At 44.2% G+C, this 144,179-nt stretch overlaps 3 protein-coding genes across 8 annotated transcripts; all 3 read right to left on the minus strand.

Annotated features, from left to right (window-relative positions):
• Positions 1-1,098: 1,098 nt before the first annotated feature.
• CLPX (caseinolytic mitochondrial matrix peptidase chaperone subunit X) lies at positions 1,099-38,048 on the minus strand. Of its 2 annotated transcripts, XM_082849607.1 has the most exons (14): positions 37,783-38,048; positions 30,411-30,571; positions 28,636-28,753; positions 22,322-22,476; positions 19,983-20,142; positions 18,540-18,581; positions 14,267-14,443; positions 13,734-13,898; positions 12,812-12,900; positions 11,667-11,831; positions 7,893-8,192; positions 6,193-6,285; positions 4,595-4,701; positions 1,099-2,817 (listed from the first exon to the last, which is right to left on the minus strand). In XM_082849607.1, exons 1-14 carry the CDS (start codon positions 37,859-37,861, stop codon positions 2,727-2,729), a joined length of 1,902 nt encoding a protein of 633 aa, XP_082705733.1. In that variant the 5' UTR covers positions 37,862-38,048; the 3' UTR covers positions 1,099-2,726. The 2 variants fall into 2 exon arrangements, with proteins under 2 accessions (XP_082705733.1, XP_082705732.1); XM_082849606.1 differs by lacking the exons at positions 1,099-2,817; positions 4,595-4,701 and having other exon boundaries at positions 5,660-6,285.
• Positions 38,049-55,722: 17,674 nt separating this feature from the next.
• On the minus strand, positions 55,723-67,233 carry CILP (cartilage intermediate layer protein; the record flags this gene model as incomplete). Of its 3 annotated transcripts, none has more annotated exons than XM_082855514.1 (8): positions 55,723-58,239; positions 60,038-60,195; positions 60,825-60,933; positions 61,704-62,018; positions 62,415-62,597; positions 63,861-64,130; positions 65,114-65,206; positions 67,155-67,233. In XM_082855514.1, the coding sequence occupies 8 exons, from the start codon at positions 67,213-67,215 to the stop codon at positions 55,874-55,876; spliced, it is 3,555 nt and encodes a 1,184-aa protein (XP_082711640.1). In that variant the 3' UTR covers positions 55,723-55,873. The 3 variants fall into 3 exon arrangements, with proteins under 3 accessions (XP_082711640.1, XP_082711639.1, XP_082711638.1); XM_082855513.1 differs by having other exon boundaries at positions 63,861-64,166; positions 67,155-67,215; XM_082855512.1 differs by lacking the exon at positions 67,155-67,233 and having other exon boundaries at positions 65,114-65,318.
• Positions 67,234-106,355: 39,122 nt separating this feature from the next.
• On the minus strand, positions 106,356-128,315 carry PARP16 (poly(ADP-ribose) polymerase family member 16). Of its 3 annotated transcripts, XM_082851186.1 has the most exons (7): positions 127,957-128,315; positions 116,691-116,828; positions 114,189-114,395; positions 111,253-111,424; positions 109,696-109,837; positions 107,644-107,722; positions 106,356-107,029 (listed from the first exon to the last, which is right to left on the minus strand). In XM_082851186.1, exons 1-7 carry the CDS (start codon positions 128,128-128,130, stop codon positions 106,922-106,924), a joined length of 1,020 nt encoding a protein of 339 aa, XP_082707312.1. In that variant the 5' UTR covers positions 128,131-128,315; the 3' UTR covers positions 106,356-106,921. The 3 variants fall into 3 exon arrangements, with proteins under 3 accessions (XP_082707312.1, XP_082707314.1, XP_082707313.1); XM_082851188.1 differs by lacking the exon at positions 106,356-107,029 and having other exon boundaries at positions 107,238-107,722; XM_082851187.1 differs by lacking the exon at positions 106,356-107,029 and having other exon boundaries at positions 107,238-107,725.
• Positions 128,316-144,179: the final 15,864 nt, after the last annotated feature.

A 144,179-nucleotide genomic window follows, 5' to 3' on the forward strand; every position in this document is an offset into this window, starting at 1 on the left:
ACCTTCCCTTCCCAACAATCTAAAACACGTATCTAGTGATGTCCAATTCTCATGCTTAAAACCCTTTTAATAGCTCTCCACTACTTTCTGCATAAAATTACAACTTAATCTGGCATACAAGATATTCTATAATTTTTAAAAAATGTACGGAGCACCAAATATATGAAGCACCATGTTAAGTGCTGGTTATAGTTAACGAAACAGGCATGATCTTCATGCTAGTGGACTTAACGGTGTAGTTGGAAAGACAAGTGAAAAATAAGCTTGGGGGTTTGCTATAGAACAGGAAATACTAGGCATTGTTTAGATGCTTCTGGGAATGTTTCAGAAGGAAGGAGACCAATAATGTAGTAGAGATACTAACAAAAGAACCGGAGGCCTTAAGAAATGAGAGGGGATGATGGGATCCCCTCATAATAACATGGAGTGACTGAGTTTTGATAAAAGGAATCCTTCAGCTGTAACTGGAGAGAAAGGTTGGGTGCTGAAGCAGATACATTTATAACTTTGATGGTGGGAAGATGAGTTCCATCTTTTGATGGTTTCTCAATGAAAGGCAAAGTCTTCAGTAAGATGGAGAGGGGAGAAAATACATTAAATGGTCTTCTCAGAGTAGTAACATGAAGTTGTACTGGTTACCTATTTCTCAACTCCTAAATCTCCCTAGTTGTTTCACATTTCTGAGATTTTGATTTACTTTTCATTATTCCTTTCTGGAAAATTCCTACTTATTCTTCCAGATCCATCTGGGCTATCACCTTTTGTGCCACACCTAGTACCTACCTCACTTCCATTATTATAATGCACTGATGTTTGTATTTGCTTCCCCTACTGGACTAGTAAACTTCTTGGAAAGCTTGGTCTGTATTCCTAGTGTGGGGCCCATGCAGGATATTTAAGTAAGGATTTTCAATCAATGTTTAACATAAACAGACTTTTTGTCTGTGGAATCTACAACTAGGAGAATTTATTAGAAGAATATGAATGTGTCAGGATTAACAGTCTCTAGAATAAAGCCACTCATGATATCTGTGTCCTTTTAAAAATGGCACTGCATTATGGACACACCACAACAATGGCTTTCATTTAATGCTTTTGTTTTATTCAAATGCCAAAACAAGTTTCAAGATACAAATCGTAGTTATACTCAGTTGTGTTTAATTTAAAAACATCAATTATGCTTTAACTTTCAAAACCAAATGTAAGTTGTTGTGACTAAAATGTCTCCCAGTGCATTTCTGGAGGACTGCCTTTAATATATTTAGTAGCTACTCCAATTTTCACTCTACAAAAAGGAAAATGATGAGGCTGTAAGAAAAAGATAAAGAACAGTTACAATATGAAAGACTTCCTGAGAAGAACTTCAACCATTACTAGGGAGACCAAGAAAGATACCAGTTTCTGTTCTATACTCTAGCAACCAGGCTTAAACACTTTGCAAAAGTGCATTTCTGGTCCTACCCCAGCCATAAATAGATATCTAACATCTCTTATTACATCACTGAAAACCCAATTTCATCAACAAGATGTAGAATTTGCTAATAGCTTAGGGTTCTTTTCCTAAGAAAATGGGGGTGGGGGCAGTAAGAGGAAAACTCAAGAGTTTATAAACTAAAAACTGAAAACAAATGTTTAAAGGTACTCTGATTTAAACAATTTCAAACAAGGCTGAACTGAAGGAACAGTATAGGAACTTCTATCAATATAGTGGGAAAGAAAAAAGTTTAAAAGGTACTCAAATATTTTAATATTTATGGAATCAAATGAAATAATTTTCACTGTTAAGTCCCCCAAATTTCCCCCACTGTTTAGTTTTCTTATATAATGAAAGTTAATAACTTATATTTTAGTATGAACACATTCCCTTCTGCTGATAGCATAGATTTTCTTTAATATTCTATGAAGCCAAAGAATTAGACAAATATCCAGCACCAGAAAACAACAAAAAACTAAGTACTTTAGGTAAATGTATTAGGATATTTTATTTAGCTCAGCACATGGCTGTAATACTACTTTTAGAATTAGATGTAGTCTCTTCCTGAAGATTTAAGGCAGACTTCAATTCCATCTGCTCACTCATGGTACTAAAATGGACCAAAGATGGCAAATAAATCAGACAAGTCAGCAAGAGAATGGCCTTTTTTTATAGTCCAATGGGGAAGTTTCGTGTCATGCATTAGTGGATAAGACTAAGAATACAGCTAAACAAATCATCAAAATAAGGTTCTTCAGGGTACTTTTTCCATGAAATCTTTAACTACTTGGAAACTACCTGTTCCAATTTTTAAGATGAAAAAAATTTTAATATTTTCAGGAAACAAACATGGGTAGAAAAGGCTAAACTAAAGAATGGCATCCCAATCTTCAATTTTAAAGAGTTTATTTTCCCATTTATAGTTACATTATTGTAAAATCCACAGTTATTGCAACACCTGCATTGCTTAAAAGAACTCCTAAGAATTTTTTTAAAGCGTATTTTTTAAAAACCAAACCAAAATAATGTACATTTTGTCTCTGAACACTGTGTCATTAAGTCCATGTTATGTCAGTCTGTATAAATCAATGTGATGTTACATTATATACATGATCTGATTTTTATTCTAAAAGCTTCTGACCATGTATGATATCCAAGATAGATCCAATGCTTTTAATGTCAGACTGTAGAGACAGTTACGATCCTAAACAAAAGAAGGAAAACTTTATATACAGGACAGAAGTCTGACAGTTTAGCTGTTTGCAGCATCTGCTTGACGAGGCCATCCTTCTTCTTCAACTCCAGAGTCATACTCCTCTTCAGAGGATTCTTTCGTTGGAGCCCTATAATGAAAAGCCATCAGTGTTTTTTGTTTTTTTAAATAAGAATTAGGGGTAAACACAACTTCTCAAAAAAATGAATAATAAAAAATTAATCCACTTAGCTAGAAATGACACACAAAGAAGGAAAATATTAAGAGCACTTCTAATACTAAGATTGCTTAATGGTAAAATATGGGAAACATTTAGAGCACACAACCAAAAACTACAAGTAGTTTTCCCAAACAAATTTTTTACTGAAATAAATCAACAACAAGGCTTCAACCGTGAAGGCCTTTCCTCCAGCAAAAAAGTAGAATCTATTAACGAAAATGCTTGACATTTAGCATGTCAGTGGTAAAGAAGTGGAAAGCTTCTGATCAAACCAATATGACTCAAATTAGTCAAAATTATGATCAGACCACCACAATTCCTTTATATATTAATATTAAACAATAAAAATGAGAATTATATCTCTTTGAATAAGTAAAGGTTGTTCAAAACCAATCAACTGCCTCATAAGTTACCTTAGAAGATAAGCATAAAACATAACATATGTTGTGACAGAAATCTAATTTTTATGTAGGTAACATTAATGTCAAACACTGTTTAATAAATATTTATTGAATAGATCGGGGTCAGTAAACTACAGCCTGCAGGCCAGATAAAGCCCATCATTTGTTTTGTAAATATTTATCTGAACACAGACATGCTCATTTATTTATGGACTGTAGCTCTAGTGCTATGAGGGCAGAGTAGCTGCAATACAGATTGTATGGCCCTGAAGTATTAATCTAGCCCTGTACAAGACAGTTTACTGACCCCTAGAATAGTTAAATAAAGCAGTGAAAGATGTGTCAAATTTGTCAACTGATAAGATACAACTAAGAGAAAAATTATGTCGTCAAAGTTTTGGTCTTATGTGGGTCTTCCCTGGTGGTCCAGTGCTTAAGAATCCACTTTCCAATGCAGGGACACGGGTTCAATCCCTGGTCTGGGAACTAAGATTCCACATGCCGCGGGGCAACTAAACCTGTGCTCCGCAACTACTGAGCCCACACACTGCAACTACTGAGGCTGCGTGCCACAACTAGAGAGCCAGAGCCCACGGGACCACAACTAGAGAGAGGCCTGTGCGCCACAATGAAGAGCCCTCGCACCACAATGAAAGATCCCACATGCCGCAACAAAGATCCCTCACGCCACAACTAAGACCCGACACAGCCAAGTAAATAAATATTTTTTAAAGTTTTGGTCTTATGAAAGACATGAAACAAGTAATTCATAAATTACAGAATTAGCAGCAAAGTTCATTTAAGTCTTTTCATTTGGATTACTTTTATATTTTTTTTTGATACTTCTTCCTTTAGGAGAAAAAAGTGGAGACTAATTTTTTTTTTAATATTTATTTATTTGGTTGGTTATTTGGTTATTTATTTGGTCTTAGTTGCGGTAGGTGGGCTCCTTGGTTGTGGCATGCGAACTCTTAGTTGCAGCATGCACGTGGGATCTAGTTCCCTGACCAGGGATCTAACCCGGGCCCCCTGCATTGGGAGCGTGGAGTCATCCACTGTGCCACCAGGGAAGTCCCAAGTGGAGACTAATTTTGAAGATCAATTTTCAAGACTCAAAATATTTTATAAACCAAAATCAGAAAATTTTTCTACAGAAAACTTGAGATAACTGATTAGTTTATGATTTATAAGGATTTTTATATAATTTTATGACAGACCAATAAACCATAGCAATAAAGAGCCTATCTCAAGCTTTAGATCTGTTTTAGTTTGACAATACACTTTACCGGATGTATCCTGGTTCCTTCTTTCCTTCTACTACTTCTTTGTCAACCTCCACACATACAATATCAGAATTAGGGACTTCGAACATTGGTTCTAGTAACAGCTTTTCCTAAAAAGATAAAAAAAGTAATGAATTACATGGAAAACTGAGGTTACATATAAAATGCTTGTATTCTACAGGTTATCAATCGAATTCATCAACTCAACAAATATTATGGAGTCCCTGTTATGCACCAGTAACTGAATGTTGAAAAGTCAATGTAAAAGCTTTCATATTCTTCATATTAAAACAGCTTCTAACTAAATTCACAGAGAAGTCATTCTATAAGGGAAGGCTTTTTGTCTGTATAGTTCTGCCTACTTAGGTCACCGTGCACATACAAAAAGACTGTACCTTCATTTTGTATGTGATTCAGGTGTTACTCAGAAGCATTCTTGACATACTCTATGACCAAAGGAGGTCAACTAGTAATCCTTAATTTGGAAATGATTTAATCCTAAATCATCTCTACAAAGTTATGACTTCAAACAGGCATTTGTCTCAAGTGCTGCAGTAGATCTAAAGTTATTTACTAAAGAAAACTAGTTTTGCCTATGAGTAGGGGCCGGATTATATTCCATATTAAGGAAAATACTGGTTGAGTACATCAAATTTTCTAAAAATGTCAACTGTATCACCTGTTTTTCTAGTTTACATGCTTATAAATCTGTCACAACACCTTAAGTCCAGGCCTTCATTAAAGAGTAAAATCTCAAATTATGATGGATTTGTAGCTCTAATCAAAAAGTCCTACTGAGGGCTTCCCTGGTGGCGCAGTGGTTGAGAGTCCGCCTGCCGATGCAGGGGACACGGGTTCGTGCCCCGGTCCGGGAAGATCCCACATGCCGTGGAGTGGCTGGGCCCATGAGCCGTGGCCGCTGAGCCTGCGCATCTGGAGCCTGTGCTCCACAACGGGAGAGGCCACGACAGTGAGAGGCCCGCGTACCGCAAAAAAAAAAAAGTCCTACTGAGATAAGAGAAGTAATATTTAGCAGTGAAATCCTCAGAGAACAGAATATGTGCTTGCTTTGGGAGCATGTAGGGAAATAGTAACCCACTGTACAGCCAGACCTGGGGGAGTAGGGGTGAGAACTCTAAGGAAGAGGGTGGGTGGTGACTCAAAGTAGGCTGGGTCTCTAGGATTTGTAACAAAATAAAAATAGTTCATAACATACTGAAGAATTTAGGGGTAAAATGCCACAGTATCTACAACTTAATTTCAAACAAAAAACAACAATGAGGATTTCAATAGTTCTGAGAAGGCACTCTGGAGCTTAAGTCAAAAGGCCTATGTAGAGTTTTATGAAATTCTCCTTCCCATGATCCTGATTTCCTCTATTTCATTAATCATATTAACTGTATGTCCTTTGTTGCAAACACCCTGAAGTTCCTTTTTAGAAAAAAGAAAGATATAATATACTGTGACCAAAAAAAAAAAAAATCACAAAAAATATTAGACCAATTTTCTGGATGTATTTCCAGAGGAAAACATCGAGGTTTAGTATTCTCAAAATTCAGACCAAGAAATAATCTAGTTTCTGTAAATTTATGCCAACTTACCATTATGGACCGGAGGCCTCGTGCACCTGTTTTTCGTTCTAGTGCCAATCGGGCTATAGCTTTCAAAGCATCTTCAGTAACATTCAGTTCACACTACAAATATATTCAAAAGAAATAACTCAGATAATACTTGATGATATTTTCCTAATATAACCATGCAGTATTTGATCTACTAACTATTACTACCTACCACCATTACTGGTCTTTTTAGAACAAAAAGAGACTAATGCCCTGACTTTACTGGTAACGAAATAAGTTCCAGAGAGCTAAGTACACTGATTCACTAATACTCAGAAACACAGAGTCAGAATCTTTGTGTCTTGACTGACACTATCCCCTTTCAGACTAAAGCATTTTTAGACTATAACTTAGTTTCTGGAAAATATTCATTTTAAAGAGTGTTACTAACCCTCTCATCCTATAGAACGAAGGTAAAAGTTTAGACAGGTCTCTCTAAATTACCACAAATTCCAAAACTTATTGAGAAGTTAATATACGCTCCCAAAATCAAAATACTTTGGAACATCAGATTTTATAAAATCTTGGTATTAAACAACTTTTGTTTATTAATTTCTACATCCAGAAAATGTAAAATTTAAGTGAGGTAATTATCTCTCACGGTGCTTCAGAACCTTGCCTTCAAAAAGCACTTGTTTCTATGAATTAACCTATGGGAAGGTATCAGTATGAATCTCAAGTTTGTCCTTAGTCCTTGAAGAGGTTTTCTACATTAACGTGGATTTTCTAGGGCTTTATTCAACATTTATTGAACCCCTGTGTGTTTATATATTAGAAACTGAGTGATGAATCAGACACCACCTTTGCCCTCAAGAAACTTAAGTGTATTGGGTGGTGACAAATTAGCAAAAGAGCATTTACAGCATAGTGTTTGCACATGGTGCTAAGAGAGCACCAAAGTGGGGGCATCTAAATAAGGCTAGGGGACCACTGAAGGATTTTTAAGGAGGGAAGTAAAATAATTAGCTTTGTGTTTATTCATTAAGTATTTATTAAGAACTTAATATCTAATATTTGTTGAACACTGTGTTCAATAATTTTAAAAAGATCCACTCTGGAAGTAAAGTGGGAGATGATAATATTTTGGTGGTGGTGGTCAGAGACAGACTTTAGATAGGGAGACCAATGAGGAAGTAAATGCATGGGTCAAGGTGAAGAATGATAAAGGAGACTGACTTGAGGTAGGGACAATGGCAATGGAGAGAAGGAGACTGATATTTTGAGACACTAGGTTCAGAAAACCCAAACATTTGCTATCTGATTAGATATATGGCTCCAGGTGTCTGGCTGCAGAGAAGTAGATGTGAGAGCTAACTTTAGAAAAAAGTATACCTAGTATGTCACAATGAAAGCATTTAGAATATCAAGGCTGAAAAGACAATCCTGTGTGCCTGGCTTGAGGGGTTAGGGGTAGGCTGCTAGCACAATTTCTCTCTATATATATCCTTGGGCTTTAAGCTACAATGTCAATTTTAATTAAGAAAAAAATAAAGCCAACTCCTAAGTGTCTAATATGACACAACGTGCCTTCCCTGATTCCTAGATCCATATTTAGTGAGGAATAGGCTGGTATTCCAGGTAAGTATTGCTTTTTAATTTGTTAGGCTAACATATGTAGAGTTTCAGTAGCAAAAAAAAAAACAACCCATAAATTAAGTAAGTATAAAAAATAAAAATCTAACCTTATCCATGCTGAATAAGGCCTGGTACTGAGGAATAACAGCATTACGTGGCTCAGTTAGTATTTGTACAAGTGTTTTCTCATCTAGGCTATGCAAAGGAACTACCACAGGCAACCGTCCCACAAACTCAGGAATCATGCCAAATTCAATGAGATCTCTGGCTTCCACATGACGTAATAAACGATCTTTTTCTTCAATGTCTTGGTGAGTATTTGATTCTCCACTTCGATTGGCAAGGTCTGCAGCAGCTGCAGCCCTTCTGCCTTTTCCCAGATTAGACGGTGTTCCAAATCCAAGATACTGCCAAAGAAAAGACAGGTATTATAAATAACAGAATAAAGCTGCATCGTGCTCAGCATTTTACATGCATATCTCATGCCATCTTCACAACAGAAGAAAGTATTATCATTTATATTTTACAATGAAGAAAAAGGCTTAGAGAGGTTAAGTACCATTGCTGCTAGTGGTAAAAGCCAGGATTCAAACTCAGGTCTATCTGCCTTCAGAATTGAGAACCTAACCAACTCTCAAAGAATGAATTCTAGTAAAAGTAGGTAAGTAAGAACTGTGAAGGGAAGTCCCTTAGAACTCATACAATGATGTTGCAGGATTTTTCTGAGACCTCTAGACTAGTGTGGCTTCCAAAATGTGCAAGAACTGTGGAAACAGAGATAGTAATTATTTTGTAACCAAAGTCAGTTTTGTAATACTGTAAACAGGAATAGTGCCTATGGAACAAGCAGACTTAAAACAAAATTATCCACAAGTGTCTTAAGTCATTGCTAAGCATTCTATTAAAATCGTGATTTGGGGTTGCATACTATGAGTTAGAATATCCTATGAGTTAGAACATCCTATGAGTTAGAATAATTTCGATTTTATAAAGAACATGTAAGGACATCAAACAAAAATGGTAACTTTGCTGCAAAAAGTTGTTTATCTAAGGTGTATGGATCTTGCTTTAGTCAATATAAAAGAACTATACTCCAGGCAACTGTCCGCAGTTTAATTTTGATATGTCATACAACTTTTGTCAAAAGAACAAGTACATGATATATGAGAAAACACCTAAGTTAAAAATCCATTCCTGGGCTTCCCTGGTGGCGCAGTGGTTGAAAGTCCACCTGCCAATGCAGGGGACACGGGTTCGAGCCCTGGTCTGGGAAGATCCCACATGCCGCGGAGCAACTAGGCCCGTGAGCCACAACTACTGAGCCTGCGCGTCTGGAGCCTGTGCTCCACAACAAGAGAGGCCGCGATAGTGAGAGGCCCGCGTACCGCGATGAAGAGTGGCCTCCGCTTGCCGCAGCTAGAGAAAGCCCTCGCGCGGAGACAAAGACCCAACACAGCCATAAATAAATTAATTCATTCATTAAAAAAAAAAATCCATTCCTGATACTCTAAGCTGTGTATGTGGACAGTTAGTGTATCAGAAAGCAAAATACCTTTCATTCAATAATTTAAACATTTATTATACATACAATATAAGCATATATAGTAATAAATATATATACTCATATTTATTATATATATGGATATACATTTATTAAGCATTAAGCATTATTATAAAACACTGAGGATACAAACCTGAAGACAGCCCTTATCCTAACCTAAAGGGACTTATTTACAGTGAGAACACATGAAGATATTAAAGCATCATAGGTGCAATGAAGGACAACTGTACAGGAAACTACAGCAGTGGAAAGAAAGAAAAGAGGAAATACTGGGGACAGAGAGTAAGAGGTGACCAAGAAAGTCTTCACAGAGGAATTGCCTAATCATTTGACAGACTGAGTCTTAAAGAATGAACACATATTACCACCCAATACACTTCTGGATTTGTTTGAGCAAGAAATAAATGTTTATTGTGTTAAAAAAAAATGAACACATATTTGCCAACTGGACTGAGGTGGGGAGGACATGAGCAAAGGCAATAGGAATAAAACTTAAGACTGCAAGCAGTTTCATATGGTTAGGAAAGAGGTAGAGGTAGAGGTGTATTATTTATATTGTACTCCTGGCTTTCAATGAGGTTTGGTAAAAACAGTAGCCAAATGGATGTGTTTAATCCTCTATAAAATCACTGTTGCAGACTCTCTTATGTCTCTGTCTTCTTTTCCTAAAAATCTATGTGACAGGGACTTCCCTGGTGGTCGAGTGGGTAAGACTCCACGCTCCCAATGGAGGGGGCCCGGGTTCAATCCCTGGTTGGGGAACTAGATCCCACATGCATGCCACAACTAAGAGTTCGCATGCTGCAACTAAAGATCCTGCATGCCGCAACTAAACATGCCACAACGAAGATCCTGCATGCTGCAACTAAGACCCGGCACAGCCAAAATAAATTAAAAAAAAAAAAATCTAAGTGAAAAACTCTTTTTTAATCTTTGTCTCTCATGAAGACATCATACCCTTCCTCTTTCAGGCAATAAAAACTAGCTCACGATTTCTCCCTACTTTTCATTAAGAAGTTCAAAGCTAAACAGAGTGACTTAATTTCCACTAAGTTGAAATGACCTAAACCTTCCTTTTACATGTTTCTGATCTCTTTACTAATAATACTTTTAATTGTTCTTTTCTAAATGTTTCTAGCTTCAAATTCTTTTTGGAAGTATGAATTATAAATAAATATAAGAACATGGTCCTTGGCTTTGGTTACAGAATTTTGAATATAAAGTTCTCTCTCTCTCTTCCCCACCCTCCCCCATCTGTCTCTCTCAAACGCATGCATGTTTGGGCGCACACACAAAGAAATAATTTCGTCTTTCTAATTTGTTAGGCTAATTTATACAGAATTTCAAAAGCAAGAAAAACATAAATTAACTAATATGAAAAATAAAAATCTAACCTTATTGAGGAATAACAGCACTACCTGGCTCAGTTAGTATCTGTACAAGAGGTTTCTCATCTAGGCTATGCAAAAGAATTAACACAGGCAACCATTTATTAGCAGCGTTATTTTTCTTTTTTACTACTACTAAACTACTACATTAGTAGCTACTACTACTAAACTAAAAGCTAAAGTAAACTACTAAACATGCAAGGCCAAGGAGACTTAAAGCAAACAATACAGCAAAGAGGTGATCTATGATATATTCATTTACGTAGAATATATTATATAAAAGGTATCATTTGTGGCTACTATGTAAAACACAAAAGCATGGAAAACAGGCATGTTTTCGGGCTTCTTGCCACTATTTTGACATTACATTTTATCGTAATCAATCAATAAACAGGTACTGGGCATGAACTTTGAGGATACGAAAAAATAAGTACCAGTTAAAATCAAGGCTTATAAGAATGTTTAAGAAACATCTATAAAACTAGGTGGGATCACAACCCTTCCCCCAACCTCCAAACTGCTTTCCTCCATTTGTGCATGTCAGCAGTGATCTATGAAGACTCTATGGGCAGGAGCAATGGAGACAAGCTCTTTATTGGGCTCCAGTGAATTGGGCAAGAGAAATGAGTAGAATTTTTATTGATACAGCAGCTACCTCAAATAATAAAAAACTCCTTAGATGAAATATAAAATTGAAATCATCAAGTTATACTTTAAAAATGCCCATATATAGATGATATTTAGAAATCTTCCAAACTACTACTATGACATTTTAAAAATAACTAGGCATATATTTCTGGTATACTCTAAGAAAACCTAACTCGTAAAAATCCACAACTGGCAGCCAGCATCTAGATATGAGATTAGAAACTGAGGGTCCATCCTCTAACTTCAAATGCTTTCTCTCCTAGTAATCACTCAGAAAAACTTACCTTTTCATTTTTTCTCCTGCTGATGATTCTGTCCAAACCATTGAAAGCACCAGATGCAACAAACAGGATGTTTGTTGTATCAACTTGTACCGTTTCTCCACGTAGCTTACGGGAATTCTTTTCTGGAACATTGACTATTGTGCCTTCTAGTAGTTTTAATAAGCCCTAAATAAAGAATAAATGATTTATGGCATCATCATATAAGCGTATTATTTATTATACTTTAGGTAATGGGATTCAATGGGGAAAATAATATGTGGTTATGGTCAATGAGCATAACTGAAGAAAACTCCCACATTTCTATAACTAACATGAAAATCTAATATACTATCACATTAATTATTCATATATTTATTTGGAATAGGTATAGGACTCCTGATGCATTCAGGAAACAGTCAACTCAAGAGGTTGTTTTTGATGGTAAAGACATAGTTCTGACATAAAGATAGAATTATGGCTCTCTAAGATGTTATCCAACCATGGTGGGAACATTCAAAATTTGAAAATATTTGAAGATTTGTCTTTCATGCAAATTAAAATTCTATTCTACTCCTAGTGTTAAACTTTGAGAATACCTATATATTGAGATGCCTTTATAAAAAACATCATCCAGCACATTTTATAAGTGTGACTGTACCTGTCTATGTCTTGGTCAAAAAAACAAAAGCAATTTTCCTTACCCTGTAATTTATGTCATAATTAGTTACCAGTAAAAGGTCAAGTTGCCCAATAGATTATTATGACTTTAAGTATGACTCTATAAGGCATAAAACTCTATTTTATCTTCTAATTAAGTGAAAAGAATAAGATACATGTACATAGTTCATTTATGTCTAGTTACAACCAGAACTTTCTTTAAGAGTCCTCTAGAAATGTTTAACTGGGCCTTTGTGTAATAAAACCAACAAAAATTAAATTTCATTTATTTCTTTAAAGTATTTTTAATTTCCTAACAGAGGTAATTTGGTATTTAGAATCGCCAACAGCTTTCTCTTAGGACCTGAACTAAATGGTATATGGAGTTTGGAGGGGGAGAAATAAACAAAACAGAATCTAATTGAATGTGAAACCAAACGTACAATATTTGGGAGGTTGATGTATTCCCTTCCTTTTAGTGGACTTGAACAAAATATTCAACTGCTTACTTGCTGAACGCCTTCTCCACCTACATCCCGTAACTGATGAATGCCTGGCACACTGCCAATCTTATCTACTTCATCCAGAAAGACAATTCCTATAATTTAAGGAGGATTCTATTTATAATATGAAAAAGATATAAACAAAATAACTCAGCTTTAAACGACTAGGTAGCTAGAGAGCAAGGTTATTTAATCTTTAACACTTAACATATACAATGGCTTAATACTATAAAAATACACTGCTAGCTTTCCCACTCATCATTTTGTGCAAACGTTTTATAATTTATTCTATAGAATATCACTTGGGTATGATAACCAATTCTCTATGACAATAGTTATCTACCCCACTAATGTTTTCAGGTTCTTTATTCTAAGAAGCTGAGATAGAGGTATAGTGTGAAAGCAGAAGGTGGATACAGGGTTGGTATTAGCAAAATTTTAGCTTATTTTTTTCCCATCCATATTCTTGTCTTAAAGGAATTTGGACAGGAAGCTGTCAAGCTCTTCGTGTAAACAAGGACAGATGATAGATAGGGAAAAGAGAAATGCAGCATCTATGACATCCCCTAAGTCAATAGCCTAATTTGTTTCTATATACATCTTGCACTCTCCTGCACTTGTCCTCATCCCCTCCCTTACCCCACCCCAGCATTACGAGTATAGAGGAAAGTCAGAACAGGAAAAACAATGATAGTATTAAGGATCTAATGGAATAGTAATTTAGCCTCTTTTCACCCTAGTAGCCATATTATAACATTAAGGCAAAGCAAACTTTGTGGCCCTTGGTATGCTAGAAAATGTTTAACATAGCTACTTTTATATAATTATAGAATTTTACTCCTTGACTCAAAATAAAAATTATATTCTCTTGCTATTAGACTGCTTCCCCAACAGACTATATCTGGGGACAAACTACACTGAAACATACCTTGTTGTGCTTTTTCTACATTATAATTGGCATCTTGGAGCAGTTTGGCAATCACAGATTCAATATCTTCACCTACATATCCAGCCTGAGTCAAAGTCGTACAGTCACAGATAGCAAAAGGGACATCAAGGCATTTAGCTAAGGTTTGTGCCAGAAGAGTTTTACCTACAAATAGAAACAGTAACTAAAAATTTACTAAAAATATGCTGTCATACAATTTCTCTACAAAAATGCAAAACAAATTAAATGTGAAGAATGTATAATAAGAAAAATTAGTGTTACATCTTTTCTCTACTATTACTCAGATATAATGGTACCCTATTTTCATTATTCCTGTTAAGATATTAGGGACTGGCCTAAAGGGCAATACCAACACCTCAAATTCAGTTCTAAGCCCTTTATAACTACCATAAGATTGGCCTTAGATGTTCCTCTTAAGAGTGAGAATCCCCCAGTCATAAGACACAGGTTACAGAATCATTTCTATTCTATTTTTTTTAAAATGAGTAGTGATTTTTCAGTAAGTTATTTACCTGACCCAGTTGGTCCAAGCAGCAAAATATTACTCTTTTCAAGTTTTATGTCATCATGGGAAGAATCCAATACTTCACCTCCTCGTTTTTCCTGAGGTATTTGTTGGTTTACTTGTTGCTGCATTGATGCTCCTAAAGCATTACCATGTGGACTAATTCCAGCAATCTGAAGCAACTCTGAAAAAATGCCAAAGGAATTATTAGAGCTTCATTTGATTTTACCTGAAAAAATGCCCAATAAAACCCTACATCTAAAACCAATCACCTATTTAGAAAAAATTTAAATATTCTGACATTTTGCCTTACCTATAAAGGAAGAAAGCCTCAAATTATCTAATGACAAATGTACAATACACAATGATTATTCAGGGAACCTTAAGCAAAGGAAATGGATTATTTTTACCTTCCTTATTTACATAAACTTGTATGAAGAATATACTTTTACTGAAAAGAAGGCAGTGTAATAGGAGAACAGTGCTAGGAGTCAGAAAGCTTTAGCTTTGGTCCTTTATTTGCCTCTAAATAGCTATATGATCTTGAGCAAGTCATATGTACACTTTGTGTTTCTATGCCTGTGTTTAAGAACAAAACACAAGGGCTTCCCTGGTGGCGCAGTGGTTAAGGATCCGCCTGCCAGAGCAGGGGACATGGGTTCGAGCCCTGGTCTGGGAAGATCCCACATGCCATGGAGCCCATGAGCCACAACTACTGAGCTTGTGTTCCAGAGCCCGCGAGCCACAACTACTGAGCCCACATGCCACAACTACTGAAGCCTGCGTGCCTAGAGCCCATGCTCCGCAACAAGAGAAGTCATCACAATGAGGAGGCCACGCACCACAACGAAGAGTAGCTCCCGCTTGCCTCAACTATAGAAAGCCCACGTGCAGCAACAAAGACCCAACACAGCCAATTAAAAAAAAAAAAAAAAAAACCACAATTGATTTGGAGGCACTTTGAAAGATAAAGGTATATTATTTTTTCAGTACAAATGAAAATAAGCAGGGCTGTAGAGAAAGGGAAAAACATTGAACTGAGAAATAGGAAACTTGGGTTCTAGTCTCGGTTCTATTGTAGGAGCATGGCAAGTCACTTAGCTTTACTGGGCCTGCTTCCTTAGTGAAAATACTGAGACATATGACCTTTAAACAGTCTCTTCCACATTTAAAAATGATCCTGTGAGTCTACCAGAGAAACCAACTATGGTAAGATTCATTATCCTTGGCCCTATCTGAATTCCTGATTTTACAGGATCTCAACTGGATCACTGCAGTTCCTTTATTAGAGACATAATCTTAACTATATGGGAATCATATTGTTGGCAAACTAACAGTTTATCAGCTGGATCCCTTAAAAAAAAAAATCTTATTCTCACTCTCTCTTGGCTGAAGGAAAGAATCCCAATACTCTTTTCAATTAGCCAGATTTTTAACTATCCATATTGCTCCTGGCTCTCAGCATTTAAGGTATCTGTGCTCATATCATACTTGTTTATATTTTCTGATTTATTTTTAGGTTGTTTCTAAGAATATCAGTATTTTCCAATGCTTTATTATTATTTTGTGTGTGTGTGTGGGGTACGCGGGCCCGTCACTGCTGTGGCCTCTCCCATTGCGGAGCACAGGCTCCGGACGCGCAGGCTCAGCGGCCATGGCTCACGGGCCCAGCCGCTCCGTGGCACGTGGGATCTTCCCGGACCGGGGCACAAACCCATGTCCCCTGCATCGGCAGGCGGACTCTCAACCACAGCGCCACCAGGGAAGCCCTGTCTGTTGGTTTGATTAAAATAATAAAGCATTGGGGGCTTCCCTGGTGGGACATGGGTTTGTGCCCCGGTCCGGGAAGATCCCACGTGCCACGGAGCGGCTGGGCCCGTGAGCCATGGCCGCTGAGCCTGCGCGTCCGGAGCCTGTGCTCCGCAATGGGAGAGGCCACAGCAGTGACGGGCCCGCGTACCGCAAAAAAAAAAAAAAACCAACAGACAGATGTTCAGCAGACATATTATTATAGTACTATTCTATCTGGCTGTCACTTTCAAACTATCTTTGGGTCACACCCTTTGGTAAAGGGTTATTCTAGTCATCAAAAATAATAGGCATTAAATAAACATTTGAATTTAATTAAATTGTGCTCCATTTGACAGTTAATGATCAGCGAATAAATCACAATGCTATGTCTCAGTACAATTCACATCAGGCAAAAAAAATGCAGTCTATATTAGTTCAGTTAGATAGTTGTCCCTACTAAACAAAAAAAAAAAGAAAAGTTTTTTTTTTTAATTTCAGCAAAATCTAGTTAGGAATTGTGACAATATAAGAAGGTGCTTGGCTGAAAAGTAGGTCTGCCCAATGGGGAAAAGATGATTTAGGTAATTTGAACAAAATCACAAGAAGCATACTGACTACAGTGAAATCATATGACACATGTATTTAACTTACTCTATGATTTAAGTATTTTTATAAAAGGAATAATTTAAATAGTACAGAACAAATGATGTTTGTCATTCCATTTATGAAAATATGCTCCAGGGTAAACTTGAGATAACTCTCCTGTTCTTTCAGTTAAGTCTCTGTTCTTGCATTATCTCTCATTACATAGGCAGCTCTCTATAATAAGGACTATGAGCAAGCAGGCTAGAATAGTTAGTTGTGTGCAGCTCATCAGCTATATGGCCCTAGGCAAACAACTTAAAATTTCTGTGCTTCAATTTTCTTATACGTAAAATGGTAGTGAAAATAATAGTTTCTGTCTCATAGGTTTGGGGAAGATTAATGAGTATATACATGTAAAACACTTAAAACAGTGCCTGGCAGATAGTTTTATATGTGCTTTGGAAGAATTTACTATTAGTACTACTGTTTTCTTGTGTTTAAGTATTTGTATAACACACAGCCCTTATATGCAAGCCAACTATTTCATTTCGTGCTTAACTTCAGAAAAACTTTATGTTCCAATGATGGAGGAAAAAAGCATCAATCTTAACATGTTAAAAAGACATATGTTGGTCTCTAATACGTGATTTCCAAAGGAACATCCAAGAATTTTTTTTTTTTTTTTGCGGTATGCGGGCCTCTCACTGTTGTGGCCTCTCCTGTTGCGGAGCACAGGCTCCGGACGCGCAGGCTCAGCGGCCATAGCTCACGGGCGCAGCCGCTCTGCGGCATGTGGGATCCTCCCGGACCGGGGCACGAACCCGTGTCCCCTGCATCGGCAGGCGGACTCTCAACCACTGCGCCACCAGGGAAGCCCCACTACATACATTTTTAAAAAATCACTACATATATATTTTATCAAAATACTCACTATAGACTTTTCTTTAATAATTCATAGTAGCTTCATCAGCCACCTGCCCAAATTTATGAATATATATTGACAGCATATTTTATTACATTTAATAAATCTCATGCCAGAGTTGGTAAACTAGTTATGTTCTCATAGCTCATCCTGAATATATAGTACACTTCAAATAGTAGATGTATAACACTGTTTGGTTCAAAGGCAAATGTAAAATTATCAAACTTTTAAGTGAAAAATGTTCATACTGGCTTATCTACTGTTTTTTGTCTTTTGTGACAATATGAATCTTCTTATAACTTTGGAACCTTCTCCCTCTGTATGGCAGCTATATCCACCTCCAAAGAATGGGTTCAAGACATCAGAATGGCCACTACCTTTGGTTTATCAGGTCCCTCCACACCCTCCATCAGACCATCTGATGCTTATAGGGGCAGTCTAGGCCTCGCAACAGTGAGTTGGTGCTTATGTATAATTAGCGAGTCTACACTAAGTTTCATAAACACCAAAAAATAAACAGTGTGGTTTCTGGCAAAGAGTAGCTGGAAGATAATCTGCCTCCCCTAAAATTTGTCACTTACAGTCAGAACAACTCTAATTGTATGGTTTTTTTAAAAAAGGATATAATATTCAAGCTACAGATTTTTAAAAATACAACTTCTGTTAATATGCAGATCTAGAGAAAAACTGCATATAGTACTTTTTATTTCTCTACATTATGCTTTAAGAAATATCACAACAGAAAAGATAAAATCAAATATCTAAAATAACCCAACATCTACAAACTACACAAATTAGCTATGAAACTGTTCCAAAGTTATATATACCACGTATAACAAACAGGCTTAGATAATATACAATATCTTTCTTAGAATACACAAGCAAATACATGTCTACCATTACTACTGCTGACAAACTTCACTGAGGTAAATCTCAAAAGGAAGAATGATTACAGAGGAGGACCTGAAGAGAGGTCACTTACTTGTAAATCTGTACTCATCCTCCCGTCTTCTTATTTCTAACTCTAAGAAAGAGGATGAAAATGGCAATGTGAAAATATTATATATTTGTTTAATTTAGGGGAACAAACAAGGAGTATTCCACTTCTTGCCCTCTTCCAAATATATTTAAAGAATATGTTCTTTAACGTCCTTTCAGCTTTTCACATTATCAAAGAATTTATATGCTACCTACTTTCTACATTAAAAAAAACCCCAAAGATGCTTAATGATGGCTGTCCAGTTGCTAATATTCACATTTGTCAAATACAAAGCTGCTATTTTAAGAAAAGAGTAGTAATAATTTAGGTCTTTAATAAGAGTTTAAATCCCTCATACTATAAATACCATGTAACCATTTGCTTTTCCAGCACCTAGAAGAGCTTAACTATTAATTTGTTGACTGAAGGAATCAGAAAAAATCATTTTGCTCCATGACTAAACAACGCGATTTGGACCTTATAAAAATGAATGTTCCAAGTCTTTCAATAGTTACTATGATTTATACTTTCTAAAAAAGTAACTGATCCTACTACATGACTATTTTGCAGTAAGCTCAACCAGTGAACAACTGTCTTCATTAAGCCAATCAGTCATATATTTAGTAGCTACTAAAAGTAATTTAATACTGAAAGTATTTAGCAGAACTCCCTAAAATTATAAAATGATAACTAAAAGAATGTAAAATGATACACTGTAGGACAAATCAGAAATTACAGCTCCCTGGCCAAAAAAAAACCACACGCACACAAAAGACCTTAAAATATTTACACTGTACTCTATCCATAGTTTTTTAAATAAAATCATTCTATTAATATCACACACAATATTGTCCACAGTAAGTTGACATTACACAGTATATTGGTACGTTAGAATCTACCATTAATAGGAATTATACTTTGAATCACTTACAAATTTGCCCTGAACCTTGCACTCTGTAGCTGGGGACTAAAAGGAAAGAGTGCTGAAAATGTTCTGTAAGCTTTATCATCTCCATATATCTCTGACTTAGGCAAATGAAATTCTGTATCCTGAACCCAAAAGAGAAGAACTCAAGAGTCACACAGAGAGCACTGCAATGATCCAGTCATGGGGAAATAGTTGTGGTCAAGTCTACAATTCAAAAATGATGTCTCAATCTGTATACCAGAACCCATGTACATATAACTGAGAACAAAAGTTTTAAGAAACAACACTTAAGTTGTTAACATACTCTGGTATTTTCTACTCACACTTATTAACTCTTTTTTAAATGCTGTTGGCAATGTACTGAAATGATTTCATGAACCACTAATGGGAAGTGATCTGTATTTTGAAAAATGCTGTAGTGTACTAAAAGTATTTTAAGACAAAAGCAAAGAGTTCCAAATAAGGATTACCTCTATAGCACAGTAATCTCTATTTTGGTCAATTATCAAAACACTAACCTCTAGGAGTTAATGATGTCTGCTTCTCAACTTCTGCTTGCTGTCTCACATTAGCTGGGATATTATTATATATTCTCTTATAATGATTGTATACAGCAACTGAAAGCACCTTCTTAGCAAATGACTGGCCAACAACATACTTGTCGAGGTAGTTATAAATCTGAAAAATGATTAGATATGAACAACTTACTATGAGCTATCACAAGATATGCACATTAAAGTTACATACTGAGCACACTTTTTTTTTTTTTTTTTGGCTGTAGCGTGCAGCACGTGGAACTTCCCCTACCAGGGATTGAACCTGTGCCCCCTGCAGTGGAAGCATGGAGTCTTAACCACTGGACCAACGGGGAAGTTCTATACTGAGCACATTTACTTACAGTTTTAAATTTGAACAAAGATTCTCATCCAAAACAAAATGCCACGACTTCCCTGGTGGCGCAATAGTTAAGAATCTGCCTACCAATGCAGGGGACATGGGTTCAATGCCTGGTCCAGGAAGATTCCACATGCCGCGGAGCAACTAAGCCCGTGCACCACAACTACTGAAGCCCGCACGCCCTAGAGCCTGCGTTCCGCAACTACTGAGCCCGCGCACTGCAACTACTGAAGCCCGTACACCTAGAGCTCATGCTCCGCAACAAGAGAAGCCACCATAAATGAGAAGCCCCTGCACCGCAGTGAAGAGTAGCCCCCGCTCACCACAGCTAGAGAAAGCCCACCACGCGCAGCAACGAAGACCCAACACAGCCATAAATAAATAAACAAACGAATGAATGTTTGCTCCCTTTAGGTTTAAAAACAAAACAAAACAAATTGCAAGGGGCATGACACATTATGTAGCAATGATTCAGAGGCCCCAAACTTAAAAGGAACAAAACACAATTCTTTTGTTCTCTAGCTTAACAAAGTATCCCTGTACTCTTCTAGTGCTATGCCAGTTTCTATTCTATAAACAATGTCACTGATCCTAATTTTTGAAAGTTAATATTAAAGTCAATTAGAATACCTACACTTGCCACCATGGGTCTAAAGCTATCATCATTAATGTAAATCATTTTTAAAAATCCTTTTTACACCTCTCTCAATAATATAAATAATATTCTTCACAAAGACAACATATTATAAAACTAACCTTTTCAAAATAGGCATTATATAATCAAAGACCATTATACCACCAGTATCAATGTGTTTTAATGCTCATAAACATTTAGCTTCTTCTTAGATATTAACTTTAAAGCTATGCTTTTATCTAAATGGCAATCTAAAAGCCTTATTCTTGGTAGAAACTAAAGCTCTAGATGAAACTTGGATACTGCCAAGAGCTTAGCACCTGGGATAAATTATTTCAGCTTTTAGAAACAGAAATTAACTGTTAATATTCACTAACTCCTGAAAATAGTTATTTTCTAGAACTTTATTCTCTAGAACTTTGACTCAGATGTTTGAAGTCTACACAAATTAGAGGGGAACATAAAGCTTAACAGCTGTATTTTCCATTACTTCATTTATTTTTACATGACAAATTCTATAGTCGTTGGCCATATGTATTTTATTACGGTTTTTAAAAATCATCATTCCTCACAAATTATACCCATGATTTATTAAACCTGCCATAGCACACTTGCAGAGACAAATGCACTGGTACCTAAACAGTAGAAGAAAGCTAAACCGAAGCAGAGGGTGAGACAAATGATGTAAGTGTGCAAACATCTGAGATATGGCCAGAACAGAGGGCACACAGCCCAGAGCAGGGCTCCTCCTTCTCAGAAAGTGTACGCCAAGTACCCAATGAAGCTGGTGGTACACTCTGCTGTGTTTCACATGGCCAAATCACAATCCATCTGAGACTCCTAGGAAGAGCCCACACCACAAAAGTCACAGTGCTATACAGGAGAGCCCTGGCACATTGGTCAGGAAAAAATTACTTGCTTCCACTGTTAGCCCGAGGCTGTTTTACCATAAAGTAGATTAACTTAAGGGGGAAAAATTGCAGGCTGGTGTTATTTAGGGGCCCAAACTAACAAAAATAAATCCCCAGCTGCTCTATTTTAAGGATATCATTTTAGATTAACTCAGCATTAACACTACTTTAATAATCATCAACTATATTTCATTGCTACGAATACAGTAATCATGACATGGGAAAACAGCAATGGATTCCATACCTGAATTTCAAGTATCAAATATCAGTAACAATTTAGCCAAGTATAGTCCATATTAAGAACTTATAACACATGTTTAGATACTAGTATTAAGATTCAATATAAACTGGAGGGAGGGGAGCAATGAAATGTTTTCAAGATAAAGTGCTTATAAGACTGAACTAAGACCTATACCTTTTTGGGGGGAGGAGGTGGTTTCTGTTGGAATGCCAATTTTACAGCTTCTGCTGCTGATTCAGGTTCTTTAATTATGCTTTTCTTTGAGTCTGCTTCTGATAGCACAACAAAAAAATGATGACATTTTTCACACTTCACAAAGCGGGTGGATGCTGTAAAAGGACAGAGAAAAATAATTCAAATAGTGTTTAACCTTAAAGACTCATTGAAATTGAAACCTACATACTTGACAAAAATGCTTGTAGTTCACTCCACTAGCCACAACAAACAGCCTAGTTTATACCTAAAATAGATGATAAAGATGAGTTCAGTAAACTACACTTTGTTCACTTTAACTAGGTTCTTTCATTTTGTGATAGACTGCATCTAGAGAAAAGATCAGTTGAAATGATTTCGACTTCTCCATTCGCTAAAGTTTTTTTTTTTTTGGCCGCACCACACTGCTTGCAGGATCTTAGTTCCCCAACCAAGGATTGAACCCGGGCCCTCGGCAGTCAAAGCGGGGAGTCAGGGACTTCCCTGGTGGTGTAGTGGTTAAGAATCCACCTGCCAATGTAGGAAACACATGTTCGATCCCTGGTCCGGGAAGATTCCACATGCCGTGGAGCAATTAAGCCTGTGTGCCACAACTACTGAGCCTGCACTCTAAAGCCCGCAAGCCACAACTACTGAGCCCACACACCACAACTACTGAAGGCCGCGCACCTACAGCCCATGCTCCGCAACAAGAGAAGCCACCGCGATGAGAAGCCTGCACACCGCAACGAAGAGTAGCCCCCGCTCGCATGGTAGAGAATCCCATACAGACTATTAACAGATACAGAGCAAAAGGTACACAGGAATTAGTTACATGTTGGTAGGTCTAGGTATACATTTTTATGTTACCTTTGTGTAACCTAACTAGACAGGTAAAAAGAATTTTTAAAACCATGGGAATCTCTGTCCTTTGGGAATATTATAACTACCTATCCATACATTACAAGAAAAACTGCACTGGCAAGCACACCTCAATCTTCACAAAATAATCTAAATTTTTAAAAAATAGACAATTCCACATTTAAAAAATAAATTTAACTATTAATTCAGCCAATTTAATTCTTACGTGTCTGTTCTTAAACACAAGGCCAAACAAAAATACATTCTGGATAAATTCTAGCCCCAAATTTTAAACTAGATTAGGGGTCATTTGTGTATTCCATTTATCAATCACCTAGTAAGTGCTTCCCTAAAAAAAAGATCAAGCTATACCAAGTACCTTTGATTAACACAAGCCCAAACACGTTATCACCATCTCCCATCAGCGGGAAAGACAGTGGCTTTAGTTTAGGATAAGGCACCAGTAAACAGGGGAAGGATTAAAGGGCAGAGAAGCCGCTAATCTAGTTCAAGCTGTGTGACAGAAAAATCTGGCCTGAGAACACAAGAACAAAATATTTCTCTGAAGATACTAGGTGAAAGGGAAAGAGAAACACTGACAAATAACATTCCTCTCTGCTTACTGTTTGAAGGGTTGCTTAAATTCTACCTGAATACTTGCAATAGTTTTACACTGAAACATGTTCAACATATACCCAAGTTCAAGAATTCGATTTTATTTATCAAAATGCTATTTCAGAAAAACAAACAAATAAACAAGCATTGTAATGCATTTTTTTTTACTCCTAAAAACAAGGGGCAAAATCTGATTTTGTTAAATCATCAGGGGATAAATAAACCTCCTTCCTTTAAATGATTACTACAGGTATCCTATATTCCTTTATAAACAGAATACTGATTCCAGTAAACATGCTTGTATAATATACCCACGACAGAAGAAAGACTACCTTAGTAAAACCTTTTTCAGGATATTTGCTTAAATGAAAGTTCTTCATGATTTTGAAAAAGTTTCAGGGTCAAACATAAAATCTCCAAACCACTGCAGGAAAGTTTATTCTTAACCTATGAGAAATGTAATTACAGTAAGCCTTCAGAAAGTATTATATACATAAAAATAAAAACTAAAGGCTCTACCCAAAAGCAAAACATGCACTATGACTCTGTTTAAATGAAGTATAAGAACAGGCAAAACCAATCTCTAGCGATGGAGGTCAAGGTAGTAGTTGCCTTGGGGAAAGAGAGGTTAGTGACTAGGAAAGAACAAGAGGGAGCCTTCTGGGGTGTGGGAATATTTGATATGTAAATCCATCAAACTGTACATTTAGAATCCATGCACTTTCTTTCCTTTTCTGTAAAGAAATTATATCTCAATTTTCTCTTAAGTTAAAATAAAAAAGAAATAAAGACCAAAAAACAGAAACAAACAAAAAACAACTAAAAGCTCTACCTTAAATAAAAGTAGGGATGCTATTCATGTCTGACAAGTTATTTTTTAAATGGGCAAGAAAAAACTAAATAATATATATCATTATAATCAAGAATCTTAGATATTATTTCAATTTCTGATGATTTTCTATACATTCATAATGGTATCTATAAAAATGGCATTTTATTTCTACAGTCAGTCAAGCAAGAGTAATACCACTATAAGAAAACATAAAAATCACTACAAATATACTTGTGAGATGAAATATGTACAGCAAGATCAATGAGCTAAGAACAGTTTCTACATTAAAAAAATGACAATGAAAGTTATATGAAATTCAAATTTCAGTGTCCATATACAAAATTTTATTGGAACATAGCCATCCTCACTGTTTTACATTGTCTATGGTTGCTTCTGCACTATAACAGCAAAGAAGAAAAGTCACAACAGAGACCATATGGCCCATAAAGTCTAAAACACTTAATATTTGGTCTTTATAGTAAAAGTTTGCTGACTCCTGCTATACAGCATTTAAAAGGAAAGGACTACCCATAGAATGAGAAAAAATATTTGCACATCACGTATCTAGATAAGGGTCTAGTATTCAAAATACATAAAGACCTCTTATAGCTCAACAATAAAAAGATAACCCAACTTAAAAATGGACAAAAAATTTAGTCTTTTCTCCAAAGAAGATATACAAATGGTCAATAAGCACATGAAAAGATGCTTAACATCTTTAGTCATTAGGGAAATGTAGATCACAACCATGATGAGATACCACTTCCCATCCCTATGATGGCTATAATAAAAAAAGACATAAATGTTGAAGAGGATGTAGAGAAATTAGAACCCTTACACATTGTTAGTGGGGTTGTAAAATGGTTGTAAAACTACTACCTCTGTAGCAGTTCCTTAAAAAGCTAAACAAAGTTAACATTTCACCCAGCAATTCCATTCCTAAGCATATACCCAAGAGAAGTAAAAACATAAGTACACACAAAAACTTGTAAACAAATGTTCACAGTAGCATTATTCATTCATAATGTCCAACAAGCAGAAACAACTCTCAAATATCCATCAACTGATGAATGGATAAACAATGGAAATACTATTCAGCCATAAAAAGCAATGAAGTACTGATACATAATACAACACTGATCAACCGTGAAAACATGCTAAGTAAAAAAAGCCAGATATAAAAAGTCACATAATGTATAATCTTATTTATATGAAATATCCAGAATAGACATATCCATAGAGACCACAAGTAGGTTAATGGTTGCCAAGGCTGGGAGGGGAAGGGGTGGAAAGTGACTGCTAAGGGTTATGGGGTTTCTTTTGGGGGTGATATAAATATTCAGGAATTAGATACTGGTGATGACTGTACAACTTCATGGATATACTAAAAATTCCTGAAATGTATACTTTAAAAGGGTGAATTGTATGGTATGTGAATAATAGCTCAATAAAAAATTAAAATTTAAAAGAAAGAACTTGTATGTATTAACACACAAAGCTCTCAAAACACTGCTGAGTTGGGAAAAAAAACAATTTGCAGAAACATGAACAATATGAAACCATTTATGCTTTTTAAAAGTTGTGTGTTCAATGAAGACATATTACAGAAATATATCTTTAGCATTATCTATAATGCTCTACTTTTTTTCTACAAAGGGAGATATACATATGTATTCCTCAGGTAATTAAAAATAATTTAAAAGGACAAAAAAAGTAGACACTTAAACAGGCCATTCACAAAAGAATTACAAGTGACTAAAAAGCACATAAAAGAATAAAAACAAACAAAAAGCACATAAAAAGATGTTTATGAACTAATAACTAATAAATGCAGATTCAAACAAAATGAATAACCCACGTTCAAACAACATTCTTTAGAACCAGGATGATCCAATTTTCAGTGAGTAGACACAGAAGATCCTCAGCATTTAAAAGGGATACATTCTGGAGAGACTTTTATTATGGGCCAGCAAAACCAAGGAAGAGGGCCTCACTGTTGGGGCTTCTTTCTTCTATGCAGTACAGCTCCAGAGGAAAGGGACAGTGTCATGCTCATCTGTGTATTTCCTGGGCCTAACAGTGTCTGACTCAACAGATGCTTTGTAAGAATGTACTCTTGTTTTATTCTTTTCTTCCATATTCTCTACTCCCACATCTCCCTCCCTAATTATAATTCCCAAACGAAACAGCCTTGAGTTGATTAGGTAACACTAAAGTATAGTGTTTTTTATCTAGATAATCTCTAGGGAAGGTGGGAATCTGTACATTAACAATCACCTTCAGTGATTAATACAACCTGGAAAGTTATGAAAACACTGTATAAAAAGAAAAATTTAATCTCAAGAGGAGCTAGTTTATCCCTAAAGAATTCCAGTTGGTACAAAGGACAGGAACTTCTGAATAGGAAAGGAATTTCTGAATAAGATATCTTCACTGCTCTATAACCTTGGATGAATTACTTAAACTTAATTTTAGCTACTTCATTTATAAAAATGAGGATATTCCCTGTTTTGACAAAAATAAGATTGTGAGAATAAAATTATACATACTGACATTTATTAAATGTTAGTTTCTTTCCTTTTCTATTCTAGGAAATCATTTTTAGAGTAGAATTATAGGTCTATAAAGGTTGAAATCTTTCTTTGGGGAAAAAAATGGAAATTTTCTTGATTAAAACATGTAATATGACACTGCCAGTATGAATTGAGCAATCCTCAGACATTTTGGAATTTTACTATATGACACCAATGTGTTAAAAGTAAATGTTATTTAGAAGTTATATCATCCAATTCTACCACTTTCATTTTATGTTGCAATCCAAATTAATTTTCATTCATACTGATTCTTCTCTTTGATCTCTTACTAGGCAAAGCCACAAAGAGAACCTCATATAGAATGGTACCACTTTAAAGGTCTTTCCAAAATTGTAAAGATATGCTACATGTAATACATTTTCATATAGTGGCCAATTAATATTAATGACAGATGTGAAAATGTAACTGAAGTCTCAATATCTGAGTTAGAATATAGAGAATCCTCTCTAGTTAATCATCAGAAACTGAAACTTCTGCCAAGCCTGACCGTCAATCTTTTCACAATTGGATAGTATAGTAGGTACCATGGTAGTGCAAAGTAATTTACTCTTGAGTCATTACCATCAACTCTAATCATGTAGGAAATGATTTATCTGATTCATTAAATAAAATATCAGCAGTAGCATCTCTGCATTTCAGAAATAGTTACTGACACTAACAGCAAAAATAGGACTATTGATGTCTTCCTTCTCTTAGTGTCTGAATCACTAATAATTATCAGACACTTCCTAGAACTGAGGACTTAGCACCTCTGGTAAGTACTCAGAAAGGGAAAATACCTTAATATTTGAATAACTGACAATCTCCAGCTATATGAGATGCTTAATAGGTATCTGAAGAACAAATACAGAATAAATAAGCCTTGCTTCTTCTACAGCTTAACGGTTACATACATGAAAACCCACAAAATCCAAATTTAAAATAAACACATGTAAGCAAAATAAAGAAGCAAAGAGGGCTTCCCTGGTGGCGCAGTGGTTGAGAGTCTGCCTGCCGATGCAGGGGACATGGGTTCGTGCCCCAGTCCAGGAGGATCCCACATGCCGCAGAGCGGCTGGGCCCGTGAGCCATGGCCGCTGAGCCTGCGTGCCCAGAGCGGGAGAGGCCACAACAGTGAGAGGCCCATGTACGGCAAAAAAAAAAAAAGAGAGGAAAAAAAAAAAAGAAGCAAAGAGTTTTCTTAAATTACCTTGTACCACAGTGCAAAGCATTACTAGTCCAGGAGATTTTTAGTATCTGGTGAACGTAAAAGACTAACGTAAGTTCAGGAAGAAAATAATTCTAGTTTATATAATGTATGTATTTATAATGTATATGTTTACACAATGTATATAATGCAAGTAACGACTTACAGAAAAGGCAGGGAAAAAGAAGAACAATAGAAGAATACTTACACACAAAGGTCTCTACGTGTGTGCACAAGTCGCCACATTTAGGACAGCGAAGCTGGTTTCCACCTTTCCCAGAATTCCCAGAGCCTGACTTCTTACTGCTTCCCTCACTTGCTGATTTCTAATGTTTGTGGAAGAAAAAAAATAAAGAAAGAGTCAATTATTACTTTCAGGCAACCACCATGTAACTTAAGTATAAACAATATTGTTTGTAATCTTATAACGTTTACAATTTTTAGAACGGAATTATTAGTATAATTTATATCTCTATTATCACTGGTGTAAAAACAATAAAATCAGTTCTAGTAAACACATATATTTACTGCATTCCTTCTTTACATGGTATGTGCCAGCATGTATAAATAGCTTTTCTGCAATGACAATCAATAAACACTACGGGAAAAAAATCAATAAGCACTAGTAAATTAAAAAAAGTTACTATAGGTAAAAAACTACATTTCAATGAAATTGAATCAGGAGTTGTTATCTTGGCAAGTAGTGACTCAACTCTCTTGAATCTAACTTTTATCATCTCTAAAATGGGGATAATTTCACCTACTTTAGAGGGTCATTGTTAGGATTAAGTGTGGATATGAAAGCACCTAGCATTTTGTCTCACATATATTAATAACTCAAGTGTTGTCAAATTCACATAATAAAAAAAAAATGATAACTCACTGACCTAATACAATCACCAATCATCTACTTGCTAGCTACAGAGTAGCCTAACATTAAGTCATACAGATATCTAAGATTTTGAGGTAGAGGATGAAGTAAGGTTTATACTATCATGAGTTGTAAGAACTGTGTGGAAGCAGAAAATGATGGTTATTCCCAATCCAACCAACCATGAGACTGACTACATAGATTATTTTTTTTATTGGAGTATAATTCCTTTAGAATGTTGTGTTAGTTTCTGCTGTACAATGAAATGAATCAGCTATATATATACATATACCCCCTCCCTCTTGGACCTCCCTCCCACCCTCCTCCATCTCACCCATCTAGGTGGTCACAGAACACTGAGCTGAGCTTCCTGTGCTTTACAGAATGTTCCCACTAGCTATCTATTTTATGCATAGTAGTGTATATACGTCAATCCTAATCTCCCAATTCGTCCCTCCCTCCTCTTCCCTGCCTGTGTCCACATGTCCGTTCTCTACGCCTTAATGAAGCTTCTTTACTGCTTTGGGGTGTTAGAAATTTTAGCTACTGCTTACTAAGTGCAATGCTTATCAAACTATTTTATGGCTCAGACTGATAACACAAAATAAAAATATGTAGGGACTTCCCTGGTGGCACAGTGGTTAGAATCCGCCTGCCAACGCAGGGGATACGGGTTCAATCCCTGGTCCAGGAAGATCCCACGTGCCGTGGAGCAACTAAGCCCGTGTGCCACAAGTTCGGATGCACTCTAGAGCCCAACTACTGAGCCCACAAGCCACAACTACTGAAGCCCGTACAACTAGTGCCTGTGCTCCGCAACAAGAGAAGCCACCGCAGTGAGAAGCTCACGCACCGCAAACAAAAGTAGCCCCCACTTGCTGCAACCAGAGAAAGCCCACGCGCAGCAACAAAGACGCAATGCAGCCAAAAAATAAATAAGTAAATAAATTTATTTTTTTTTAAATATGTAAAATTCTTCAGATCATTTTATATATTTCACATTTCCTACAGAAAACATACAAACCAATGAAATACAGAGTAGTAGTATTATATTTAATTGTTTAAATGAGGGAACTCAAGTATGTGTATAGATGCCAATAAAGATAAAATACCTTATTTCCATCTCCAGAGCCATCTTTACTCATCCCATCTTTTGAAGCAAAGTATGCTGGTGTTTCTGTAAAGGCTCTAAAAGGAGCTCTTCGTAGAAGCTGAGTTTCAAAGGTCCCAAGCCTTCCTAAAACTGGTATATGAATGCGACCACAAGAAATACCTGAAAATACAATGAAATTTAGTCTACACATCAAATATTAACACACCTTCAATAAGTCCCCTGGGGACAAAAATCCCTCAAGCATAAAGGAGGTTGAAAAAGCTATAGTCTTCACAGCAGTAGTACAAACCGGTGACACCATCTTCAAAAACTGGCCCGACCTGTGCTTTGGAAGTAAGGAAAGACCACCCAGGTCATAACAATGAATGGCTCTTTCAAAGTGTGAAAAATAAGCAGTTCAACATCTGCCTCACCTGTAGGGGAAAAAGGCCATTTATGTCCTATATTCTTATACTTCTTATATTATTTCTACCAATGAGAATAAACAATTGACATGAACTCATCTGTCTCTTTGGTTATATGGGGGTAATATCTGCAACAATGGCAACAAATTTCAAATGTTCTTTTAAAAGTTATGTGCTATTCATTAAATCATGTTTTAATAAAATATTTCCATCCTATAGAAAAGAGAAATATATTTCAATAAAAAAATATTGTGTAACCACCATCCAGCTTTCAAACATTTTAACCTTTTGCCATATTTGAAGTTAATTCTTAAAAAAGACATAGGTTAATCACTGACTTATTTGGCAAACTTTTTCTGTAAAAGACGAGGATAGTATTTTCAGCTTTGTGGGCCATATATGTAGTCTCAATCTCATTAATTCTCCCTGTAACATGAAAGCAAGTTTAAACAATATGTAAACACATGGGTGTGGCTGGATTTGTTCCATGGGGCCACTGTTTGCTGACTCCTGCTTTTTTCCATATAAATATGAAACAGGCCTCCGAATAAATTATAGTCAATGGCAAAAGAGCCATACTCCCATAAGGCAGCATTTCCCAAGCTGGTCTTTAAAAGACTGTTCCCTACACAAGAAAACTGAATGGTCATACAATAGGTTAAACAAAATTCCATAGACTTCAGTACACTAGAGCTATTCAGAATCTTGCATAAGCTATAATGTACATTAATGAATCCCCAAAAAGGAAGTTTCCCAGCAGAGTGCTATTAGGAGGTAATAAACAACCAAGGGGTTAACACTTAGATAAATTTAAGAAACTGATTTTCCCTCCCTCATTTTATTCCCTGCAAAATTCACAACTCAGGACTTAAATTTTCATTCCCACACCTGTTAGGGCTTTTAAAAGATCATGTACACATGTATATATTGTATCCAAATGCAAAAACTGGTTTAAAATTATGTAGGGCTTCCCTGGTGGCGCAGTGGTTGAGAGTCCGCCTGCCGATGCAGGGGACGCGGGTTTGTGCCCTGGTCTGGGAAGATCCCACATGCCGCGGAGCGGCTGGGCCCGTGAGCCATGGTCGCTGAGCCTGCACGTCCGAAGCCTGTGCTCCCCAAAGGGAGAAGCCACAACAGTGAGAGGCCCGCGTACCGCAAAAAAAAAAATTATGTACATCAAACAATTCAAAACCAATTGCTTAATTATATAACTGTTTTTTTAACGACTCCCATTTTCCAACACAATTTTGTACACTGTTAGAACTAGTTTCTTTACTGTTAGAACTAGTTTCTTTACTTATCACCATAGGCCATCTCCAGTTCCACGAAGTACAAAAATGAACCCACCAAACTACTCAGGAAAGATGCAAGTAAGAGGAAACAAATTTTCTCATTTCTATATAAATTCACAAAGAACACCAAAAAAGGATTATGACATCCCAGTCCCTAACCCAGAGTGTAAAATTTTGCTTAACACTATTAAGCTTGACTATTAATAAGGAAAAAAAAAAAACCAACTACATTTGATGTTTTCCTTCTAAGAAACATCTTCAAAAGACATTTCAAATTTTCTCTGTTAACATTTCCATTTTTTGCAGTAAATTATGTTAGCTATTACTCTCTCATTAGAATGAGATCTAAGGTAGTTTATGAAATTTAAGCTAAACATTAATGTTTTTCCAAGGACATAATATGATTTAAAGACTATGTCAATCTAAAAAGCAAGTCTAGAAAAAGTCATGGAGGAGAGGGATAGATGAAATCAAGAATGCAGAAAGTTGAATGCACCTTGACGCTGGGTGACAGGAATTTTGGGGTTCAGTGTTCTATTTTGTGTGTGCTTGAAAACATCCATTATAAGTTAATATGAAAGGTAGCATAATACAGTAATTTATTATAATCTATGTAACAAGGGTAACTTTTTTATTGAACCTTTATGATGTATTCACAAAGAAAACTACAATTGTAACAAGCTTTATGTGAGGCTATTTGTACTTGGATGTTTAGAACAAAAGAGCCCTGAAGTATCAGATAGAGTGTATTATTTCCCACTTACAATACATCTTTTAAAATAGTATTTAACAATTTACAATATCTACTATTATTAGAAAATAAGCTGAAAGGAAATTATCTTTGGGAATTTAAGAGAGATAAAAATTATGAACATGATCCTTTTAAAATCTACTTGAATAGAAAGAAAAAGTGTCCTTCGCCTTAAATAATTTATCAAGTAACATATGAAACCAATGCAACCATACAGTCACCACAGAAAATACTATCTGAGAAACATGTTCATATCATTTAAAAATCTAAATTTAAGAATTTCTTTGCTGGCCCTGATGGTATGGTACTGGAGAGCTGTTTTAATATTCTACTGATATAATCTAAGGGCTACACCAACAAGACGCTGTAAATACTAAACCTCTGGGTCTCAAACTTGGGCATGCATTAGAATCACCTGGAGAACTTGTTAAAACACAGGCTGGAGGGGGTTCTCCCTGGTTCTGATTCAGAAGGTATGAGGTGGGACCCAAGAATGCATTTCTAACAAGTTCCCAGATGATGCTGATACTGCTGGTTTGAGGACCCCACTTTTTAAAACCACTGTACAAAACAATTTAAATGATCAGTCATTCACCAATCATATAAAATCCTCACAGAAATTATTGCAGCAACCCAACCAGTTTTTAACCCTTTTTTGTGCCCTCTGGCAGTCTGGTGAAGCCTATTCAGAATGTTTTTAAATGTACAGAATAAAATACATAACAAAGGAAACCAATTATCCTCAAGTAGTTATCAAAATATTTTTAAAATATTTTTTAACATCTTTATTGGAGTATAATTGCTTTACAATGGTGTGTTAGTTTCTGCTTTATAACAAAGTGAATCAGTTATACATATACATATGTCCCCTTATCTCTTCCCTCTTGCGTCTCCCTCCCTCCCACCCCTCTAGGTGGTCACAAAGCACAAGCTGATCTCCCTGTGCTGTGCGGCTGCTTCCCACTAGCTATCTATTTTACATTTGGTAGTGTATATATGTCCATGCCACTCTCTCACTTTGTCCCAGCTTACCCTTCCCCCTCCCCATATCCTCAAGTCCATTCCCTAGTAGGTCTGTGTCTTTATTCCCGTCTTGCCCCTAGGTTCTTCATGACCACTTTTTTTTTTTAGATTCCATATATACGTGTTAGCATACGGTATTTGTTTTTCTCTTTAAAAATATTCTTCTTAACTAACAAAATTAAATAAGATCTAACAGCTTTTAATGTAACTACCATGATTTCAAAGTAGTGGAAAGTATAAACAATATTTTGAAATACCAGTAATGTAATGTAATATGAAAATATCTGTGTTTGATTGGTGACAAATCCACAGGTATTGCTAATACTACTGTGGTTTGCTGCCTACATTCGTAATTGAAGGAAATGCTATATTTCACTCAGATTAGTGAAAATAAAGTTCAAAGAATCTCTGAATTCTATCCCTGGGCCCTTTGGAAGCCTGTGAACCCAGGTGAAAAACCCCTAAAAGCCAAAAAGGGAAGTATTTATGGGAAGTATATTTCGAAAGAGTACTTGGCAGCAATGACAGAAGACAGTCAAGTTAAACCCCTTACAAAACTTCTGTCATAAGGATAAAGCTTTGAGTTTCAGAGCAGTTTTTTTTTTTAAATATATATTAGAATAAGGTACAATGATTTTAGGGCTATTAAGAACTTGGAGGGTAATTTATTCAATTTCTAAATACTTGACTTCCTATATTCAATCTTGAACTAAGCATTCTCCAAAAACATACAAATGATTCAGCTTAAAAGATTAACCGATCTTTAATTTGCATTTTAGAAATAGAGCAAAAGAACTAATTAAAATTTAAAACTATATTTGTAGTGACAATATTTTAAGTGTATAACAACTGATGAAATGGCAAATTAAGTTAAATGCTCTCTTGAACACCAGTCCTCTAACCTCCAACACAAATTGGAAACAAACTTCAACAAAAACTCGCAAACAATGCTGGCAACTTAGTAGATGCTTATTGCTTTTAATAATCTCAAATTTTTATTTTATGCCCAAGTTATTACTTCAGGAATACTGAATACTTCTTAATAAAGAAAAATAACATCACTCCTATGATAGCTTTCCTCAAGTTTAAAAACGTTTGATAGGTTTTCACTAAAGCTACTAGTCTGCTGGTCTGAAGATGAACATGCCCAAGAAAAGAGAAATGTTGATTAGGAAATAGTGTGCTATTCTAGAAATAAAGATGCTCTATCATTTACTCACTTTGTCATATTAATTTGTATTGGATTTAACTACGAGAGGGGGCGAGAGAGAGAGAGAGAGGGAATTAAAATCTAGCTAAAAAAAATTATGGATGCCCACCAACATGTTTGAGCATCTTCAAATCTTCATTTACACCCTCATGAGGTGATACCCTTTCAATGGACAAGAACAGAAAGCATCCAGAAATCAAGGGAGTTACACAGGAGCACACAATTCTCACAGCCAAATTCAAACCAAGTACTGTCACTCAGAATTTTTTAAATGGAATCAAACATTTCTGAATGCATATATTTAGAATGCAAACTGTTATATATGCAAAGTACATTTGAAAAAATATACATCAATATTGAAAACACCAGCAATTCAAGTAGAAAAAATATTTTAAAATTTTACTTTACTATAGGTTTCATATTCAAAGAGAATAGTGAAGAAAAACACATTAAATTGGATACACATAGCCCAACAGGAAAAGAAAACAGATCCAGTGTCTAGTATGACAATTTATCAAATTAATTTTTCAAACTACCGTTTAAAATTTTTAAAGTCTAACATGACAGATAAACCAATAGAAATAGAAAATAGCACTGTACTTCAGAGGAGCTCTGAAATCTCCCCTTTTATTCTTAATTCATGAATCCATTTTTATTACTAGAATCAGGAAATGCTAAGTTTTATTTGCCGACATGAATAAGGTGTGTTCTCTGTGGTGGTAGAAGCCTGTGTCTTTATTTCTCAAGGCCTCTATTTTAGGCTTCATCTTCTAATTTCCTGTTAGAAGACTATATTGATGAAACTTTTTATTTGTTTAAATTATGTTGCTGAAATTCTTAACTCTGTACATAAGAATAATAAACTAGCTAAAGTTCAATTGTGATTTTTCTATCTTTCACCTCTCTTCCTCTTTCCAAGAATTCTAAATAAAAATAACCCTCTTCAAGGTTTTTCAGGCCTTAAAAAAATACATCTTTATATTTTTGTAGACTTATGTATACTTTTAGAGTTTCTACCATGGAAAACAAACATTTTATGTAAATCCATTTGCTGTTTCATTGTCATATAAAAATATTAAATTCTATAATGATATTGGGTAATGTCCCATATTTTAGATTTAATTTACTCCTTTACAGTGAAAATTATAGTTTGGTATTTCTGAAAACCTCTAGTAAACTTGTATTAACTGAGAAACAAATAGATAATTCCTAAATAAGTCATTAGTTTTTGCTGATTTACCTAATGATAGATTTAATTTTGAAAGATGTTGTTTTGAAAAGAAAAATAAACAAATAGCTGCACACTTCCTATTAACTCATAGTTTTCAGGGACAATTGATAGAGACAAAGAATGTTGTCAAAGAAGCCTTCCCTGCCCAAGGAGAACACATACCTTATACAGGCCCAGAAACAATATTATTCTTTGTCTATTCCTCTAAACTCGAAGATGAGGACTTATTCACCCTTCCATCTCCAGCACCAAAGCAGGGCCTGACACATAGCAGGCCCTCAACAAATTTGTCAAATAAATGAATTTAAATATCTGCCACTTTCGAGTGTTTGCAACTCATATTCCTGGAATAGGGATGTCTACTTGTTCAGGATTAACAATGTCCTGGGACTAAATTCACTCCTTCACATTTATGTACCATTTTACAAAATGCTTCTGCCCACACAACCTCATTGAATCCCTCTGTGAAATAAACTGTCGGAAAATAAATATTTAGTAAACTGTAAGAATTTTACAATGAAGCTAAACATTCGGAAAAGGGAGCTGTTTTTTTCTAATCCAAAAATCATAAGCTGATAATCCAAAACAAAACGAATCTGTCTAGAAGTTAGTGATTATAACAGGATCTAGACTCTTTGTCTGCTATTCATAGATTTAGGGAAGAGAAAAATGGTTTCTTTTCCGGAATCTCTTGGCTGGGGTTGCCACTCTTTCACAGCTCCTGATAAACAGAAAGGACAGGTAAACAAGCGCCACCCTTAAAAAACTACTTGGGGCTGTCAAGTTAGGAAATCCGGCAAACGACTGACTCCCTGAGACACCTAAGCCCTTCAAAAACAATTTCTGTGGGAATTTCCATCTCTTCGGGCGCTTTACTGCGGCCCCCGAAAAGTAGTGCGAGTCAGCTTTACGTCCCGGTGTGAGCGGCCGCACAACGACTGTGACACCGCGGCCCCCGCGCGGCCTGCGCCCGGGACGGCCCGCTCGGCGCCCCGCGGCCCCGGGGGGGACCCCAACAGTGGCGGCTCCTCATCCAGGCCCTTCCCGCGGCCCACGACAGGCCCAAGGGGAACCCGGCCGGGCTCCGGAAGAGGAGCCGCAGCCAGGGGAGGCGGCAGTCACCTGCGGAGTGGGGTCTGGGGACACTTTTTAACCAACGGAGCACTGCGTGCCTCTTTCAGGGTTTCTGCGAAGCGACCACATTCTGGCCCCAAAGTCAGAGGGCCTGAAAGCGGGAGGGTGGGGGAGCCAGAGGGTTTCACTTCAAATGTGAGAACCAGCTGCTCCAGAGGTTGGCAGAGACCCATGCCACGGAGAAAGGGGGGGTTGCCAGGCGAAGCGCCGAGCACCTCCTCACATCCTCGGGGTGGGGGAGGCCTCTCGCCCTCCCCGGGGTCCCCGCCGCCCCCGGCCAGGCCACTGCTGGGTCAAGAGCTCAGGTGCGGGACTACTTCGTTACCTCTTGGCGCGGAGGCGAACGAGGAGCTGATGAGCCGCGCGGCTGTGGCGCCGCAAGTACAAGCGCCGCAGCCTGACATCTCCGCGGGGCCTAGGCTGGGGCTTCGGCCCCTGCCGCCCTCCGGGTCTCAGCAGCCGACTGCTACTCGCGGGGTTCGCTGGCTTGGCTCCGAACTCTCCTGTCGATTCTAGGCCCACTGCAGATATCACCCCCCTGGCAGCAATGCCTTCGCACTCTTCGTGCCCCACTGCCGTCTACTGAATAGACACCTAACATGCCCCCCCTCCACGTTCTCCTCCCCCCGCACCCTCCCCGCCTATCGGGCCCAGGGGGGCTTGCGCGCGCCTGCGTCCTAGGCCTAGGGAGGGGGGCGTGGGCACGAGCGGCGCGTGCGTGAGACACAAACGTAGGCGGGGGGAAGGGGGCGGTGACCTGGGCGCCAATGAGCACGCTACGGCAGAAGGCCGATTTACCCCCGCCCCCACCAAATGAAGAACTACAAGTCCCGACCCACAATTCTTCCGGAAAGTCCCTTTATCCTAGCGTTGAAAAGTTTGCGATTGTAGCGGAGAGATGCATGCCGGGAGTTGTAGTTCCAGCTCGTAACCGTAAACTGGTCATTTTCTACTGGTGTCTGGGAAGGTCAAAGTGAGACCCGTGGCTTATCCGGTCGCAGGAGGAGTCTTGAAAGCGGCCGATTCTATAAGAATCGATAAGTTCCTCCCCTCGGGGGTTCCCCATCCTGTGTTCCTTATCTTTTCCTTATCTTTGCTTTCCTGACTTGCGACCTGGAAGTGGCGGTATTTTTTACGAAGTTCCTCAAGCAACAGCTGTTGGATGACAACTCTCTTTCCTTGTTTTTTCAAGCCTAGTGGTGATGACTCTTCAGGTCGTTGCTAGTCCCTGGGTGCTTTACAATCCTTTGTCCGTTCCCTTAAACCTGATCACACCCTGGTAAATAGTTACTTCAAGAATCTCTCTTCTGTTACTCTTAGGCCTCTGTTTGGCTGGTTCCTCTCTGGATATTTAAAGCAGATCAGGGCTTTCCTGGTGGCGCAGTGGTTAAGAATCCACCTGCCAATGCAGGGGACACGGGTTCAAGCCCTGGGCCGGGAAGATCCCACATGCTGCAGAGCAACTAAGCCCGTGCACCACAACTACTGAGCCTGCACTCTAGAGCCTGCGAGCCACAACTACTGAAGCCTAGAGACCCATGCTCCGCAACAAGAGAAGCCACCGCAATGAGAAGCCCGCGCATGGCAGCGAAGAGTAGCCCCTGCTTGCCACGACTAGAGGAAGCCCACAACGAAGACCCCACACAGCCAAAAATAAATAAATTTGAAATAAATAAAGTGGATCAACCAGCTAGCTGACAAAGTACAGGATGGTGACAAATGAATCATACTCTTTTCAATCTGGGTTGGCACCAGACAGAGTATTTACTTTGTATATAAGATTCTCATAAACTCCAAAGCCCAGAGAAATTGCCAAGTGAGCTTGAATACCTTCAGTTCTGAGCTGGCGGAGGAGGGGGTGGGGACGGAGGGGATGGGGGGACGACGACACGCAAGCCAGAGTTAGTTATTTAGCCCTCTTCAGTCTGGGATCAGAGAAATGTGGCTTCTAGTTCCCCGGGTCTGGCTGTGAGAAGGGGCATTGGCCTTGGCCCAGACCACACAGGTTTTTTGTCTCTCTGGGTGCTGACTCCTGGTACTCCTTCAGCTTAAAGTGACAGAGACCAGAAGGGAGCCCAGGTCTTAACTCAGCTGCCTTCATGAATAAAATTTTGAGAGAATAGAGACTCTAAAATTCCTACAATCCAGTGTTTTCAAACTGTGTTCCTAGAATCCCTCAGAAGCCAAAGCTCTTTGGTGGGGATGAGGGGACTAAGAGAGTGAGCCTCCCCAAATCCTCCTCCAAGCCACCTCCAAAGTCAATCAGAGCAGCTCTGGTTTTATCTGTTTCATTTATTGCGGTTTCGTTTGAAAAAATAGTCATGGGACTTCCCTGGCAGTCCAGTGGGTAAGACTCCACTCTCCCAATGCAGGGGGCCTGGGTTCAATCCCTGGTCCATGAACTAGATCCTGCATGCATGCCACAGCTAAGAGTCCACATGCCACAGCTAAGAAGTCCAAGCCCGCATGCCACAACTAAAAGATCCTGCATGCCACAACGAAGATCCAGTGTGCTGCAACTAAGACCCGGCGCAGACTAAATAAATAAATAAACAAACACACAAATTTTTTTTTAAAAGAGAAAATATAGTTGTTCTGCTTTAAAACAATGTTTGAAAACCACTGATTCTAGGACAAACTTCTTGTAGCGGTAAGCTAAGCAGGTCACATGGACTCTTAACACCCAATTTAAATTTGTTTCATTCCACCCCACCTTCTATTTCAATTATATACACATTTTCTTCTTCTTATAGAAATTAAGAAGTTGGTTGCTAAAATCTATAGATTGCTATATAGCAAGCTGAATAAAAGCATTGCTAAGCCAAGGCTTATCTGGGGGCACCCCATGAAGCCTTCCTTTTCTCTGTCCATTCTAAAACCTTGACTTACTCATTCAGTCAACAAATATTTATTGAGTACCAATTACATGCCAGGCACTGAGGAAATCGCATTGAACAAAACAAAAAAGTTTCTCTCATGGAGCTTCTATTCTAGTGGGGAAAAGATAAGACAGTAGGTAAAACAAAAATATGTGCCACTGGTATGATGACATAGGAATATCTTTATGTTGTTTCATAATATATTCTTTCATTCCAAGGACAACTGAGTATTCAATTTTATTTATGGGCCGATGTTTTGTGTATTTAGCCTGTATTCCCAACTGTACTATGAGTCTTTGAAGGCAGGTATTTCATTATAAACGTGGGCTGAATACACAGTAGAAATTCAGTAAATACTTGATTAAGTACTTATCTTCCAACTACATTAGCTTGGCAGAAAGCTGAGATGGTGTCTTCAGAAAATCTGACATAAAATCAGAGCAAATTATAATTGACAAAGAAGTGTTAATAGACACAAATTTATACAATGGTTGATCCAACTGATTGAGTGTCCCAGAAGGAATTCTCAGGAGATGCCTGATTAGCAGAGTGTAGACTTTGTCCTAGAAAGTACAAAACAAAGGGAGGTGTACAAAACTCAGTTTAACTTTTTCTCAAATGTGAGCAAAGGTCATGTGGCTTTGGCATCAGACTGGTCATGGTTTCATCACACAGGCAACATGAATTTGGTAGTTTCAGTGCATCACCCCCAAACTATGCTCTGTGGGTCAGAATGTACCTGGATTATTAGGATCAGCACCCAACAAGCCTGTATTGGGACCCTAACTTTGTGCTAGGCTCTTTGATGGTATAAATCTTACAGTGTTATTCAAATTGGGGAACTTATACCATGGGGATATACCAAGACTTCCATTTGGTACTTGGTATGTTGCGTCTTCGTTGCTGCACACGGGCTTTCTCTAGTTGCGAGCAGGGGCTACTCTTCCTTGCGGTGCGCGGGCTCCTCATTGCGGCGGCTTCTCTTGTTGTGGAGCACGGGCTCTGGGCACGCGGGCTTCAGTAGTTGCAGCACGCGGGCTCAGTAGTTGTGGCTCGCGGGCTCTAGAGCACAGGCTCAGTAGTTGTGGCACATGGGCTTAGTTGCTCCACAGCATATGGGATCTTGCTGGACCAGGGCTCGAACCCGTCTCCTGCACTGGCAGGCGGATTCTTAGCCACTGCACCACCAGGGAAGGTTCTGATAAAATAGTCTGGAGTGGGGCTCAGGAATCCATTTTTATTACTAGAATCAGGAAATGCTAAGTTTTATTTGCCGAAATGAATAAGGTGTGTTCTCTGTGGTGGTAGAAGCCTGTGTCTTTATTTCTCAAGGCCTCTATTTTAGGCTTCCTCTATTACCACCACTTTCTCCCTCAGTAAATCACTGCCCAGCCTTGGTACTGTAGGGAGACCAAGGATTCTACAAGAAGATGCTCACCGTCCTCCTGGGTCTGTCCTTGAGTGGGGGGTGGTGACCTAAGATGGCACAAGGTTCCCCATCCCCAACCGTGTCCTCAGCTAGAGGAATGTCCTTCATCCTGATGTTCAGGGAGATGGTCAGCAGATGGCACTAACTCACCATGGCTTCCCTCTTTGAATCCATGGTAGAGGGGTTGTAGGATGAGGAGAAGTGTTCTTAAAGCTAATGCATTGGAACTTTTGGTGTACCAGATCTTGAGGACAGTGCTAGGAATGCTTGTTTAGTATTTTCTAAAGGGCACAGATGTCAGGGGTAGAAGGAATGCTGTGTGTCTACTAGCTGGGTCACTCACCAGCTGTGTGACTTCTGACAAGTTACTTAACTTCATAAGCCTGTTTTTCCAACTATAAATCGGGGTGCTCCTGACCCCCTAGGGTTAATGTAAATAAAAGATTCTGAGTCGTAGTATACAGTAGGCGCTTAATTTTTTTTTTCTGTGCAATGCTGTAATTTATGGCTTTCCTTTTATGCCTGTAAAAAACTCCTTTTTAGTTACGCTTCCTGGCCAACTTGTTGACAACCTCACCCTATTCCTTTATACCTTAGCACTGTAAGGAGCTCACCTGATTTCAAATGCAAAATTGAAGAAGAGAGACGAAAGAGAGAGGATACAGACCCTTGGTTTATAAGTCCTTTACAATTTGCAATTAATTTGCCTTAGCCATAATATTAGATAATAAGAGATATTTATGCTTTGGTAACAGTTGTAATCATTTATTACTTGCAAGCATCCACTGGGCTGTGTGTGTAAAATAGTACCCGTTGGTAAATTAGTCAATAAGAAGAAATGAAGAGAAAAGCTTCTGAGCCACCAAAATAGATGTTGCAAAGTTGGCAATTCAAAGTTCATACACTTTGCTCATACCTAGGCCTTCAGAATCTCATTCTGTGTCTATTTACTCATTTCAAATACTGATTTGGTCATATGGATCTCCTTCCCAGAAGTGAGTAAATTAGAAAGGGGAGTGGTGCTAGAAGTGGGCATATTAACCACAGCCAAAGTGTTCTCTGAGAGCCTGACAAAAAAGGAGGAAACGGAGAAGTGGATGCAAGAACTCAGTAAGAAGACAGGGACTTCCCTGGTGGTCCAGTGGTTAAGACTCCGTGATCCCAATGCAGGGGGCCGGGGTTCCGATCCCTGATCAGGGAACTTGATCCCGCATGCCGCAAATAAAAAGATCCCACGTGCCACAACTAAGACCCGGCACAGCCAAATAAATTTTTTAAAAACTCAATAAAAAGACAGACTCACAGATGCAGAAAACAAAAAAACAAATCGGTCTTACCAGAAGGGGGAGGGGGTTGGAGGTAGGGAAGATAGGTGAAGGGGATTAAGAGGTACAAACCTCCATTTACTAATATATACTGTGTTCATACATTTGTTCAACTTATCCTTAAAATAGCCCCGTGAGGTACATATTATTTTCTCAAGTTTATAGTTGAGGAAACTGAAGCACACAGAGGTTAGATAACTTGTCCAAGATTACACTGCTTGTCCAAGATTACACTGCCAGTAAGTAAAAGAACCAATATTGAACCCAGGTAGCCTGGTTCTATAGCCATGCATTTAGCCACCGCACTATATTCCACAGGACTCACTATTAGATTGTCTTGGATGAAATACACTTTTTATTGCATTGTTGAGCTTTAAAAAAAGAAGAAAATTTTCCGTGAACATGCATGCAAATTCTTATGTTACTACATAGGTTGAAAATTGTCATATAAATGTTCTAAAGAATCAAAAGTAAACTCAGGAATTGTTTTTAAAATGAGCACGCAATTGGAGGCTATCAAAAGTGACCAGAAGGGGGAGTTCCCTGGTGGACCAGTGGTAAAGAATCTGCCTTCCAATGCAGGGGATACAGGTTCAATCCCTGGTATGGAAACTAGGATCCCACATGCTGCAGGGCAGCTAGGCCCGCGCGCCACAACTACTGAGCTCATGCGCCTCAACTAGAGAGCCCGCATGCCGCAAACTACAGAGCCCACCTGCCCTGAAGCCTGCACGCCACAAGTAAAGAAGAGAAAAACCGCACGCCACAACTAGAGAGAAGCCCAGGCGCCACAATGAAAGATCCCGAGTGCCTCAACAAAGATCCCGAGTGACATAACGAAGACTCGATGCAGCCAAAAATAAATATAAATAAATAATAAATAAATCTTTAAAAAAAAAAATAGTGACCAGAGGGGACTTCCCAGGCAGTCCAGTGGTTAAGACTCAGCACTTCCACTGAAGGTTCTTGGTCGGGGAACTAAGATCCCACATGCCACACGGTGCGGGAAAAAAAAAAAAAAGGGGACCAGGTATTTTGAAAAAGAACCCCAACAACAAAAATTTTGAGATTAAAAATATAATTGTTAAAATTATATGACTAAAATTGAATTAGTGTTTGTGTAGTGGCAAAACTGTCTTCAAGCATTAGGACAAAATTAAGACATTTTCAGATAATAAAAGCTGATAGAACAAAGTTGCAAGACTCACACTTCTTGGTTTCAAAACTTACTACAAAGCTGCAGTAATCAAGACAGAGTGGTACTGTCATAAGAATAGATATACCAAGCAATAGAATAGAATTGAGAGTCCAGAAATAAACCCTCACTTTTACAGCCAATTGATTTTCAATGAGTGCCAAGCCCAGTCAACGAGAAAGGAGAATCTTCACCAAATGATGCTGGGTCAACTGGATATCCACATACAAATGAAGTTGGATCTCTACCTATATACATATACATAAATTTACTCAAAATGAATCAAAGACCTAAATGCAAATGCTAAAATATAAAACTCTTAGAAGAGAACCTAGGTATAAGTTCATGACCTTGGATTAGGTAACAGTTTCTTAAATATGACACCAAAAACATAAGCAACCAAAAACAAATAAATTGGACGTTAGCAAAATTAAAATATTTTGTGCTTCAAAGGACACTATCAATAAAGTGAAAATACAACCAATAGAATGGGGAAAAATATATCTTCAAATCAAGTATGGATAAGGGCCTAGTATTGAGAATATATAAAGAACTCTTACAACTCAACAGTAAAAAGACAACCCAGTTTTAAAAGGAGGTGCTATAGACTGAATGTCTGTGTCCTCCCAAAATTCATATGTTGAAACCTAATCCCCAGTGTGATGATATTAGGAGCTGGAGCATTTGGGAAGTGATTAGGTCATAAGGGTAGAGCCCTCATTAATGGGATTAGTGCCTTTATAAAATAGGCCCCAGAGAGCACTCTTGCCCTTTTGAACCAGGAAGTGGACCCTCACCAGACACCAAATATATCAGCACCTTCATCTTGGACTTCCCAACCTTCAGAACTACAAGAAATACATTTCTATTCTTTATAAGCCACTCAGTCTTTGATAGTATTGTTGTAGCAGCTCAAATAGATAAGACAATGAGCAAAGAATTTGAATAGACATTTCTCCAGAGAAGATATACAAATGAGTATGTAAGTATATAAAATAAATAATAAGTAAAAAGAAATAAGTATGTAAAAAATGCTCAACAGGGCTTCCCTGGTGGCACAGTGGTTGAGAGTCCGCCTGCCGATGCAGGGGACACGGGTTCGTGCCCCGGTCCGGGAAGATCCCACATGCCACAGAGCGGCTGGGCCCGTGAGCCATGGCCACTGAGCCTCCGCATCCGGAGCCTGTGCTCCGCAATGGGAGAGGCCACAACAGTGAGAGGCCCGCGTACCGCCAAAAAAAGAGAAAAAGTAATGGCATATTGATACATGCTACAATATGGATGAACCTTGAAAACATGCTAAGTGAAAGAGACAAGTGCATATTGTTGGACTGCATTTATATGAAATGTCCAGAATAGGCTAATCCGTAAAGACAAAGTAGCTGCCAGGGCCTTGGGGGACGAGGGTCAGAGAGTGACTACTAATGAGTATGGGGTTTCTCTCTGGGATGAAAATATTCTGGAATTAGAAAGTGATGGTGTGAATATACTAAAATATACTAAAAGCCATTTAATTGTATACTTTAAAAAATTGCGAACTTTACAGTATGTGAATTAAATTTCAATTTAAAAAACCTGATAGTTCTCCCCACAACAGATCTTCACTAAAATAATTCTAAAAGATATTCTTCAGGAAGAAGAAAAATGACTTTAAAAGCAAGATCTGAGGTGGTAAACATGCAAATAAATTTAAACAAACTGTATAAAATGATAAAATTTTTTTATAAAATAAATATTTTGAAGGGCAAATAAAAAGGAATTAAAATATTATTTGAGGGGCGAAGATACTGTTTAACTTTGATTTTGTTAAAATCAATATGTATAATAAAAATCAGGACTTCCCTGTTGGCGTAGTGGTTAAGAATCCGCCTGCCAATGCAGGGGACACGGGTTCAAGCTCTGGTCCAGGAAGATCCCACATGCCATGGAGCAACTAAGCCCGTGAGCCACAACTACTGAGCCCACGTACCACAACTACTGAAGCCTGCATGCCTAGAGCCTGTGCTCCGCAACAAGAGAAGCCACTGCAATGAGAAGCCTGTGCACCACAACGAAGACCCAACACAGCTAAAAATAAATAAATAAATAAATAAATATATTTTAAAAAGAGAAAGCACTATGGGCTTCCCTGGTGGCGCAGTGGTTGGGAGTCCGCCTGCTGATGCAGGGGACACGGGTTCGTGCCGCGGTCCGGGAAGATCCCACATGCCACAGAGCGGCTGGGCCCGTGGGCCATGGCCGCTGAGCCTGCGCGTCCGGAGCCTGTGCTCCGCAATGGGAGAGGCCACAGCAGCGAGAGGCCCGCGTATCGCAAAAATAAAAAAAAAAAAGAAAAAGAGAAGGCACTAAAAGAATAGAAAAGGTATAAAACTTCTAATTCAATATGAGGAAATAAATGGAATAAGAAAAATATTACTCAATCCAAAAGCTGACAATAAAAGTGATTTTAAAAAAACCCCACCAGGTAAGATGGTAAAAAGAAGTCCATATATAACTGTAATCACCATATGTACTTACAAGACTCACAGTTAAAAGACATTGTTAGATTGAATAAAATAAACTAAAATCCAGCTATAATGCTGTTTACAAGAAACACATCTTTAAACAAGACACATAAGCTTAAAAGTAAAATGATAGAAAAGACATACTGAGCAAATACTAACCAAAAAGGGAGTTCGGAGCTATATTATTAGACAAAATAAACTTTAAGACAAAAAAAGCATTATAGGAACAAAGAACATAACTACATAAAAGATAAAAGATTCAACTCACAAGCAGGAATGAAAATTCAATACATAGGGCTTCCCTGGTGGTGCAGTGGTTGAGAGTCCGCCTGCCGATGCAGGGGACGCGGGTTCGTGCCCCGGTCCGGGAAGATCCCACATGCTGTGGAGTGGCTGGGCCCGTGAGCCATGGCCGCTGAGCCTGCGTGTCTGGAGCCTGTGCTCCGCAACGGGAGAGGCCACAACAGTGAGAGGCCCGCATAATGCAAAAAAAAAAAAAATTTTTTTTTTTGATGCCAATACATAATGGGTGCCAATACATAATAGGCATAGATGCCAATACATAATAGGCATCTATTAACATAGCCTCAAAATATGTAAAGCCAAAATTGAAGAATCACAGGGAGAAATTGACAAGCACATCATTTAGTGGATGATTTCAACACACTTCTCATTTATGGAACTAAATAATTAAAAAGTATAAGTCAATGGTCCTGTATGGAGACCTGCACCCAATGATTAGAGAATATACTTTTTTAAAAAATTGCACATAGAAACTACAAAAACTGACCAAGTACTAGGTCACGAAGTAACACACAACAGATTTCAAAGAACTGGTACCACACAGATCTCATTCGATGTATTTAAAGTCCCCTGATGTTTGGAAATGGAAAACTCTAAACTCCCAGTAAACCCACTGTTGGACTGCACCCTGCAGGCCTTGCAAGCCTTGTAGTAGCCCAGCCTCCAGGCCAAAGAGTTCGGAGACAGCCAGACATTAATGGTTTATTGGACAGGGGATCTTACATGTACAAAACAAAAGGTATGGGACTTCCCTGGTGGCGCAGAGGTTAGGAATCTGCCTGCCAATGCAGTATACACAGGTTCGATCCCTGGTCTGGGAAGATCCCACACACCGCGGAGCAACTAAGCCCATGCGCCACAACTACTGAGCCTGCGCTCTAAAGCCCACGAGCCACAACTACTGAGCCCATGTGCCACAACTACTGAAACTCACGCACCTAGAGCCCCTGCTTGCCACATCCAGAGAAAGCCTGCGAGCAGCAACAAAGACCAAACGCAGCCAAAAATAAATAAATAAATTTATTAAAGAAACAAAACAAAAGGTCCTGGAGAGATGCTACTTGGGGGAGAAGTAAGCTGCCATTTATAGGGGGAATTGAAGTCAGGTTGGCTCATCAGTTACCAAGGAAACCAGTGGCTGGGGCAGGGGACAAGCATGTAGATAGTTACTAATTAAGTCCTATAATTAAGACAATTGGATGGTCATGTGAGTGAAGCAGGGCCTGGTTGAGCAGGGGATGTACAGAGACCAAGAGAACACCCATCTAGAATGGCCTGACCATACACCCACAGTGATCTGCTCACTGTCCCACTGAAAGTATTCACCTTTCAGGGGGTTCTCCCCAACTCTCCAAGATCCCTTTCCTCTGAGAATTGTGCCACGTCCCCAGCAACTATGACTGTATCATAGGACTGCCCTTTATACTCCACTCCCCACTATGGCCACAGTTGTTTGGACTAGAGGTACAGCCCCAATTCGAAATAAGACAATCAGAATCTCCAAGGAACCGGGGCTTAGGTCAGGGCTCTTCATTAGCTTTAAGAGATGGCCACCACTTCTATGAACCCTGGGGAGCAGAGAAAGCTGATCTGCAAAGAAACTAGGGGTTCCTACAGAGAGGAAAGACCACACAGTAAGAGGGAGAGACTGAAAATCAGACTGACTAGAGAGAGGGACTTAGAAAGAGACAGTCAGACAGACAGGTTGACAAATAAAGAATGTAGAACAAGACTGAGTTAAATTGAGAATGATGAAATAAAATTCATATTTCATGGCAAAACAAAATTTAAACAAATCTTTTTCTCTGCCTGTTTGGGTTTCTTCCCTCCCCTTTAGTGTGTATTGTACATCTGCATTAACCAGACCTCCTTACAAGATAACATTTCTTTTTCTTTTTGCCATGCCACGTGGCACGCAGGATCTCAGTTCCCTGACCAGGTGTTGAACCTGTGCCCCCTGCAGTGGAAGCACAGAGTCCTAACCACTGGAGCACCAGGGAATTGCCTAACATTCCTTCCTAATCTTATAAAAGGTCACACCCCTTAGGAGATAACCTTCCTTCTTATTGCAGAGCATGGGCTCTAGGCATGCAGGCTTCAGTAGTTGTGGCACACAGGCTCAGTAGTTGTGGCGCATGGGCTCTAGAGTGGAGGCTCAGTAGTTGTGGTGCATGGACTTAGTTGTTCCACGGCATGTGGGATCTTCCTGGACCAGGGCTCGAACCCATGTCCCTTGCATTGGCAGGTGGATTCTTAACCACTGTACCACAAGGGAAGTCTGGCACAGCCAAAATTTAAAAAAAAAAAAGGCAAAAAGAAACAATTTCTGGTCTTAAGGGAAAAAAGTCCTCCTGGAAGGAACTTGCCTTTCTCCTCCCAGGCCTTTGAGATGAAAATGTTCTACCTGGTCTTCTCCAGGAACTCTTATCTCAGGCCATCTTTTTAAAAGGCAAATTTCAGAAGGTAATTCTTATTTAAAGAATGGAGGAAAGATAGTTTGAAACTTGACTTATCAAGGACAGATACAAATCTTAAGTGTCTTCTCTATAAATATTAGTAAAAAAGGGTTTAGCCATCTAGACAGATGACCTTGATTTGTTCCATCAGCCAGAAAACCAATTTGAATCTAACCTGTTTTTTAATTGATTGGTTTTATATTGTCAATGAAAAAATCATCAATAGTCAATCTAAGGAAGAAATGGGAATTTTTATTTAAGCCAACCTGAGGATTATATCCCAAGAGAGTCTTTCAGAAAGCTCTGAGGACTGTTATGCCTGTTAGAGGTTAAAGAACAGTTATATGTTTTTGAGACAAAGGCTTATATGTCAAATGATGTATTACTGACAGTGTACACAATCCAGATCCACAGTAGAAAGCGTGGGTCATGGGTCGTTCATTGTGGCCCCTTACAAGATTAAGAAGGAAGGTTATCTCCTAAGGGGTTGTGACCTTTTATAAGATTAAAGAGGAATGTTAACTCATAAGGAGGTCTGGATAATGCAAATAAACAATATGCACTAAAGGGGAGGAAGGTAGAGGCCCCAATGGGCAAGGAAAATTTTTATGTTTAAATTTTTCTCATCCTGCCACAAAATATGAATTTTATTTAATCAATTTTCCCATTTTGATAATTAATCTTTAGATAGAAAGCATTAGATGATCAAATATTTGTTCCCTCAATGTCAGGGTGGTTGCTTATCTGCCCTGGGTCTATCATGTCGCTTGATGTCAGGTCTTAATAGCTCTGTTCTTTCTTTTTTTTTAGGGGGTTGTATTGGTAAGATGTCTGGCAAGGACTAATGGTCAATTCCAAGTTGTTCAATATGATTTATGCCAATTTAATCTTGCTTGTGCACTGTGAGTGTTCATTAATGTATAGAGAACTGTAGATGTGATCAAAATTGACAGGAGCAGTAACAATGTCATTAGTAAATGTTTAAGCCAAGATCCTCCTAAACCAAACCATTTTCCCAGTATTTTTCCTAAACTGGGAAGAGGACCATTCAGAGCAGAAATTTGATTCTTCATGTGTCATGAGTTAACAAATATCTCAGCCAAATGGTCATACCATTGGAAAACTGATAGAACCCAGTGTGCTCACAATAAAGCCGATTGCAGGGGCTGTTTCCAAGACTACCTGTCGGTGACCTTGAGCCCCAGGGAAACCAACTGTGCATCTTCCTAGCCAACCTGGGGAGAGCCAAGGCCATAAACTTGTTCCATAAATTCACTGGATCCTGTTAGGAGCTACCCAATATTCAACATCTAGTGAAAAGGATTACTTTTGACCAGGTTCAGAACAGTTGTCATTAATTGGCTAAGAGGGTCCCACTTAGTGATATTGGCAGTAAAATTAGCTTGCATGGTACTAGAGTTTCTTTCTTCTAAAATAAAACTGCTAAGAGCCATCCAATTAGAGCCTTTGGAGAGGAAAATCCACCAAGGTAACCTAGGAGTACTGGACATAGGTAATTGGCCACAAACCCAGAAATTGGATTGATTTTTGAAACTTGCAAATGATTGGGCCCAAGGAAAAAATACATTTGGTTAAAAAGCAAAAGTGTGAGCAATTGTCTAAGTAATTAGTATACAGGCCTGGTCTGGCATCTTGGGTCAGCTGTCTACTTCAGATTTCATCTTCTTCTTGTCCTGGTCTGGTAGTGTTTGTCTTAGTTAGTCAAAGTTGGGTGTTAGAAACAGGAGTTGCCGTTCACTCAGGGGAGAAGGCTTGATATGGTACCTTTCAACATGGCTGTAAAGAGTCCTTTATCTGATGTCTTTTCCAGTATGCATTATCCCCTGGTTGCAGGAGACACATCTGATCTTCATCCAAAGATAGATGACTGTGATAAGCTTCAGAAATAAACTTTACAATAATATAACATAGCAACAAGGAGTCATCTGAGAAGTGAGTCTTTAGCAGTAAATACAGACCTCAATTAACAAAACTAGAATTTAATATCTACTGAAACATATTTTTTTCTAAAATTACCCTCATTTCTACCAAATATAGTCAAATTCAGACTAATTTGTTTGCAAAATAAGTCTGGTTTTTATAAACTTAGCCTGATTATTTACATAAGTGTAACTGATCACGTAGGCTCTTTTAACTTGGCTGTGCTGGAACTTTTCATATGGAATTTCAGATTAAGCTGTTGTTTTGTTTTGGGTTTTTTTGAGGATTACTTTTTTAAAATAAATTTATTTATCTGGCTGCGTTGGGTCTTCGTTGCCGCGTGTGGGCTTTCTCTAGTTGCGGCAAGCGGGGGCTACTCTTCGTTGCGGTGCGTGGGCTTCTCATTGTGGTGGCTTCTCTTGTTGCGGAGCACGGGCTCTAGGCTCGCGGGCTCAGTAGTCATGGCTCGTGGGCTCTAGAGTGCAGGCTCAGTAGCTGTGGTGCATGGGCTTAGCGGCTCCTCGGCATGTGGGAATCTTCCTGGACCAGGGCTCGAACCCGTGTCCCCTGCATTGGCAGGCGGATTCTTAACCACTGCACCACCAGGGAAGTCCCTCAGATTAAGCTTTTAAAAGGCCTCTTAGGGGCAGGAAAGCCATACCAAGGGCTTGTCACAGATTCCACCTGTGATATCTATAGATTTTGGTGAATTCCTCTCATTTCCCCCCAAGTACCTTGAGACTCCTGTACCTGTTAGCAGGTAGCCATCCTTATTTGCCTGATAAAGTTGCTGGGAAACTAAGAGATTCCAATTTCTGGAGGGATCAGGTAGAGAGAAAAGACATGTTCAGTTCTATTTACAAAGGTATAATTTACCAAATTGCCGTAAGTCATAATCAGCTTGAGAGTGATGGCCTAGATTCTGATGGCTTTGCATTTCCTGGTTCTGGTCCTTCCTGATGTCTGCTGGTACCCCTGTTACTTATAACCAAAAGTATTCCACTGTGTGGTCCCATCTTTACTCCCTTAGCTCTAGCTGATCCCTTTGCCTGGAACTCCACCTATCCTGCACTGCTTCCAACTTGGCTTGTCTAAGTTCTCTCAATCCTTCAAGACTGAGAGATCTTGGTGACATTTTTCTCTACCAACTCAGCTGCCGGAACTCTCCAAACTGTAGAGAGCATTCTGCCTGGAACGTCCTTGGTTGGAAACAGAAGCAGCCTGATTGGCCCCTCTGTCTTCCTGCCTGTGCCCTTCCTCCCTGCCATCTGGTGTCTGTCTTCTTACAGTTCACTCTCAGTAACTGAGTTATCAGCCAGTGCACAGCAGTCTGAGACAAAAACCCGGGGCTTTTTTGAACTGAACATTTTGTCCATCCAGTCTGCAGAGTCTCCACAGGGGAAGGGAACACCCAATGAATCATCAGCTGTTTGTTAAAGCAAAAGCATCTTGGGAACTGTGCTCTTAGCCTCACTGAAAATCATGAAAAGGACTTTAGAGGTGGTTTAGATTCAATCTAGATAAATCCTTCATTTAAATTTTTTCCTATTTATTTACTGATAATTTAGATATAATTTACACATAACATTGTATTAGTTTTAGGTGTACAACCAACCCCTTCTTTATTTATTTGTTTATTCATTTATTTAGGCTGTGCCGCACAGCCTGCGGGATCTTAATCTTTTTTTTTTTTTTTTTTTTTTTTTTTTGCGGTACGCGGGCCTCTCACTGTTGTGGCCTCTCCCGTTGCGGAGCACAGGCTCCGGACGCGCAGGTTCAGCGGCCATGGCTCAGGGGCACAGCCACTCCGCGGCATGTGGGATCCTCCTGGACCGGGGCACGAACCCGTGTCTCCTGCATCGGCAGGCAGACTCTCAACCACTGCGCCACCAGGGAAGCCCGGGATCTTAATCTTAATCAGGGATCGAACCTGAGCCCCCTGCAGTGGAAGTGCAGAGTCTTAACCACTGGACCGCCAGGGAAGTTCCCCAACCCCTTCATTTATAGGTGAGGAAAATGACAACCAAAGTCAGACAGCTAGCAGGGAGCACAACTGTCTTTGGAAGCAAGATGTTTAGAAAGTAGGTGTCATGAGCTCAACTCAATAGTGTTTCCTGTCTGAAAAGAGAGGTATCTGCCATCCCTTCCCAGCCTCCACCTCCTGGTTTTGCACAAGCTTGTGCCCCTTGCTCCTGACAGCCACACCTTCAGCAAGCCAGCTCCTAGCTATCATTCACACCTCAAATTAAATGTCACCTCCTCTAAGAAGCCTCCTCTGACCACTGTCCCCTCCAAATCTGGTGCCACTATGTGTAGTATATTTTATATACTCATGAAGGCCTGTCTACTTGCACACATGGGTTTGCATAGAATAGGCACTCAATAAATGTTTGATGACTGAAGAAAGAAAAATCAAGTACCAGCTACTGCTTGCTGGGATCTATTTATTCAGGCCCTCAATGGAAAACAGAAAGGGAAGGCCATAAGTTGGGAGCCCAGTCAGCCCACCTTTCCCAGTGGCCTCTTTTGGTGAGTTTGAAGGGAACTGGATGGTCAGGTCGAAGCAGCACATACTCACTCCCGAAGCAGCGAGGCATCTGTGCTGTAGATAGCTGAACACAGACCCCTTCAGTCAAGCTTCCCAACCCCCAACCCATGCGGTCAGTGGGAGCCACTCCCTGGGAAGCATAGTCTGGAAGTAGGTCAAGGAGCAATCAAAGGCCACTAGGCCCCAGCCCTACATACACCCACTTTCTCAGAGGTCATGGGGATGCGGTGCTTAGCCAGAGAAATTTCTAATTGATTATGAACCAAACCCCTGGGAGCTGGGCAGATGCTGATCCAAGAGTACAAATCCAGGCCAGACCAGAGGTGGCCAGGAGGAACTGCACTGGGCCAGCCAGGGGATCAAGGAGAGCTTTTTGTCCTGATTGTAAATGATGCCCTCTCCTCCCCCAATCCCCTTGGCCTCTTTCCTAATAGATTCTGGAGAGGTTGGGAAAGAGGCAATCAGTGCATCTTACTCAACCCTACATCCCTGGCTACTGATGCCTCCAAGATCACTTTGGCACCAGCCAGTGGCCTCTGATTTACTGTTTTAAACCAAACACCTTTTCCAAAAACAAAAAAACCCTGTCCTTTTGGATCAGTCATCCAGTCATTTTACTCAAGGGACAGAGGCTGTTACCTGGCAGAGGCTGTTACACACAGAGGCTGGTGTCCGGAAAAGCTGGGGAACTTTAGAAGAGCTTGGAATAAAAAAAGAAAAAGCCCATCACTTCTGAGTGAGGTCAGCCAGCCCAGCTGGAGAAGGCAGCAGGCTGTGGGGGAATGCCAAAGGACCACTGGGCCAGCTTGCCAGACCCTGGGCCAAGCCACTGTATAAGCTCCCCAGTACTGGAATGAAAGAAAGGAAAAAAAAATTAGGACATGTTTTCAGCTTTGCTCAGGGGCCCAGAACATCTGGGAGGGGCTCACAACTCCAGGAATCTCTGCTCTTCTCTGCAAATGGAAAATATGATCTATGAGAACAAACTTGACCAGTAGAATACGTGCCTAGTCACCCAGCCCTGTAATTTAGGGTTAGGTGGCACTGTGCCTCATGCCACCTGGTGACCACTTTCCAGAGACCCCTCTGTCCCTCTGAGCAGTTGGCTCAGATTAATGGTTTAAAGACAGGTCAATGACCTCAAAATCAAGTACAAAATGTGCATTTATTGACATGTGTTCTGGGCCACACTGGGCTTCTAGAAAGAACAAAAGCAAATATAAAGGGAAACACGCTAATATAATTAGCAACCTAGGGCAGTTGTGGATACCAGGAGATGTTTTTTCCAGACTTGGTAGAGGAACTATGATTACCTCATACTCAACAGTGTAACACTGAATGTGCACTAGAGTTCCAGATTCAGCAAAGAAATAAATGTTATTTATAATTCAAGTAAAAATATTTCACCACCTTTTATATGTATGAACTGTGATGGAGGCCTTGCTTACATCCTGTGGAGCAAGACCAAGAAATATGTTTTATATTGGTTATTTGATCTTCAACATCAGATTATCCTTATTGTAGAGGTGGGCAAAACCATGCAAAAAAGAAAATGAAGGACATTTCCATGTATGGCACTAAATGAAGAACGCTCAAAGCCACAGAGTTTGCCCATGGCCAATTTCCTGTGTTTCTTGTAAAGAACAGGGCAAAGAGGCTTTATTTTGACAGTTGGGGGGCTCCATGCCAATCAATATCACAGGACAAAGACAGTAAGAAAGGGAATGAAGAAACAAAGGAGCAAGTTGCACCGGAACAGATGGGCTTAAGTTAACCGAGTGACAGTTTGGGTGTCAGTCTCACAATGGCTGTGGGGAGAAGGGAAGTACCACAGCCTTAGTTGCTCAGAGGCTGCTGAGCAACCCCAGAAAACCTCAGAGAGGCCGCCCCTCTGCGCCAGCGCTGGCCACCCTGACTTGACCGCTGCCTCCTCGAGGGCGCTCTTCCCCTGACAGTGCTTGCGGGGGAGGGCCGGGCCGGGGTGCTTTGGAGGTACTGGAAGGCACTCTGACGGCCCACCTGCCTCTCTACGCAGTTAAAGGTCAGGGCCACTCCCACATTGCTCTTCATGACTCTGGAGGAGCCATCAGATGTGCCATCAAAGCACCGGCCAAGCGCAATCTCCTTGGCTGTGCGAGGGTCCTGGTCAGTGACAGTGTAGATGCCATAGTTGTGGCCCAGTGGGTCCAAGGGCGCCAGCATGGTGTACTCAGTGGTGTTGTCATTGACCGCCAGTGGTAGGTGGTTGACCAGGTACTCATGCAGCATGGAGTTTACGCTGACTCGATGGCAGCTGCCCTGGGGGATAACCTTCACCAGCGTGCGGTCTACACGGTCCTGGTCATAGAGCATCCCACTGCACTTGAACTCCAAACAGGCAGCTGAGACATTGGGCTGGTCCCTGTCCCGCGTGCTCTTCACATCCCGGATTCCATACAGCTTTCCCACTGTCTGCCGGTGGGTGCCCCCCATGTTACGGGATCGCACGTTCACCTCCAGTGGCCCCATGATCTTCACCTTGATATAGCAGGCCCTGAACTCCATTGGCTTGGGCCACCATGCCAGGTAGTCTTCAGTCCAGCTCATGGGGTCATCCTCGTTGAAAGGGACCGTGTTGTAGTCATACCGATCCCCCTCAATCTGGTAGAACCGGAAGTGGGCCGCACTGGGAGGTGCTTCCTCGCATGCCTGGAGGTTCTCGAATGCATAGATGGGTCCATTGCTCTCCTCGGCTGAGTTGGGCCTTGGTTTGGCCATGCTGATCTGGAAAGCTGTCTTCTTGGCCTGTGGGTCCTCATGGTCTGTCCGGCGGTACTTGAGCTTGTTGAGGTAGGGCTGAGGGACACCAATTGCATTTGGGTTGAATTTAGGAGAAGACTCCACTGCTTCCAGCTCGTCCCCAGCCAGGCTTGCTAAGACGTAGGCAGAGTAGGCATCAGGGGACTGGTCATCGCAGAAGGCAGGCAGACAGGCCCCATTGGGACCAGTGATGACACTGTCAAAGCGGCCCCAGACCCTGGGGTTAGAGGAGAAGCCAGTCCTGGGCTCCAGGTTGATCACAGAGACCACGACACCCTGCATCTGCTCACTGGGCAAGAACCTCTCACTTCGGTAGGCCCTCACCTTGATGAAGCACCTCCTGCTTTCAGGGACATCCAGGTTAAAGAGCCTCCTCTCACGAATCTCCATGTTGCCCACCAGGAAGGTCCTGTCTTCTCTTCTGTTCCGCCTTTGGCTTTCAAATTTGAAGTCACCTTCCTCCTCCCACAGCCCTGTGCCTGGGTTGAGGGACCAGAGTTTCATCATGGGCAAGTGCTCTGGCATCTTGACCTGGGTTGAGTCGAGGTGGACCTTTACCTTGCCAACATTAAGTGACTCTGAGGTCGCCTCATCTGTGAAGTCCACAGAGAACATGCCGTATGTTCGAAGGGGGAAGGTGTCTCCTTCATCATTGATGAAGTTCAGGTCACTCTGGGCAGCAGTAGCTGTGGAAATATTCCGAGGATCCAGGAAGGTCACACTGGCCTTTACTTTTCCTGTGTAGGGCTCCCCATTCTGCCGGTAGAAACTCTTGGATGGGATCTCCAGCTCAGCCACAGGATCTTCACCAGCCACATCCCCCAAGGGGATAATGTTGGTCTCCATGGCCTCCAAGGTGATGGGCTCTTTCCGCCGAAGCATCTTGATCTCATGGAACACCGCACTCCCTTTCTTATTGAAGGGCAGCACTTTGGTGGTGTTGACAAACTTCTGCAGCCTGTCCACAAATGTGAGCACCAGCCTCTCAGTGTCCTGAGGGACGTGGAGGGTGAACGTGCCCTTGTAGCCAGTCATGCTCACACGGCTGTTCCCCATGTACACGTGGCCAAAGCGCATGGGTTCCCCATTGTCAGAGGCGCTGACGCGTCCCCGAACGATACTCTGGGTCTCTGTACACCGCTGGCAGCTGCACTCCATGGCCACCTTGGTGGGCAGTGTGTACCCACTGCACTGGATCTCCCTCTCCTCTGTTTTGGAGATCCCACAGCAGTTCTCCACAGCATCCTGGCACCTGATCCCATTATCCTGCTGCCCTGCACAGGTCTTGACAGGGCAACGACCCACATCATAGTAGAAGGAGTTGGTGGCATTCTGGAAACAATCATGGGGCAGCTGGATAAGGTAGCTCTCGGGGGTTGGGTTGCAAGGAGTCTCATCGGGGGCTATGGAGGGAAATAGTTCGGATATTAAATGCAAGTTCTTTTCCTACATAAAGGGGACCTCAACCTCCCCTCTCTGCCATACTTCAGGGTTTTCAAAGTACTTGTGTGATTCCCAACTCTCACAAAACTCCTCTGAGGGAGATAGAACAGCTGTTACTAATTCCATTTCACACACAGGGAACAGAGTTTGCTGCTGAGACCAGTAGAGTAATCGTCCTAATTGGAGGGGTCTTGAAAATTCGTGAGGGTGTTTTGAGTTACCACCAAAATTGGCAGTGCTACTGACTTATAGTGGGCAGGGGGCCTTGCAGCTCTATTTTCTGCAGTGCCTGACACTGTCTCTCAAACGGAATTCTTCTGCATCCTGTTTGACTTTCACATATTCTACAGACATTCATGTAGGTGGAAAACTTGTTTAAAATTATCGGAGCCTGGTATTTTTTACATGGCTTTACCATACATTGAATTTTTCAAGAATGCAACTACCATATAAATCAAGCTAAGATTGTACTTTATTTAGCTTGGAAAAATACCAAGAATTGCTTCTTGTTTCAGAAAAATCATGTACCTACAACAATTGCCCAAGGAATGTGAAATGACGCCCCTGTATCCATCAGCATTTGTAGCTGCCACATTCATGGTGACTGGATTCAAGTGCAAGTATCTGACCTCTTGGTTGATGTTCTTGTGCCATTATGCCAAAGCACTTACATATTGAAATACATACTATTTTGTATTAAAATTATTTTGTTTGTATTTCCCTTTTATGTTATTAGGGCCATGTGCATGTATATTTGGAAATTATATGTAGTTATTATCTATAAATTTAACTTTAGAATAGTAAAAAATATTTTTAATTGAAAATATTTAAAATTTAAAGTATTAAGAATAACTGAAAAAAAAAAGGAAAGAAAGAATAACTGTGACAAGCGGGGAGCATTGGTATAATGAGCGGGGAACCACTGCTGACAGTTCTCCACATCTCCTCTGCCAGGAGTCAAGTCCCCTGTGTCCTGCCTGTCCCGAGGTGTGTTACTCAACTTTCTTGGAGTCTGAAATATTCCAAAATCCTTCCAACAAAATTTCTTCTGCCTTTTGTTTGGTTTTGTTTAGGCCAATTACTAAGATATCCTCCTTCTCCCTCACTTTCCAAGTACAGTTTCCTGATTGGTCTTGGCCTCCAGTCTCTCCTCCTCCAGCTCACTTCTAGAAACCAGCTTTAATCAGGTCACCCTTTCTTGTAAAGCCCCCTCAGTTTCCCACTTCTATACCTTGCTCATGCTGGCCCCTTGATCTGGAATGCTCCCATCTCCATACACACAGACCCTGGTCATTGTTTAAGACCAGGGATTCACAACATTGGCTGCAAATTAGAATTACCTGGGGAAGATTTTAACCTGTGCATGACCAGGCCACATCCCAAACCAATGAAATCAGGCTCTCTGGAGGTAAGACCCAGGCGTCAGTAGTTTAAAAAACTCAACAGATGATCCCTATTTAAGCCTCAAGTAACCAGCCATAGTCACTCCCACCTGGAAGGTCTCTATCTCTCATCTATAGAGTCCACAATTCCTTATCTCCTGTTTTAACTACATTTTTTCATCTTTACTGACTTGTCTCTTATTCCTCCACCCATCCTGGAGTGGCAGCTCTGTGAAGGTAGGATCGAGGTCTGTGCCATCTTTGTGTCCCAGAGAGCACAGTCTAGAAAAGCCCAAGGTTTTACTGCCCAGGAATGCCCACTGGAGTGCTCCCCAGTGCTGTAGCAGGGGCTCCCCAGGGGCCCTGACAGTCTTACCTATGACAGTCAGCCGGGCGACATGGGACTTTGCAGCCCCAGTGTCGCTCTGGGCCTTGCAGAAGTACTCCCCGGCCTGGTCCCGTTGCAGGTTCCTCAGCACCAGCTTGCTCTCGTGCTTGTAGAGGGAGGGGTCCAACAGTGTGCTGTTATGGTACCTGAAAGGGATGGAGAGGGACGGCCTGAGTGGGCAGTAGGAGGGCTGGTATCCTTGGGGACAGTGCCAGGAGCAAGGCAGATGGTGGACGGGTCCCTGCAGATGCCAACACCACCACTGACTCAGCTCATTCAAGAACGTTGACTGGCCTGGGAGTCAGGGTACTCGATTCTGAGTCTCAGCCCCACCACTAACTGGCTATGGACCCTTAGACAAACCATTTCACATCTGAGTTTCAGCTTCCTGTTCTATGAAATAGGAGCAGTGATGCCTAGCTGACTCCATAGAATTGTTGAGAGCGTCAAACAAGATAATGGCTATAAAATGTTTGTGAAGGGTAAAGGACAGCCACTGGGGACACTGACCTTATTTGCCGTTGTCTGGGAAATTAGGGCTGGGGAACCTGGTTCTGTGGCCCAAGGATATGAGTCAGGACCCCAAGACCAGAGCTGCTCTGGGGGACCCCAGCTTTGATAGGACAACAACAGGGCTTGCTCGTTGTCTGGGTGGCCTCAGCCCTGCTGGCCCCCACTTGTTAATTATTGCCATGATTAATAAGTCCAGACCCAATGCAAGAAAGCTCTGGCTTCCAAGAGGAGACCTGGGCCAGGTAGCTGGCAGAATACTCACCAGAGATACTTGTCTGGTTTGGGCTTCCCCGTGGCCTTACAGCACAGGGACACACTCTGCCCAGCTCTCCGTGCTTTTGCCTTGGGGTTCATCACAATGTATGGAGTCTCTGAGACAGAAGATGAGACATGGTGTTTTGGGTTTTTCTTTGTGACAGGTTCTCCAGAGCCTTGCTCCCTCAGGTATTTTGACATGCGTTAAAATTGTACAACTTCACACACACCACCCAGCCCCTCTCTAATGGTCCTAATAAGTAGCTGGTCCAGAATGGAGTCCACTCCCTCCATCTACTCAGCCTGGGACCTGCTCCCATGGCCTCTCAGGCAGCATCTGGGTGAGGCAGTGGAGAACCAAGAGGACCTTGTACCAGCCAAGATTCCCAAACACTGCCATTGAGACAGAGCTGGATGCTCTGCTGACTCCAGCAGAATTTTCTGGCCATTCTGCACCATTTCTGAATTCCCCCAGCCTCTCTCTCTATGCCTTTCAAACGTTATACTGTATTGTAATTGACTATGTTAGATAAGGTGACCAGGAAAGAACTCATACATTTGAGGGAGCAAGCCATTCCAATATCTGGGGGAAGAACACTACAAGCAGAGTATATAGCAAGTGCAAAGGCCCTGAGGCAGGAGTGTGCCTGTGTGTTTGAGGAACGGATAGGAGTAGAGTGACTCAGTGTGGGTGGAGGGGACTATAATAGGAGAGGAGAGGGGAAGAGAGAAGAGAAGGAATGGGGGGGTCTGGCAGATGATGTTGGGACTTGGGGATTTTTCAGTTTTACTCTGGGCAACCTGGAAAGCCAGCTCTTAGTACTGTAATCCTTTTATTTAAAAGTCCAGCCTTCCTCCCCAGCCCTATCCCAGAGAAGTTAAGTACCTGCCCTCATGAACTCCGCCTTGATGGTGGCTGCCTTCAGTCTAGTCTTAGGCATTGTGAGCCTGATAGGGGCAAACTTGGTCTTTGTGATCTTCAGGATGCTTTTGCCATCGGGGCACAAGCCAGGGACTCGGAACCTCCCGCTGCTGTCCGTCTGGGTCAATAGCTTAGGTGTTTTGGTCAGGATGTAGACAGTAGCCCCTGAGGCTGGGGCACCCCCAGGGAGGGAGACAACCCCATACAGCACGAAGTCCTGGCACATGCAGGCGTCACAGTCAGCATTCACCTGGCCCATGGGGCAGGTCAGGTCACAGGCTGTGGAAGAAGGGGTCACATCAGGAGGGCGTGTGTGGATTCTGGCCCTCCTTCAGTCACGTCCCAGCCTGTGGACTCACATATGCTTCCTCTCCCCCTTAGGCCTTTGTTACCCTTCCTCATCAGCCTGCATGACTAATTCCTACTCATCCTTCAAGACTTAGTTCAGGACACCTCCTCTAGAAAGGCTTCCTCAATTCCCCTAAGCTATAATAATTGACCATGCACTATGCTCCCACATTATCGTCTACATCCCCCATCGGTGCACGTAACAGATGCTCACTTAATACCTGATGAATGAATGGATGAATCTGTCTCAGTCTGACCCTCTAAACTATTCTAGGCTGCTTCAGCCCCAGTCCCATGCCTGCCCAGTACCAAGAGCAGGGGTAGTACCTGAACAGGCCTGCTCCATGCAGAGCCGACCCTCCTCGGTGGCATCATTGCACAGTGACACCGTCTCCGCCAAGCAGGTGCGTGTTCGGGTCTGGACCCCAGGGTGACCACAAGCAGCAGAACACTTGCTCCAGGGAGACCACGTGCTCCAGAGGCTGTGCTCTGTGTCTTGGCGCAGGGATCCTGCAAAGCAGGATCAGCAGATGGTCTGACTTCCCTCTCAGAGGGACTCTGTCAGGAAATCTGACCCAGAGGCTGTTTTTTCTCAGAGAGCAAGGCCTCCATTTACAACACAGATGTCACTGATATTTATATTTCCTGCAATGATTTTTCCAGCAGATGGACATCAAGAGTCTTGAGGAAGTGGTGTCTCTAAGTTTTATAAAAACACCGAATGGGCTAGGGGTGGCCCTGAGAGGGACTTGTTGGCCAAGTACTGGGACTTTGATGCGCTGTCCTAGGAGGTGCAGGGATAGCACCATCTTACACTTTACCCATGTTCCTGAAGAAGGGCCCCCTGGGAAGTCAGGACCTGGGGCCTCAGTGACATCAAGCCCCCTCTGCCCACCCTCCTCACCTCTGGTCTGAGGCCTGTGTACAAGAATGGAGGCCTCGGACCTCACTCAGGAGACCTCGCTCAGCCTGAGCTCCCACTGCAGACGACCACCACTGCCTCCCGGGCCTGCAGGGTCAGGCTGTGTGCACTGGTGGGATCCCAGGAGGGGAGCGTGCATATCCAAGAAGCGGGCAGGCCTGCAGCTGGCTCTGAATTATCCAGTGTGGGGAGAGGAGATGGAAAGAGCACGAACTCTTGGGCTCTGCAAACACAGGCATGGGTTTAAATCCCAGCATTCCATTTATCAGCTGTGTCGTCCCAAGAAGTTACCTAAACTCCCTGAACCTGGAATAACTTGTCAAAATGGAGATTCCTCACAGGTCAGTTGTAAAGGTTGAGTAATGGAGATAACTAGCAGTGTCTGGCACAGAAGAACTAACATAGAAACTGACAATTAGTGGATGTTCACCTGCATTAAACCCTCTACATTCATTATCTCATTTAATCCTCATAAAAACCCCTATGAAGGATTACTAATATTACCCCTGTTTTACATGTGAGAAACATGAGGCTCAGAGAGCTTCAGAACATTTGTCTAAGGAACACAGTAGAGATGGTAGGCCCAGATTCAGACCAAGCAGCCCAACTGCAGAGCCTGTGGTCTTCACCACCGTGCCACAGGCACTCAGTAAAGTGGATCGAAAGGAAATTACCCATCCACACAGAACACTGTTGGGAAGATTATGGTTCTCATGACACTAATGGGTTATTATGGAGTCAAAGCATGTGGATGTGTGTGACCACCAGAGTTCCCATAGCCAGACGCAGGTCCTGGCTCTCCCTTTGCCGAGGCTGGTGGGAGGTAGCGGGTGGGGACTGGTCAGGCTCACCTGGCGGGCAGAGGAAGCGCACGGTATAATTGAAGCAGTTCTGGCCAGGCCGCTGCTCCCTGTTGAGGCACCAGAAGCCCTCAAGGGGGCTGCCATGGACCACTTGGCCAGTGCTGCCTGCGGGTATCCAGTCGGTGGTCCTAGCCTCTAGCCGCAGGGGCCGAGGACACACCTGGTGCCCGTAGTAGAAGTGAATGGCATCTAGCCGCTCGTAGTCGCCCTGCCCACCTGGGTGGTCAATGTTGAACCATGTTGTCCACTCCCCAGGACCTGAGAGAGAGAGCCAGGTAGGAGAGGAGCCAGGCCCTGGAGCTCCAGGTGAGCTCAAGCCCTGGAAGTCATCCCTAATACCCCTCACCCCCCCTCACTGGTCTCAGGCCCTCATTGCATCTCTCTCTCCAGCATCTCTCCAATCTCTTACACTTCTGCTTACACCCTACCACCAAAGGTTCTGTTAAAGCTCTCAGCAGCCTTGGCTGTACCACATCAGAAACTTCCTGCCTGGGTCTCTACCTCCAGCTTCCTCCGAACCCATCCGCACCCCTCTCCAAACACTGCAGTCAGGGTGAGCTTTCTCCACGTGGCTTGGGCCACATCACTCCTGGCTTTAACTCTCTTAACCAGGCATTCAGGTGCTGGTGAGCTGGCCCCTGGTATCTCTCCATCTTCATCTCCCTGCTCTCTCCCTGCCAGCCTGTGCTCTGACCCCAGCAAGCCCTACAGCATTTCTGGAAGCTATCAGGCGGCTGCATGATTCTGAGCTGTCCTATATACTTGGTCCCTCTGCCTGGACAGAGATGTAGGCCAAATGCCTTTTTTTTTTTTTTTTTTTGCCACACCGTGCAGCATGCGGGATCTTAGCTCCTCCCCCCAAGGATGGAAACCACGCCCCCTGCAGTGGAAAGCATGGAGTCTTAACTATTGGATCACCAGGGAAGTCCCCAAATGCCTTTTAAAAGTGGGTTTCACTCTGTATGACAGACAGACTCTAGGTCCTTGTTATACAGCAGAAACTAACACAACATTGTAAAGCAATTATACTCCAAAAAGATGTTAAAAAAAAGATATCTAAATATATATATATATTACAACCATGACCATTAGCCAAATAGCTATAAATAAAACATTTTTGAAAATTAAAAAAAAGTGGGTTTCTATGGACCCCTGACATTGTTCCCTGGCTGCAGAGATCCTCTTAGCAAGCTCAGTAAAAACCCTCCCCCCAATTACTCCCTGCTCCAGCCACAACTCACTGTCCAGGGGGTCAGCAGGCTTGGCAAAGATGCCTGAGGTCCTCTTCCCAGGCTGGGCTCTTCTCACCGACTGAGTGAGCATCATCTGCCTCCCTGAGGGCCAGGAGGATAAGTGAGAGGCCAAAACAGATACAGGGGCCCAGCAGGGTCCTGCTACTAGCCTCTCAAGACATAGGGAAGCAGTGTGATGTGGGGGATGGAACATGAGCACTGGGCATGGGTTCAAATCCCCCTCTGCCACTAACTGGCTGTGTGACTTCACAAAAGCTTTATTCCTTTAAATCTGTTTCCCCATAAAATAGAACTGCATCAACAATCACCACATCATAGGGTCCTGGTGCATATTCAGGGTGACGGTGAAGGCAAAGGGACATGGCATGCAGTGCATGGTCAACAAATGGTGGTTCTCTTTTCACTCTTGTTCTAGAAAGGGACCATGGGATGCTGCTGAGCACCTGGGGCTCCTACTTTAGGGTCTGAGCCTGTTCTTCTTGGCGGAATGGAACCTTACTTTCCTCATCTGTAAAATGGAGATATTAGTTCCCACTGCACATATGGTGGTCCAGTTGGCATGAGGATTCCATGAGGTAACACAAAGTAAACATCTCTGAAGTATACGGAGATTGAGACTGTGAGCCCCAGACACTCCGCCACTTCCTGACTCTGTGACCTTGGGCCAGATACTTAACTCATCTGACCCCTCATCATAAAGTGAGGATAATAATAGTTCCTATCTCAGAGGATTGTAGGGATTAAATAAGCTCATTCATAAAATCCACTTAGAACAATGCCTAGCACAGAATGTTTGCTGAATAAGTGTTAGCAACTCCTTTTAAGCTCAAGACCTGGACAATAGATGTCCATTTCCCTTCTCCTGGCAAAGTTTGGCTTTGGGAATCCACCCTCACCTTCATAGGGCCTAACTGGAGGAGTGGTCCTTTAATTTACTGACCCCAGGCTGGCGAAGTCTGCCTGAGGAAGGGTATAGGGACCTCGGGCCACAGGCAGTGAGCCTCCAGGCCCACGCCACCGGAGGCTGCCGTTGGGGGCTCCCAAATGGAAAGGAGAAAGGAGAGCAGAGCACTGCAAGAGCTTTGAAAGGTAATTAACTCTCACGTGAGAGAGCCAAATCAGTATTCTCTTTGCTGCTTAATTGGGGTGATAGGAGCTCTTTTAATCAAACTAATCTGATTTCCCCTCAGATGGCTGAATGTTAATCATCTTCCCCAACAGCAGCTGTCAGGGTAGAAAGAGCAAGGCAGGAGGTGGGCACATGTAGGGTTTGGCAAGATGCTGAGACAGCCTTTGTTCCTGCATCTGTGGTCACAAAGCCTGCAGTGCTCGCTGCTTTATGAGAGGATTTTGAGCATATTTTTGCTTTACCTGAGTATGTGGCTAGAAATCAGGAAAGGAAGGGGAGATGGGAGAGAGTATACAGGATAGTGCTGGGAGCTCTGATGCTTAGAAGCCTTGGGGAGCCCACCAGGCAAATTCTCTCCACCTGTTCCCTTGAGAACTCAGTGTCACCAGAGAATGGGGTCAGAGGACAAGGAGACCAGAAGGGGTTCTGGTGTCTCTGTCAAATTTGATTACAAATTTGATTACAGTCAAATTTGATTACAAATTTGATTACAGGTGTCTCTGTCAAATTTGATTATAAATTTGAATTTTCATGAAACTAAAACCAAAAATCTGGCTGTGAGAACTCAGTGATCCCTTTTGCTTTGGCTATCAGAAAGCTCAGAGCTAAATTTAACACTCAGGGGGAATGGTAACGCTCTTATCTTTTTTCTGCCTTCTGAGTGACACTTACCCTGCTCCTCATTTAAAAGATTCTGTTCTGTGAGTTGTAATATTGGTACTTATCTCAAATCCTTTAGGAAAACAAGCAGGGTATAAATTATGAATAAATAGACAAACCAGCCTCAGCTCTTAGTGCCACTGCTGTGGCTTAAGGCAGATGCAGAGTTGGGTCCCAGACCATAGTGACTTCATTATGACAAGTGGGGGATTAGAGAGACAGTAGATACTTAGCCTGTACCCAACAGAGAGGTGACCTCTAGGACCAGGAAGAAGAACACGCAGGCCTTGATCACCACCATCTTTCCTCCAGGTCCCGTGGGGAACGTGGCAGGAGTTGAGTGAGGGTTCCTTCACAGAGTCGGATTGTCCCTGGAACGTGACCCCTGAGAAGTTTCTCAGATCAGTGACCTGCAAAGAAACAAAGCTTGTCAGGTTCCACTTCTCTAAGTCACCTCTTAGGGCTTGAGCAGAACTATTTCTTGACCTATCAAGGGTGAAAAGTGGACAGAATGAAGTCTTGTGAGAGTGACACCGGCCCAAATTGCAGATCTGGTCAGCTTGCAAGATGCACAGAGTCAGACTCTGAGTTCACATGAGGCAGACCTGGATTCAAACCCTGGGTCCAGGTGCCAGGGTCCCACATCGAGATGGGACACAACGGACAGTAGGGGTGAGAAGTTTCCTTGCCGGTGAGGAGGGGCCTGGGCTCACCCGCGGCAGCCTCTGGGTGACTCATTAATCACTTCCCAGAGCCGGGCTTGGGGGCATGTTTTGCTACCCCTTGGTGGGGCTCCCATTCTCACACAACAGGCTTACATCTTAAGGCTATGCAGCCCCTGCCCCGACTACAGTGGCGCCTCACAGGGCAGGCCAGCTGAAGGGTGCAGATGCTTCAGACACACGCCTCCATGAACACATTCCCAGATATGCACTGGCTGCAGCTGGAACACACTTCTGGCCTGTTTGTTTGGGGCCTGGCTGGGAGTTTCTGGCCTGGCTGCTCCTGGGCCTCCCTCAGGAGCCTGCTGAGGGAGAGCAGAGGGGATGCACTGGGAGAGGCTAGGGCCCCCCAGTAACTGCTGAGCATGGGTTACAGGCTGCAGGAGCAGGGAGAGGAGAGCAGGCCTGGCAACAGGGCAAGGACGCAGTGGGAGCGGCCCAGGCTCCCGCTCAATTTTCTCTCTCCCCAGAGATCTGGCCAACCCAGAATCTGACCAGTGCCTGGAAATTCAAAAGTGATTCCCTTCAACCTCCAAAGTCCAGGGTGTGGTGAGAAAAGGGAGATTCCTCCTTTCTGGAAAAAAAGATTCAAAAGCACTTTGTTGGGACTTCCCTGGAGGCGCAGTGGTTACGAATCCACCTGCCAATGCAAAGGACACGGGTTCGAGCCCTGGTCCGGGAAGATCCCACATGCCGCGGAGCAACTAAGCCCGTGTGCCACAACTACTGAGCCAGCTCTCTAGAGCCCGCGAGCCACAACTACTGAGCCCACGTGCCACAACTACTGAAACCCGTGCGCCTAGAGCCCGTGCTCCGCAACAAGAGAAGCCACGACAATGAGAAGCCCGCGCACCGCAACGAAGAGTAGCCCTCGCTCACCACAACTAGAGAAAGCCCACACGCAGCAATGAAGACCCAACACAGCCAAAAAAAACCCACAAAAAAACCACAAATAAATAAATAAATTTATTTTTAAAAAAATAGCACTTCGTTGTCCTAAAAGAAGAACAGACCAACCCCATGCTGCAGATCATCCAGCTCTAAGCCCACTAACTCCACCACCACCTGTTTCTCAGCCCAGAGAACAGAGCACGGGTGTCCCCGAGGTCTCCAGCTCTTGTGTGTCTCACGCCACGCTCCCAGGCTCTGAGCAGAGGGCTGAGCGCTCCGCGGGCCTGCACAGCATTCAGTCTGGGATTGCTCCGCAACTGTCTGGGAAGCCAAAGTGGCCTGAGGCACCTTATGGAAAAACCATTTCCCATCTGGCAGCGCATGGAAGTTTCCTCAGCATATGCTCTGCGGGTGAGGCTCCCCATCCCACGGGTCCCAGAACTCTCGGATAAAGAAGACTGGCTGACCGCAGGAAAAAAGCAGAGTGCCCAGAGGTACAAAGATCCTGACTGGGACTCTCTGAGGGCCCCTATCCTCAGGTGGGGGAGGGAAAAGACCTTGGGTCAATGGGAGAAAGGAGAGAACTCCAAAGCAGAAAGGGGAGTCTTCTCTGGGGGAGATAAGGGGTGGTCAGAAATAGCTGAGCCAGGCAGTGGGGTGCAGGGATGGGCTAAGGAGAATAGGAGTGGGGCTCACCGTGTCCTGAGTGGGACTCCTCAGCTGGGGGGGTCCAGGTCCTCCTCTCCCCAGCACCAGCCACGGGGCCTTATATAGCACAGCTGGTGGCTCAGCCCGTGGCAATGCACCACGGGAAGCGGCCGCGAAACCAGATCCAAGCCTGAGGAAGCTCGGCCTTCCCCACCCCTCCCCACACCCCCTGCAGACTCCAGGGGCCCGGATTTCGCTTCCAGATTCTCAGAGGGAGAGGCCGCAGGGCCTGGGGATGGGCCAGGTGGGCAGCTGCCTGGGGCTCCATAGGCCAGAGCAGAGGGATGGGTGAAGAGGCAGCTGGGCACTGAGCAGCCCTGGGAAGGGGCCAAGGGCAATTCTACATGTGGGCAGCATTTCATAGCTCAGAAGGTGGGATTCTCTTGCCTAAGCTTTGCTTGCTGATCCCCCGCATGGCCCCGGCCCTGGCCCACCTATGCTGGCCTTAGCACATACCCCAAGCTCTCTTAGGGCCACAGATCACCTGGCCTCTCAGCTGGGGGTGCTTGGTCAGAGTTGGGCAACTACTGAGCTTCTGTAGCCCCTGAGGGAGCACTCAGGGAACCTCAGAGGGACAAGGGACAGAGGAGTGGTGGGGCACAGGATGAGAGTAGTTCTTCCTTACCCCTGCCTGCTTCCATTTGGGTACCTGCCTATACCCATTGGACCCGAGAGGAGCTCCTGCATGTGGATTCTCTGAGATCCTGCCAGATGCCCATATGTGCGTGTGTGTGCATGTGTCTGACTTTGGGTATGGGTGCCACCAGCAGTGCCTTACCCATAGGTGGCACAGGCAGCTGCTTGTGTTCCCACCTCCCACCTCCCTTCACCCACCTCCCCTGCAGCATGAGTTTGCCTGTCGTCACAGGCAGCAGTTCTGTAACTTCAGCGTGTATTAGAATCCCCTGGAGGGCTTGTTAAAACACAGATGCTGGGCCCCTCACCCTGACTCTCTAGTGCAGTAGGTCTGAGGCGAGGACCGAGACTTTGCATTCCTAACAAGCTCCCAGGTGATTTTGATGCGGCTGGCTAACAGACCACACAAGGAGAGAGCACCAGGTGGAGGCAGAAGATGGGGAGGGGTGAGCCAGGGAGACAGCAGGAGCTTCCAAGGCCTGCCTCATGTCTCAGGCTCATCTGGCCTGGGCTGGGCTTTCTGCCTCATGCAGGGCCTGGAGATGGAGGCCTGGCCTGTGTGGCCCTCCACACCAGTGTCAGCTCACTCTTTCCACACACCCTCACTGAGCGCCTGTTTGGGGGCAGGCTCCAGGCTGGGCACTGGGAGGCCATAGGGAGGAGATGTATCCATGCATTCAGAGGAAAGAGCCTTGTATGGAAATGATCCCACAGTGTAGCCGTGCACACTCTTATCCAGAGAGCTGTGTGTGTGTGGTTGTGTGTGTGTGTGCCTGTGTATATGCTGTATGTGTGTACGTCTGTGTCTTTCTCTGTGTGTGTGTGTGTGTGTGTGTGTGTGTGTGTGTGTGCGTGTACAAACAAGGGTTTAGGAGCTCTGTTTCTCTGAGCATCATCCTGGACAGGAGCTGTTGGGGGAGAGGAGGATGGTGGAGGAAGGATGTTGAGCAGGGACAGCCCCTAAGCAGATCTGGGGCACAGAGCTGGTTTGCTTTTCCTCTTGGAGCCTGGTCTCCCTCCTGGCCCCCAGCTTTTGGCCCATAGATCCTGTAGTAGACCCAGTCCCGTCCAATTACTATCAGAGCCAAGCCATGAAGCAGCTTTAGCCTGAACTAAGTGAAGCCCCTGAGAACTCTGCTGGTCCATGGTCAGACAAAGGCTGAGCCACAATAGCCTGATCAAAGAACAGGAGAAAAACAAGAACGTGCGAGTCAAAAGCCTAGTGCTGGCTCTGTTGCTAATTTTGATGTGTGATCTTGGACAAGCAATGACCCAAGTGACCCTGGACCTCAGTGTCCCCACCTGTGTAACAGGAGTTTGGACTGAGTGAGCTCTGAGGCCCCCACCAGCTCTTACAAGATTTGATAAGATGCTGACAACAAACACTGCAGAAAGGAGAGAAAAGAAGAAATGACAGCTCCAAAGAATCTCACCAGAGGTCAGGAAGGAGGCCAGAGAAGCTACCTGACCACAGACTCTAGATAAGGAGAGCAAGGTAGACAGGAAAGGAAGGTGGGGAAAGGTAAACCAGAGGACCAGAGGTCAAGGTCAGGGTAATCAGCTGCTTTCCAAGGTCTCTACTCTATGGAATCCCAGAGTATGTGAAAGAGGTCTCCCCAGCCTCCCAAATGCACCCCTCTCTTCTCTTTCTGTAGTGGGAGGAGGGAAGCCTATAAGGTGAGGGCTTGGCAAAGTGGAGCTCCTTAGGCCATGATTCCTGCCTAGGTGTCCTTGCTTGGCCCAGAACTCACACTGAGGCCCCATCTATCCTGCCCCAGTGGCCAGAGGGTATTGTCATGGTTGGCACAGGCTGAGGGACTGTGAGCTAGAATCCCTGGGTTCTGATTAGAGCCCAGCAGGTTGTGTCCCTCTAGCTCATGTCCTCCCACCTCCCCCATCAAAGAATCCCTTTCTGTCGCCAAGTGGGGCTAAGCTGTGAACTGCGCAGGGCTAGATTGGTGGGATCTGAGCCCGCTCCCACCCGGCACTCCCAGAACTCCTTTGAGGGAGAGGCTGCTGCTCTCCTTGGCCAGGACCTTAGGATAGTCAGGGCTTGGGAGGCAGCCACAGATCTGGACCGTCCAGGGCCTGGCCTAGATGGGTCGGCACCAGCCATGAGTGGCCACCTGGGGCTTCTGCAGGCCAGGCTAGTCTGCTGCAGCTCCAAGCCCCAGCTTGGAACACACTGAAACCCATCAATCACTTCCACCTCTATCCAGGGGATTGAGGGGCTTGGAGCCATGTTTAGCCAGGCCAACTGTGACCCAAGCCTAAGGCCAGGGGTTCCCACCCTGCTGAGGGGAAAGGAGCTTGGGAACACTGGGAGGGGTCTGACATGATGCTGGTGGCTCCAGAGGAAGGTGCTGTGTCTCTAACATGCTCTCTGACCACCACTCCCATGCTCCCATCATTGCCCCCCTGGGGCCTGAGGGAGCTTTGCAGGCCTGGGTAGGGACAAGCCACTAAAGATCCCTGGGGACTGGAAGACTTGACTGTAGCTCTGAGTAACCCTCAGGGGCTGCTGACCCAGTGTGTATGGGAACCTAGACACCCAGAGTCTACGGGAGTGGGAGAGCTCGCTCTCTGACCCTGTTGTTCTCCTCCCTATCCTAGATACAGTCTGTCACTGTTCCAACCCAATGCCTTTATAGTTTTATTCCTCAGCTTCCCATCTTGAAATACAGCCCTTCCTCCCCTCCCATGTGAGTGTCCCCCACCTTTCGATGCCCCATCTCAGTCTCCTCCCTCCTGCCCTCTCTGACCACCCAGGCCCACCTTGACTATTCCTTCTCGGGTCTCAGATGATAATGTTCACCATCCTGTAATACACAAGGCACATTCATGGTCACCAGCTCATCTTCAGCCTCACAGTTGATCTGCGAGGCAGGGATGACCACACCCATTTTATAGAGGGAAAACTGAGGCTCAGAGAGGTGAAGTCACTCAGACACAGTAGGTCTTCAACTCAGAGTTGCCCCTGGGAACCGGTGACCTAGTGTAGACCTTGTCCTGGGGTGCCCTCAGCTCAGAGAAGCCACCACGGAAATGACACTCCAGCCATATGCTCCTCAGCGAGAACATACTAGAACACTCTGGCTCTGCCTGTCTGGCACATACACCCTGCTTCCCATACATACACTAATTTCAAACACGTCCCCATCTAACGTGATCCAGCTATCTATCGTACTGTGGTGGATTAAATATGGCCACAAATTCTTTGCAGCTCTCCCGTTATGAGGTAGAGTCTCTTTACTCACCTTTGACCTGGGTTGGCTTTGTCACTTGCTTTGAACAAAGGAATGACAGAAATGACACTCAAGAGACTTTGCCGCCTCCACTCCCCAGGAACACGGTCCTGAGACCACCATAGAAAGAAGTCAATCTATCCTCCTAGAGGATAAGAGACCACATGAAGGAGAACTGAGGCCCCCAGCCAACAGCCAGACATGTGAATGAGGCCATCTTGAATTTTCCACCTCAGCAGTTGCATAAGTGAGCCAGGTAAGACCAGCAGAGGAATGGTCTAGCCACCCATAGAATCGTGAGAAATAATAATCATTGTTGTAAGCCACCGAGTTTTGGGGTGATCTGTTGTACTGTAATAGATAACTGATATACACACTAAGAGTAAAAGATCTTTCAGCTGCAAGAGACAAAAGCACAACTCAGATTGGACTATGCAGGAAAGGAAACTGATGGTTGTCATAACTGAAGTCCTGGGAAAAATTGGATCCAGGGACTCAAACAATATCATCAGGACTGCTCTCTTTCCATTTCTCAACTGCTTCCTCTGAGATGGCTTTTTTCCCAGGGAGGCTGTAGCCTGTGTTTTCCCAAGTTGGCTGCAACGATAGCTCCCACTGCGTGTGTTCTCGTACAAGGTGACTGCCCTACTCTGCCATCAAGAGGTAGAATCTAATTTCCTTCCCCTTGAATCTGAGCTGGGCTATGACTTGCTTGTAACCAGGAATGAGGTGAACTTCTCAGGCTAGGTCAGAAAAAGTCATGCAGCCTCCACTTGGGATGCTTGCTCTGGGGAAAGCCAGCTAACTACCAAGAGACCACCAAATCAGAGAGGCCTGGTGTAGGTGTTCTGGTGGGTAGTCGCAGCTGAGCCCAGCCTTCCAGCCCTCACATCACCAGTCATGTGAGTGTAGCTGTCTTGTACCCTCTAGGACAGACCAGCTCACTTACCAGATGGATGCCACTGAGTGGCCTCAATCAAAGTCATAAAAGGCAGAATGGCCCAGTCAAGCCCTACCTGAAATCCTGACCTACAGAATTCAGGGGATATGATAAAATGATTATCATTTAAGCCACTAAAACTTGGGGTAGTTTGTTACACAGCAACAGTAACTGGAACAGATGCCATTCCCATGTATTATCTTCCAGAAGCTCCAGACTCCCTTCTAGCACATCTCAAATCTCCAATGGAAAGAGCATGTCTCTTCCCCCATTGTTCCAGCAGAAGTCCTGGGAAAGGCTCTCATTGGCCTATTCCTGACCCAGTTCCTGTAACCATGTGGGTGGAAAGCTCTGATTAGCCCACTTCCAGAGGTAGGGGTAGATCATCCCACTGGAATCACATGGACTGATTTTTCTCAAAGGAAAATTGTGGTGCTGTCACCAGAAGTAGGAAGAACGGATGCTAGGAAGTAAAAAGTGACACGTACGCACCTAAAACACAACCACAAACACAAGCACCCCTTTCCTAGTAGGAGTCAACCCGAAATGTCTAACTACTCACCTTGATACCAGTAGTTGAATCCTGATATCAAGAGACCACTTTAACAGCTGTCAACCTCAGCATTTGCACTCCCTTTGTTCTGCTGCAAACCTACCCATGTATGACTTCCCCTCACCCTGTAACCACATCAACACATCCAGAAGAGTTGAGCAAAGCTGAGCAACTATAATAACAACTCCAGCTTGGAAAATGGAAGAAAAACAAAGAAACCTTCAGAACTATGTAAGCCACATGGGTTGCTGCACGCACCGCCGCCTGACAGTCAGCACCTGGTCTTGTAAGGGTGTGCTTACCCCGCACAGGTTGTAGGTGGGAGCAGATTCCCTGAGAATGGGCCATGGTCTGGCAGATCCCCCAAGACATGTCAGGTAGAGCCCTCCACCTTGCGTAGTGTGCTCACCGTGGTCATCACAGAATGCTCTTCAAGCTTAAAAAAAAAAAAGGTCACCTCACTGTCCCTGTGGTGACTCACCATGGTCACAGCCTTGAGTTTACATCTTAGTGTCCCCACGGTGCCCTGCTGTTTCTCAGGGACACCCACACTCATGATTTTGTACAGGATTACTGGGTGCACACTTACCAGGGAGTCATCGCAAGAGTGTTCACACTCCCCTCCTGGACTAGTCATACTCAGTGGGATGTGTTTGCCCTGGTGGTTCATCAGGCTCGTCCCGAAGCATCTACCAGACTCTGCTGCTTGCTTCCCATGACCCGGGGCCTCTTTTCATGACTCCCCTGAGAGGCCCCAGGTGGCTCTGGTTGTAGTACAGCTTCAGCTCTGACCACGATGCTGGCAGCCCAGAAGAGCCTGCAGTAGTGATGGGGGTGGCCTCGGTCAGGGGTGAGGTGAGGCGGATGCCAGGTAGTTGTCCTCTCTGGCTGTGCATCCCTGGGACCTGTGGACGTTTAATGGGCTAGAGCTGTGGAAAGTTGAGTGTAAGGATCTCTTTCCAAGCAGGATCTTTCACCCACACAAAGCCTGGGCCATAAAGATTTGGGACTCCAGATGGCCCGGATGAGCAGGCAGGGAAGGGGAAATGGAGGTTAGAAGGGCCTTGGTGAGCAGGCTTAGCCAGACAGGGTGGGACAGAGGAAGAGAAACAGACATGGGCCTGCACAGACCATTCTTAGTGGGTTGGCTTTTTGTTCCCAGAAGCAAAGCAGTGTTCAGGGTGGCTGAATTGGGGCATTTTTCCCCCCAGGAAAACAAGAGCTTTGAGGACAGAATGTTGGCCAGTGACAGGGAAGGCAAAGAAAGGGAAGAAGAAATTTGAATCCCACTTCCCATTTTTAAAAATTGGAGCACGATTGTCATTCTGTAGAAGTCACCCTTTTGAGTGGAAAGTTCTATGATTTTTGACAAATGCAAACAATCTTATAACCACCATCACCATCAAGATACAAAATATTTCCATCACCTCAGAAGCTCCCTTTGTAGTCAGCCCTCTCCCCCATCCCTAGCTGCTGACCACCACTGATCTGCTCTCTTTCCCTGTCATTTTGCCTTTTCAAGAATGTCCTGCAAGTGGAATCCTTTGGTATGAGCGTTGGTTTTTTTTAAATATTTATTTATTTGGCTGCGTCAGGTCTTGGTTGTGGCATGCAGGATCTTCATTGCGGTGCACCGGCTTCTCTCTACTTGTGGTGTATGGGCTCTGTTGCAGTGCACAGGCTTAGTTGCCCCGCGGCATGTGGGATCTTAGTTCCCTGACCAGGGATCGAACCCGCATCCCCTGCATTGGAAGGCGGATTCTTAACCCTTGGACCACCAGGGAAGTCCCTGGTAAGAGCCTTTTAAGTCTGCCTTCTTTCACTTAGTATAATCATCCATGCTGTTGCACGTGTCAATAGTTCATTCCTTTTTACTGCTGAGTAATATTCTATTGTATGGATGTGCCACAGTTTCTTTTTCTGTTCACCAGTTGAAGGACATTTGGGTTGTCTCCAGTTTTTAGCAACTACCTTTTCACTATGGATATTTAGGTACAGGTTTTTGTGTAAACAGGTTTTTCATTTCTTTTGGGTAAATATCTAGGAGTGTGATTGTTGGGTTATATGTGAAGTGTATGTTTAACTTTATAAGAAACTTTCAAACTGTTTCCCAGAGTGATTTTTCCATTTACTTTCCAACCAGCAACACGAGAGTTCCAGCTGCTCAGCATTCTCATTAACACTTGATACTGTTAAAGTTTCATGTTTGACCGTTTTTAAGCCTTTCCCATGGTTGTGTAGTGTCTTGTTTTAATTTGCATTTCCCTGGTAACCAATGATGTTGAGCAGCTTTTCATACATTTTTTAAAAAATAAATTTATTTATTTTATTTTTGGCTGTGTTGGGTCTCCGTTGCTGCGTGTGGGCTTTTCTCTGGTTGCAGTGAGCAGGGGCTACTCTTCATTGTGGTGCGTGGCTCCTCATTGTGGTGGGTTCTCTAGAGCCCGGGCTCTAGGTGCGCTGGCTTCAGTAGTTGTGGCAAGTGGGCTCAGTAGTTGTGGCTCATGGGCTCTAGAGCACAGGCTCAGTAGTTGTCGCACACGGGCTTAGTTGCTCCATGGCACGTGGGATCTTCCCAGACCAAGGCTCAAACCCGTGTCCCCTGCAATGGCAGGAGGATTCTTAACCACTGTGCCACCAGGGAAGCCCCCAGCTTTTCATACTCTTATTTGCCATTTCTATGTCTTCTTTGATGAAGTGCCTGTTCAAATATTTTGCCCATTTGTAATTAGGTTATTTGTTTTCTCATTACTGAAATCTGAGTGTACTTTATATATTCTAGATACAAGTCCTTTATCAGATATGGGGTTTTTTTGTTTTTTACTTTTTGGCCACAAGGCATATGGAATCTTAGTTCCCCAACCAGGGATCAAACCTAGGCCACGTACAGTGGAAGTACAGAATCTTAACCACTGGGGGCTTCCCTGGTGGCGCAGTGGTTGGGAGTCTGCCTGCCGATGCAGGGGACGCAGGTTCATGCCCTGGTCCGGGAGGATCCCACGTGCCACAGAGCGGCTGGGCCCGTGAGCCATGGCCGCTGGGCCTGCGCATCCGGAGCCTGTGCTCTGCAACGGGAGAGGCCACGGCAGTGAGAGGCCCGCGTACCGCAAAAATAAATAAATAAATTAAAAAAAAAAAAAAAAGAATCTTAAGCACTGGACCACCAGGGAAGTGCCTATCAGATATGTTTTGAAAATACTTTTTCCCAGTCTGTAGCTTGTCTTTCCATTTTCTTAACAGTGTCTTTCGAAGAGCAGAAGCTCTTAATTTTGATGAAATCCAATCTATCAATTTTTTATTTTATAAATTTATGCTTTTGGTGTTGGCTCTAAGAAATTTTTACCTAACCCACAGTCACAAAGGTTTTCTCTAGGAGTTTGATGTTTTACCTTTAGGTCTATGATTCATTTTTAACTAGTTTTTGCACATGGTGTAAAGTCTGTGAATCAAGGTTCCTTTTTTGCATGTGGATGTCCAACTGTTTCTGCACTATTTGTTGAAAGGAACGTTTCTCCACTGACCACCCCCCCCCTTTTTTTTAACACTGTGGCTCTTCAAAGCATTGATGCCAGCACCCTAGAGCCTTCTCCATGCACAAAAGTCAGTAGCACAGCAGGAACAAATGCCTCTCTTGCCTGATCCCAAAACAGGACTGCTTATGCCCAAATAAGACACAGACTTTTCAGTGGAACAGCTCTTTTAGCTTTTACTTACAGCCCTTCTGCTCTCCCTAGGACTCAGACACAGGTCTACTGAGAACTGCCCCAGGAGACTGCTGAGACTGTCAAGCACATTGCTGGATCCAGAACTGCCCCTCCTCTCCGATGACTCTCAGATCTCCCTAGAGGCCCCTTGAACAGAGAGGTTCTGAATCCTCTACACCCAACTAATCAGCTTCCATCAAACAGCGGGAGAATGCCCTGAATAGGCAGCAGCTACCTTTACCTTTCTGGCTGCTTTTATCTGTCATTTTCATTTGAGCCTGATCATAGCCAGTGAAAGAGAAAGCACACTGTGCAAGGTGTACCGGACTTCTGCCAAGGCCTGGCTCTTGGGGACGCTTAGGAACTTGAGTCAGGCTTGAACCCAGGCCAGGCCTCCTAATTTCCTGCCCTCTGATCTTTCCATTTCCTCACAGTGGCCTCATACAGGATGGAGGAGAGAGTTGGCTGCTCTCTGGCACGCCAGGGAGATGAGGGGGCTCCTTAGCTGGTTATGCACTTTAGGGAACGAGAATGGTGACTCACTCAGGCCATTCTGAAAAAAAATGGAGGCTTGTTGTAAAGACAGCTGAAGTCAAGAGCTGGGCTGAGGCAGGCCCCTCTCTCAGCCCCTCAGGCTGCCTGGTGTTTCTCCTGTGGGGTATGTGCTTCTCTCTATATGGTAGCGCTGCCTGCCTCTTGCTCCTCATGGGTCCACCTCCTGCACTTGCTTAGTTCAGATTCCACCAGGAGCCATTCTGATTGGCTCAGCTAGTTGCCATCTCCATCCCTATTGGGTGGAACGATTCCCAAGAAGCCCACTTCACCAGTCACCTGCCAGTGGGTGGATGGACTGGGTTTAGGTCAGATGCTCAGCCTAAGCCAATCAGGGGCCCCTGTCAGCCAAACACCAGAGTAACAGTGCTTCCCTAAGTAGGGAGCAGTGGGTCTGCAGTTACAGCTAGATGGGGATCTGGGGTGTGGTGGCAGCATTAGGGTTACATGCACAATATGGGAGTTTATCCTCCTACCCAAAACAGGCAGACACATGCCCTGAGCCCTATAGCCCACACCACTCCCCACCTCTGAGCTGCCCCAGCCCCATCATTTTCCACTTAGCCCCACCCTGAGTTGAAGAGCTCTTTGCTTCACCTAGAAATGCTGTCTTCTTTCAATTGACTGTGAGCTCCTGAAGGGCAAGGCCCGTGCCTTATCTCTGTGTCCCCAGCACCTGGCTCAATGTCATAAATTCATAGATCCCGAGAGGGTAAGGGACTTACCCAAGGCCATTCATGCTGGAAGGGGCAGAGCCACGGTGGAGCAGGTCTGCTGCTCCACATCTAGGCCTCCAGTAGGCTCCCCGGCATCTACTGAGATGTGAAGCTAGGGGACTACAGTCCGAGTTCTGGGTCTGGTGAGGCTTCTGGCTCTGCCCTGAGACACTGAGACATCCTCCCTTGAGGATGCAGGCCCAGCCATGACTCCTGACACCTGGGCAGCTCTGAGTCAGTTCTAGGGGTGAACGGCCTGCCCTGCTTGAGAGAGCCTCCAGGGGATGCTCAGAGCAGACCCACAGGCAGCCTGACCCCAGGTTCCCGAATGTTCCACTTCCCCCTACGGGCCTCATGATCCTCAAGGCCTGGAGTGGGAGAGGGACGCGGACAGGCAGGCTGACACAGCTGCTCCAGCTTTATGAGGGATCTGAGCAGCTTCAGCTCTCCGCTTGGGGTCACCACCCTGGGACCTTCCTGTGGCCCAGGCAAGGCTCCCGCTCACCCTGAAGACGGAGGCAGCCTGGGATCCAGGGTGTGGGTGGTCGAGCTGATCCCGCCCCACCCCATGGCATCCGCTGCAGGGAGCCTGCCTCCTTTTTCTGAACTTTCTGGCCCTGGTGCGAACCTTGCTGGCACCCGTGGGCTTTTAATATTTTCCGTTCCTGGCTGTTATACAATATTTCACCTCAAAAATGCATCCTCCCCGTCACCAAAGGGCACGCTGTTCCAGAGAGGACCCGGCTGGGTGAGTGGACGTGACCCACCGCGTCCTGGGGCTTGGAGGAGGCCCAGCCCAGCGCTTTGGAGGAGGAGGTGGCAGAAATGTCTCCGCATTTGCGGGGAGACAGGGCCAGCTCTTGAGTCAGCCCGAGGCCCAGGCTCCTGGGCCAGCCTGAGACCTCGTGGTCCCACTCGAAGCCCCCCGGAAGCCCAGATCCACGGTCAGCAGGGGGGCCACCCGCCCCTCCCGTTTGGGACTCCAGTCCCATCCCTCCCACTTGCCCTCTGACCCTGGTCAAGTGGCTTCACTTCTCGGAGCCCAGTGTCCCTGCCTGTACGGTGGGGATGACGACAGTACCTATCTTTCAGTGTCCTTGTGAGGCTCAAATGCCGCCCGTTTGGACCATCCGGGAGCTTTAAGGCCCACCCTGAGGCACCCCTCCTCGGCGGTGCTGATTCAACCGGTGTGGGTGTGGCCGGGACATCGGTGGTTTTTAAAAGCGCTCAGGTGGGCTTCCCTCGTGGCGCAGTGGTTGAGAGTCCGCCTGCCGATGCAGGGGACACGGGTTCGTGCCCCGGTCCGGGAGGATCCCACATGCCGCGGAGCGGCTGGGCCCGTGAGCCATGGCCGCTAAGCCTGCGCGTCCAGAGCCTGCGCTCCGCAACGGGAGAGCGCTCAGGTGATTCTCACTCGCAGCTGAGAACCACTGCTCAGAGGGGAAAGCTCCTCCCAAGCGGACTCTTGCCAGGCACCGGCTGCTGCTTTGATGAGCGAGGGCGCCACACGCCCATTTTCCTGAAAATATGACCCCAGGGACGCCTGAGAGCCACTGTCGGGGTAGAGGGAGAGCACTCTGAAAAAGGCAGGTGAGGGGTCCTGCAGGTGCGCCATGACTTTCCGAGCCGGCCCTGCCCACAGACAGACGCCTCTGAGCCACCGGCCCGTCCCGGCCACAGGCCGGGGCCCGGCAAACCTGCCCCGGTGTCCCCGCTGCTGGGCGGCCAGGTCCTCCCCAGGGGGACTCAGCCTCCCCTCCCCAAACACAGGCCCCGAGCCCGGAGAGTGAGGCTAGGGGTGGAGAGCACCCTGCTCCCGTCACCTGTCACTGCGGAGAAGGGCCGCGGCCACGGAAGAATGAAGCGAGCAGAGAGCCAGGTGCCTGCTGGGAGAGGCGGGAGGACCCTTGCGGGCCTTGGCGGGGAGAGCCATCTGCTTTCCTCATCCTGAGGAGAGGAGATCTGCAGAAGGTCCCACAGCCCAGAGGAGGAAAACAGCTGGAGAGCCGGGCACCTGGGGAGGGGGTGGCGGAGTGGAGAACAGCTCGCTTCTCCCGGGAACGCCTTCACCCCCAGAGCCGGCCTTGGACACAGGCAGGAGGACAGCTTCTCTCCGGGGCAGCGCAGCCCCTGCCTGGGGGCTTCAGCCAGAGTCCAGTTTCCCCAGAGGAGACCGGAGCCCTCGGCCTCCCCGGACCCCAGGTTCTCAAAGGGGCAGCGACCAGGCGGGGGGTTAGACAGCTAGAGCCCCCGTGGGCAACTTCGGCCATGGGAAGAAGAGGCTGGACACCCTGTTCTGGGGTTGACTCACAGCCGGGGTCCCAGGCTCCTGGCCAGAGGGAGGGAAGGAGAAGGAGGGAAGGAGAAGGAGGGAGGTACAGGAGCGTGGTGCAAGGGCCCAGCACAAAAGTCAGGAAGGAGGAGGGGACAGCTTAGTTACCAGACTGGGGCCACCAGAGGGGCCTCAGGGAGTGCTCTCCTGCCCAGGTTTGTTTTCCAGCTGAAGGCACATTAAGTGTGGGCACAGGGAGGCTCTAGGATGCTTGGGCTGGGCCGTGGCCTCTAGCGAAGCATCAACAGCCTCAGCAAGGCCATAGGGAACAGGGCACTACCGAGCTGGAAAAAACTTTAATCCCAAACAAGCCTGCCCCCAGTCCCTGGCATCTACGGTGGAAAATGCAGAGGCTTCGAAGCCAGAAAAACTGGTTTAAGCCCTGTCTCCACCACAAATTACCGGTATTCATTCATTCATCCTACAAATATTTTTAGTTTCTACTGTGTACCAGGCCCTGAAATAGGTGCTGGGGGTACAGCAAAGAATGACGCACAGTTCTTCACTTTGAGGAACTTACCCCACAGATAGGGAGATGAACCCACAAACATATCCCCATAAAACTAGATCACTGCATGGGTCGTGTGGACCACCTGTCTTGGGATCCCTCTGGGGCATCCTCCCAAGAGTGACTCTCGGGGAAGTCTTCCTGGAGGAGGTGGTGTCAGAGCTGAGTATAAAAATGAATGGCCATTGGACAAAAAGGAAGAGGAAGGGCACTCTGGGCAGAGAAGATAGCATTAGTAAAACCCGTATGGTGTGCTGGGGACAATGAAGAGTCAGGAGGTGCTGGAAGATGCAGCATGAGGCAGTGTCTCTATCAAGGTTCTTAGTTGAGGGAATTCCCCTGGCGCTCCAGTGGTTAGGACTCCGCACTCCCACTACCAAGGGCCCAGGTTCAATCCCTGGTCGGGGAACTAAAAATCCCGCAAGCTGTGTGGTGTGGAAAAAGAAAATTTTTTTTTTTAGTTGAGAGCAACAGAAACTCTCAACTAAGAATCTGACAGAAAAGAAATCCACTAGAGGGATGTTGGATCCCACGCTCCTGAAAGCCTCAATTCAGAAACTCTCACCTAAGAATCTGACAGAAAAGAAATCCACTAAAGGGATGTTGGATCCCACACTCCTGAAAGCCTCAATTCAGAAACTCAAAGCTAAGCTCCTCAAACCCACCCAGAGACAAAGCAAAGTTAGCTATGGAGGGGCCCCAAAGATCATTTTATCCAGAGTTCTTAATCTTGGGTCCATGGATGACTTTGGGGGAGCAAAAAGGCATAACATTTTGAATGTGTGTATGTGTACTTTTCTGGGGACAAGGTCCATAACTTTCATCAGATTCTTAAAGTAATCCATGCTATAGGTCAGGTTCTCCCAGAAGCAAATTCTGAGATGAAGATTCAGTAAAGATGATTTAGTAAAGAAATGTTCCCAGGAGAAACCAGTTAGGGAGAAGGGGAAGCACAGGATAATAGGGGAAGAGAAAGAAGCCAGGAAAGAGTGCAATTTTGTGTGAAAACCCATCCTGGCTGGCAATGAAGTAAGGAATACTCAGGCCAGAAAGAAACAAAAGCTAGAATTGAGAGGGCAGTGGATTCTAAGCAATGAAATCAGCTTTTACCCTGAAGACACTGTTTGAACTCAGTGACCCTGAGCCTCAGTTTTTCAGCCTCATGGAAATGGGACATTTAGAAGAAGTCCATGCTTAAAACAATCACTAGCTGGGGGGCCTGAGACTACTTCGATGACAAGAGACTAATGGTGACTCTCCCCTTGGGGCTAGGCCTGGGACTGCTTTCCCTAAAGTAGGTACCTGAATAAGGTCAGGGGCTGTTAGGCAAAAGGAAGGGGGAATAGCCATTGAGTAGCCAAGCAGCAGGGCCTGCTTCACTGAGGGAAGAATTCAAGTGTATGAACTTGACCCAGAGGAAACACCTTAGTGCTTAGGGCAAGCAGGGCGAGTGGGAGGATGAAGAATTTGAACTCACTTCTGAGTCTGCATTCAGATTCAACACCTAATTTGGCCCACTGGACTCGTCTGAGTCCTACCAAGGGAAATAGTGTAAAGAAAAAAATGTAGGATTTCAAGGAGCAAACAAATCTGCTTTGGGAACTCATAAAGCAAAGAGAAGCATTTTCCCCTCCACAGGGCTCTTTGCCTCAACCAAAGCAGGAAAAGGTAGGGCCACGGACATGCCCTACTGAATCAGGCTATTTGTGAGTCAATAGGAGCAATGGCCTGTGGACTCTCAGAAATACGTGGGTGGACCAGACGGTCTCCTCACCTACCTCAGCAGGTAGATGCAAAGAATGGGTGAAATTTGGTGCTATTGTTTCATTTTTAGTCATGTAGGTCCATTTGTATCCTAAGGCTATTGACGCCTGGGGAGCCCAGGTTCTAACAAGAATGAAAAATATCTCTTGGACTTGGTAATTAGTAGATTCTTGGTAGTTTTAGAAAGAGAGGTTTCAGTGGGGTGATGGGGGATGAAGCCAGCTTACAAAGAATGAGGAAGTGGACACATAGTTAATTACTCTTTGGAGAAACTTGGATGTGGAGAGGAGCAAAATGGTTACATGGTGGCCGGAAAGGGGAGGAGAGGATCCTTTTTAGAATGGAAGAGACTTAAGCAAGTTGTTAGGCTAAGGAGAAAGAGCGAAGAGAATGAGGTCTTATAGATATGGGGGCGAGTAAAGCTGATGGAGCAAGATCCCAGAATTAGTGGGGAGACTGGGATCCAGGAACTGGGAGAATTCGTAGAGATGGGCATCTTTCTCCAGCAGGGCTCAGCAAGCTAGCCAGTCTCAGGAGCACAGAAGGTGGGCTCCAGGCATGATACAAGGATGGGCTGAGCCCAAGAGGATAGGGATGCAAGGGAATCAGGGATACTGAGGAGGGAGGGATTCAAATGACCCTCCAGAGGTTCAGGCTGGGAAAGAAAGAAGAGTGATGAGAGGGGCTAAAAAGACTGGACCTGAGGTCTCCAGGAAGTTAAAGTCCAGGAGGAGATATAAGGGGATTAAGGTTGTCCACAAGTAGGAAGGTCAAAGGCTGTGTAAGGCAGTAGGATTTGACATTTAAGATTTCTGAGGAAGAGCATCTTACCCAAGTTATTTAACTTCTCCATGTCTCTCAGCCTCCCAATTTATAAAATGGGACTAAAATTCTCACTCATAAAAGTACTAAAAGCATTTTTTCTTTCTGGCAAAGCATATAATTGTGGTATCTGGGACATCCAGGCACTCAGTGTTTGTGCAAGGATGAAGGAACATCTGTCACTTCCCCTCTATGGACCCCACTTTCCTAATTCTGATTGTTTGCTCGATCTATCAGTTACTGAGAGAGGTGTGTTAACATCTCCCACTGCATTGTGAATTTGTTTTTATTTTGCTTTCCTTGATTTTTCTTTTTGCTTTATTTTGAAGTTATGTTATTAAGTGCATATAAATGTAAGATTATTCCATCTTACTGATGAATTGGACTTTTTAATCATTATGAAGTGACCCTTTTGTCTCTCATAATGCTGTTTTTGTCAAAGTCTATTTTGACTAAAATTAATATAGATATGTCAATCTTCCTTTGCTTAGTATTTGGCAGATTTTTTTTCATCCTTTTTACTTTCAATCTTTCTGTATTATGTTTTAGATACGCCTCTATGAACAGCTGATAGGTGGATTCATTTGCTTTGTCTAGTTTGGCAATCTTTTTCTTCTAACTGAAGCATTTAGTCCATGTACATTTATTGAAATACTGATACATACACACACATACATTTATATATATGTTTATGTGTGTACGTATATGTACTTTACCTTATTAATTTGTATTTTTCCTGCCTTTTCTTGATTTCTTTTTCTATTCTTTCTTGTTTTCTTGATTAGTTTTTCTTATTCCATTTTTCTCCTTTACTAGTTTGCAAATTATACTTTTTTTTTTTTTTTTTTTTTTTTTTTTGCTACTCTTAGGGGTTATACTGGAAACTTTAATATGCTTATTTTGCCTGTCTGAAGTTAACCAGTATCTTCTATTTTTTCTTAAATAAAGCAAGGACGTTAGAACAAATTCTAATCACCCCTCTTTTAGCTTATATATTACTTTCATGTATTTGAATTTTATCTTTTTTTAAGCTTACAAGACATTGTTAGTATTGTTTATACAATCTTTGTTTTTACTCATATAGATACCACTTTCTTTGCTCTGCAATCCTTCTTGTCTTTAATTCCTTCCATTTGGAATCACGTTCTTTCTGCCTGCTGGTGGCAAATATGTTTTTGTTCATCTCATCATGTCATTATTTTTTCTTATTCTTAAAATATCTTTTCACTAGTTTTAGAATTCTTGGTTAACAGTCATTTTTTCTCAGCACATTGAAAATATAATTCTACTATCTTCCAGCTATTAAGAAATCAGCTGTTTTAGTCTAATTGTCACTACTTTGAAAATAATCTGACCTTAAGACTTTCTCTGTCTTTGGTAATCTGCTTCACTATGATATGACTACTTGTGGATTTCTTTTTATTTATTCTTTTGAGGATTTCAAGATTCTTGACTGCATGAATTGATGGATTTCTGGATGAGTCTCAGCCACTAACTATTCAAATATTACTTCTGTCCCATAATCTCTCTCCTCTCCTTCTGAAACCTCTGATTATATGTATTTTGGACCATCTCACTCTATCCTCCATGTCTTTTAACTATTCTTTCATATATTCCATCTTTTTATTATTCTGTGCTGCCTTTTAGAGAATTTCTTCAGGTCTATATTCCACTTATAATTTTATTGTGTCTGATATATTCAATTGTATCTAATCTTCTATTAAATACAACCATTAAATTTGTAGATTTAGTTACAGTATTTTAAATTTCTAGAGGGACATTCTATTTCTTGTTCAAATATACTTGGTCCTTCTTCAGAGTATCTTGTTCCCTGTTCAAGTTTTTAAGTTTCTCTTCTACTCTTTCAGCATTTTAAACATAGTTATTTTATACTATTTGATAATTCCAATATCTTAAGTCAGCGTAGACTTGTTTCCATCATCTGTTGTTCCCTTGCGTGTTTCGTGATCTTCAACTAGGAGCTACTATTTCTTTGGCGATTTCTCTGTGGGAATTCTTGAGGCCTGGGGTGAAGGTGGGTTTTTCCAAGAGGGTTTGCGTTTGATTTGCCAGATGCTTATGGTGTTAACCAGACTGGGCCCAATTTAAGTTAAATGCTGGACTGAAATTTTTCAGACCACCTAAGTAGTGTGAATTTGGGCTTCAAATGACATAGGTATGGCTTATATTGTGAATTTGCAGGGGCTATTTTATTTTCTCCTGAGAAAAGGGAAATTAAGATGGGCATTTTTCTTTTCAGTCTGTTGGGATGTGGTGGTGCTTCTATCTGGTTCATTCATTCACTGAAGTCCCAATCTTATGTGAGGAAGGTCTTATCAGACTTCCAACCTTAGACGAGGCTTGAGTTTCTTGCAGTAGTGTGCTGGAACTGGTTCCTACCAGCTCAGAAGAACCAATATTTAGGAATTTCGCAGTTCCTGGTACCATTGAGAGCTTGAAATTGGCTATGGTGAGATTATTTACACTGTGGAAATCAGCAAACACTAAAAACAGGGTACTTTGTTTTGTTGGAGAGCCAGTTACTAATATAACACTGGTTTCTCTCATATCACCCCAGCCCATACGACCAAGTTCAAGTTTACTGAGTTAAAAAATAAAAATGATAAAGTTTCAGTTGTGCAAGATGAAAAAGTTCTAGGAATCTGCTGTACAACATTGTGCTTATAGTTAACAATACTGTACTGTACAGTTAAAAATTTGTTGAGGGTAGATCTCACTATATATATATATATATATATATATATATATATATGGAGAGAGAGAGAGAGAGAGAGAGAGAGAAAGGGTGGGTGGGGGAGGGAGGGAGGGAGAGAGAGATCTCCACAATATAAACAAACAAATAAAATAGCTCAACTTACCTCTTTGGATTCTTGAGTTTTTTGGCCTGGGTATTCCTCACTTTCTTGCCAGCTCATCAGTGCATTAAAAAAAGTTGGGTTTTTTTTCTTTTATCCAGAATTGTTTGCAGAATGAAGCTTATTTACGGTACCTCGTCCACCTTTTTACGAGAAAATGAAGCGTTCTCAGTTTCTTAACCAGAAATTGAGATCGTTGTGCTAAATCAGTAGTTCTTAACACCTTGGAGACACAGGCTTTTAAAAATTTTGATAAAAATTAGAGCCTAGAGACCCTTTCCCCAGGAAAATACACACACAGAGGAAATGTGTGTTTGCTCCCCTGAAACCATGCATGGGCCCAAGATTAAGAATGCCCAATGACATGAATGCTCTCTGAGGTTCTTGCCAGAGCTAACTTTTGATGGCCCCGCCATGTTCTCAGCCTTGAGCAGAGTTTCTGCGAGTCTCCTCTTGGCTAAGTACGGGGAGTACAGACTTCTGGACTGGGGCTTCCAGGATCTCCAGGGCCTCTTGGGGAAGGAAAAACTGAGAGCTGTCGACCAAAACTTACACCGAGCTAAAGCACAGGCAATATTCCTTCAACCAGACCTCTCCACATTTACTCATTCAATGAGTACTTATTGGACCCTGTTCTAATCTACTGCTATGTAACAAATCATCCCCAAACTTAGTGACATAATAATGACAACAATCATTTACTTTTTCATCTCTCACCTTTCTAGGAGTAACTAGGCTCAGCTAGGGTTGCAGGGTCTCTCATGTGGTTGCAGTCAGATGGCAGCTGAGGCTGGAATCATCTCAAAGCCTCCCTCAGCACATGTCTGCCAGTTGATAACTGGCTGTTGGCTAAGTTCTCAGTGGGGCTTTTAACTGAAACACCTACATGTGCCCTCTCTATGTGGGCTAGGCATACTCACAGCATAGCAGCTTGTTCTGAAACGGAGCATTCAAAAAGAAATCAGGCCAGGAGGAAACCATATTACCTTTTATAGCCTAGCCTTAGATGTCATACTGCATTGCTTCTGCCACATTCTGTTAACTAGATGCAAGTCATTAGACCAGCCCATATTTAAAGGGAGGTCAATTAGACTCTATCCCTTGCTGGGAAGGGTGTCAAAAAATTTGCAGACATGTTTTAAAACCACCACACACTCCTTCTGTGTGCCAAGCAGTGGACAAGGCACTTGTGATAGAGTGGTGAGTTATACAAACCCTCCCTTATGATCTAAACACTAATAAAATAATATTACAAATATGTACATAACTGTAAACTTTGACAGTGCTATGGAAGACGAGTACAAGGAGCCATGAGAAATTGTATTACACATTAGTAAGACCTGGACCAGGGACCCAAGGATGAATTCCCTGAAGAAGAGACATCTGGGTTGAGATCTGAAGCATTAGTGGATGCGAACTTCATGAAGTGATTTGGAGAAGAGCCTTCCAGGCAGAGGAAACCATAGGCCATGGCCCTACGACAGGAGGCAAGGTGACCGAGAGGCAGCCAGCGTGTCTGGAGGCAGATAGCAGGGGAGGAAGGTGTGAGACAAGGCTGCAGAGGTGGGCTGGGGCCAGACCCCTGGACTTTGTAGGCAGGTAAGAATATTTGTCTTTGGCCTAAAGCTGCAGGAAACTGTTGAAGGGTCACTCACTGGAGCGTGATATGAACAGATTTGTAATCTAACAGTCACGTTGGCTCCCGCGTGGATGGCCCCTGCCAGATGCTGAGTCCGGTCTGGAAGGGTTGGGAAATTCTTTTTTTTTTTTAATTAATTTATTCATTTTAATTTTTTTTTTTTGGTTGCGTTGGGTCTTTGTTGCTGCACATGGGCTTTTCTCTAGTTGCAGCGAGCAGGGGCTACTCTTCATTGCAGTGCGTGGGCTTCTCATTGGGTGGCTTCTCTTGTTGTGGAGCATGGGCTCTAGGCATGCAGGCTTCCGTAGTTGTGGCACTCAGGCTCAGTAGTTGTAGCTCGCAGTCTCTAGAGCGCAGGCTCAGTAGTTGTGGCACATGGGCTTAGTTGCTCCACAGCATGTGGGATCTTTACGGACCAGGGCTCAAACCCATGTCCCCTGCATTGGCAGGCGGATTCTTAACCACTGTGCCACCAGGAAAACCCGGGTTGGGAAATTCTTGTGTGCGGTACTTCCCCTCTCCATGACACACTCCCACACACATGATCAAGCTAACAGCAGCCTCAGTCCTAAATCTCTAGCTTAGGCTTCTGCGCCCTATACTTGACTTCCTTGGTCCCTCTTGCAGGCACAGGAAGTTCTGCCATCTTGCATTACTCAATTAGTCACTCCTTTAGTCCGTCAGCCTGTTGGTACAGTGGTTCTGAATAATGGCTCCCAAAAGATACGTCCACCTGCTAATCCCCAGAACCTAAGAATGTCACTTATTTGGGGCGAAAAAAAAAAGATCCTTATGAATATAATTAAGTTAAAGATCTCAAGATGAGGAGATCTTCCTTTTTTTTTCAGTTTGTGGTTGTGCTGGGTCTTAGTTGCGGCAGGCAGGCTCCTTAGTTGCAGCATACACGTGGGATCTAGTTCCCTGACCAGGGATCGAACCCGGGTCCTCTGCATTGGGAGCACGGAGTCTTAACCACTGTGCCACCAGGGAAGTCCCCTGGGGAGATCATCCTTGATTTTCTGGGTGGATGCTAAATCCTATGACAAACATCCTTAGAAGAGCGAGGCAGAGGGAGATTTGAAGTGGACAAGAGAGGAGAAAGTAAGTGACCACAGAGACAGAGATTGGAGTGATGAGGTCTCAGGTCAGGGAATGCCAACAGCTGCCAGAAGCCGAAAGAGTCACAAAATGCATCGTCCCCTGGAGCCTCCAGAAGGAGTACGGCCCTGCCGATGCCTTGATTTCAGCCCAGTGATCTGATTTTGAACTTCTGGCCTCCAGAACTGAGATAACAATCTTCTGGTTGTTTTAAGCCACCGGTTTGTGGTAATTTGTCACAGCAGCGATAGGAAATTAATATGGTTGGGTCCTGCTGTAGCTGTTCCTTCCTGATGAGCTTTACTGGCTCCTTCAGGGAATCTCCAAGTGTTGGAATGCCCAAAGTCTCAGTTTTCATCCTTCTTCTTTGTCTATTCTCTCTTCCTATGTGATCTCATCCATTCACATGGCTTTAATAGACCATTTATTGGACTTGCCTGGCGGTCCAGCGGTTAAGACTTCCAATGCAGGGGGTGTGGGTTCGATCCCTGGTCGGGGAGCTAAGATCCCACATGCCTCATGGCCAAAAAACCAAAACATAGGGCTTCCCTGGTGGCGCAGTGGTTGAGAGTCCGCCTGCCGATGCAGGGGACACGGGTTCGTGCCCCCGTCCAGGAAGATCCCACGTGCTGCAGAGCGGCTGGGCCCGTGAGCCATGGCCGCTGAGCCTGCGCGTCCGGAGCCTGTGCTCCGCAACAGGAGAGGCCACAACAGTGAGAGGCCCACGTACCGCAAAAAAAAAAAACAAGAAAAACAAAAACCATTTATTTGCTAATACCCTCCAAATTTTATCTCCACCCAGACCCTTTTCATGAAGCCTAGCCATCTTCACAGGTAGACGAAAAGAGGACTTTGGTTCCACTCCCATCTCCACCCCCAAATCTCCCTGGCCAGGCATCTCCAGCCACTCAATACTTAGGCTGGAAATGTGGTAGCCATCCTAGATTTCTCCCCTTCTCTCATATCTTATGTGTTAGTAAGTCTTGTTATTTAGGTCTCAAAATGTTTCTCAAATATGTCTACTCCTCTTCATTTCCACGGTCACCAGCATCTCTTACCAGGATGACTGTAACAGCCTCCTAACCACCGCCAGTTTCTACTCTTACCCCCCCTCGCCCAAGTCCCTTCTCCTCACAGTAGCCAGAATGAGTTTAAAAAATTAGATCAGGTTGCAGTTTTTTGAACTTTATTGCAGTATAGTTGACATACAATTAACCGTACACTTGAAGTATACAATTAGATAAGTTTTGACATATGTATACACCTGTGAAATCATCAGTAATCTTTATAACCTTGAGTTGGGCAGAGTTCTCAGATATGACACAAAAAGTGCTAACAATAAAAGAAAAAGGCAATAAACTAGACTTCATTAAAATTTAAAACTTTTGCTCTCTAAAAGAAACCACTAGGAAAATAAAAAGATGGCCACCATTTGGAGAAAATATTTGTAAAACATATATCCAACAGAGGGCTTGTATCTAGCACATATTTTTTAAAAACCTCTTTACAGACCTAGAATACATGGAGAAAGAATAGGTCTAGAATACATGAAGAAAGAATTTGTATTTAGAATATATTTTTAAATATATGCAGCTCAATAGGAAGACAGAAAAAAAAATTTTTTTTTAAATGAGCAAAAAACTTTAAACAGTCACTTCTCCAAAGATATACAAATAGCAAATAAGAACATGAAAAGATGCTCCTTGGCTATCAGGGAAATGTAAATTAAAATTCAATGAGATACCACTACACATCCACTTTTAGGAAAGCTAAAATTAAAAGACTGACCTTACCAAGTGTTAGAAAGCATGTGGCACATGCTATAACACTATAATTCTCCTACACTGCTGGTGGGAATGTAAAATAGTGTAAACACTTCGGAAAACATTTTGGCAATTTCTCAAAAAGTTAAACATACACCTCCCATATGACCCAGTTATTCTTCTCCTGTTTTTTTTTTTAATTAATTAATTTATTTATTTTTGGCTGCATTGGGTCGTCGTTGCTGCGCGTGGGCTTTCTCTAGTTGCGGCGAGTGGGGGCTACTCTTCGTTGTGGTGCGTGGGCTTCTCATTGCAGTGGCTTCTCTTGTTGAGGAGCACAGGCTCTAGGCACATGGGCTTCAGTAGCTGTGGCACACAGGCTCAGTAGTTGCGGCTCGCGGGCTCTAGAGAGCAGGCTCAGTAGTTGTGGTGCACGGGCTTAGTTGCTCCGCGGCATGTGGGATCTTCCCACACCAGGGATCGAACCTGTGTCCCCTGCACTGGCAGGCGGATTCCTAACCACTGCACCACCAGAGAAGTCCCTCTTCTCCTTTTATTAATTTTTCTTGCTATATTGCACTGGCTAGGACCTCTGGTGCAATGTTGAACAGAAGTAGTAAGAACAGACATTCTTGCCTCATTACTAATTGTAGAGGCAAAGTATTCAGTCTTTAACCATTAACTATTATGTGTTAGCCTTCGTTTTTTCATAGATGCCAGATTGGGGGACTTCCCTTCTTCTCCTACTTTGCTGAGGGTTTTTACCAAAAATGAATGTTGGATTTTGTTAAATCATTTTCCTGCATCTACTGAGGTGATTTTTTTTTCTTTTTCAGTTTGTTAATATTGTGAATTACATTAATTGATTTTCAAACATTTCTCCAAGCTGGCATTTCTGAGTAAACCCCACTTGGTCATGATGAACTATCCTTTTATGTATTGTTGTGTTTACTTTGCTAGAATTTTGATTAAATTTTTGCATTTATGTTTATGATACATATTGGTCTGTAGTTTGCTTTCTTGGCATGTCTTTGTCTCGTTTTGGTATCAGAGTAATGCTAGTCTCACAGAATGAGGTGGGAAGTATTCCTTCCTTTGCAATTTCCTGGAGGATTTTATATAAAATTGGTAATTTTTCTTCCTTTAATGTTTGGGAGAATTCACCAGTAAAGGCATCTGGGTCTGAAGTTTTCTTTGTGGGAAGATTTGAAACTATAAATTCAATCTCTATAGTAGATAAGAGTGTTATCCAGGTTATCTATTTCTTCTTGAGTATGTGTCATGCTTTTGCTTAAAGTCCTCAGGGCCTTCCCCTCACACCTACCTAAATCCTTACGGAGGCTTACAAGGCCCTGTCTGGTCTGCTCTGGCCTCCTCTTCAACCTCATCTACATGCCGCCCTCTGTTTGCTCACCATGTTCCAGTCAAATTGGTCTTCTGGTTATTCCAAGATAAAACCAAGCTCTTCCTCATCTCAAGGCCTCGGCACTGCTTTTCATTCTATCTGGAAAGCTCTTCCACAGGCTCTTTTTGTGTTTTTTTCTCATTCTCATCCCCCAGTTCTCAGGTTATGTGTCAGGGAGGTCTTCCCTGACCATTATATGCAGGGTAGAGCCTGATGGATACTCTCCCCCACAGAATCCTGCTTACTTCCTTCATAATATATATACCACACTCTGTCATTGTTTTGTTTACTCACTGTCAGCTCCCTAAGAGCAGGAACCTTTTCTGTCTTGTTCACTATATCCCCTGCACCCAGCATAACTGGGCACAAACAAGGTGTTCAATTATTACCTGTTGAATAAGTAGACTTATTCGTCAGTCAAGCTGCACATCAGGCAGGCAGTGAGTCTTCTGTGAGCTTGCTGGTCAATCTGAGGGTTTTATTGCTTGTTTTGGGGTTTATTTATTTATTTTTGGCTGTGTCAGGTTTTAGTTGCAGCGCACGGGCGTCTCTCTAGTTGTGGTGCGCGGGCTCCAGAGTGCACGGGCTCAGTAGTTGCGGCGCGTGGGCTTAGTTGCCCCGCTGCATGTGGGATCTTAGTTCTCCAACCAGGGATCAAACCTGCGTCCCCTGCATTGGAAGGCAGATTCTTAACCACTTGACCACCAGGGAAGTCCCAGTCTGAGGTTTTCAGTCAGCCTGAGGTAGGTCAGATAGGCTTTGAGTGGACTGGTTGCTCTGTGGGGTGGGTCTGTGTGACTGATAAGTCCCCTGTAAAGTCAGGATTCTGGGGGACACAAAGAAATGAAAAGCTGTGGCCCACCCCCAAGAAGCTTCTGGCCACCTGTCTACTTGGAGGCTCACTGCTCCCCACTGCCCAGCCAGGAGGTAAAGTGAGGGTGGTACAGGGCGAATAGGGGGAAAGCTACAGAGCATGACCCAACCTCTGGCAGCTAGTCCTCAGCAACTCTGCTGCAGGGCTTCCAAACCCCATAAAAGCCTTACCTGGCAACTGCTGTGCTTAGGAAGAGCCTGTGCAGGAAACACAGAGAGAGCTTTGTGGCTTCTTCCCCACCCCACTTCCCAGCCTCCCCTGACCTGGGCCCTCGCTCATGGAAACTCCCCCAATGGACCTGGCTGTCTGGCCCCAGGAGACAGGTGGTGGTGCATTTTGCCACTGCCAGCTCACCACGGGGGCAGGACATGGGCCTGTAATTCCAGAGGCCACTCCTTGCAACTGAACCCAACCTAGGTGCTCCTCTCCATAGACCAGAGGAGGCCCAGCTCCGGTTGAAGAAGAGGCCTTGCATGAAAGCTGGGGACTTCACAGTTAATCCCGAGTTTCCCCAGGAACACCCCCAGCTGTGGGGTCATAGTTATGGCTGGAGTCCTGTCACAGATGAGTATGTGTAGGAGGGTGTCAGAACGGCTTGTATGGGAAGCAGCTGTTTGCAGTAATTGGGAAGCAGCAGCTAGCCAGCCGGCAATAACTGGGCCTCCATCCTGCTCACCAACAAACTCCATGACCAGGAGGCCCTGCTCCAATGACATCAGCCTCCTCACACACTGCTGAGGGAAATGAGCTCAGGGGGGCCATCGGAGGCGGTCTGTTTACTTACAGAGACCCTGGCTGTCAGCAGCTCTTTGACCAGACATTTCCTGTCCTAGCCAGCATGAAGCAGAAATTTCCTTAAACACATTACTTTGGACTCAACCCACTTGCGCCCTTGTTTTCAATTTTTTCTTAAAGAGGAAAATTCCCAATTCTGGCCCCAAATAGAGCAGCCCAGTGATGATAGGGGGATATCAAAATAACCCCCATAAGGACTTTTGCAGGTTAAGTTGCTCCCACCTCCCAGTCATCCCTGGAGCTGGGAGATCATCAAACCAATTCTCCAACACCCATTGTGTGGGGAGTCAGAGGGATGGCCAGCATGACCTCTAGGGCAGACCCTCTCTGTGAAGGCCTCCCTCAGGGCCTTAGCCACCTGAGCTCATACTCAGAGCATTTCTCAACTCAGCAACCCTGGCTAGGCCCTAAACCCCTCCCTCATTCCCTTCAGGTCAGGGATATTTCAGGAGAGCCCAAGAGCTGCCAGTTTTCACAGGCTGCAGGGGATTCCCAAGATGGTCACCCCCACCTGCCCTGGCTGACAGATGCTGTCACCTGCCCTCCCCCCACCCTCTCCGTGTTATTCCTGCTGGAACTCACCATTCTAGAAGACTTGAGGGGACAGGGGTTTTGGAGGTCTCCCCAGTGCTCCAGGATCCTAAGGCCACTTGCGCCAGGAGCACAGTGATACCCTCCCAGGAGTATCAATCATGGAAGACAGGTGCCCTCCGCCTAGAGGGGTCTGCCCACTACTGGGGCTGGTCAGACAGGCCCAGACATGTCAGGCAGCCTGAGGCCTTACCTGACCCAGCTCTTCCCTGTGTCCTGATCCTACTTAGCTCAGCGTCTTGTGACACCAGGGATGGGCTCAGGGAAGAATCAGGTCAGAAGAGGGCATTGAATCTGTGTTTCATAGTGCTTTTCGTAAGACTAAGAAAATGTCAAGGGTCCACATCAGAGAATGGGGTGGAGGGAGCGTCTCACACACAGATCTGAGTTAGCGGCTTCTTAGAAGGCGCTTAAGAAAGGGCCAGACTTCCTCACCCAACTGTCTTCCCCTCACCCCAACCGACATAGCACCAGAAATCCCTAAACATGTGGTTCCAATTATCTCAGTTAGTCAACATGTCTACTAATGCAGAATCTGTAAGGTAAGAAAGCTGGAAAGACCCTATATCAGGACAGAAGCTAACGTTTTTTGAACATCTACTATGAGCCTGCCATGGTGCTCAACGCTTTACACACATTTATCTTATTCAATCCTCACAACAACCCTGAGGGAGATCAAGTAACTCTAAAGGAGGCACAACTCATATGGCAAAGCTGGTATTCAAACCTGGTTCTGTCTGAACATAGACCATCTACAATTAGGCATTCCCAATTTGAACTTCTAGAAAGTAAGTAACTCAGGAAATCAATCCTACTCCTTCCGTAAAGCAAGCAAGCCTGTAAATTAAAGACATGGTCATCCAACCTCTCCATTCTAACAGATGAGGAAACTGAGGCCAGATCACAGAGTCTGAGCTGAGCATAGGACAGTGGCTCAGACTTAGGTCAGTGTTCCTCCCACCACCCCAGCCTGTCTCACAGCCCTAAGTCTTCACTAAGTCAGGTGAGGGAACGGTGGGAGAAAAGCTGTGGGCTCTGCCCTCTAGAAGACAAGACAAAGAGAAACACATATATAGCCACACACAGACAGCCACACAGGCAGACATGCAGAGACACAGCTCCATGAGAAAACAGGCAAGAAGGGTCCTTACTCCAGGTCTACCCTTTTTTATTTTATTTTATTTTAATTTTATTTAATTTTATTTATTTTATTTTTAGGCCACACCACTTGGCATGCAGGATCGTAGTTCCCTGACCAGGGATGGAACCTGTGCCCCTTGCATTGCGAGTGTGGAGTCTTAACCACTGGATCGCCAGGGAAGTCCCCAGGTCTACCCTTTAGATGGCCACACTCTGGCTCTATTCTGGCCCTTTCCATCCCACACAGTGAGAAGTCCATGGGGTCAAGAGGATGGGCCAACTGGGAGCCCATGCCCCACTCCTAGACTACAAATCAGGTACATGGGACCCTATTATCTCCTGCTCAGAGCCATATGGGCAGACTTTGCCAGTGGTGTGGGCACCCCTAGGCCCAAAGGGTGGCCAGGGGGTGGGGTGTATGCATGGAGTTTGCAAGGTGTGAGGAGTCACGCATGCATGCGAGGCCCCTCGAGGTACAGGATGGAGCTGGGATGGGGAAGGAGAGGCTGGGGCCACTTGCTCTGTGTTGCTGTGTTCCAGCACAAAACTCAGAGGAGCTAGGAATTCAAAATCAAACCCAGCTCTCCAGTTATTAGGATTGAGTCTTTCATTTAGCCGTTTGTTGTTTTGACTTATTTAAATATTTAGACATGAACATAAGCCTTCATTTGTGCTCTTGCTCTGGGTCTTTCAAATGTTAGGAGCCACCCTAGACACCTCTCTAACTTCCCTGTGCCAGTGTGGGCCCAGTCACAGCACAAGCACTTTAAAGATGTCTGTTAGTAAATGAGCAAATCACTGTATGAATGAATTGAAGATTGAGTGAATGAATGCTTCTGCACAAATATAAGTAGACAGACAGACATGCTTTCAGAGACTCACCAACATATTCATGACAAATATATGCCCACGCTCTCAAAGACACATATGCCTAAACTTACATCTACAAAGACAAGTCCATGTTTGTACCAAAATAACCTAAATGCTCACATGTGCACTTCCACCTGTAGGTAGGCGTAAACCTACTCATCTATGCAAAGACACAGAGGCCCACACTTTCCCGTGATGATACCCACACACACAAGCTTACACAGAGAGGTGGATATATACACATGCAGACAAACATATAAGTATACACTTTCCCACTGAGGAATCTAACTCCAACCAGAAATGTAGCCACCTACACATACAAACATGGAACAGTCACATGAATCCACACTGATACACGCAGCTAGATGAAGACAAAGCCATAGGCCCAAGGAAGACTGAGTAAGACACCTGTCCACAGAGACCCTCAGGCTGCCCTGGGCTCCCACACTGTCTGCCTCCCTCCTCCTCCTGTCTGCCTCCCTCCTCCTCCTGTCTGCCTCCCTCCTCCTCCTGTCTGCGGCCAGAGGGGGATCCTAGAGGAATTCCTTCTGCAGACAGGAATGCTGTTCTCTCTCCTCCCCGACAGTTCAGGCCAGAGCCCTAGGGCAGAGAAGCAGATGCTGTGTGCTGGGGGGCTCCCCCTTCCCAAGTAATCTGCCCTCTGGCCCTGGCTGCCTCCCACACCCTGACCAAGCCTCCACTGGATGCTGGACTGTGGACAGTGGCAGAGCCCCACTCAGGTCCTGCTGTACCAGCTCCACTCCCAGCAGGATGATTTAGGAGGGGCTGGTGAACAGTGCTTTTCCAGAGGCCTTGCTTTCTCAGGAAATGGCTCGGCCGCAAGCCTGATCTCCAAAACAGGCATAGGGTGAAAACACCTCTGCTCCTCTCCAATAACATGGGCCGTGCCTCTCACTCAGAGCCCCTCACGTCATTCTAGCCACAACATCCCAAGGTAGTAGATAGCAAGAAAGGCCCGGGGTCTCATCCTGCTTCTGCACTGACTCGCTATGTCCACCTCTGTAAAACAAGCCATGTGGGTGTGATGCCTTCAGATCTAGCTAGAACAATGTATGAGTTTCAAATTCACCAGGCAGCCTCTGCACAAGGGTGAAGGCGCTCCAAACCCAGGGACAGTGGCCTGGTGTTGACCTCTTCTGAAGTCAGAGTCATTGTTACAAACACAGAGCTTGTGCCAGGAGGGGCTGAGGGCTGAGATGCTTGGCAGTGGGGCGAAATGGGGACTCAGGCACAGGAATGTCCTGTACAGTCTGAAGACAGACGGCCACCTCCCCTCTCCCGTCCAGCCACTCACCAGGTCCCCCAGGCCTCTGCTGGAGGTAGACGCAGGGCTGCAGCCCCACCCAGCCGAGCAGGCTGAGAGACAGGAATGCTGCTCAGCACAGCTGTTTGGACAAGGGAGGCTGTTTATTCTCTGATGTCGGGAACATCTCAATCAGGGGGATTTGGCTGCTGGCAGCCTCTGGATGCAAGGTTTAGAATAAGTCAACTTAATCAAGAGAAGGCTGATGGCCCAAGCTCTGAGCAGGCAGTGGGGGTGGAAGGAAGAGGCCACCCCTCCCTGCCCCACATTCAGTGCCATGTGCACCTCAGAGCTCACCTCCTGGGTCTGCAGTGACAGAGCTGGAAGGGTGAATGGAGCTGAGCCTGAAGCTCTCATGAATAGTGTGGCCATTGGGGGGGGGGGGGGGGGCGGGGATGGAGACTTCCCGAGGTCCCACCTCCAGCATCCAGGTGCCCCCTGCTTATGAGACACGGCAGACCTAACAGTCTTCACCTGGGGAGGGAGCTCATTTGGCATGCCTTGAGCTGGCGCTGCCCACTCCAGTCTCCCTACACCACCAGCCCAGATCCCTTTTGCTCGGGCAGCCCCTCTAGCTGTGGCCTTGCAGCTAGTCAGCTCTGGCTCTGCCTCTTCCGGGCTTTCTCACCTTGGATAGTCACCTCTCCAAGCCTCTTTCTTCTCCTATAAAACAAAGGTAATAGTATCTGCCTTGAAAGGATATTGTGAGGATTAAATAATTCTTTCAATATGCTCATCATGCAGGAGGCACTTAATAAATGATAGTGCCTTTCTCCCTCATTCCTTCTATTGCTACAGACCCAAGCTCTGGTTTTCCTGTGGGCCAGGACCCTCCAGTATAGTTTATAACCCCGGACCGTGGTCACATCTACCTACTGCTGCTCGCAGACCTCAGAGTGCTCTGGGGTTCCCTAGGCCAGAAGACTTTCTGGAGGAGTCCAAGTGACCCAAGGAAGCACCTTGATGCTCAGGCTGCAGAATAACCCAGAACATGGTGTTTTTTGTGTGTGATTTGCCCAATTCTCATTTTGCACAGGTTTGAATGCCTTGTGGGTAGAGTCCAGGGGTGAGGACAGTCAAAATTCATCAATCCTGGGCTTCCCTGGTGGCGCAGTGGTTGAGAGTCTGCCTGCCAATGCAGGGGACACGGGTTCGTGCCCCAGTCCGGGAAGATCCCACGTGCCATGGAGCGGCTGGGCCCGTGAGCCATGGCCGCTGAGCCTGCGCGTCCGGAGCCTGTGCTCTGCAACGGGAGAGGCCACAACAGTGAGAGGCCCGCGTACAGCAAAAAAAAAAAAAAAAAAAATTCATCAATCCTGACTCACACATCTGAAAACCACATCTTTCTATATTCAATAAAAGTTTACACCAAAAACAATGGAGCACTGGGGATGATAATGGGTATAAGTTATGGACTCTCCCCTCCTTTTATTCCCAAGATCCAATTTAAATTCTGTTAAAAAGCGGAATTCATTGGTCACTTAAGTGAAAGGCCTAGCTTTAGGCATGACTGCATTCAGTACTCAAACATCATCATCATGACTCTTTTCCTCTTCCTCTCTTGGCTCTACTTTCCACGGTGTTGGCATCAGTCTGAAGCTTCACAAGGCAGCAAGACAGCATCAGGAGGAAGGCAAGTCTCTTTCCCAGCAGCCCCCGAAAACAAACCTCCTGTGGACTCTGACTGGGTCACATGCCCATGTCTGAACCAATCACTGAGGAAGTAGGGGGGTGCAACTTGCTGACTGGCTAGGGCCTCAGCCACTGGTCCACCCCTAGAGTGTGTGGGTGAGAGGGGCAGTCAGCTTTACCAAGATCCAGTGAGAGTGAAAAGAGGTTGGTTCCCCACAGAGAAGCTGCGGTAGGTACCAGTAGAGTGATACGGACCACAGGGGACAAGAACAACAGATGTCAAACAACGGAAATCAGTGGGTCAAAAACTAAGATGACAAATGCTTTTCAAGCACCTTCAAGCCCTCTAAAAATATTATTGATGTGCTAGTTTTAAATCCCTAGACACCTCTGATAGACAATGTGTTATGGACCCATTTGGGATAGCCTGGACTTGCTTAAGAACAGTAAAAAAAAAAAAAACTACACCTTTCAACTGGTCTGCAATCCATACTTCCCAGGAATTCAGACTGGCCTTGTCTCCTTCTTGTCCCACTAGCAGGCAGTTTGACTGAAGTGACCAGTGTTGCCAGGGCTGGAAGGGCCTGTCAGCACTGCAAGCTTATTTCACTGAGCCAAAGGGGTATCGGGTATCAAGCAAACTCTGACTCCAGTGGCCCCAGCCCTCTCCGCCTACCTTCTCACATGGTCAAAGCTCCTCTCACCCTTGAATCTCCAGTGATTTCTTCCTCTCTCACCTCTCCCCCACCCCCTCCACCACCCCCAGCTCCACAAGTCTTACTAAAACCTGTTCTTAAGAAAGGATTCCTGGGCTTCCCTGGTGGCGCGGTGGTTGAGAATCTGCCTACCAATGTAGGGGACACGGGTTCAAGCCCTGGTCTGGGAAGATCCCACATGCCGTGGAACAACTGGGCCCGTGAGCCACAGCTACTGAGCCTGCGCGTCTGGAGCTTGTGTTCCGCAACACGAGAGGCCGCGACAATGAGAGGCCCACGCACCGCGATGAAGAGTGGCCCCCACTCGCCGCAACTAGAGAAAGCCCGCACACAGAAATGAAGACCCAACACAGCCTAAATAAATAAATAAATTTATAAAAAAGAAAGGCTTCCTCATCAGTTCTTTACACGTGTGTATGAATAAGCATCAAATCAACAGTTTAATCCCTCAGGACCATTTGCATTTTAAGTCTGAGCCTTTCAAATGAAACTTTTAAAAGACTCTGTTCTGCCCACCCCACTCTACTCCCAAAAGGTACTTTTGGTGACAGAGAGCAAATGGGACTCCCTGAAATCAAGCAATAAATGTCCACAAAATTCTCTGAAACCCTCACCCATCCGCATTGGCTTGCCAGTGAATTTTTTCTCGTCTGTCTTCAGTCACCTTTGCTGACATTACCCTCTACTATGGCAAAGAAGTTTCTTGTATCCTTTCCTCCATTTATTCAGTCAACAAACTTTTCTTGAACTTCCACCATGTCTTAGATACTTGGGTTTACAAAGATGACCTAGGCCCTGACCTCAAGCAGCTTGCAGTTAAATTTTAGTGCAGGAAACATCACCTTCACCACCAGATTTTTAACACAAGCAAAGTCTAGCCCAGTGGCTGGTATAAAGTAGGTATTCAGTAAATGCTGCTTCTCCTTCTCAGGGCTACACTATGTGGGCACTACAGTGAATACTGGAAATTTTCTAAAAACTCTATCCAGGTGGTAAGAGTGCCAGCAGGAGTGGGTGGAAATGGTGGTTTCCATCTCGCTTCAGAATGTCACGATTTATTTTGGATGCTCCAAATGTCAGGCTGGAGATTCACACAAAGGAGAGGGTCTTATTCTAACCAGATCAGGGCTAGAGGCGGCCCAGGACACTGTCTGCACGGTGCACAGCCCCAGACAGTTTGGAAACAAACAGTAACTCGTCCAGAGGAAAGAGACTGACAAAAGCCAAAACAAACAAAGGCCAAGAGATGGAAAACTCACGAGGTGGGGCAGGGTGGAGAGGAGGAGAGTGGAGGGCTGTGGAAGGGGCTTAGGGAGGGGTGTGGTCCTGGTTTTTTTCTGGGGAGCTGAATCCAGCTCCTGCCCCACTCCCTACTAAGAATCACCATGGCAACGGGGAGGGTGAGTATGGCTGATTCCAAGCCAGTACAAACCTCCTGGGCTTAGCAGCAGGAATGGGCTCAGATGCATAGGGCCATGTTCTAAAGAGAAATATCTGAATTGGGCTTTTAAAATCACAACCTCCCCCCACCCACTACTGGTTCTGCAGACAATCAGTGTTTAACAAAATGAAAAGAAACAATAGTGAACCACATCCCTACTCCACATCTCTCTCACATACACATATACACTAATCCAAAGCCTACAGAGTAAAATCCTTCCTTTCGTGGTGGAAACTGACAGCTCATTGGATTCTTAGCTCTTCTCAGAAGCAGGGACCTAGCCTGTGAGAGGTCCATTTGCCACCTCCCAAAACTACTCCCCCTGACAGTGGCATCAGTGACAGAAGGCTGATGAGGTTGCTTTGACAAGACCAAGGCAGCTGGGGCTCTGATGGGAGGTGGCTCCAGCTGAACCACCATCTGGTCTCATCTGCCATCAGCCGCCTGGGGAAGCTCTTGGCCCATAGCGGGTTTGTCAGCAAGGAGACTGGTGCTTCCTCCTCCATGAAAGCGTTTGCAGCATGAGCCCCCTGAGCTCTCAACCCTCAGAACCCAATTTTGCCCTTTCCTGAGCTGGTTGGCCTAGGGGGTCTGCCTTAGATGTGGGGTCAGTGCTAAACAGAACTGAGTCTTCAGGGTTTGTCTCCTTCCTGCCTCTCCATTCCCAGGCACCCATGGATCTCATACTATCCCCCATGACCCTAGTCCACGACTCATGGTAGGCACAGGGCCTAGAGTCCCCGTTATGAAAAGGATTTAATTCCCTTTAAAATTAGAAGTGGGGGACCTTCCTGGTAGCGCAGTGGTTAAAAATCCACCCGCCAATGCAGGGGACATGGGTTCAATCCCTGGTCGGGGAAGATCCCACATGCTGCGGAACAACTAAGCCCAACGCACCACAACTACTGAGCCTGAGCTCTAGAGCCCGCAAGCCACAACTACTGAAGCCCGTGTGCCTAGAGCCTGTGCCTAGAGAAGCCACTGCAATGAGAAGCCCACGCATGGCAACAAAGAGTAGCCCCCTTGCCCCAACTAGAGAAAGCCCCCACACACAACAAAGACCCAACAGCCAAAAATAAATAAAATTAAAAAAAATAAAATTAGAAGGGGAAAATGAGCTTTTAAGTGGTAGAAAACATTTTAGTACATAAGAGTAATACATTCATCTTTATACCAACACAGTCCTACGGTATAATTTTATTTATTTATTTATTTTAATTTATGTATTTTATTTACTTATTTTTGGGTCTTCGTTGCGGCGGGCAGGCTTTCTCTAGTTGCAGCAAGCGGGGGCTACTCTTCGTTGCGGTGCACGGGATTCTCATTGTAGTGGCTTCTCTTGTTGCCGAGCACAGGCTCTAGGCACACGGGCTTCAGTGGTTGTGGCGCACGGGCTTAGTTGCTCTGCAGCACGTGGGATCTTCCCGAACCAGGGCTTGAACCCGTGTCCCCTGCATTGGCCAGCGGATTCTTAACCACTGTGCCACCAGGGAAGCCCCCTACAGTATAATTTTAGATTTTTTTTTTTTTTTTTTTAGAGGAAGGGGCCCATGAAGGCAAAAGCGCCCAGGGCTCATGAAAGTCATAGTGTGGCCCTGTCCTAGTCTTCCCTCCCGTCCATTCCAACCCTCTAGGCTCCAGGAATTTCCTTCCCTCATATCAAAATGTACGTGTCCCATGGAGCCCACTGGCTTGGAAGTTCCTGGAGGACAGGACCGTTCTTCATCCATCCTCATGTCCCCATCGTAAGCCCAGTGCCTGCCCCACAGTCACATCAGGTATTATACAACCTCTTTTTTTGGGGGGGTTGGGAGGGGACAGAAAACTCAGAAAAAGGGGATTAGGTTTTAAATAAATATTGCCTGAGAACATCAGGAAACTGTGCACATTTCACATCTGTGCAGTCGGACTTTGTTCACATCCCCTATGCTGAACTCTATGGAAACTGCTCCGGCCAAGTTCACCAATGATCTCCAACTCAGTAAATCCAACAGAACTTCTCAGGTATAATCTCGATTGCTTGGCAGCATTTGACAGTGCTCACCAAGCCTTCGTTTTTCGCTTCTGTGACACTTCACCGTTCCAGGGTCCCTGGGCATTACTGCTCTGTCTCCTTTGCATGCTTATCTCCTCTGCTGAGCCATTAGAAACAAATAATAACGATAATAATAATAGCAGCTGAAACAAATCAGCTACTTGCTCTGTGCTGAGCTATTGTAACCGTCAGTTCTTTTAATCCTCAAAATAATCCTAAATCCATTCTCCAACCACCAGCCAGAGCGATTTTTCTGCAAACCAAATATGATATCACTTCCTTGGTTAAAATCTAATGGCTCTCCCCAGCCCACCACTTTTAACGTCTTTCATGATCTGTTCCCTGCCCACCTTTCCAGCCTCATTTCTCACCACAGCCTCTTCCTGTAGGACCCTCCTGCTTTCACCTTCTCCAGAAGGAACTCTAGGTCTTTGCGCTGTTCGCACTGCCTGAAACGCTTTTCCTCCACCTCTTAGCCTGACACCGATGTCTTTCAGGTTTCAGTTGAACGTCACCTTTCCTGGGTGCCCCGTGGGGCTGAAGAGCAGGATGCTTACGAGACTGACACTGAGCCAGGTTCAACCCCCAGCTCTGCCACTTCCCAGCCATGTAACCTTGGGCAACCTATTCAACTCTCTGGGCCTTCACTTTCTTATCTGTTGTGAGGATTAAAGAAATCAGTACATGTAAGGTGCCTTGCAGGCTCCAGGGTGTCACCTCCATATTTCCTGACCCCAGACCATGTTAAGATTCCTTGCCAAGTAGCTTCCAAAACTCCTTTATGATACCATATAATGCCAACTTCACTTCTGAGAATGTTTGTCCATCTGCCTACCTTGCTAGACTGTCAGCTCTGTGAGGGCAGGGGCAGTCTGACCTGATTCTGCTCCTACTTCTAGTCCCTGGCACACAGTAGGGTCTCATATTTGCTAAATCAATAACTATAAATCCAATGCCTACAGATATCCTGGAGATATATACTCTCCAGCAAACGGCCACCTCGAACAAGGACGGATAAAATTTTTCCCAACAATGAATACACAGCAGCCTCGTGCTGAGGCTGAAAGCAGTCACAAAGGCAACTTGGAAATTAGGAAAATACCTTTATTATCTCTGAAATGCTCCAATATTCAATGTAAAAACCAGGATAGTGGCTTTTTCACAACCTCACAAATTATAGAAAAGTGAATTTCCACATTCTTTACAGAAATCTCCCCCCTAAATCAGATAGGGCTCCGTGACAGCTGACACGGGGCAGGAAGGAGGGGCAGAGAATACAGCAGGTAGAACCAGGGCTCTCTGAGCAGCCTGAGGCTTTCCCTGAACATTTAAAGCCCAGGCTGAGTCCCAGAGACTTGCGGGCCCTGTGAGGGAGGCTCAGCCCATACACATCCGTGGCACACCGAGGCAGGCCTCTATCTCAAAGGCCAGCTGCCCACAGAAGGCCTGCAGTGTGGCACCTGTGGCTAACAGGCCACAATCAAGGCAGGTTCGTGAGAAGGAGAGCAGGAGGCAGGCCTACAGCTCAAATCCTTCTCTCTAAAATACGGCCAGGAAAGAGGCTGTGGACACTGGCCAAATGGTGCTCTAGGTTTAGAAATTTCCCCTTTTACTCAGCTCACAAAGACTAATTTGTCAAACAGATACTTAAAAAAAAAAAAATTAGAAAACAAACATTTGGTTCCATTTCAGCTGTAATCAGCAGTTGGTAATTTTTAGAAAAAGATGACTTGATTTGCTCTTTGTTTTCTATCGGTTCTCTGACTCCTTCCTTTCTCATCCATGGTTGGGGCAGAGGGGTTACAGCTGTAGCAGGAGGCTCTCTGCTAATGTGAGAAAACTGTGAAAGTGTTTTGCACTCACATACAAAGGCTGATGGAATTCAAAACAATCCCACCGATTTTTATGGGAAACATGACTGTTCCTCTCGGGTATCTCAAGTCAAAACAAAGCAACCGCCTAGTGATTTATAGTCCCCACTACACATTTCCGCCTTCCAGAAGGCATTAGAGAAGGGCCAACGTCCGCCAGAAGCAATTGTAAACACCCCACTGACAGCCTGGACACTTTGTTTTTAAATGCAGCAGGACTTTCTCCTTTGGCCCTGGCAAAAAAGACAACTCCCTAAGACTATTTAGGAAGGCGCAGACAGGAAATCTCCCCCAAAACCTAAGAGTGAGGGGCCAGTAGCCTCCGTTGACTAGAGTGTGGCTGAGAGCATCATCAAAGGCAATTGATACATTTATGGCATATAAAAATTGTCCTGTGGTCCCCAACTGGCCCCCAGGCTTGACCTAGCTGGATGTGAGGCCCGGGAGGGACAGAACAAGTTATCATAAGGCACGTGGTTGCGGTGGTCCCCACACCAGGCCCAGAAAGATCATCTCTTCACGCGATTCCAAAAGTGTTGGAAAGCTGAGGAGTTGATGACACTCACTATGAGCAGCAGCAGCAGATACAGGGATATCATGACCGTGAACCAATGGCTGGAAACCCAGGAGAGCTGGCTTGAAGCCCTGCTTCAGGGGGAAAAAAGAGTTGATGTTGGAACAAAGAGAAAAACATTTTTTTAAAGTGTATGCAACAACTTCTGGCTCAAAGAAGATGAAATGATCAATTTCATCCTCTGAATGAGCCATGAAAAGAAGCTTTGTGCATGCTCCTTTGCTCAAAGAATCTGGGGCTGGGCTTCCCTGGTGGCGCAGTGGTTAAGAATCCACCTGCCAATGCAGGGGACACGGGTTCGAGCCCTAGTCCGGGAAGATCCCACATGCCGCGGAGCAACTAAGCCCGTGGGCCACAACTACTGAGCCTGCGCTCTAGAATCCGTGAGCCACAACTACTGAAGCCTGCGTGCCTAGAGCCCGAGCTCTGCAACAAGAGAAGCCACCGCAATGAGAAGCCCACGCACCACAGTGAAGAGTAGCCCCTGCTCGCCGCAACTAGAGAAAGCCGCGCACAGCAACAAAGACCCGATGCAGCCAAAAATAAATAATAAATTAATTAATTAATTAAAAAAAAATCTGGGGCTATTTGCCCTGGCGCTGACACGCCTTTCGCCAGAATTTCTCAACCTGGTTACCTATTCCAAAAGTTCTTTCCCTTCATTGGTAGGAATAATAGAATGAGTAAAATTAAGCAACTGAAAACTAAATCATGCTCACAGCTGGGCTAAAGAAACCAGAAAGAACAGAGATACGGGCAGATTTAGATGAAAAGTAGAATTCTATTAGATGAAGAGGGAACTTGAGTCACCATGGGAACCAAGTAGAAGAGTATAAAGGTGGTTGGTGGGCCTCACTGGAGCACGCGGACAAATTACAGTTAACACGTCTGTCGCTGACCAACACCACAAAGATCTTTTCTAGATGTACAAAGACAGCTATGCAATGAGCTCATCCTGATCTTTTCTTTTATAGCTCCTCTTGTACCTTTTATAACCTGTCTTTTCCTAAGCAAGACTTTGGTATCTAGAAGGATGATCTCACTAAGGGTGTCTGACCAGATGGCAGGGTATTCAGCAAAAGTCTTTTCACTCTCAGACATGCACAAGTATTATTCTGAGCAGGGGAAATCCTCTTTTGCCCGCTGGGAGATGATCTAAACCATCCAAATGTGCACTAGAGAGACACTCCAGGAGGAAGTGGGAAAGGAATGGGATTTTCAACTTGAAAAAGCCGGATGATTTTAAACCAAAGGATAATGTCCCCCACACTTAGGAACCCGGTACGTATTTCCCAGATTTAAGGAGGGAGGATTTTACTAGATACTGCATTCTGAAGCATAGAAGCCACTGGTGTGTGCAAGTAGGAGTCAAGAGTATTAACAATCACCCTTTCCCTGTCCTGCCTGCTCACCTGCTGCTCATCCCCATGAGAAACTCTACCACGGACCCCCAACAGTGTGACAAAATCTCAAAGTGACCCGCAACCCTGGAGAGCCCTGCCATACCCTCGAAAACACAATGCTGAGACGGCATGAGGAATCCACCACTCCCAGGTTCTTAGGAGCTGGAAGGCCTCATCTGCTGTTGGATTCAACACTCTCATTTTAGAGATAAAGATGAAGCATCTCAGGTCCAGATAGGAGCAGGTGGTGGTTCGACAGCCACCCTGGGAAGTGACCAAGCTGGACGGCACATAATCCCAGCCAGATCCTGGCACCACCCTGCCTCTCAGCGCAAGCCAGTGAGTGGGTTTCAGACTGTGATCAGGAGCCCAAGTGGCAAAGGGGCTTCACAGTTGGGCTTCATTCAGTCCCTCAAGTTATTTATGTTAACAAAGCTCTTCTTCACTAGAATATACAGTCCCTTAGGGCCAGGACCAGATTCTATTCTTCCTGTATTCCTCACTTCTTACCCCTTACATAAAGCGGAGATAGCTGAGGTGTAAGGCTGGGGGAGAGGAGCTGCTGATAACTAAGAACCCAATACTACGAATGCAGCCTTTAGCTGTTCTCCTGGACCTCACGCAGGGACCATCCTTCTCACCTCTTGGGCTGCTTCTGTGAGTACACCAGCAGGTACTTCACTCGCAGGAGCTGGTTATTGGTGACCACAAAGTACTTTGGAGGGATGTCTCCCCCTTCACTGTGCTTGATCCTCGCTCTCCTGCGATCTATCTCCCTGGAATCTAGATAAGGAGATAAAGCACAACTTTACAGGGGGAAGATACAATAAAAACAGAAGCAAACTATGAAAAGAAATGGGTCAAGCACCCTGGTCCCGAGGGTGGAGAAGCCCCGAGAGGCAGAGGAATGGGCTGTGTGTGTACGTGAAGCAGGACTTAAAAATAGGAGAGTCGGACAAGCAGACAACCGGGAGGAGGAAAAGGAATAGGAAACTAAAAGGGATACAAGAGGGAAAAAAAAAAAAAACTGAGCTGGGAAAGCAGAGGGAAGAAGCAGATTGATGGCCATTAACAAAAAAATAATCTGGGACTAGAAATAAGACTTGATCTGAAACAAACTTTTTAACAGCATTTTAAATTAACGGTTCTGGATTCGAGTTTCTTATAACACTTATCTTCCACCTTTTGTACCAAGACTTGTTTCAAAAAACAAAACAAAACCTTTCCTTTTAGTAACATGAAAAAGCTTTACCAGAAAGAACCAAAACAAAAAAACCCACAAAAGGTCAAAGCTTCGTGACAGCAGACGTTGCAAGGTTTTGTCCTAATGTTTAATGTCACGGTTTGCAGACTTCCTAAGAATTACAAAAGCGAATATTCGTGCTGTCTGGTTTGGGAGAGTGGCGTCAGACCTGGGCCCATTCCTCAGGATTCCAATTGTTTTACATTAGAGGCCAGGAACAGACAGTTTTCTCAATTCTCCTTTTCTCAGTGGAACCAACAGGCCAGCTCTGGAGACTAGAATGACAGTCCTATGACCTCTGCCTTTGAGGGCAAAACAGCAGAGGGCACAGGGCAAAGATCTAAGGCACATATCAGGAGAGCAGACTGAGGTGGCCCAGTATTCATCCACTCCCTAGAGAGCCCAGGATTCACCCCCATGGCCTCAGGTGCCCCTCACATCCTCTGGGGGCTCCAGCACACAGCAGAGCAACCTGGAGGAATAGCGTGTGGACGCAAGTCTTTAGCTTCAGTTTAGCAAATGTTTATTGAATGTCAAGTATGTACCAGACTCCCTGCTGACCCCAGGTGCCCAAGAGTGAATCAGATCCAGTCTCTACCTTCAGTGAGACTGTGCTCTGGCCTCACACACTCATTTTCATCTTCTCCACCCCAAAGCTTTCCTTGAGCACTGGGACCCACCATGATTGCCCCTTCCTCTGAGCTGCCGCGGTGGACCTCATCAGCACCCTCAGCTGGCACTCCCTACCCACTGCCCTGTAGTCAGTGATACCTTTTCCACTGTGCGTTCAGTCCATAAGGAGACTGCTCACTGCCTGAAGGCAGGCCCTGTCCTACACTGTTAACCCAGCCCATCCCTTGGCATGCAATGGGTGCTCCACCCAGCAGCTGGGCCAAAGGCAAAAGCCTGACACCCAGAGGCCTGCAGCACAGGTCTGGGCTAAGTGCTCACTCACCCTTCTTCTTCGTTTGGCACTTGACGTCTGGATGGTCGATGACCTCGCACACGGCCACACAGCTAAGGATGGGGCCCAGGAGGCTGCGCTGCCACCCATGGCCATGGGGGCTGTAAATGAGAGCCAGGCTCAAGTCACTGGTGAGGTAGGTCCCTTCCCCGAACAGGGATGTCTGAAATGGCAGAGATCAACAGAAAAGAAACAGGGCTGGGTGAATGCAGAGTTGGCACAGCAAGATGACACAGGTCTTTCTTCAACAGGGTTGTTAACACAATCTTCAAGCCTCTTTTTTTCCCCCAGCAAAAGGCATAAGATCAAATAATCCTATGACATCATCACAGGGTTATTACAAAACACGTTCCTATCTGACGAGAGTTTAACTGATTGTGGGTGTGGCTAACTAACCTGGCAAACTAGTAGTGCCAGTGCTTAAGGCTGAGTGAGAAAACCAACCACAGGGATAAGAGTCAAACGGACCCAAGTTTGAATCCTGCCTATCCCTCTAACAAGCTAGCAAGTTATATAAACTCTCTGGGTCTCAGTTTCTACATCTGCAAAGCGTTGACAACACTGTCTCCTCAAGGATTCAATGAGATGATGCACATAGGGCACCGCACAGGACACCTGGCACAAGACAGGGGTGGGTATGCCGTCACAGGTTCTGATGTCGTAGGTTATCAGGCATTCCTGCTACATGAATGTGTTAAGCATGGCTACACTGACAGGCTTGCAGAAGCAAAGTCATGCCCTTATGTACAGGGAGGGGGTAACACCTGAGTGACTAAGGGAAGTAATCGGAGTCATTACTTGGAACAGAAACGCATCTCTCAGGCCAGAAACTGTAACCAAATGAGGCAGGCCTATATGAGGGGCAGGGTCAGTTTTGCTCTTTGTGTTGGTGTCGACCAAGAAAATGTCCAAAATTCTAGGAGGCAGGTCCCTGGTGGTGATGCTAATTTGGTGTCCTCCACGAGGAAGCATGCCAGGTGAAAGAGAAGGATCTCAGGTGAAATACCTACAAGCTGAGGCTACAGCAGGCACAGCAAACACATCCTTTGCCCATGGTAGACATCAATAATCAACCGTGACGCCGACATAAAAATATCAATCATGGCACTCATTCATACTGACTCAGAATCCTTCTCAGCACAACATTCTAGGTAACTGCTACCAGTGGATGGAATTTGACATGAGCTGTAATCCAGATGCTATTCTTGGGCCACAGTGTCAGTACCTTAAGATGATGAATGGCCTCAAACAGCTCACTGAATGTCCTCTACTTGCTAACTGAGAAACATCCTAGTCAGTGGCACCGGGCTTCCACAACTCTAAACCGATTAAGGGAAGCGTAGGGGAAATGAAACAAGCCTTTCCTTGGCCTTGTCACAGTGTCCCCACGTCTCAAAAGTTAACACAGACCTTTTCCAAGGACACGGATGTCCTCTGATCTGACCCCACATCCATTTCTGCTTATGCCTGCCATGTATACACCATTCCCTAGACTCAAGAACCATGAGCAGGCGAGCACAACAGCAGGAAACTTGGGGTATCCCTACGAGAAAAACAATCTCAGAGCTTCAACTGGCAGGGAGGCTCCCCCAAGCAAGCCCCTCACTGAAAACCCAGACAGAGGAGCCAGAAGAGCATCCACGTCACCAAAGGACTATGATGAGATGCTTCTAAGCAGCAAACTCCCTCAGGCACTGAAGTGAAGGTTTGGTTACAAGACTGGAATCTGCAGGCAACTTCTCCAGGTGGGCTCTGGTGTGAAGCAGAGGCCCCCTGGATTCCAGTAGCCTGGCCATAATAATAAGCTGAGAGTCAGCTGTAAACAAGCCCATCATCCTCGCAAAACCCAACTGTGCTGATCAGCGGCAGCCGTGCTGGAAAAGTCTCTCCAGCCTCGGGGCTGCATCAGCCACGACTGAGCCCACAGCTCGTGGAGCCAGTCCCCCAGACAAGGCAGATGCTGGGACGACTGGCGGAAAGGCTGCAGCCCTCCAGACACCCCAGAGTCGCTCTCCATCAGCCTCTAAAAGCAGCCACTGCTCCCTTGGTACTTAAGTACAGGAAGAGCCCTTTGCATACATGAACTGTTTCAATCCTATCAAGGCACCAGCACGTGGGTCATGGAATCCTATTTTACAGATGAGGACACCGGGGCTCCGAGAGGTTAAGTAAACTTCCCCGGGATTGCAGAGCTGCAAAGGTGGTCTTTCTGGCTCCTGTCTGTATTCTTCCTCCTTCGCCTCACTGAGGGACAAAATAAGTGCTGACAAAGAAGGGGTGGTTGACACTCCTGACAAAGGAAGGAAAGGTGCTCAAGGAGGGAGCTCCTCTCCTGTTTCCCCAAGGGCTGACTCTGTTGGCGGGTCCCCTAGGCAGGTGTTTCTCAAACTTCAACATGCATATGAATCACCTAGGAGTTTGTTAAATTGTGATTTCTGATCAGGTAGTCTGCAGTGGGCCCGAGATTCCACATGTTCAACAAGCTCCCAGGTGATGTGGACGCCACTGGTCCAGGGATCATGCTGAGGAGTGAGGGCTGGCCACCCACTGGGATCGCCTGGTGAGCTCTGAAAGCACACTGGTGCCCGGGCCCCACATTGGTCGGGGATGCGGCCAGGCATTGGGATTTTTAATAGCTCCCCAAGTGATTCTAAATGTGCAGCCAAGGCTGGGAACCATCTTTAAACCGATGCTTCTCAAACATTAATCAGTATAGGAGTCACCTGGAGATCTTGTTAAAATGCAGGTTCTGACGCAGAAGGTTAGGTGGGCCCAGGATTCTGCCTTTTCACAGGCTCCCGAGCAATGCTGCTGTTGCTGGTCTGCAGACCACACTTTGAGTGGCAAGGCCTCAGTGAGCCTACCCACCCTCACCCCTACCAGCCCTGACACACAGCCCCCCCCATGTCAGCAGCCTTGGGCCCCACCTTGTTCAGGTGGCAGTGCAGGCCATTGTGGATGATGGAATGGAAGTTTTCTAGGCGGCTCCCATGGAAGGCGTAGATTAGGTCTCGTTCTCCTTTGGTCTCATAAAATTTGGCGTTGGCTGGGTCGGAGTACTCAATTTCAAACAGGAAGTCCGGCACGGGGACAGGCGTGTGAGGGGCACCAGTCAGCTTTTGGATCTTTTCAAACTTGAAAACATGCAAGAAGTTGAAGTTTTATTTGGGAAGTTGGTTAAATGTGCTGCCAAAATGGCCTCCTAAAGCCTTGGGCTTAACGCCTATGGGCTCTGCTCATGAGAAGAACTGGCTTCACAGGAATAAAAACATCAGTTTATAAACAAGCCCAGAGCTTATAGCTCAAGGCTGCTTTCCTCTAACAATATTTTTCCCTGAGAAGCATGAATTGCTCCTTCTAACTAAAGATCACTTCAAATTTTCATTACACTTTCACATCTATTTCCTGCATTCCATCTTGGCAATAATCTTAGGAGGTGGAAAGATGTGATGATGAATTACAGAAATGGCCACAACATTTTTTCCTCCCATCCCTGTCCACTCACCCCTCTGCAATGCGAGTTTGCAGGTGGAATTCCACTAAGATTTCATCAGGAGATGGAATCTATTTCTCCACCCCTTAAATCTGGGCTTGGCCATGTCACTTCCCTTGGTAAACATACGGCAAACAGAGACTTGAAAAGAGCTTGCCCTTCCTTGTCTGCTGCTGGGAACCCTTCACAAGCCCTGCTAACCTTCTATAGGATGACAGCCTCGTAGAGGAAGGCCCCAACCACAGCAGCCATCCCCGCTGAAGCCCCCCACACACAAGTGAGGCTACCCTGGATCAGCCCCAGGCGAGCCGGCCCCACCAATAAGAACCACCCAGCCAACCCACAGAATCACGAGAAGCAATCAGTGTTGTTTTAAGCCAGTAGATTTGGGGGATGGTTTGTTATGCAATGAAAGTTAACTGATACAGAAGGGTAAGCTCCTTCCTAAAGGGTAATAATCCTCTTCAGGGCAGAGACCACACCATTTCCAAGATTTCCAAACAGTACGTCACAGACCAAAGCCAGTCTATGTTAAAGTTTTCTCTGGGTTGTGATTACATGACAAAAATAAGGGCAATTTAACAGATATATTTACATTGATGTAAGGTTGCCATGATCCCTTCTTTGGAAGAACTGTCCTTTATTCTGAAGTCAGGGCCATCCTTTTTTTTTGTATTAAAATATCCTTTTATAAAATGATACATGGTAGACAATATCCTTACTTGGGCACAATAAAAAGTTAATAATCCTGGGTCCCAACACTCCATATTTTAATGGAACTTAGCAGATGGGATTGGGATTTGAACCCAGAGCCTGAGGATTTTCCACTACTATAATCAAAAATCAAGGAGCAGCTGCCTTATCTACTTTACAAATAGCACCCAACTCCAGTAGGCGCTTGATGCCCTTATGAGGAATGAGTAAATGAATGAATAAATCTAAATTTAACAGATGACAAAAGTGAAACCCAGAGATCATCTAGGAGTTAGCAGCCCAGCCCGACCTGAATACAGGTCTCCTGACTCCCACTCCAGAGCTGTTTATGTTATCTTACCATCCAACATGGATGGAGGATGTCCCTAGACACCACAAACGAGATGCCAAATTCTATGCCACTTAAGGAGGATTTCTGTCTTTAGCAGGAACTTATAAAACTGAATGCTCTTAAATTAAAACTGATTAAGTGAGGAATAGTACAAACTCCTGCTGCCGCTTACAGGAAAGAACACCTGATCAGGGATGTGCCTGTCCTACACCCTGATCCTTGTCATCCCAGCCCGTCCCCGCGAGATCGCAGCCAAGCAAGGGAAGCCAAATTATGGAATATCTGGCCTGTGCCAGAGACTGTACTGCGGGTGAGTCACATTCTATTACAGCTCCCTTCTGAGGTAACTATTAATATTCTCAACTTACAAATGGGGAAAAGAAGACTCAATAATAGATGGGAATGGGATTTGAACCCAGAGCCTGAGGATTTCCACCACTTCGGGTTCTGCCTCTTTGCTTCCTGACAGCTGGAATGTTTGGTCCACCCTTGCCAGAAGTACCTGGGGTGCTTCTGATACCCAACTTTTACTGAGCCCCTAGCATGTGCCCTTAGGCATTGTTCTAAGTGAGAAAATTCATTTAATTCTCACAGCCAGTTCCCTGATGGAAGTATACTATTATTATCCCCATTTTACAGATGAGGAAACTGAGGTACTGAAATGCACCCAGTAACGTGCTCAAGGTCCCGCTGGTAAGAGGGAGAACACAGCTTCGTACTGCCAGTGTACAAGTTCCTGGGCCCCACTCTAGACACAGAATCAGAATTTCTGGGGACACAAGGTCCAGGAATCTGCATTTTCAATAAGCTTCCCAGGTCATGCTGGTGCACAAAGAGGTCCCAGAGCCCTCCAGGCCCAGGAATCTGTGATCCTATAGACCAAAGTCTCACCTCTGACTTTCCTGCACTGTGGATGGTCAGGACCTTTGAGGATAAAATCCAGCTCACCAGGTCCCAGGCCCATGTGTCTTTGTCTCCTGAGGACTGGAGAAGTTCTTTCAGGTTGGGTAACTTAGTGGCATCTGCAAGCTGAAGTGAGGAAAACCTCCGTTAGCAAGGATCCTGGACAAAATGATCGTAACCCCAGGTGCCCTCTAGTGGTAAGGCAGGCGACCTGCACTTCTTTCAGGTTCCAAGGAATTTCTTCAGAGGGAAATGCAACAGGTCTATGATCCCTTTCCAAATACTGCCCAACTCCAAATGTTCTGAACACTGGAAGGTTATCTGTAACTCAACTGGTACAAAACCTAACCTGAGCTGATGTGAGGTTCGTTTAATCTTAATTATCCCACTTTGTGTTACTACTGATGAGATGCATTTTGCTGCAGAACTATTAATACCTGATTATGGGACGCACCCAGCTGGAGGTGTTACCAAATACATGGTATATACACATGTCGGTAAAGGGTTACAAAGCCTTCTCCCTTCAGCATGAGTTAATTTTCTGTTAACCTGTTCCCCTGGAGACCAGACAAAGGTAATATAGCAACTACATACAGAACCAGGCAACGCTGCTTTTGGTAAAGATGACCCAGAACGGTAACTGCATCTGGACTGGAGGAAACTGAGTGGGGAATCCATGGTTTTGGGTTTCCCTGAGTGTGGTGACTTTTTGTGAGGACACTGGCAGCTATGTCTATGCTGTTCTTACTAGAGGGACCAGCCTCCATGGAACATGGGGCTTCATTAGACCAGTGCAGTTCCTGCAGCCACCCAACATGAATCTCATCTCCTTACACCCGAACTGTCCCTCTCGGGGGCAAGACTAGCTCCTGGACCTCTATGTGGACTATAGCAAGGACTTCTGCAGAAATGGAATGCCCTCCTGTGAGCTGTGATCCATCCCAGAGCCTTCTGCTTTAGGCTGGTACCCGGTGTGGCCTGTGACAGGTGTCTTGAGGGGGACAATATTGCCTTTGTAAAATCAGGCAGAATCAATTGCGAAACAGATCTGGTGCCAGGATTTCTGATAAGGGACTGTGGACCTGGACTAGCAGAGAGCTACAAGGTATCTGTAGCTTTTGCTCAGAAATTAAAACTGACTAGAAGCCAGATCTCTCCAGCATGGCATTTAAAACACCACTGCAGACTGGTACCATCTGTGAACATACCTCCTCCAAGCTTTGCTCACTCAGTCCCCTGGAGCGCCCCTTCCCCACCTCTACCAACCCAGGTATCCCCTCTCCTCCAAAACCCTAAAGCACTCAGCCCCAATACTCTCTCCCCAGAATGGCCAGGACTCGCGGAGACCAAGGACTGTCTTGTGTTTTTCTAGCTCTCCTGTTTCCTGGATGTAGAGGAAAGAGCAGACAGATCTCAGATTGATTCCCTGCTCCTCAGGCAAAGCACCAGACCTGGCTGAGCCTCGATCTCTCTAACACGGGAACCCCACTATCTCCATGTGGATTGTCAGGAAGATTAAAGAAGGTAACAGAATCTCAGGGTCTGGTCTATACAGTGTATGTCCATTTCTGTTCTTTGTATTTCTCCCTGGACAACACATACCTTTCCTAGGGATGTAGTTGGTACTTCATGAATAGCAGTAGCTTTTTCCCCCGTTTCTAGATAGTTCACTGTTGCCAACCTTGGGGGCTTCATTTCTTAACCCTGTAGTTGAAAATCAGAAACCTTTCAGGGCTGCTTTATTCCTGTCTCTATTTCTAAAGATTCAATCAATAGCCTCAGGCTTCTGAAAAAACTCTCTCTACATGCCTTGCAGGCCATCCGTGAGGATCCAATTTAAAGACATGGGGCTTCCCTGGTGGCGCAGTGGTTGAGAGTCCACCTGCCGATGCAAGAGATACGGGTTCGTGCCCTGGTCCGGGAAGATCCCACACGCCGCAGAGCGGCTGGGCCCGTGAGCCGTGGCCGCTGAGCCTACGCGTCCGGAGCCTGTGCTCCGCAACGGGAGAGGCCACAACAGTGAGAGGCCCACGTACTGGAAAAAAACAACAACAACAACAACAAAACAAAGACATGGATGTGAAAAATGGGCAGAAGAACGAAATAGACATTTCTCCAAAGAAGATATACAGACAGCCAACAAACACATGAAAGAATGCTCAACATCACTAATCATTAGAGAAATGCAAATCAAAACTACAATGAGATATCATCTCACACCAGTCAGAATGGCCATCATCAAAAAATCTACAAACAATAAATGCTGGAGAGGGTGTGAAGAAAAAGGAACCCTCCTGCACTGTTGGTGGGAATATAAATTGATACAGCCACTATGGAGAACAGTATGGAGGTTCCTTAAAAAACTACAAATAGAACTACCATACGACCCAGCAATCCTACTACTGGGCATATACCCTGAGAAAACCAAAATTCAAAAATAGTCATGTACCATAACGTTCATTGCAGCTCTATGTGCAATAGCCAGGACATGGAAGCAACCTAAGTGTCCAGCGACAGATGAATGGATAAAGAAGATGTGGCACATATATACAATGGAATATTACTCAGCCATAAAAAGAAATGAAATTGAGTTATTTGTAGTGAGGTGGATGGACCTAGAGTCTGTCATGCAGAGTGAAGTAAGTCAGAAAGAGAAAAACAAATACCGTATGCTAACACATATATATGGAATCTAAAAAAAAAAAAAAGTTCTGAAGAACCTAGGGGCAGGACAGGAATAAAGACGCGGATGTAGAGAATGGACTTGAGGATAAGGGATGGAGGAAGGGTAAGCTGGGACGAAGTGAGAGAGTGGCATGGACATATATACACTACCAAATGTAAAATAGATAGCTAGTGGGAAGCAGCTGCATAGCACAGGGAGATCAGCTCGGTGCTCTGTGACCACCTAGAGGGGTGGGATAGGGAGGGTGGGAGGGAGACGCAAGAGGGAGGAGACATGGGGATATATGCATATGTATACCTGATTCACTTTGTTATAAAGCAGAAACTAACACACCACTGTAAAGCAATTATACTCCAATAAAGATGTTATAAATAAATAAATAAAAACATGGATGTGCAGATGCTCCACAAGTGTTGATGCTACACAGCAGGGAGGCAGAAAGGTAAATAATTATGACTTAAAACTATTCACTGTCATAACAAAGACGGATACAAACTACAAAAGGGGCCAGGCGGGACTCCTGTTGAGTAGGCGCTTTGAGAAAAGGGAGTGGTCAGGCAAGTCTTCAAAGGGGAGGTGCTGTGTGATCGGGTTGGACAGGCAAAGGCACAGAAGCACGGAAGTGCAGCATGTAGTCAGGGATGTGGATGGCAACGAGGGAGGTTAACTGTGCGAGCTCTCCTCCTGGGCGGCCCAGGTCCAAACCTGGGCTCTTACACCCCTTAAGCTGTGTGACCTGGGTGAGTTAACCTGTGTCTCAGTTTCCTCAAACATATAATTGGGACAAGGTGAGCCACTTCACAGGATGCCAGTGAAGGTTAACCAAGTTAAACTAGTGCAGTGCTTAGAGCAACAGGAAGGTATTAAGTTAGTGGGACTGCCATGACTGTTATCATTAACTGCGAATAGTTCAGTATGCCTGGAGCCTAGAGTATGGGGGAGGGGTCGCCAGGAGGAACAGGAGTGAGGTGACTTGAGATCAGCCAGTGAAGGGCCTTGTATCCCCCTTGGGGACTCTGGCCTTTGTTCTGTAGGCAACATGGAGCCACTGAGGGTACCTGAAGATGCATTCCGAATGACATACCCTCAGGGACACCTCGGCCTCCCCTGTCCCTCTTCTCTACTCCTGGTCCACACCTGTTAGGCCAGAGCCAGCGTAGTCTTCTCTCCCACTGGGATTACCACTCCCATCACTGCTCTCCAATCCCACCTGTGAGCCGCAGCCTTTGCCAACAGTCCAGATCAAGGCACAGGGGGCCTCACAAAAGGACCGTCAGTTAACCCAGGCCCCTTTCAGGGGTTCAGTCTGTGGAAGTGGGAGAGAACTCTCCCAACTCTGAGCTAGGCCCAGGCCTCTTCCAGGGCTCAGGCCCTCAGACACACTGCTGCCTGCCCACTGCTGCCTGTGTGTCCTGCAGGGCTGCCCTCGTCCCCACTCTTAACCCCTCAGCTGACCTCCCTAATGTCCTGTTTCACTTTTCAAGCTACTCTGAAAACTCAATCTGCTACAAAAAGTTAACAGGCTTCTTCCTCTTGTGACCAAACCTGTCTGTATTTGAGCAGGGCTTTCTGAGGACCAGGTAGAGACTGTATTTTATCTGGCAACCAGCGTGTAGTCAGGGACGTGGATGGCAACGAGGGAGGTTAACTGTATGAGCTCTCCTCCCAGGCAGCCAGATAACATACAATCTGCTCAGTTAAATTTGAATTTCAGATAAACAACAATATTTTTTTAAATATATAACCCATGCAATATTTGGGGCATACCTGTGCTAAAAAAATTATTTGTTGCTTCTCTGAAGTTCAAATTTGTATTTCGGTCTATATTTTTTAATCTGCTAAAACCAGCAACCCTCCCCTTAACAAGGCCCTTCAGAATCTGGGCTGGCCTCTGCCTAAGAGAACCTTCTGCCACAGACTTCCCACCTGCTCCCCCCATGTTGTTCCTCAGCTGCCCTATGTCTCTCCTCCCCTGTGCTTCCGCAGCTGCCCAGCATGACATTCAATCTTCAAAGCCAGCCTAAAGTCACCTGCCCTGTCCCTGACCCCCCATGACCTCTGTGCTCCCCTTGCGCTCAGTGCAGAATCCCAGGTTCGTCCTTGACTCTCTGGGACCATCTCAAATCTGCTTAAGACAAACGCTTCCTGAGGGCCAACCACATCTTACGTATCCTGGAGTCTCAGAGGCCAGCCTGCAGCCTGACATCAAGTTCAGAATGAGATAGTAATAGCTACGATTTGTTGAGGCCTTATCACATGCCAGGTACTGGGCTAAATGCTGTGCATGTCTCGTCTCATTTTATCCTCACAACAGCCCAGCTTAAAGATGATCATCAGAGACATGCAAATCAAAACCACAATGAGGTATCACCTCACACGTGTCAGAATGGCCATCTACCTACCTACCCACCTACCACTCCTCGGTATATATCTGAAGAAAAGGAAAACACTAATTTGAGAAGACACATGCACCCCAACGTTCATAGCAGCTCTATTTACAATAGCCAAGATATGGAAGCAACCTAAGTGTCCATCAGCAGATGAATGGATAAATAAGATAGGTGTTTGTGTGTGTGTGTATACACACACACACACACACACACACACACACACACACACACACTATGGAATACTACTCAGCCATAAAAAAGAATGAAAATTTGGCATTTGCAACAACATGGATGGACTTGGAGGGTATTATGCTAAGTGAAATAAGTCCAACAGAGAAAGACAAATGATATCACTTATATGTGGAATCTAAAAAATAAAACTAGTGAATATAACAAAACAGCAACAGACTCACAGATATAAAGAACTAGTGGTTATCAGTGGGAAGAAGGAAGGGGGGAGGGGCAGGAGAGAGGTACGGGATTAGGAGGTACAAACTACTATGTACAAACTAGACAAGCTACAAGGATATGTTGTACAGTGCAGGGAATATAGCCAATATTTTATAATAATTATAAATGGAGTATAACCTTTAAAAATTGTGAATCACTGTTATACACCTGAAACCTATATAATACTGTAAATCAACTAAACCTCAATAAAAGAATTTTTTTTAATTTTAAAACATAAATACATACATACAAGTGAGGAAACTGAGGCTTAGAAAGGTTAAGTACCTTGCCTAGGGTCACACAGCTATTCACTGGCAAGGAAGAGACATGAAGCCAGGTGGCCTGACGCCAGAGTCCATTCTCTGTGATGCTCTCCTACCAAATCAATGGAGAAATTTAGTAATAGACTGAATATTTTAGCCCAAAAGAGTCAATCCAAGTAGGACTTTAAGAGGCTACTTGGGAAGCTTTAGGTATGTTTCCTGAATAACACAACCAAGACTGCTACTGGGTATGCTTAACCCCTGTCAAAGGTAGGAAGATGTATGTCACGTGTAGTATGGGGCAGGGGCAGGAGACAGAAAACCCTCCATGTAGACAAGAGTTATGAACCACAGCTGGTGACAGTGGAAGGCATTTATCAACAACTGGCTTGAGGAGAAAGTGTGCAGGAGGAAGGCAGCCGTTTCTGGGGGCTGGGGGGCAGGCAAAGGGAAAGGTTTTCAAAGCAAGTAGGATGGAAGTGGGGCCTGGAGTGAGGGGGAGGAATCTGAGAGAGAGCATTCCCAGTGGGAAAGAACATGGTGAGGAGGCAGAGAAGGAAACAGTGCCTGTCCCAAAAGGTGGTCAGGGCTCAAATGTCCCTAGGGCCGGAGAGGTGATGAGAATGAGTAAGGGGGGGCTTCCCTGGTGGCGCAGTGGTTGAGAGTCCGCCTGCCGATGCAGGGGACACAGGTTCGTGCCCCGGTCTGGGAAGATTCCACATGCCGCGGAGCGGCTGGGCCCGTGAGCCATGGCCGCTGAGCCTGCGCGTCCGGAGCCTGTGCTCCGCAACGAGAGAGGCCACAACAGTGAGTGGCCCGCGTACCGAAAAAAAAATATATATATATATATATGAGTAAGGGGTTATCCAGGAAAGAATAGTAAGGACTGTGTTGAACTGGAGACCCCTGGCCTAGCAAAGGGACCAGCCACCAACCCCCGCCAGCTCCAGCTGCTTTCTGCCCAAGGGCGACCTCTACCCAGGCTATGGAGCCTCAAATTTTTTTTCTTTTTAAAAGAAATCAGTAAGCTGCTTTTTTTTTTTTTTTTTTTTGGCCACACCTGAAAGCTTGCAGGATCTTAGTTCCCTGATGGACCAGGGATGGAACCCATGCCCCCTGCAGAGGAAGGGTGCAGTCCTAAACACTGGACCACCAGGGAATTCCCACACACACACTTTTTTTTTAATTTCCGAATTTCTAAAAGACCAGAGGACAAACAAAATCTGTCATCTCACAGGCCACATGTTCGCAGCCTCTGCTCTGAGGAATAAGGGAGGATTCAGTTGGAGAAGTGGCTGAGGGAGCCTGGGCCAGTCCTGAATGTTGGGCAGTGCTGGGCAGTCACAGGGGTTTGAGAAAGGAAGTCTCAGGAAAGAGGTGGTCTGGGTGACTGAGAAGCCAAGGACAGGGAACCAGCAGGGGGTGAGCAGAGGAGAGAGAGGACCAGTGACCTTAGAAGGAGACAATTCAATCTCTTTGCTTTGAGTCAGGAGGCGGCAGGACAGCCCAGTGGATACTTTGCAACCATGCAGATCACAATCTCCTGGGGAGGCAGCCCAAGAATCTGTGTTTACAGAAGTTGCCACAAGTGATTCTTACTACCAGGAAAAGGTGGGGATACTCAGGTTTAGGTGTTAAGCAATGTTGTCCTAGAAGGGCTGGCAGCAGGAAAGAACATCTGAAAAAAATCCTTGTCTAAGAAGATGCCAAAGGCCATAGTTACTAGTTGTGGGTGGAGGTGCTGGAAGGAAATGAACCAAAGGTATAGCCAAGGTCACCAGCCTCGGGGACCTGGCAAACAGAGTGACGCCTGGAAGTGGGGTGGGCAGGATGGGTGGAGGTGGTGGGCCACTGAGATGAAGGTGGGAAAGATGGACTGCACAGTTACATACAGGTACACCTTGCTTTGCATAAACCTAAGGTATGAAAATCCAGATTTACTAAAACAGACTGGGGGTGAAAGTCTACAAGAGTCCGCTTCATAAAAAGAGTCATCAGGGGGCTTCCCTGGTGGCGCAGTGGTTGAGAATCTGCCTGCTAATGCAGGGGACACGGGTTCGAGCCCTGGTCTGGGAGGATCCCACATGCCGTGGAGCAGCTAGGCCCGTGCACCACAACTACTGAGCCTGCGCGTCTGGAGCCTGTGCTCCGCAACAAGAGAGGCCGCGATAGTCAGAGGCCCGCGCACCGCGATGAAGAGTGGCCCCCGTTTGCCACAACTAGAGAAAGCCCTCGCACAGAAACGAAGACCTAACACAGCAAAAATAAATAAATAAATTACTAAACTCCTACCCCCGACATCTTCTTTAAAAAAAAAAAAGAGTCATCAGGGGAACCTTTTAAAGGGGTGGTTCTCTACCCTGACTACACACCGGCATCACCTGGAGCTGGAGGATGTCTGCCACCAGCACATATACTGATTAGCTGATGGTGACAGAGATGATAATAGAACCTACATCGCTGAGTTGTTAGGAAGGTTAAACAAGTTACACATAGTTCTCCTGAGAACAGAAATAAAAAGGTAATCTGAGAGGGACTTCCCTGGTGGCACAGTGGTTAACAATACTGCCAATGCAGGGGACACGAGTTCCAGCCCTGGTCCAGGAAGATCCCACATGCCGCAGAGCAACTAAGCCCGCGCACCACAACTACTGAGCCTGTGCTCTAGAGCCCGTGAGCCACAACTATTGAGCCCATGTGCCACAACTACTGAAGCCTGCACACCTAGAGCACGTGATCCGCAACAAGAGAAGCCACCGCAATGCGAAGCCCGCGCGCCGCAACGAAGAGTAGCCACCGCTCACCGCAACTAAAAATAAAGCCCGCGCGCAGCAATGAAGACCCAACGCAGCCATAAATAAATAAATAATAAATTTATTTTTTAAAAAAGTTAACCTTTGAGTCAGAGAGACACAGGTTAGATGCTAAGTTCTGGGCAGCTTTTCTTTAACTCATGTAACATGTGACAAAACGAAACCTAAAGCGTGTTTATCTAAGAATGTGCATGCCCCCAGAGGTCGCGCCAGGTCCTGCCTGGTGGGGGGCCTCTCCTCAGAAAGAGCTCCTGAAAGCCATGCCTAACAGAAAGCCAAGAATCTGCATGGCCTGGGCTAATTTCCCTAACACCAGTGCCCAACAAGGAATACAGCAACAGGGTGGGATGGTAAGAATCTGTCTGTGTTTCTCCAGTGGCCCCCAAGAGAAAGAGTGCATTGTCTAAAACTGTCCCCAAAGGGAGACCCACGTGCAGGACAGTCTGTCTCTACCGAGGAGGAGGCTATTTGGGGCTACCCATATTGCCAATGCTCTCCTAAGAAATTACGGGTATGGGAGGAAGGGTATGCCTCAAACCGAGGGGAGGGATATGGGACAGGGTGAGCTCTATCAGGGGAGCTTATACTTTATCACTTGCTTTTTTTAAAACAAGAATATAATCAAACATTACTTGTGTAATTAAAACGAAATTTTTAAAAGGCATGAATAAATCAAAGCAATTCCAAAGAGCCCTTTGTATTTATCCCATATTCATCAAAGTAACCCGATTCTGTTCCAGCAGAAAGAGAACACACTGAGCATTCTAATCCATTTGGATGTTTCTTGGCATAAATTAATAAAGCGCATTGTGAGGCATCATCTCTGGTGAGTTTGGTCCCTCTGACCCCCAATCTCTCCTCCTCCCTCTACTCCTCCTGAACAGATCTCTCTGTCACCCTGCCACCACAAGGGTCTTTCAGAAATGCATCCTGGATGCCACCAATGACCTCCCAGCCCAAGGATAAAGTCTACACATCTGGGCAGGACATGCCCAGTCCTGCTTGCTCTGGTTGGCCTCATCTCTTTCTGTTCCCCATGAAAGCCACACTAAGGTACAGACTTATCCTTCCTGGTGAGGTCCTGGCTTTCTGCCCATCCTGCTACTCCTCCTGGAATACCCCTTTCCTCCTCTCTGCTCCTCGAAATCCTCCATGTCCCTGGGGACTCAGCAGGGCATCATAACCGCCCCTGGTTGGTGCTCCCTGATTCCAGCCTACTGCCAAGGCCTGGAGTCCTGCTCTGGGCTTCCATGTTGTATATATAGGGCTTACCCCATAGCATAGCTGAGCAGGCTGTTAACCTCTCCTTGAGTCTTTAATTCTGTATTCTCAGCACCTGGCCCACAACAGGAGCTCCATAAATATCCACTGACAAAACTGAAGAAAGTTTCATCTCCAACACTCTGATATCACAAACTCACAAAATTAAATATCTGAATTTGCAGAACAAACCATGGGGGAAGTCAATCTGCTTGCCTCTTTCTCCAACCTCCCACTCCCTGTACCCGAAACCCCTGTGCACTGTGGTCAAGACCTGAGGTGCCCTCAACACATCCCCAGCCTAAGCTGCAATGGACCCGGTAGGGGACAGGAGGCTGGGCCTTTGTCCCTTGACCACCTGGGAGCAATAGCAAAGAGGGTCACCCAATACTGACCACCTCATCGGAGATAATTTTAAACATCTGTTGATTCTAAACATGATCAACATTCTGTTAATGTGGTTCATAACATTAAGAGATTTTCTAATGTTGAACTAATTTCGTATTCCTGGGATAAACCCAACCTATTAATAAGGAATTATTCTTCTTATATATTGCTAGTTTCAGGATCCTTTTATAGAGGATTTCTATATTTATACTCTTGAGTGACATTGGCCTATAATTTTCTTTTCTTGTATCATTCTTATTAGATTTAGTATCAAGATTACACTACCCTATTTTTCAATATGCTGGAAGAATTGTGTAAAACAGGAATTACTTATTCCCTCAGTGATTGGTAGAACTCACCAATGAAACTGGGTAGGCCTGGAGTTTTCTCTGAGGGAAAATCTTTGACTACTAATTCAATGTCTTTAATGATTATAGGCTTTTGACTTTGTATTTCTTACAGAATCAATTTTGGCAAGTTATATTTTTCTAGGTAATTTCAAACATTTGGATTACAAAGATAACTAATATCCGGAACGCTGACCCTGAGGTGAACTCTGCAAGAAATTAAGTGCCTCCTGAATCATCAGAGAAATAACAGCTCACATGTGTACTGTACATATGTTATAATTTATAAAAGTACTGGCCATATATTACCTCATCTGAAGATAAGGTCCGGGTGGCTTTGGGGACTTATGGTGTCTCATGATTTGCAAAGGGATAGATAACTTCCTATTTAGCAGAACCAGCTGATTCAGATCAACACCCTAAGCCACACTAGGAAATGTTGCAGAGGCCTATGCAACTGTTGAATTCCTCAGTTCACCCCTGGGAGTCACTTGGGAGTGTGAAGGTTGTTGGGAGTGTTCTTAGCTCCTGGAAACAAACCTTCCCCACGGCCGGGCTAGGAATGTTAAGTCCGGGGGTTGGCACCATCACTAACAGGAGTTCCACAGACAACGTGCCCTGCGAAGCAGTGGACAGCACAGGGGAAAAGTACACTCACCAGGGCCTCAAAATCCTTGCAGTCGTGGCGGGCATAGGATGCGGGGAAGGGCCGCAGTACAGAGTCGCGCTTGTAGCTCTGCAGGGCCGAGGCGAAGAAGCTGCAGCGGAGGTCGGCAGCCAGCACGTCACGGCCCGCTGCCTCCCTGACGGTCGCCCAGCTTGTGGGCTGCATCCCGGGTCGCGGCGTGTTGCCGGAGACGCGCCGGGCGGGGGCTAAGGCCGAGCCTGCGTTCAGCGAGGGGCTGGGTCCGGGGACAATGGGCCGGAGTCCCTAGGCCTGGGGTGAGTTATGCAGAGGGATGAGATGACAGGGGTGAGAACGTGCTGACGAGTGTCTTCTGCGGGGGCCGGGCCGCTTGCCGCCCAGGGAGACGGGCCAGGGAGGAGAGGGATCCGGCCGGGACCGCGCGCGGGTCAGCGGGGGGTTGGGCCTGGGGATAACGGAGCCTGACGGACGGGGGATCCCAGGCCTGGGGGAGGGGCTATGACATGGGGTGAGACGACAAAGTACTGACACGTGTCCTCTGAAGAGGCCTGGGGTGGGGGGGGTACCCCCAGCGGGGACCGCGGGCCGAGCCCTCTCCCCACGCCCCGCGAGGCTAAGGCGCTGCACGGGCCTTCCTGCCCCGCCTCCGACAGGCGCCGCCGAAGCCCCAGCGTTCGCCTGGCTGCCCTCGGCGCTGCCTGCGTTCCGCCAGCCGTGCTCGTCCACTCGCCGCGCGCCGCGCACCGCGCGCCGCGCCCGGCCCGCCGGGTGGACTCCCGCGCCCCATCGCGCGCCCAGGCCTACCTGACCTCCCGACCGCGGCTGCCGCTCCGCCCAGCCCAGCGAGGGCCCGCCCCTTTCCGCGCCCGCCTCCACCCGCTCCCCGGTGCAGGGTGTGTCCGCCCGACCGAGTGAGTGTTCCCCAGTTGCCAGGTGTGCGGACCCGGCTGAGTCGCCCGCGCTGCTGCGGGCCATCTTCACTGAAGCCCCGAGTAGAAAATGACCCAGGCCCCCTTTTGACCCACCCTTGGACTTGCCTTTGTCCCAGCTCCGCGGGCTCAGCCTGCTCGTCTCTCCTGGGGAATTGCTACTACCTACTGCCTCCCTCTTGAATCATTTCCCTCCAAGATGGGCCGTGCAGAAGGAGCCATTTAACACCCAGGGCAACTGAGTCTCAGACTGCTGGCATGATTGCCCAAGGTTGCACAGCCAGACGGGGTAAATCTGGGATTCTGAAAACTAAAAGACCTTTCCTCTGCCTTTCAGCCTCCAGAATTCTCTGCATTGCTAAAGTCTCTGGCCTCTCACAAGACATGCCAAGAGCCTCCTTTGGGGCCCTGCATGAAAGGGAGCCTGAGGAGACAAGTAATGGGGGAGGGCAGAGGGGAGACTGACCCAACTCCGCAGGAGGGAAGGGACAAGACTCCCATGCCCTCTGCCCATTAGAGAAAACCCCACATTTTGGCCTCATGGTCACATGGAAATCTAAGCACAGGTCATCACTAATTCCTACACCAAGAAGCCCCTCAGCACCCTACCCACACCTCCACACTCCAGCATCCTCTGAGGGAGGAACTTCTCCACCTTCTGCATCCAGGCTGAGCAGGACCCTGAGCTCAGAGCAGAGGTCCTTGCTGTTGGATTGTATGTATGACTCTGAGAGCAAGAGCGAGACCAGACCCCAGCCACCACAGGGCTTCCCAGGCCGGGGAATGAGTGCTGGCTGCTTCCTGGAGTCTGCATCAAACCTCTGGTTGCTGTGAGTCCTGTACTGCTCCAGAAGCACCAACAAGTTCTGAGAGCCTTATGGCCTCAGAAAAGGCCCTTAGTGCCCCCAAAGTCCTGGGAGCCTCATGGGACCCAGGAGTTCTAATACAGCTGCTGAAGCTCAGGCCCAGAAAGCTAGAGCCTGCAGCAGGAGGGCAGGTGACCTGGGAACCATCCCTCCTTCCTCCTCTTCTTCACTGTGGGCCCTTAGGCAAGGATGATGCCAAAAACTCAGCTTCTCTGTACACCAGGGCTGAATTGAATCTCGGAGACGGAGTTTTGGGTGAAGTGGAAAAGAATAGCTTTATTGGTTTCCCAGACAAAGGGGGCTACAACGGGCTAATGCCTTCAAAACCGTGCATCCCCCCACTTGGAGAAGATAGTGAGAAGTTTTATAGTAATTGTTCAAAGAGGGCGTGATCAGCTTGTGGACATTCTTCTGATGGGTTGCTGGTGAGGTAAGTAGGAGGGATCTCGGAGAGGCAGCAGTGAGTGGTGGCGTGAAGCAAGATGTTAATTCCCTGTCCAGGAATTGAACCTGGGTAGCCTGGATAAAAACCAGGAATCCTAGCTACCATACCCCCTGGCTTTTGCCCCCAGTGAAAAATGGTGTCCGACATTTGTCTGAGGCTCTGTTAATTTTTCTTCATTGTTTTCCTCTCTGTTCTTTGGATTACATAATCTCTATCAGTCTATCTTCAAATTATCTGGTTCTGGGACTTCCCTGGTGGCACAGTGGTTAAGAATCCACCTACCAATGCAGGGGAGACGGGTTCAAGCCCTGGTCTGGGAAGATCCCACATGCCACAGAGCAACTAAGCCCGTGTGCCACAACTACTGAGCCTGCACTCTAGAGCCCACAAGCCACAACTACTGAGCCTGTGTGCCACAACTACTGAAGCCCGTGCACCTAGAGCCCGTGCTCCTCAACAAGAGAAGCCACCACAATGAGAAGCCTGCACAACCGCAATGAAGAGTAGCCCCCGTTCGCCACAACTAGAGAAAGCCCGCATGCAGCAACGAAGACCCAACACAGCCAAACATAAACAAATAAAATAAATTTATTTTTTTTTTAAATTCGCTGGTTCTTTCTTCTGTCAATTTACAACTACTGCTGACCCCTCTAGTGAATTTATTTATTATTTTTGGCTGTGTTAGGTCTTTGTTGCTGTGTGTGGGCTTTCTCTGGCTATGGCGAGCAGGGGCTACTCTCCATTGCAGTCCGCGGGCTTCTCACTATGGTGGCTTCTCTTGTTGCAGAGCATGGGCCCCTGGCACACGGGCTTCAATAGTTGCAGTATACAGGCTCAGTAGTTGTGGCACGTGGGCTCAGTAATTGTGGTGTACAGGCTCAGTAGTTGTGGCTCGTAGGCTCTAGAGCGCAGGCTCAGTAGTCGTGGCACACGGGCTTAGTTGCTCCATGGCATGTGGGATCTTCCCGGACCAGGGCTCAAACCCATGTCCCCTGCATTAGCAGGCAGATTCTTAACCACTGCGCCACCAGGGAAGTCCCCTCTAGTGAATTTTTCATTTCAATTATTGTACTTTTCAACTCCAGCATTTCCATTTGTTTTCTTTTTAAATAATTTGTATCTTATTTCTATCAATAAGATATCTTCTACTTGATATAACATTGTCCTGATTCCTTCCTTTACTTCTTTAATCACTTCCTTTCATTCCTTGAACATATTTATAATGGCTACTTTGAAGGCTTTGCCTGTTAAACCAACATCTGGTTGCTTTCACAGGCAGTTTTTGTTGACTTTTTTTTTTTTTTCCCAGTGTATGGGTCACACTTTCCTCTATCTTTGCATGTCTCACAATTTTTTGCTGCAATCTCAAGTCCAGGTTGTCACCTGTGCTTCTGACCAACTGGCTATAAATAAGAGGTTCCCATGTCCCCCTCCTTGGATTTGATTCATTTTCTTCAGTGGCTCACGGAATTCAGAAAAAAAGTTAACTTACTGTCTAAAAAGATAGAACGCAGGAAGAGCCAGATGAAAGAGATGACAGGGCAAGTATGTGGGAAGGGGCACAGAACTTCCATGCTCTTTCTGGGCACACCATTCTCCCTGCATCACCACATATTCCCCAACCCCAAAGCTCTCTCAACCCCACCCTTTTTCGATTTTTATGGAGGCCTTATTACTTAGGCATGGTTGATTAAATCATTGGCCACTGGTGATTTATTCAACCTCCATCCACTCTCCCCTCTCTGGAGGTGATTAATGTCATCATATCAACAGTGATAAGTCATGTTGATGTATGTACCTTTGAAATGAGATGATGAAAATGACAATATACCTATGTGGTCTTCCTCTCAAAAACACATTACCCCAGTCTAATCATGAGAAAAACATCGGACAAATTCCAACAGAGGAGGATTCTGTAAAATATCAAAATATCAAAACTGTCAAAGTCATCAAAACAAGGAAAGTCTAAGAAACTCACAGCCCAGAGGAACCTAAGGAGACAACGAAATACAGTGTAGTATCCTGGGTAGGATCCTTCAACAGAAAAAGGACATTAGATAAAAACCAAGGAAATCTGAATAAACTACAGACTATTGATTCATTAATTATAACAAATGTACCATATTAACAATAACATGTTAATGATTGGGGTAACTGGGTGTGGGGTATACAGAAACTCCACATTATCGTCATAATTTTTCTTTAAATTTTTAAAATAAGTTCGAAACTTTTCTTGAAAAATTAAATCTACTGGGCTTCCCTGGTGGCGCAGTGGTTGACAGTCCGCCTGCTGATGCAGGGGACATGGGTTTGTGCCCCAGTCCAGGAGGATCCCACATGCCGCGGAGCGGCTGGGCCCGTGAGCTGTGGCCGCTGAGCCTGTGCATCCGGAGCCTGTGCTCCGCGACGGGAGGGGCCACAACAGTGAGAGGCCCGCGTACCGCAAAAAAAAAAAAAAAAAATTAAGTCTACTTAAAAATCCATTATTGTTAAGTTGAGTTTAGGATATAAATGCAGAGATAATTTATGATGGAAAATCTATTAATGTAATTTCCCACATTCATATATTAAAAGGGAAAACTTATGATTATCTCAATAGCCACCTACACTGCAAGAAGAAAAAAAAAGTGCAATATACTAGGAACAGAATGCTATTAGTTTAATCAAAACAATTTTTACCAGATACCTTTTGAGGCCCAGTACAAAATGAAGATGCAGGACCTTTGCTCAAAAATTATTAAGAATTTCATGAAGGGAGAGGGCAGACAGCAGAAGCAAGAAGAACTACAATTTTGCAACCTGTGGAAGGAAAACCACATCCACAGAAAGATAGACAAAATGAAAGGCAGAGGACTTTGTACCAGATGAAGGAACAAGATAAAACCCCAGAAAACAAACTAAATGAAGTGGAGATAGGCAACCTTCCAGAAAAAGAATTCAGAATAATGATAGTGAAGATGATCCAGGACCTCGGAAAAAAAATGGAGGTAAAGATTGAGAAGATGCAAGAAATGTTTAACAAAGACCTAGAATAATTAAAGAACAAACACATAGAAGAATTAAAGAACAAACAAACAGAGATGAACAATACAATAACTGAAATGAAAAATACACTAGAAGGAATCAATAGCAGAATAACTGAGGCAGAAGAACGGAAAAGTGACCTGGAAGACAGTATGGTGGAATTCACTGCCATGAAACAGAATAAAGAAAAAAGAATGAAAAGAAATGAAGACAGCCTAAGACACCTCTGGGGCAACATTAAATGCAACAACATTCACCTTATAGTGGTCCTAGAAGGAGAAGAGAGAGAGAAAGGACCCAAGAAAATATCTGAAGACATTATAGTCAAAAACTTCCATAATATGGGAAAGGAAATAGTCACCCAAGTCCAGGAAGCACAGAGAGTCCCAGGCAGGATAAACCCAAGGAGAAACACGCCGAGACACATAGTAATCAAATTAACAAAAATTAAAGACAAAGAAAAATTATTGAAAGCAACAAGGGGAAAACAACAAATAACATACAAGGGAACTCCCATAAGGTTAACAGGTGATTTCTCAGCAGAAACTCTACAAGCCAGAAGGGAGTGGCATGATAAAGTTAAAGTGATGAAAAGGAAGAACCTACAACCAAGATTACTCTACCTGGCAAGGATCTCATTCAGATTCAACAGAGAAATCAAAAACTTTACAGACAAGCAAAAGCTAAGAGAATTCAGCACCACCAAACCAGCTCTGCAACAAATGATAAAGGAACTTCTCTAAGTGGGAAACACAAGAGAAGAAAAGGACCTACAAAAACAAACCCGTAGCAATTAAGAAAATGGTAATAGGAACATACACATCAATAATCACCTTAAACATGAATGGATTAAATGCTCCAGCCAAAAGACACAGGCTTGCTGAATGGATACAAAAATAAGACCCGTATATATGCTGTCTACAAGAGACCCACTTCAGACCTAAGGACACATACAGACTGAAAGTGAGGGGATGGAAAAAGATATTCCATGTAAATCAAAAGAAAGCTGGAGTAGCAATTCTCATATCAGACAAAATAGATTTTAAAATAAAGACTATTACAAGAGACAAAGAAGGACATTACATAATGATCAAGTGTTCAACCCAAGAAGATGATATAACAATTATAAATATATATGCACCCAACATAGGAGCACCTCAATACATAAGGCAACTGCTAACAGCTATAAAAGAGGAAATCGACAGTAACACAATAATAGTGGGGGACTTTAACACTTCACTTACACCAATGGATAGATCATCCAAACAGAAAATTAACAAGGAAACACAATCTTTAAATGACACAATAGACCAGATAGATTTAATTGATATTTATAGGACATTCCCTCCAAACACAGCAGATTACACTTTCATCTCAAGTGCACATGGAACGTTCTCCAGGATAGATCACATCTTAGGTCACAAATCAAGCCTTGGTAAATTTAAGAAAATTGAAATCATATCAAGCATCTTTTCTGACCACAACGCTATGATATTAGAAATCAATTACAGGGAAAAAACTTAAAAAACACAAACACATGGAGGCTAAACAATATGCTACTAAATAACCAAAAGAAGAAGAAATCAAGAGGAAATCAAAAAAATACCTAGAAACAAATTACAATGAAAACATGATGATCCAAAACCTATGGGATGCAGCAAAAGCAGTTCTAGGAGGGAAGTTTATAGCAGTACAAGCCTACCTCAAGAAATAAGAAAAATCTCAAATAAACAATCTAACCTTACACCTAAAGGAATTAGAAAAAGAACAACAAACAAAACCCAGAGTTAGCAGAAGGAAAGAAATCATAAAGACCAAAGCAGAAATACATGATATAGAAACAAAAAAAACAATAGCAAAGATCAATAAAACTAAAAGCTGGTTCTCTGAGAAGATAAACAAAATTGATAAGCCATTAGCCAGACTCATCAGGAAAAAGAGGGAAAGGACTCAAATCAATAAAATTAGAAATGAAAAAGGAGAAGTTACAACAGACACCACAAAAATACAAAGCATCCTAAGAGACTACTACAGGCAAATCTACGCCAATAAAATGGACAACCTGGAAGAAATGGTCAAATTCTTAGAAAGGTATAATTTTCCAAGACTGAACCAGGAAGAAAGAGAAAATATGAACAGACCAATCACAACTAATGAAATTGAAACTGTGATTAAAAATCTTCCAACAAACAAAAGTCCAGGACCAGATGGCTTCACAGGTGAATTCTATCAAACATTTAGAGAAGAGCTAACACCATCCTTCTCAAACTCTTCCAAAAAATTGCAGAGGAAGGAACAGTCACAAACTCATTCTATGAGGCCACCATCACCCTGATACCAAAACCAGACAAAGATACTACAAAAAAAGAAAATTACAGACCTATATCACTGATGAATATAGATGCAAAAATCCTCAAGAAAATACTAGCAAACAGAATCCAACAACATATTAAAAGGATCATACACCATGATCAAGTGGGATTTATCCCAGGGATGCAAGGATTCTTCAGTATACACAAATCAATCAATGTGATACACCATACTAACAAATTGAAGAATAAAAACCATATGATCATCTCAGTAGATGCAGAAAAAGCTCTTGACAAAATTGAACACCGATTTATGATAAAAACTCTCCAGAAAGCGGGCATAGAGGGAACCTACCTCAACATAATAAAGGCCATATATGACAAACCCACAGCAAACATCATTCTCAATGGTGAAAAACTGAAAGCATTTCCTCGAAGATCAGGAACAAGACAAGGATGTCCACTCTCACCACTATTATTCAACATAGTATTGGAAGTCCTGCCACGGCAATCAGAGAAGAAAAAGAAATAAAAGGAATAAAATCGGAAAAGAAGAAGTAAAACTGTCACTTTTTGCAGATGACATGATACTATACTTAGAGAATCCTAAAGATGCCACCAGAAAACTACTAGAGCTAATCAATGAATTTGGTAAAGTTGCAGGATACAAAATTAATGCACAGAAATCTCTTGCATTCCTATATACTAATGATGAAAAATCTGAAAGAGAAATTAAGGAAACACTCCCATTTACCATTGCAACAAAAAGAATAAAATACCTAGGAATAAACTTACCTAAGGAGACAAAAGACCTGTATGCCGAAAACTATAAGACACTGATGAAAGAAATTAAAGATGATACAAACAGATGGAGAGATATACCATGTTCTTGGATTGGAAGAATCAATATTGTGAAAATGACTATACTACCCAAAGCAATCTACAGATTCAATGCAATCCCTATCAAATTACCATTGGCATTTTTTACAGAACTAGAAAAAAAATCTTAATATTTGTATGGAGACACAAAAGACCCCAAATAACGAAAGTAGTCTTGAGGGAAAAAAACGGAGCTGGAGGAATCAGACTCCCTGACTTCAGACTATACTACAAAGCTACAGTCATCAAGACAATATGGCACTGGCACAAAAACAGAAATATTGATCAATGGAACAAGATAAAAAACCCAGAGATAAACCCACGCACCTATGGTCAACTAGTCTATGACAAAGGAGGCAAGGATATACAATGGAGAAAGACAATCTCCTCAATAAGTGGTGCTGGGAAAACTGGACAGCTACATGTAAAAGAATGAAATTAGAACACTCCCTAACACCATACACAAAAATAAACTCAAAATGGATTAGAAACCTAAATGTAAGATCGGACACTATAAAACCCTTAGAGGAAAACACAGGAAAAACACTCTTTGACATAAGTCACAGCAAGATCTTTTTTGATCCACCTCCTAGAGTAATGGAAATAAAAACAAAAATAAACAAAAGGGACTTAATGAAACTTAAAAGTTTTTGCACAGCAAAAGAAACCATAAAGAAAACGAAAAGACAACTCTCAGAATGGGAGAAAATATTTGCAAATGAATCAACGGACAAAGGATTGATCTCCAAAATATATAAACAGCTCATGCAGCTCAATATTAAAAAAACAAACAACTCAATCCAATAATGGGTAGAAGACCTAAATAGACATTTCTCCAAAGAAGACATACAGATGGCCAAGAAACACATGAAAAGCTGCTCAACATCACCAATTATTAGAGAAATGCAAATCAAAACTACAATGAGGTATCACCTTTCACCAGTTAGAATGGGTATCATCAGAAAATCTACAAACAACAAATGCTGGAGAGGGTGTGGAGAAAAGGGAACCCTCTTGCACTGTTGGTGGGAATGTAAATTGATACAGCCACTATGGAGAACAGTATGGAGGTTCCTTAAAAAACTAAAAGTAGAACTACCATACAACCCAGCAATCCCACTACTAGTTATATACCCAGAGAAAACCATAATTCAAAAAGACATATGCACCCCAATATTCATTGCAGCACTATTTACAATAGCCAGGCCATGGAAGCAATCTAAATGCCCATCAACAGACAACTGGGTAAAGAAGATGTGGTACATATACACAGCGGAATATTACTCAGCCATAAAAAGGAATGAAATTGGGTCATTTGTAGAGACATGGATGGATCTAGAGTGTGTCATACAGAGTGAAGTAAGTCAGAAAGAGAAAAACAAATATCGTATATTAACACATATATGTGGAACCTAGAAAAATAGTACAGATGAACTGGTTTGCAGGGCAGAAATTGAGACAAAGATGTAGAGGACAAACGTATGGACACCAAAGGGGGAAAGCGGCTGGGGGGGGGGGGTGGTGTGATGAATTGGGAGACTGGGATTGACATGTATGCACTGATGTGTATAAAATGGATGACTAATAAGAACCTGCTGTATAAAAAAATAAAATTCAAAAAAAAGTCATCCTTCACCAAAAAAATTGATTAATTAATTAAAATAAATTATAAATAAAACGTTAGGGAAGGGCTTCCCTGGTGGTGCAGTGGTTGAGAGTCCGCCTTCCGATGCAGGGGATGGGGGTTTGTGCCCCGGTCTGGGAAGATCCCGTGTGCCGCGGAGCGGTTAGGCCCGTGAGCCATGGCCACTGAGCCTGTGCTCCACAACGGGAGAGGCCACAGCAGTGAGAGGCCTGTGTACCGCAAAAAAAAAAAAAAAAAAAAAAGGGGAAAAAAAGAACTACCATACAACCCAGCAATCCCACTACTGGGCATAAACCCTGAGAAAACCATAATTCAAAAAGAGTCATGTACCACAATGTTCATTGTAGCACTATTTACAATCGCCAGGACATAGAAGCAACCTAAGTGTCCATCGACAGATGAATGGATAAAGAAGATGTGGCACATATATACAATGGAATATTACTCAGCCATAAAAAGAAACGAAATTGAGTTATTTGTAGTGAGGTGGATGGACCTAGAGTCTCATACAAAGTGAAGTAAGTCAGAAATAAGAAAACAAAGACCGTATTGTCACATATATATGGAATCTAAAAAAAAAAAAAAAGGTTCTGAAGAACCTAGGGGCAGGACAGGAATAAAGACACAGACATAGAGAATGGACTTGAGGACACAGGGAGGGAAGGGTAAGCTGGGACGAAGTGAGAGAGTGTCATGGAATTATATATACTACCAAATGTAAAATAGATAGCTAGTGGGAAGCAGCCACATAGCACAGTGAGATCAGCTCCGTGTTTTGTGACCACCTAGAAGGGTGGGATAGGGAGGGTGGGAGGGAGATGCAAGAGGGAAGAGATATGGGGATATATGTATATGTATAGCTGATTCACTTTGTTATAAAGCAGAAACTAACACACCATTGTAAAGCAACTATACTCCAATAAAGATGTTAAAAAATTTAAAAGAAAAAAAAAGAGTGAAGTAAATCTAACCAAAATAATCTTTATGGTAAAATTATAAAACTGTATGAAATGATATAAAAGTAGACCTCAATGATGGGAAAGATTCATAATGTTCATGAATATGATATACAATGTTATATGATATATAAATAACATTTTTAAAGTAATAAAATGAATACTTGATGCCTCCCTCCCAGTTTACAAAAAAAGATATTGCCAACACCTTTGAAACCTCTGTGGTCCTTTCCACAATCTTACCCCTCACTCCACACTGCAGGTAACCAGTATCCTGGATTTCATATTAACCATTACTTTGCTATTCTCATGGCCCACCCCCGCCCCAACTATCAGAAAATTATTTTATTTAAAAGATATCATAGTCCCAGTGTACAAATAGATAAAATCATAACGTCTCTAGTAGACAAGGATGGAGTTAAGATCCCAGGCAGCCAAGCCACCGCTTTGCCCCTTAAAGGTGGCCCCAGAGCAATGGTTGAATACAGTACTAAGATATTTCCGGAGTGTAAAGGGAGATTATTCAGGTTCATTTGCATACCCATAATACACTGCAAATAGTTTAATTGTTTTCAAGTTAATAAAAATTTCTTTCTTACTCAACTTTTCTAAGTATGAAAATATTATTTTCAGAATTCCTTGAATAAATTTATTCCGGCAGTAACTCTGGGGACAAATAGCCACCATCAGTGAACTAGGAGTTGTAGTTACTGGAAAAATGAGTTAACCAGGCTGTTTGGTATACTCTGGTTTCTCTTCATATCGAATAAATCTTTCGCCTTTTACTAAAGATTTCCGTGGAGAGAAATAACTGAGTCTTAACAATAATTTTTTGAGGCCTTGCTTTGGTAAGGCTGCCTAATTGTGGTGAAAACAGAAGAAGTAATACTTTTTTGCTTTTAAGAGTAAGATTACTTGCAAGTTTTTGTCTGGCTATACGTGTGGGTGTGTTGAAGTGAAATTAATTTTCTAGATACTTGTGTTCCACGAGGTGTAGTTTTAGGTGTTTGTAGTTTTTTTCTGTTCTTTAATCTCTGGGGGTGGGGGGTGGTTACAGAGTTACATATTTTGCAGATGATATGCAAATAAAAGCTAGATTGGGGCTTTCCTGGTGTTCCAGTGGGTAACACTTCCTGGTCCCCGTACAGAATACCGAGTTTCAATCCAACTAGATCCTGTATGCATACATGCCACAACTAAGAATCCCTAAAAAGCCCACATTCTGCAATTAAAACCCAGTACAGCCTAAATAAATACTGAAGTAAAAGGGAAAATTATCATTTTTTAAAAAAGAAGCTTGATAAAAGAGAAACAGGTGAAATTGATATTAATAACACAGTTTACTTAATCAAATAGGTTTTTCTAAAACGTTGTATGTTCTGTGTTTGGATAATATAAGTAATCATTGAGTGGGACTTCTCTGGTGGTCTAGTGGTAAAAAATCCATTTTCCAGTGTAGGAGCCTGCAGGCTGCCACTTCGACCCCATGCAACCAAAATAAACAAATAAAATAAAAGAATTCCAAATCTTTTCGTTCAACAGAGTGTAGGGAAGACTTATTTCAGTTGTCACCTGAAAATTCATTATATGGTAGTATAACCAAGCAGGACACTATGGGGTCTTCCCAAGTCAGAACCCCCACACACACACACACAGTGTCCTCTGCCTGCTTCCTGTTTGTAAAAAAAACTTTAGCCTCCTAGGCCTTCCGGAAGTTCCAAATAATAAACTTAAGCAGAGAAGTGAGAAAATGCAGAAACAAGGGAAAACGGTCAAGCAAAACAAAAACATTGTTCAGCTATTAAACAAAGTCAAGGACTTTTAGTTCCCCCTCAAGGTCTACAGATAATATTCTGAGCTATATTCTTTGAGCTGTTTTGCAGAGACTGAAATCCCCATCAGAAAAAAGAAGTTAACTGTATGCTGACCACAAGTACATAGACCCCAGCTGTGTTGGAACCGCCTGAAGATTGATGATGTTGATTCCCTATTAATTCACCACCAACCAATCAGAAGAATGTCCACAGCTGATTACTCACACCACAACCCTCTCCTGCACCCTGTCTTTAGAAACATTTTCCTGAAAACCATCAGGCCTTAACTACCTGGATTCCTTGCTTGGCGCCCTGCAATGAATGCTGCACTTTCCTTCACCAGAACCGAGTGTCAGGGGAATGACTGGAGGCGTGGGCGAGCAGACCCAAGTTCTATTTGGTCACAGTAGTGAGTGACACTGTTGAAACCCCTTCCATCTACTGATTCATGGGGAAAAGCTTTCTCAGGTTACAGCTATAAAAACGGGGGTGGGGGGAAGCATTGAAACTGAACTCTGTCTTCTCTAGCAATAAGTATTGGGTTGGCCAAAAAGTTCATTCGGCTTTTTCCGTAAGATGTTAAAACCCCGAACTAACTCTTTTACCAACCCAATACTACGCATCCATCTAATTAAGAAATGCTGTTCCAACACAATGACTTTTTTTTTTTAATTTTGTTGTTGTTGTTGTTCTCTGCCAATGTAAGTGGTGGAAAGTATCTCTTGGAAACTTTATTTATTTATTTAAATATTTATTCATTTTGGCAGCTCTGGGTGTTAGTTGCAGCATGTGGGAACTTCGTTGCAGTGTGCGGGATCTTTAGTTGTGGCACACATGCGGGATCTAGTTCTCTGACAAGGGATTGAACCTGGGCCCCCTGCATTGGGAGTGCAGAGTCTTACCCACTGGACCACCAGGGAAGTCCCGACACTTTTATGTTTAATAATTATCAAAAGTTGTAATATATTTATGTTGTATTGATCAAGCATGTACTAATAACTGTAATAAGTCAATCCAGAAGAAAAACATTAGTGCATAAAATTTTAAGTTCAGGGACTTCCCTGATGGTCCAGTGGGTAAGAATCCACACTCCCGAAGCAGGGGGCCTGGGTTCGATCACTGGGTGGGGAACTGGATCCTGCATGCATGCCACAATTAAGAGTCTGCATGCCACAACTAAGAGTCCACATGCCGCAACTAAACATGCCACAACGAAAATCCCACGTGCTGCAACTAAGACCCAGAGAGCCTAAATAATAAATATTTTTTAAAATTTTTAAGGATTTGAAAGGATTAAAGGATGTGAAAAAAGTTTTAAAATTCAATTAATGTACTTGTTTTGTCATAGAAGAATATGATTGGGTGATCAATAAAATACTTTCAGGTATAAAAATGTAATTGTATTAAATTCTTGGGGAAATGGAAGCGGGAAAAAAAGTTCAAGAATCAAAAGGAATTATGCAAAAGCTTAAAAAAACCCCAAAACATTACAGGGACTTCACTGGTGGTGCAGTGGTTAAGAATCCGCCTGCCAATGCAGGGGACATAGGTTCAAGCCCTGGTCTGGGAAGATCCCACATGCCGCGGAGCAACTAAGCCCGTGTGCCACAACTACTGAGCTTGCGCTCTAGAGCCCACGAACCACAATTACTGAAGCCCGCGTGCTTAGCGCCTGTGCTCCGAAACAAGAGAAGCCACCGCAATGAGAAGGCCGCGCACCACAACGAAGAGTAGCCCCCGCTCGCTGTAACTAGAGAAAGCCCATGTGCAGCAACGAAGACCCAACGCAGCCAATAAATTAATTTATTTATTAAAAAATAATTACAAACGGTAGGTATCAAATTTCTTGGGTATTTATCTTCCACTGGTTACAATTTAAAGTGATGTAACAGGGGCAGAACAGGAATAAAGACACAGATGTAGAGAACGGACTTGAGGACACAGGGAGGGAGAAGGTTAAGCTGGGACGAAGTGAGAGAGTAGCATTGACATATATACATTACCAAAAGTAAAACAGATAGCTAGTGGGAAGCAGCCGCATAGCACAGGGAGATCAGCTCGGTGCTTTTTGTCCACCTAGAGGCGTGGGATAGGGTGGGTGGGAGGGAGACGCAAGAAGGAGGAGATATGGGGATATATGTATATGTATAGCTGATTCACTTTGTTATACAGCAGAAACTAATACAACATCGTAAAGCAATTATGCTCCAATAATGATGTAAAAAAAAATTAAGTGATGTAACAATTTAGAGTATCAATATTTACAATGTACAATATTCATCTTTTGCATCTATTTAAACATATCACGTTGTAAGTTATCTTGCGAAAACTGTACATATGATCTTTAAAATGTGCAAGAGAAACATAGTTTCAAAATTCTTTCAGTGAGGCCTGAGAGAAAACGTTGGAATCCCTGTCCTTAAGAGGTGGGCCTTGTGGCAGGAATTGAACACTAAAAGGGAAGCAGCACCTCCTTGTGGCAAATAGACGTTGCAGCAGAAATGAGCAAGGGACAAGAGCTGAGACCTAGAGGCTCAGTTCACCTTCCACAGAAGTGTGTTTCTCCACTGCAGAATCTGAAAGGGTTAGGTGTCGTTCCAACTCTCAGACCTGCCACTTGTAGCTGTGGCCTCTGGAATCCAGCCACAACAAATAAGAACCAGAGAACAATCCACAAGAACAGGCAAGGCTAGGGACTTCCCTGGCGGCGCAGTGGTTAAGAATCTGCCTGCCAATGCAGGGGACACAGGTTCGAGCCCTGGTCCGCGAAGATCCCACATGCCGCAGAGCAACTAAGCCCATGCACCACAAGTGCTGAGCCTGTTCTCTAGAGCCCGCAAGCCACAACTACTGTGCCCGCGTGCCACGACTACTGAAGCGCGTGTGCCTAGAGCCCGTGCTCTGCAACAAGAGAAGCCACCGCAATGAGAAGCCCATGCACCACAAGAGAGTAGCCCCAACTCGTCGCAACTAGAGAAAGCCAGCGCGCAGCAATAAAGACCCAACGCAGCCAAAAATAAATAAAACTTTAATTAATAAATAAAAGTAAGGAGTCCTATTAATTGAATATCCACTGTGAAAAGTAGCTCTTTCCTTTACTTAAAAAAAAAAAAAGTTAACCTTCCTTGTGGTCCTCTAACCAGTGAAAGCTGCCCAGGACCTTCTAGAATGGAGGAGACCAAAGGTCCCCTACAATCTCGGAGCAGGGAAACACTCTCCAGAGAGTTGCTCCTTTCCTGTCCCCTCAGTGCCTTAGCCCCAGGCCAAGCCCTGTGAGGTAAATAGCTATCATTGTAGTGCTGGACCTCTGCATCTCCATGGGTCTTTAACTCCCCATTACTCTGTGAAATACAGCAAGAATGCAAAAG

This window comes from Leucopleurus acutus (assembly GCF_964270905.1).
Source record: "Leucopleurus acutus genome assembly, chromosome: 1".
NCBI lineage: Eukaryota > Metazoa > Chordata > Mammalia > Artiodactyla > Delphinidae > Leucopleurus > Leucopleurus acutus.

What these genes read in the sequence shown, in the direction of transcription:
- CLPX (XM_082849606.1), bottom strand. Translation starts at nt 37,861, where the DNA reads ATGTCAGGCTGCGGCGCTTGTACTTGCGGCGCCACAGCCGCGCGGCTC. An exon ending in GCTCTGGAGATGGAAATAAG is followed by an intron (nt 28,754 to 30,410) that starts GTATTTTATCTT and finishes CACAAACATTAG; the next exon opens with AAATCAGCAAGTGAGGGAAG. An exon ending in GCTTGGACCAACTGGGTCAG is followed by an intron (nt 13,899 to 14,266) that starts GTAAATAACTTA and finishes TTCTATTTGTAG; the next exon opens with GTAAAACTCTTCTGGCACAA.
- PARP16 (XM_082851186.1), bottom strand. Translation starts at nt 128,130, where the DNA reads ATGCAGCCCACAAGCTGGGCGACCGTCAGGGAGGCAGCGGGCCGTGAC. An exon ending in GCAAGGATTTTGAGGCCCTG is followed by an intron (nt 116,829 to 127,956) that starts GTGAGTGTACTT and finishes TCCTCACTTCAG; the next exon opens with CTTGCAGATGCCACTAAGTT. An exon ending in ACAGTGCAGGAAAGTCAGAG is followed by an intron (nt 114,396 to 116,690) that starts GTGAGACTTTGG and finishes CATGTTTTCAAG; the next exon opens with TTTGAAAAGATCCAAAAGCT.